At 40.3% G+C, this 116,796-nt stretch overlaps 2 protein-coding genes across 4 annotated transcripts; one reads left to right on the top strand and one right to left on the bottom strand.

Annotated features, from left to right (window-relative positions):
- The first annotated feature begins 10,434 nt into the window (after positions 1–10,434).
- Positions 10,435–14,583, top strand: TEX37 (testis expressed 37). The gene is made up of 4 exons (XM_037528874.2): positions 10,435–10,598; positions 11,522–11,558; positions 12,530–12,622; positions 13,964–14,583. Exons 2-4 carry the CDS (start codon positions 11,532–11,534, stop codon positions 14,381–14,383), a joined length of 540 nt encoding a protein of 179 aa, XP_037384771.1. The 5' UTR covers positions 10,435–10,598; positions 11,522–11,531; the 3' UTR covers positions 14,384–14,583.
- A 12,049-nt stretch (positions 14,584–26,632) lies between these two features.
- On the bottom strand, positions 26,633–90,392 carry EIF2AK3 (eukaryotic translation initiation factor 2 alpha kinase 3). Of its 3 annotated transcripts, none has more exons than XM_037527789.1 (17): positions 89,800–90,392; positions 78,293–78,422; positions 57,772–57,966; positions 55,894–56,024; positions 54,041–54,275; positions 52,734–52,896; positions 50,924–51,064; positions 50,198–50,320; positions 48,629–48,849; positions 48,179–48,291; positions 44,195–44,317; positions 41,436–41,585; positions 39,788–40,562; positions 36,142–36,309; positions 31,815–31,916; positions 29,103–29,165; positions 26,633–27,805 (listed from the first exon to the last, which is right to left on the bottom strand). In XM_037527789.1, exons 1-17 carry the CDS (start codon positions 90,090–90,092, stop codon positions 27,605–27,607), a joined length of 3,327 nt encoding a protein of 1,108 aa, XP_037383686.1. In that variant the 5' UTR covers positions 90,093–90,392; the 3' UTR covers positions 26,633–27,604. The 3 variants fall into 3 exon arrangements, with proteins under 3 accessions (XP_037383686.1, XP_037383687.1, XP_037383688.1); XM_037527790.2 differs by lacking the exon at positions 89,800–90,392 and adding an exon at positions 80,072–80,264; XM_037527791.1 differs by lacking the exon at positions 89,800–90,392 and adding an exon at positions 80,038–80,057.
- Positions 90,393–116,796: the final 26,404 nt, after the last annotated feature.

Below are 116,796 nucleotides of genomic sequence, written 5' to 3' on the forward strand. Positions count from 1 at the left end.
GGCCTGAGGGCTTCCCATGGCGCATTAGCTGTATTAGGAAGGAAATGGATTGTAATCCCTTTAATAGAAGCCTGGAGGAACTTGAGGGCTTCTGGTTTGGGAGAAGAATTTCCTCCCGTGATTTACAATATTAGCATGCTAAATTTGCATAGACAGAAATTTGGGGCTCAGTTTTTCCTCCCGGGAGACCCAAGCAAAGTCTCTTTCAGGTGGCCACAATAATTAAGCTCCTAGATGTACCAGAGTAGATGCCAAGTCATTTTGCATGTATTTCTCCTGCAGTTTTGCCATCCAACTCTGGGAATCTGTATTGGACCAACAATTTTATCAATAAGGAAATAATGATTGAGAGGTGACTGTCCTGGAGGAAGGATAGGAGGCTCTTGTTGAGAAATTTTGTTGAGCTCTGTGCTTTGGAAAACTGTCTGGTTTATTGCACTTTGCTTTATCATGCTTCACAGGGGTTGTGTTTTTTACAAACTGAAGGTTTGTGGCAAGTTACGAGTTGGAAGTCTGTATCTGCCATTTTCTTTCACAACAGTGTGAGCTTGCTCTGTGCCTCTGTCACATTTATTTATTTTTTTCTTTGTCACATTTAATGAAAGATGTATATTATCTTTTAGATACTTAGTACAGTATTGTATAAATATAATTTTTTATGCATTGGGAAACCAAAACGTCTTGTGACTCACTTTATCACGTTAATAAAGTGCTATCAGTTTTATTGTGGTGGCTGGCACTGAGCCTGCAATATTTCTGAGGGGTGGGTATGCAGTTGAATCCTGTCCACACGGTATCCTTTGTTTGTTTGCTTTTTAATAACCTTTACTTCCCTGCAATCATACTTTCTAGAAAGATGTTCATATTGGATTATATAGTACAAGGTTTATCTGAGCCTCACGATGTGCAACCCTTGTATGTGATTAAGGCTTAAAAAACAAAACCGAACACACCAGGGTTTGCTTTCTGCTTTACTTTTCATCCCTTACAAATATTGAAAAAAGTCCTTCCCCTCATATGCTGCTAAAGGAAGAAGCAAGAACCATGTTCTTACCTGTGTTGTATTCAGACACAACACGTATCACACTGTCAAAACCTTCAAAATTGATATGAAAACAAACCCTTGAAATCTGACTGCATATGGATGGATGTTCATGGGATAGAAGGCTGAATGGACATAAATAATTTTTTTTATAAACATGGAAAAAAAAAAAAGAGAAGAAATCTGACAGCAAAACTATGACAAAAGCCCATAACAACTATGTTGTCTTCTGGATGGAGAAGTCCAAGCACACCCAGCAGAATATCGTAATTCTCTGTGAAGAAACAGGTCGCTGTGATCACGAGTAGAATTTGCCCTTGCTGGGTAGGTGTGGGTGGCAGAACTGCACCCGTGGGGCTATGCTTTAGCATTGCTGCTTGGACTCTGAGATCCTGCTGAAACCCCAGTCAGTGAAGGTGACAAGCACAGGAGACATAAAGAGGTCTGTGTACATGGACCCCATGACCTTTTCACTCCCTTGACCTGATTTCCCCTTCCAGTGCCCTTGAACACTCTTTTAGGGAGAGACATGGGATGTTTCTTACTACAGCTTGTACTATGGGGTTGCGTGGGAGGCTACCCAAGTCCTCTGTTAGTTTCAAAAACCATCTAGGGCTTCCCCGCTGGCACAGCAGGTTGAGCACAGCACTGTGAAGCTGTCTGCAGTCTCTGCAGTGCACGTTGGATTCCCACTGGCCAGGGAGATACCCACATGGTATGGCAGACCTCTCCTGTCTTGCCTGCTGCTCCCCTCAGCATTGTTTTCAGTCTGTCTGCCTGTACTGCTCCCCGCTCTGTCTCTGGTGAATTCTCCTGCCCTCCCAGCGCCTCTGGCCTGTATCCCAGTTCTTGTATAAATAAATAAATCTAAAAAAAAAAACCATCTAAACTTTCTGACTGTGGACTTGGGCTAGTAAGCGCAGTAAAAGTCTCCCCTTCTTCTGCCATCATGTCTAAGATGTGTAAGCTCTTTATTGGAGGTTTAAGCTTTGAAATAAACAATGAGCACTTCCGGAACCATTCTGAGCAATGGGAAACACTCACAGACTGTGAGGGAATGAAAGAGCCAAATGCCAAGGGGTCCAAGGCTTTGGGTTCCTCACTTATGCCACTTGGAGGAGGTTAATGCTGCCATGAATGCAAGGTGGATGGAAGAGTTATGGGACTTTGTCAAGAGAAAAGATTTAGTCCTCACTTAATGCTGAAAAAGATTTTCATTGATGGCATTAAAGACATAGGGACCTAGGGCCTCCCTGGTGGCACAGGGGTTAAAACACAACCTATGAAACTATCCGAAGCCACTGCAGCACGAGTTTGAGCCCTGGCCAGGGAGATACCCACATGGCGCAGCAGACCTCTCCCAACTTGCCCGCTACTCCGCTCAGCAGTGTATTTCAGTCAATCTGACTGTTCTGTTCCCCGCTCTGGTGAATCCTCTCAACCCCCCCACTTCTAGCCTGTACCCCAGTTCTTGTATGCATAAATAAATAAATCTTTAAAAAAGAAAAAGACACAGGGGCCTCCCTGGTGGCCTAGGGGTTGTCTTAGCACTATCACCACTATGGCCTGAGTTCGATCCCGGGCCACGGAGGTGACCCACATGGTGCAGCAGAACTCTCCTGTCTTGCCTGTGCTCCCCTCAGGAGTGTTTTTCAGTCAGTTTACCTGTTCTTTTCCTCACTCTGTCTCTGGTGAAATCCTCTTACCTCCCTGCACCACTGGCCTACACCTTCAGTGCAAAAAAAAAATAATTAAAAAGAAAACACAGAAGAATATCACCTAAGAGATGACTTTGAGTAGTCTGGGAAATGATTGAAATCATGACTGATTGAGGCAAAAGGAGAGACTTTGCTTTTGTAAATTTTATTTTTATTGATTGATTAATTAAAGATTTATTTATTTATGCATACAAGAGCTGGAGTGCAGGCCAGAGGTGTGGGGGGTGAGAGGATTCACCAGAGACAGAATGGGGAGCAGAACAGGCAGATCTACTGAAATACACTGCTGAGGGGAGCAGCAGGCAAGACAGGAGAGGTCTGCTGCACTATGTGGGTCACTTCCCTGGCCCGCCAGGGATCGAAATCGTGCTGCAGTGGCTGTGGATAGCTTCAAGTGCTGTGTTGTAACCGCTTGCGCCACCAGGGAGGCCCCTGATTTTGTAACCTTTGATGACCATGGTTCTGCAGACAAGATTGTCATTCAGAAACACAGTACTATAAATAGCCACAATTGGGAAGTAAGGAAAGCCCTATCTAATTAGGCAAGAGATGACCAGTGCTTCCTCCAGCCAAAGAAGTTGAAGTGGTTCTGGAAACTTTGGTGCTGGTTATGGCAATGGTTTGGTGGGAATGACAACTCTGGTCATGAAGGAAACTTCAGTTATAGAGGTGGCTTTGGCGGCAGCCATGGTAATGGTGGATAAGGTGGCAGTGGGCATGACTGTAATGGATTTGGTAATGATGGAAGCAGTTTTGGAGGTGGTGGAAATTACAATAATTTTGGCAGTTACAACAATCTTCAAATTTTGGATCCATGAAAGGAGAAAACCTTGGAGGCAGAAGCTCTGGCCCCTGTGACGATGGAAGCCAATACTTTGCCAAACCACGAAACCAAGGTGGGTGTGGTGACTCAAGCAGCAGCAGCAGCTAAGGCAGTGGCAGAGGTTTTAATTAACTTTCAGGAAACAAAACTGAGCAGGAGAGGAGAGCCAGAGAGTAGACAGGGAAGCCACAGGTGACAACAGTGATTTGTGAACTCAGCGAAGCAGAGCGGTGGCAGGGCCTCGCTGCTACAGAGAAGACAGATTTCACACAATACTAATGTGGATGGGTGTAGTGGCAGGAAGGGCCACAGTGCAGGTTATCTATGATCTGGCAGACGGGTAAAGGAGTGTCTTGGAGCCCTCGGTGGCTTTCTCAGGCTTTTATGGATCTTTACATGCATTGCAGCAACCAGGCACACGGCATGCAGGGGTACCGGGGGCCAGGAGGCCAAGAGGCCTCCAGGCCCCAGGCAAGTATTCACTTTGGGCTTCTCCGGCTTCTTTCCTCCCCTTCTCTCTCCTGCTTCTCTCCTGCTTCTATCTCTCTTGGTAACTATCTCAATTCTCCTCCCATGACCCACAGAAGTAAACAAGACAACAATGTAACAACCGCAGGTGCCCCATCAGGCAGGGCAATCCTCATGGTGGGAGGGCAGAAAAGCCTGAAAAAACGTTTACCCTACAATGGGCAAAAATCTTGAGGACTGTATTTGTGACTAATTGTGTAATAAGTTTTTTAGTTTCTGTTCTGTGAAAAGTGTAAAGGATTCCAACAAAGTTTTTTTAATATATTTTTTGCTTAATGTAATAGTCTGATCATAAAACTGAGTAAAAATGTATCTTTAAAAATAAAAAAACAAAACTGGGGGCATCCCTGGTGGCGCAAGGGGTTAAGACACAGCCAATGAAGCTGTCCTGAGACACTGCAACACAAGTTCGATCCCCAGCCAGGGAGATACACACATGCCGCAGCAGACCTCTCCTGATTCACCCGCTGCTCCCCTCAGCAGTGTATTTCAGTCAGTCTGCCTGTTCTGTTCCCCACTCTGTCTCTGGTGGATCCTCTCATCCCCCACACCTCTGTCCTGTACCCCAGTTCTTATATGCATAAATAAATAAATCTTAAAAAAAAATAAATAAAACAAATCGCCTATATCACCAGCAATTCTGAGGGTGATATAAGGTGTCCATTCCTCCCTGAAACCTTTACCCAGTGTTCACTCAAGGATGCTGAGGAAGCTCAAGGACAAGTATGTGCAACTGCAACTTGAGAGCAGACTGCTCCGATGATCTTCCTGAACCCCAATTGGCACCCGCTTGCAGTATTTCCCATCAGCCCCCAATGACTCAGTCCCCAAATCTGGGAATCATCTTTGATACCTCATTCTGTCTTATCATTACTGCTTCCTAATAAAGATTAAGTCTTGTAGAGTCTACTTCCTAAAAGTCTCTTTAAAATATTTTTTATTTATCAATTTTTACTGAGGCAGCATTGGTTTACAGCATTTCTTAAATCCCAGGTATAGCAATCTAATTTGACATCTGTATATTCTACAGCATCATTTCCTATTTAAAACACCTCCTGAAACTGCTCTCTCTTCTCCAAATCCACCATCCTCTCCTCCAGTCTGTTCCAGCCACCACCATCAGCCACCTGAGAACACATCTTTTCATAGTCTATTATCTCCATCCCCTGGGCCAATGTCTGCCAGTGATCTTTTTGATAAGCACATTCCATCGCATCATGCTACCGCTTAAACTCCCCATTATTCTCAGGATGAAGTCAACCTACCCCCCTATCCCCCACTGGTTGAAGCTCCACCTATCTGGAGCTACCCTTGTCTCTCCTCACTCTGCTCTAGCACGGCAGCCTCTCTCTCCTACACAAGACCAGTCTCCCTTCAGCCCAAGGACAGTCATCCAGGCCTGAGAATGCCCCTTCCTCCTTAGGACAGACTTAAAAAGTCACTAGTTAAGGCAAGCCCTTTTGGACCTTCTACCAAGATGGGATCAGGTCCCCACACCCCATATTTCTCCTTCATGACACTTGTCACAATTAACTTAAAGGCCTACTGTATGATCCTTTGTACATTTGTTTACAATTTTACTGTAATTTCATAAAGACAGAGTCCTTTTCTACTTTATTTCACTACTATAATCATAGTTTCTTGCACAATGTTTGTTATAGAGCAGAAGCTCAGAAAAGGAGAAAAGGTGGGTGAATATTATTATGAAGAACATTAGGTACCTTCACAGACGTATTCATCTGACTTCCCACACTCACTCAGGTGATTATTACATCCTTGCTTATAAAGCAACAAACTGAATTCTATTGAGCTTACATGATTCATCGAAGGCATCAGGATATTAGGTATCAGGACTTGAAGTCAGGGCTCCAATATCTACATGATGGTATTTTCATGAAAAAAAAAAAAAAAAAAATCCTGGGACCCAAAAACTTCTGTTCACTTATATCTCTGCAGCCACTCTATTCTTTGCCCCGTTTGTCACCATTTCTTTAGTTTTATCAAATTCACAAGCACATAAATTCCTATCCTTAAGTTACTAAAAAATAAAAAAAATGAGGAAGCCTGTTTCTTCACTTCAAGGATCCCACAGTTTGTTAAAGAATAACTCTCCAACATTGAATTTGTTGGGGCTGCTCCAACTGTAAATTACAGAAACTCAGCTAAAATTGGTTTTTGCAAGAAAGGACATACATTGGCTAACATAATCCACACAGTTTATATGTAGTCAAGCTTCAGGCATGGATGTATCCAGGGGTCCAGTATTCTAATGTAAGAGAAAGAGTGAGGAACAACCTCTGAGCCAGGGGGTGATGCTCATAGTGAACTCAAGGTAGACTCTGTCCCCTGAGTGGGTGGGGAGGACTGTTGATGGGAAAAAGGCTTTTGGTAAAAGACAAGATTTCATCTTTTTTTTAAAAAATAAATGAGTAGTATTCCATTGTGTATGTATGTGTGTGTGTGTGTGTGTGTGTGTATGTATATATGTTTGTGCCTCACACATATAAACATATATCACATATGTCTTTTGTTTTAAAAGATTTACTTATTTATGCAAGCACTGAGGTACAGGCCAGAGGCGCGGGATGGTGAGAGAATTCACCAGAGACAGAACAGGGAGCAGAACAGGCAGAAGGACTGAAGTACACTGCTGAGGGGAGCAGCAGGTAGGACAGGAGAGGTCTGCCGTGCCATGTGGGTATCTCCCTGGCCAGCCGGGAATGGAACTGGCGCTGCAAAGGCTGCAGACAGCTTCACAGCACTGTGCTCAACCTGCTTTGCCACAGGGGAGGCCCTATATCATATCTTTTTTTTTTTATTAGATTTATTTATTTATTTATACAAGCACTGGGTACAGTCAGAAGCACAGGAGGGTGAGAGAATTCACCAGAACCAGAGCGGGGAGCAGAACAGGCAGAAGGACTGAAGTACACTGCTGAGGGGAGCAGTGGGCAGCAGGAGAGGTCTGCACGCCATGTGGGACCGTCCCCTGGAGGCTGGGGAGCAGCTGGGGATTGAACCGGCGCTGCAGAGGCTGCAAGCAGTTTTGCAACCCAGCGCTCAACCGCTGCGCGACCGGGGAGGCCCATATCATATCTTCTTAATCCATGTAGTAGCAAATGATGTGTGTGTGCCCACACATGTGTGTATTTCACATCTTCTTTATCCATTCATCCATAGATGGACACTTAAGTTGTTTCCACATCTTGCCTTTTATGAATAATGCTACAATGAACATAGGAGTGCAGATATCTTTTTGAATTAGTGTTTTCGTATTCTTCAGATAAATACCAAGAAGTGGAATCACTGGGTCATATGGTATTTCTAATCTTAATGTTTGAGCTAAATCTATGCTGTTTTCCCTAGTGGCTGTACCAGTAAACAGTACCACTAACTGTGCAAGGCTTCCCTTGTTTTCTACATTCTCACCAACACTTGCTGTTTCTTATCTATTTGATAATAGTCATTTTATTTACATTTTAACTGAAATTGTAAGCAGAACAGCAAGGAGCAACCTCTGAGCCCGCGTGCAGCGCTCATCCACTCATGGCCAACTCAATAATAAAAGGTGGAGCTTTTCACACTTCACCCAAGCAGATAGGAGGAGGGGTTGGCTGATGGAGAAAGGTGGTGGAGCTGAGACCTTCAGGCAATTAAATTGCTGGGGCTTTTGGACAATTAAGCTACTGGGGGTTGGCTGTCACTAGTGAGGAGAGGTGTCTGTGCAGAAGCTGGCAGTTTGCCACATACAGCTTCAGGTTGGACCTCCGTCTCTGCTCAGCAGATGCTATCTGGAGTAGCCCTCGCCTGTAAATTATCTCTCTCTCTCTCTCTCTCTCTCTCTCTCTCCCCCTTGTCTTATTCCCTGTGTATATAAAACTTGTAATTGTTTCTCACTGTGTGTCTGCTTTTGGGTCATGTACTGTGTTCTTAAGCATGGTGGTGAGACCCACCAACGGGGTCAGCCCAGTTCCCCTGTTTGCTCTGTTTCAATAAGAGGTAACATCTCATTAAGGCTTTGATTTGTATTACCTTAATGATGAGTGATAATGAACCTCTCACGAGTCTGTTGGCCATCTGAATATCTTCTTTGGTGAAACATCTATTTAGATACTTTTTCCATTTTTCAAATTGGTTGCTCATTTTTTGTTATCCCATTTTATCAGTTCTTTATATATTTTGGATATTAATCCCTTGTCAGATATATAATTTGAAAGTTGTTGATTTTATTCTTGACCAGTGGGAAACATGGTCTAAGGCTGCTCCAGGCTCACGGGGTTCTTAGTGCCTGCTATGTCAGAAAGAGGGAGCCTCTATCCTCAGAGCTGGTCATCAGTCCCGCTTGCATCAGGAGCCTCCCCCTGAATCAATCACTGTGGCCCAGAGGATGACGTATTCTGGGGACAACACATCCATTTAGTGTTCAACAGATTCATTTAGTGTACCACATCCATTTAGTGCACCACCAAGCTATATGAACCCTAAAGGAGAGAGAAGAGTTCTTGAAGAGAAATTGGCATGTCATTACAGAAAGCAGGGGAAAGTCTGAGATTCACAGTACACTCCCTCTTTTGGTTTCCTGCCCTCACCCACTCCTTTCCTTAGGCCTCCTTATTCCGGGTTGTTCCTGTCTTCCTGGCTTTGCACTTGCTGATCCTATGCTGGGAATCCCCTCCTCCAGATCTTCATGGACTGATTTTCTCACACTTCAGATCTGTTTTACCATCACCCTCTCAGGAGGACTTCTCAGTCCCCTCCTCACTTTTCTCTCAAACACCATCTTGTTTATTTGCTAGTCGAATGGTGTCTGAATTACTTATTACTTTGTTTACTCTGTGTTTTCTCTCATCAGAATGTGAACTCTCTCCAAACAGAGATTTCCAGCTATTTTTTTCATTGTTCAATCTGCAAGTTCAGAACACTGCCCAACACAAAACAAGATCTCTGCAAATATTGGTTGGATAAATGAAAGGCATCTATGGTGTATCTAATGAGAGACCATGGGGAGCTTTATAGAGATGTCCCTTAAAAAAAAACGGATTTTTTTTCTTGTAGTAAATATATATAAAATTCACCATTTTAACCATTTCTAAGTGTAAAATTAATGGCATTAAGTACATTTACTTTGTTTTACGATCATTGCCTCTCCTCTATCCATTTCTAGAACTTTTTCATCTTCCTAAACTTAAATTCTGTTCCCATTCAACACTAACTCCCTCCCCGTTCCTTCCAGCATTCTGGAGACCACCATTCTACTTTCTTGTCTGTATGAACGTGGTGACTCTAGGTACCTCACGCAAGTGAAATTGTACAATATTGATGTTTATGCTTATTTCTATAACATTTCCAAAGTTCATCCATGCTGTAGCATGTGTCAGAATTTCCTTCCAAGATTGAACAATATTCCATTGTATGTACATCGTATTACTTTATCCATTCATCTGCTGCTGGATACTGGGTTACTGCCATTGTTGGTGGTTGTGATTAGTGCTTCTGTGAGCACAGATGTGCAAGTATCTGCCTGCATCCCTGCTTTCAGTCCTTTTGGGTGTAGGCTCAGAAATGGAATTGCAGGATCATATGGTAAATCTAGGCTTAACTTTTTTAAAAAAAAGTTATTTATGTTTGCATACAAGAACTGGGGTACAGGCCAGAGATGTTGGGGGGGGCGGTTAGAGGATTCACCAGAGACAGAGTGGGGAGCAGAACAGGCAGATCGACTGAAATACACTGCTGAGGGGTGCAGCGGGCAAGACAGGAGAGGTCTGCTGCACCATGTGGGTCACCTCCCTGGCCAGGATCTAACTCATACTGAAAAGTGGCTGCGGATAGCATCATAGTGCTGCGATGTAACCTCTTGTGCCACCAGGGAGGCCCTATGTTTAACTTTTTGAGGAACCACCGAACTGTTTTTCACAGTGGCTATGCTATTTTATATCCCCACCAGCAATGCACGAGTGTTCCAATTTCCCCACTTCCTCGCCAACACTTATTTTTTTGGTTTTAGGCTACAACCATCCTAATGGGTGTAAAAGAATGTGAAATTTTGAGCAGTGGAGGAGGGACAAGCCAGCCTTTCAGGCAACAGAGGCCTGGAGAGGCTACTGTATGAGATGGATTTGGTCACACATAGAGTGATGTGACAATGAAAGTGGAGTTATGTTTACCTCCCTTTCCTGGAAATAAACAGATTCTGTAGAGTATTGGAGAGCCCTGTCTACCAGTACCTTTCAAGGCTGTCAGGGTTCTTATTGGCTCAGATGTGTTGGGACACTAGCGTTCATTGTGAGAGAGGGTGAGGCAGGGACAGGGCTTCAAATCACAATGACCCAATCACAGTGACTGTGACCAAGCCAGCCTCCATCATGTAGGTGAGGGTCCATCACAAAGTTGGGCGTGGCAGTGGCACATGAGACAGGACTCTGCATGCATCGGGGACCTGGAGTTGGAAGCATAGGAGCGTTATCGTCCCATGGTAGAAGGAAGGGTAAGTGCAATTTGCACTGAATCTGAAGCTGACCCCAGCCCCAGGAGAGCAGCTGTCTGCACAAAAAGGAATGGGCATCAGGGTCAGTTGAGGTGTGGCGACTACCCTGCTGGCCCATAGCCAGCTGAATGGGGTGGGTCTCTGGGCATGGTTCTCATGAAATGAAATGGAATCATTCAAGAACTTGGGGTCCATGTACACAGAATAGGATGAGCTCAGAGAACTGGCCAGTTCCACAGGCAGTAAGGTCTCTCTGCTAGGATTTAGAGCTGGAAGGCAAGGCGCAGGGTTGCACTGATGAACTGCTAGAGTTCCACTAGGAATGCAGAGCCTCACAGCTTTTTTCACTCTGGCTACCCCCAATTCTACTAGAAATCATGGTTGGTGCTTCTGGATCAGAGTGTCTGGACTCTGCTTCCTCTAGGCAGTTCAAAGCCCTGGTCAGAGGGTAAGTCAGCAGCTCTGGCTCTAGAGCCCACCTGAGCACATCTTCCTAACTTGGCATTGGTGACATTATGTTGACATTTTGAAAGAGGCCTTGCTGGGAACATTTATACTGCAGAGATTGGCAAATAAAATAGGCCTTATTTGCCCCCACAAGGAGATTGTTAAACATTTCTTAGCACAGCACTTACACTGTTATCAGACAGATAGCACCTCTACTACAGATTTACCACTGCTTGAGCCTTAAATCTGATGTTGTCAATAGCTCTAGCTCCTCCTAAACCCTGCTCCAACCCCTTTGTCCCAGGGCCCCCCGCCACCAGCCCATGTATCCCTGCTGCCACTGCCAACTTCTGGATGATGAATGTGAACTGAGGAAAGGGACTAGCCAATCATGCTTTGTTGGCACAAATTTGGGGACTGTGCCTGTTTACCCCACCTGTAGCAGAAGCAGGACTAACCCTCTTTTCTGTGTCCAGGTGTGTTGCCATGGCAGGTGTGGTGTACCCCAAACAGGTGAGTGTTGTGACTTTCTGTCTCCTGAAACTATCTCAGGGCTGGGCAGGTTTAACCACAGGTGAGAATCTGGCTCTTTGAAGCTTCCTCTGCTCATCATTCTGGAGTGATGGTTTTTTTGGAACCTGGCAGAGGAAAATTAGGGGTTTATAATTTTCTGGACATTCTTGACTTAATCATCATGCATTTGTTAGGCATCCTCAGTGTGCCAGGCACTGTGCTGGGCTTGGAAGCTACAGAGATACCTAAGATTAAGTTCTGAGCTAGGACTTCCTTAAGTCAATTACCACACACCATGATAAGTGCTCTAATGAGGGAGGTAGAATATTTTAGGCAAGCAAAGGAAAAGAGTTTCGTTTTGGGGAGGAGGAGAATGAAAGGGTGGGGGAGATATATTTGAGGAAATGACATTTGACCTGGGTTTTTAAAAATATTTATTTATTTATGCATAAATAACTGGGGTACAGGCCAGAAGTGTGGGGGGTGAGAGGATTCACCAGAGACAGAATGGGGAACAGAACAGGTAGATGTACTGAAATACACTGCTGAGGGGAGCAGTAGGTGAGATAGGAGAGGTCTGCTGTGCCATGTGGGTCACCTCCCTGGCTGGGGATCGAACTAGTGCTGCAGTGGCTGTGGACAGCTTCACAGTGCTGCATCTTAACCCCTTGCGCCACCAGGGAGGACCCTGATATGGGTTTTTGAAGGGTAAGAATTTGCTAGTTGGTGAGGAGTACAAGTCGCATTTCTAGGAGGAGATAAGAGCATGTGCCAGGCATGTGGGAAGTGAGGCCAGAGTACAGAGGGCATGGACCCAGGAAGCCAAGGGGGTAAGATGGTAAAGTCTAGTAAGTCATAAAGGGCTCTAACGCCTGGCCCAAAATTTGACCCTTGTCCCACAGGCAACGAGAAGCCATTGAATGTCTTTAAGTGATAGAACGTCTTGTTTTGTGTTCCTCTTTGTCCTCTAGTCCCCTGTGGATTTAGACATATACCAAAGCTCCTACATGGTTGACTATAAACCCTATGGGAAGCACAAATACTTGAGAATTACACCAGAAGAGGTAAGAGGCCACTCAGTCTTGTCTTCTGTCCAATTGCTTAGTGAAATCACCATTTTTTCATTTTTATTGTAAGGGTGGATATTTAGAAGAATATCCAGTGTCAGGCAATCTAAGATTATGATCTAAGATCTAAGATTTATGATCTAAGATTCATAAATGATCTATTTGGTTCCCTCTAAATAAATTGTTCTGGCTTGCCTTTTTCCAACTTTATTATATATTGGATTTTTGGTGATTTTCATTTTTTGTTGAGTATTACGGCATATTCTTTATCTTCTGCTGTTTAGTATTACATTGGATGACTATGCCATAATACATTTGTCTGTTCCGTCAGTGGACATTTGGGTCATTTACCATTTTTGTTTCTCCTCCTGCCTCTAAATGCTGCAATGAGATGGGGCACAGCTAACTGTGCCAGAGCTCGCCCCTCCCAGCAGTGGGTTTGCTCTTCATGGGTGACATCACTGTTTTGCAATGTAGACGCTTCCATTGATTTTCTTGGCAACACAGAGTTGCCCCCTGTAGGACTCCAGTCTGGCCATTAATTCACATTGTCAAATTTTGAAAAATTTTGCCAATTTTATGGATTTGAAATAACATATGCCTAAGGTCATGATTTTAATTTCACTGGATATCATGAGGTTGGATAAATTTTCACTTATTTATGGATATTTATTATTCTGTGAAATAACTGTTCATATCATTTGTCCATTTTTCTACTGGGTTGCTTGTCTTTTTCTTATTAAGTTATAGGAATTCTTTAAATATTCAGTTATGTACATGGCTCAATGCTTCTCCAGTTACTCTCTTTCAGTAAATAGAAATTCTTATTAAAATGCCTTTATCATGTGCTCTTTTGAAGTCTTGTTTAAGAAATCTTTTCCTTTCCTGAGATATCACCACTAAAAATAAGATGATCGCTACCAATCAAGATGGAACAATTCCTGGGATATGTTATTTAGTGGAAGCAAAGTGTGGAGTGGCTTTATAATACATATCACTTATGTACAAGCCAGGAGGGTGGAGATATACATTTATGTTTATATGTATATAAAGTATTTCTAGAAGGATACAAAAATCACTGATGACAGTGGTTGCCTCTGAAGATGGGGTCCAGGGAGGAGAACTGACTTTTCCTTAAAAACCCTTTTGAGCATTATTTTAGTATCTCCCTCTGCTGTAATGGAAATGGTAATAAATTGTCATTCCACAACTAATTTAAATTTTAAAAAAGGAAAGGGTTTTGGGTACTTTCGAGTTACTTCTGTCTTGAGCGCTTCTTGGAAAGCTGCATCTTCTACTTCCCTCAGTCCTCCATATCTATATGATTTGTCTCCACAGCAAGTAAAGGTGGACACCCAACTCCGGGCCAAAGAGTTCTATAGACCCATTCTCAGCCCCAACCCCAAGTTAGAGGATGGATTCTCCGCTTTCAAAAGACTCCACATGACTGCCAAAGACCTGGGACAGCCTGGCTTTTTCCCATCACAGGACCCTGTTACTGCAGCACAGAACTGCACATTCACCAGTGTCTGCCCCTCGGCATACCCAGCTTCCAGCTCTCTGTATCTGGCCCAGGGGGATCCAGTCTGGGTCCACCAGGTGGCTGACTTTCCTTCTCTGCTGGAGCCAGAGCGCCAACCTGCTCCAGAGGTTGGCAAAGGCTACTTCCTACTGCCCGGCTATCTCTGTCCTCATCGCCATACCATTAAGTTCCCCATTTTGAACAGATGGGGACCCCTGATGCCATTTTACCAGTAGGAAGGATGAAAACACCATCCAATGGCCCATGGAAATCCTTCCCTCTCACAAGGAAATCTCTGCTCCACCTTTGGAATACAGAAGGGAGAAATGAAAATAAAACTCTGGGAAGATGTTCTAGCAGTACTGGGACTGGATTTGCTCTACGGAACTCCCTAGTCTACCTTGAGACACAGCATCGCCACTACAGAGGAAGCAAGGGGTGGAGGAGAGGGAAAGAGAGATGAAGGAAGAGAGGGAGAGAGTGAGGGGCAGAGAGAGAGAGAGAGAGAGAGAAAAGGAGGGAGGGAGGGAGGGGGAGAAGGAAAATTGGTATGTAAGGGAGGCTGAAATGTGCGTTGTTTATTATTTTTTTTCTGAAGATTTATTTTATTTATTTATTTATTTATTTATTTATTTATTTATTTATTTATTTATTTATTTATTTATACAAGCACTGGGTACAGTCAGAAGCGCGGGAGGGTGAGAGAATTCACCAGAGCCAGAGCGGGGAGCAGAGCAGGCAGAAGGACCGAAGGACACTGCTGAGGGGAGCAGCGGGCGGCAGGAGAGGTCTGCGCGCCATGTGGGACCCTCCTCCAGTGGCCGGGGAGCAGCCAGGGATCGAACCAGCGCTGCAGAGGCTGTGGGCAGCTTCGCAACCCAGCGCTCAACTGCTGCGCCACCGGTGAGGCCCTTGTGTTGTTTATTATAATTAAGACTCCTACTCTAAAGATTCTTAGGTATTTATTTACAAAGTGTAAAGATCACCATTTCCCATAGTCATTTGGATGTTGATTGTGACTGTAAAACTTGATATGCTATTGGATAACTGTTCTACTTAATTCTCTTATTTTAGTTCATCACCCTCACCTTTGTAGCAACCAATAGTAACCATTTAAAGGGCATCATTTCTTCTTGCAACCTTTCTTCTAGCTCAATGGGGCTCTTTGTGAGCAAATCTGTTTAAGAGTTAGATAGGAAATAGCCTAAGCTGCTGTCACAAAGTGGACCAAGGTACAGTAATTTGATCAATGTACTAGTCTGTCTCTCTCCACACAGGAGGGAGGTAGACAGTCTGGGAGGGGAACACATCTTTGCTGTGGCCTTCATCTTTGGGTCCAAGAGGCAGCCGTGGTCTACACTGTATTCCTTCTGAATTTATGTTTTGAAGCCCTAAGTCCCAGTGTGGCTTTATTTGGAGACAGGACCTTTAGGAGGTAATTAAGTTTAAACGAGGTCATGAGTCTGGGTCCCTGATCCCATAGGATTGGTAGCCTTCTGAAAAGAGAAAGAGAAAGAAATCTCATTCTACGTATCTGTCTCTGCCTCTGTGTGTGTGTCTCTCTACATACACAGACACACCTGCACGCATGCAGGCACACACACAGTCTGAGGAAGGGTCCTGTGAGGACACGGACATGGTGAGATTGCAGCCATCTGCAAGCTGGGAAGAGATTCCTCATTGAAAAACAGACTCCCAGGGCCTCCCCTGGTGGCGCAGTGGTTGAGCCCTGGGTTGCAAAGCTGCCCGCAGCCTCTGCAGTATGGGTTCAATCCCCAGCCGAGAGTCCCACATGGTGCACAGACCTCTCCTGCTGCCTGCTGCTCCTCTTAGCAGTGTATTTCGTCTCAGCAGTGTATTTTGTCGGTCTGCCTGTTCTGCTCCCTGCTCTTGCTCTGGTGAATTCTCTCACCCTCCCGCGCTTCTGACTGTACCCAGTGCTTGTATAAATAAATAAATAAATCTTTAAAAAGAAAAGAAAAGAAAAACAGACTCCCAGACCTTGATCTTGGATTTCCAGCCTCCAGAACTGTGAGACAATAAATTTCTATTGTTTCAGCCCCCAGGCTGCAGTATTTTGTTATGATAGCCTGAGCTGACTAAGACAGTCACTGATTCAGTCATGGACAAGTCTGGGTAGTGGAAGCAAGAAACAAATACGAGTGTTTCCCTCTTCGGGACACAGTGCAGAAGTGATATTCCTCACTTTCAGTTATGTTCTCTTGGCCACAACTTAGTCCCACCAAACTGCAAGGAAGACTAGGAAAGTCATTTCAGCTCTTCTCCCAGTTTCTTCCTGGGGAAAAAAAGACTGGATGCCACAATCCTCCCATCTGTCTCCAGCCTCTTGTCCCCTGAGGTCCCTCAGGACTAGTGTGAGAACTGAGAATCTGGAGTGGGTGTGGGGCCGCTGAGATGTGGCAGCCCCCAAGTCAGGTCCCCCACAAACTCTGTCTCACTAAATGCCCTTGGTGACCAATGATTCAGTGCAGCAATCACCCCATTTTATAGGTAAAGAAACAGAGGAGTCAGGTGGTTTGGTCAAGTGACATAGGATTTGAAGCTTAACTTCTTTCTTTCATTAAATCTCACTTCCATGAAAACTTACAACTTTCTCATCTGTAAAATGCAGGTAATCCCACATATCACACAAAGTACACACACACACACACACACACACGCACGAATGTACTTGTGAGCTTTAAAAGATTTTTTTAAAGGTTAATCAACTGTTCCTTTTAATTGCTAATATAAAAGAGAAGGAACTGATACTAGATTTTCCACTGCCAGACTGAGCGCCCTCCCCCACCAAGAAGTCAGCCTGATGGGATGCTTTTGTCATTCCGCAGCCTAGGGAGGGGTCCTGATGGGGAGGCTGCAGAAACAGGACTGGGAGGCTGGAAGATAAAGGTAACAGCCCTTACATGTGTATATTTTCCCGAGTTTACAAAACACAACTGGAGATGCTATCTCCCTAACTGCCATTGCATCTCTGTGGCATAAGAGTTCTTGTTCCCATTTCACAGAGCAGATAAGTAACCCTAAGGCTGAGAGGGGATGCACACCCCAAATTTCAGGGTGCCCTCTGCTGAGCACCAGCTCTGAAAGTGCATCCCATCTGGGCACCCTGGGGAATGCTGATTCATCAACTCCACCCTGAGTGCAGGGAGAGTCACTAGGTCTCCAGAATGCCAAGAATCTGCAATTTTGTGTGGTGCACCTGGGTGTTGTGTTGCTGGTGTTCTGTGGACCACACTTTTAGATGCAGCGGAAGAGGATGCAGGCTTGCTGGAGATTCTTGGAGTTTCACGGTTGACATCTCTCCTGGAAATAAATGTATACCCCAGCCAAGTAGGGTGAAGCAGCGGGCGTGGGCTGGGGGTAGATCAGAGCATGCACCCATGGAGATAATTCAGGAATGTTTGGTTATGTGACCAGTCAGAATGTGTCCATTCATTTCCAAACATCAGTGTATTCCACTTATATAAAGCATATGATGTAGTCAAACCCACAGGTCTGGGAGGAGAGGAGAAATGGGGAGTTAGTGTTTAATTGGCAGAGTATCAGTTTGTGATGATGAGAAAGTTCTGGTGATGGATGGTGGTGAGGATTGTACCACTGAGGAATGTACTCATTGCTACTGAACTGTACATTTGAAAATGGTTGAAATGGGGCCTCCCTGGTGGCGCAAGGGGTTAAGCATCAGCACTATGAAGCTATCTTCAACCTCTGCATCGTGAGTTTGATCCCCGAATTCGATCCCCAGCCAGGGAGATGACCCACATGGCACAGCAGACCTCTCCTGTCTGGCTCATTGCACCCCTCAGCAGTGTATTTCAGTAGATCTGCATGTTCTGCTCCCCACTCTGTCTCAGGTGAATCCTCTCAACACCCCCACCCCGCCCCGTGCAGTTGGCCTGCACTCATCTCTTGTATGCATAAATAAATAAATCTTTTAAAAAATGGTTGAAATGATAAATTTTATGTTACATGTATTTTTTTCTCCACATATAGGAAAGGAAAACTAGATCAGATTTAAAACCAGAATTATGAATTTGAAAAATTACTACATTGCTCCAAATAAGCAAAATTTCTGAGTGGAAAAAAATACCATAAAAAATCAAAAGACAAAAAAAAGAAAAATCAAAAGACAAAAAATAAACTGGGAAAATATTTGCAACGCAAATGTCACACCAAGAATAAGACCAACATAGGGGAAGACTGATTTATTTTTAATTCAGTCATTTGTTCATTTAGCAAATGTGTATTGTTTATGTGCCAAGCACAATTCTAAGTGCTATGGGTATAGAAAAAATAAAAATATAAATGAAATAGAAACTAATAAAATAATAAGGAGAAGACCAGGAGATTCTATATCAGTTGGGAGAAAATGAAAATAAACTAGATAAGGAAACCAGGAAACCTGACCCCATTGACAAGATGGGGCCATGAGCAGAGCAATGTGTACATCTCCCCCAAGTCATGCCTGTCCCCTTCTTCACCCTGCAGCTTGGGCAAGTTGGACCTGGAGGGTGGAATGACAAGAGAGAAGGAGGCTGGATTCCTGAATAGTACACAGCAGTCACATCAGCTCTGGAATGTTCCCTAGGAGAAAAATTAACCACTAGTGTTTCTCAATTTTTACTATACATTAGCATCACTTGGGGAACTTTAAAAACTACACAGGGCTGTCCTCTCCTCCTTAATTTCAGACCTAATCAGTCCAAGGTGTAGCCTGAGCACTTGATCATTAAAGAGCTCCCCAGTCAAGATGGAGAACTGTGGGTTCATGGCACTGTTGATTGGGGTTCGTGTCACACATATCTAAACCTCACACATCCACACTGTAGGGTAAGTGAATTGGTCAGGCTTTTATACCATTGGCCTCTGTGGCTATCACCTGTGGCCTTGCTTGATCTTGTTTACGTAAAAGGCACGTAGGTGTGGGGCACACGTGCTTGACTATGGACACCTGAGCATGGGTGTGCGCGCATGTGCAAGTGTGCACACCTGGGCCTCGAGGTCAAAGATATAAGGGCAGCGTTACTCAGAGATGGTTGGGCTATGAGAGGATGAGCGGTGGCTACGAGAGGGAGACCATGAGAGAATGCCGGAGAAAGCCCAAAGAAGAGTGTATAGAGACTCGCAGGGGCCCGAATTGCTATCTCCCTGGTTTGTTTCCTCTGCTTACCATTATAGCCTGTGAAAATGATGCCACGAGCTCCAAAATTCTCCTTTAAACTGCTATAACTGATGGTGAAATTACCTGGCCTAGGATGGTTGCTAACACACAAGGTGGGTTTTGGTTCTAAAAGCCGTGCCCAGCACTCATACTGCTGTCACTGGACAGCTCTTCAAACCTGAAGCAGGTGACATGCCTCCTCCAGGTGACACCTCATTCAGCCCTTCAGTGGGGTCAGGAGAGATAGACTATAATGCTGAGACAACCTGGGAGGTCAAATTTCCAGGGAGTGGAAGTTGTGTGGATGAAGGTATAAAGAGGGGGTAGCAAAACTGGAAGAGGAGGAAACTGGCAGTGTGAGGAAAGGCCAGTGGTGCAGTTATTATTTCTGAACATGAGTGAGCACATGGCCACTACCCAGAGCTGAGGTTTAGCTGGGGCTGCTGGTGACAGGCCTTCTATGCTGAGCTCATGACTTTTAGCAGAGGATGATCAGGAGCTTACAGAGAATGCTAAGCAGGGAATAAATAGGAGGACCAGATTTGTGCTGTAAAATATTTTGGGTCATGTCAGCGTGGGTTAGTTCATGACTGGAGGTGGGAAGAGGGTTTTGAGGTTCAGTGAGAGGTGATGGAGTCCAATGAACACAGCCTATTTGAATCAGAATTCCGCTAATGCAGCACATTGTTGATTTACTTTAGCTTTCTACCAACCCAGAATTCTTACTATTTGTACTTAAACTGTTTCCAGGCCAGTTCTCCCTCAGTCTTCACTGGTCCAGATTTTGGGGATCTGGAGGGAGAGTCACAGTCCTTGTAGAATAGCCCCTTTACTGTAGGAGTTGCTCAGGAGATATTAGTAGAATTAGTGGTGCAGCTGCATTTTATTTTACTGGTGCCGGCCAACAGTTCCAGCCTGCTCTCTAAGCAGTCAGGGGGAGGTTGTAGCAGGAGGGTTGAAATAAATCTAAAATCTCACCCATACTGTATAACGTTAATGTGCATGTGAATCACTTGTAGCTCCTATTAAAATGTGGACTCTGATCTAGCAGTTCTGGGATGGAACCTGAGAATCTGCATTTCTCTTAATGCTCCTGGTTTAGCAGCAACACTTTGAGTGGCAGGCCGGTGATTCTCAGCCTTGAGTACATCTGGGATCACCGAGCTGGGGGTGGAGGCCTTTAAATTCATACTGAAGAAAATGTGATGTGATAATACTTAAGACAGTACATTTTTGTCACTCATAAATGTATACAACATATAGAAAAAAAATCCTCATGTCTGCGCCAAACATTCAGAGGTTGTAATTTATTGGGCTGCAGTGTGACTGGGGTGTGGCACCTTTTGAAGGGGCTAGTATTCTCACCTGCTATCAGTATTGAGGGGTGGTCTTTAGGTCACCCAGTGAGCTTTTAAAAATGTAGGTTCTGGGCCTCTCTGGTGGTGCAAGTGGTTAAGTCTCAGCATTATCAAGCTATCGGCAACCACTGCAGTAGTGTTCCATCCAGAGTACCCCAGGGAGCTAACCCACATGACGCAGCAGACCTCTCCTGTCTTGCCTGCTGCTTCCCTCAGCAGTGTATTTCAGTAGATTTGCCTGTTCAGCTCCCCACTCAGCCTCTGGTGAATCCTCTCACCCCCCACACCTCTGGCCTACACGCCAGCTCTTGTATGCATAAATAAATAAAAAATAAATCTTCTTTAAATCTTGAAATGCCCCCTAAAGAAATGTGCATTTTAGCAAGCAAGCCCAAAGTGAGTGATTTGGTGAAGATGCCTAAGGGCAGTGATTAGGAATCACTCAGTGGACCCCTAGGCTCATAGGGCAGAGAGCTAAGCAGGATTAATCACAATTAAAGAAAGAATCCCTTTATTTCCCTACCTCACTGAAGTTTATATACCTGTGTGATTCTTTCTGTAGAACAGATTCCAGAAGTGGAAATGCTGCTGTGTCAAAAGGAATTAGCTTTCAAAATTAGACTTATCAAGCAAAAATTCATTGAAACGCATCGCAATTTGTATTCCTAAACAGTGTGTAGAAGACAGTTCATTCACTTCTGTCCACAAAGGTAAGTCTTTTCAATGTTTGCTATCTAACAGTGGAAAATGGGGGTCCCATGGTGGTGGTCATTTGTATTTTCCTGATGAGTGACCAGGTTGAGTTCTTTTCATTCATTTAAAAAAATATTTACAAACCACCCGTGATTTACCTGCTTGTACCCATGTGTGTGTGTGTGTGTAAATCCTTAGATTTCAGTAAGCCTGTTTTCCTCCTTTATAAAACGGGGGCAATCAGATCTCCCGAGGTGGCAGTGAGGATTCCATGAGATTTTGTGAGTATGCAGTGGCCAGCACAGGACTTGCTAAGCAGCAGGCGTTCTGGAAATATTTGCCTTTGAAACCCATGAAGAAGCCCATCTTCCTGGAGCGCTTAGGCCTGCGCCCCGGGCAGATCCATTCAAGCCCAGGGCGGGTGATAGGGGGGTAATTAAGGACAGGGTGTGGCCGCTGCTCACACACACCTCTTCTCCCTACACCCCCTCCACCGCGCAGCACCGCTCCCACACCACACCTCCATCTCCAGCGGCACTCGGCCCCCAGGCTGTGATTCGGCATCTGGTCCACAAAGGGACCCGCACTGACTGGGCTGATGGGTGACGCTGTCTCCCCAAAACCCAAAGCCCTTGCACGAGAACCCTAGCACCGAGGCCCACAGTGCCTGGGGCTTTCTTCGGTATCTTGTCGCCCCCGCGTGGCCAGGCTGAGTTCTTCCACTTGGGCTTTGGTCTGCACAGAGAATTCCTGGCGCCGCTCCCGGCTGTGCAGGAGCCAGATTCCCGGCCCCAACCCAGAGAATCGATATCACATCCACATATCTTTGATCTCCAAACCCTCTGGCCACACGGCTCCCCGCTGAGTCGAAAGAGGAAAGACTCGCGGGCACCTAGTTGACCGGCAGCACAGGGTCAAAACGCTGCAAGAAAGGAATTCCCACTGGGCGCCCCTCCACTCAGCATGCCCACACCCCGCAGAATAACAAAGAACGTTTCTTGATTTTTTGATAATAACCTTTTTTCATATTTGCATAACACGTTATCCTCACATAATCAAATTCCAAGCTGTAGTTCTTGTCATATGCATATTCAATGTCTACATTTTTTTCCTCCAGAAACATTGTGTTTTACAGGCTACATTTAAAAAAAAAAAGATTTTATTTATGGGTAGAAGAACTGGGGTGTGAACTATGCAATTGTTTTTGTCTTTACTCCTCTCTCCTTCCTTTTCATTCCTTGAGGATCTAACAGTTTCAGCCAAAGGGTTCTTCCTATAACTTTCCACCAGGTTATACTACAATCGTAGATTTGCATCTCTGCACACATTTGTGTAACTCTTTAATCTATAGTTATGTCATTTAATCCTCACAATAACTTGACTAATTAGGGCCATTTCAGACCTGAGGAAACCGAGGTTGTGATTTCAATTTTAAGCCTGTTTGTTGAGTATCTATAGAGTCTATGCTGAACATTTTCTTGTCACTAATTTTTACAATGTGTTATTTGTCCTTGAGAAACCAGATTAGGAACTTTAAGGAAAATCATCAACAAGCAAATAGTAACACAGCAGAGTGTGATTACAAAGCCCAGTGCAGTCTAGTCACCTGTCACTCCTCTAAACTGCGCTGGTGTTGAAGTTGAAGGGAATTCTGAGAATTGAGAGTTGTTTTGCCAAGGGATGTGTGCATGTGTGGAGTAAGTGGATTATTACAAGCTTCCTATTATGTAACTAGTTCTTTTAATAACTGCCTTGTTTCCTCACATGTAAAACAATGAAAACACCTGCATTGCAGAGATCCTAGGTAGAAATAAAGAGCCCTTGTTTAATCCTCCTAAACTATAAGTTGGGATACAAAGAAGAGATCCATTGAAATATTGTAAATGCTATTTATTGGTTTCCTTTTCTTGTTTTATGAATTTACTATTTGTTAAACCAGAAAGTACTATACATTCTTTGGAAGAAGTCAAACAACACAGCAATGCAAAATGAAGTTAATCATCTCCCTCTTCCCTCTTCCCAGGGTAAACAGTGTGGTCTTGGGTGTGGATACGTTGAAAGGGTATGCTCATGAAAATAGTTCAGAGACGCTGTTTCACTTTGTTGCAATTGTACTAGTCATAATCCTCGCAGCTTGCTGATTTGTCACTTATTTAACAGACTAAATATTACTAAATATTACTAAATAGTAATTCCATTTATCTTGCTGTGTCATTTGTTTAATATCTGTAGTGCACTGGTTTCTTCATTTTTTAAAGGATTATCCAGAATATTTCTTCAATAGACCGCTTTTTTTTGAGAGAGAACACTCTTTTCCCTTCATTACTGTGTCAACCTTCTCATTGTCCCAGAAAGGTTTGTGACCTTTCTGGAAAGGTCTAGCTAGCTCCTGGAGGCATCTGATTTCTGTGCCAAAAAGCTGCATTGTCCCTCTTTGTTTCCTAACCACTGTTTCCTGCTAGCAAGACAGGAGCTTATTCCAGAGTTGCTGACATCATTACTGACAGTGTCCTCTGGGTGCTCTCTTCAAGCCCACTTTGTTTCAGAAATAGCAAATAAAAAAGCGCGTATTTCAGCAAACCCTAAAGAAACACTTCAAAACTCAGTACCAACGAGCAGACAGAGGGTCCTTGGTCTAGGGATATGTCCCTGGTCTAGGGATGTGTCCTTTGGCCCCACTGACCTGGTTCTTGCTAGATAAAGACCCCTGCCTGGCTCCCTGGTTCCAGCTCTTTCTCCCTCCAGTCAGCCCCCTTCCTCTCTTGCCACCATCACCTTGAAGTCTCATGATGGCCTTCCTCAGCTCAGAAACTTGAAATATCTCCCTATTTCTTCTGAAATGAAGTCCCAGCTTTTACCTGTGAGTCCTGGGAAACTCCTTTTCAAAAGGGAATATCTATCTCCAAAGCATGTTCTCCTGGATTCTACAGAAGCTCTTGCACGGAAGCCCAGGAGTAATACTGTCTTTTTTTCCTTCCTTTATCACCTATAATTCTTCACCTCTAACTGCCTTGTCTTTCTGCCTCAAGTTGATCTATTTCTTTCTGCTCCCACTGAGAGCTTTTTCCTGCCTTCCCTTCAAGCCTTGCATGGACTGTCCCTCTGTTGCCCCCAACCTTCTAAAATTGCCAGAGGAAGCTACTTTGAGGCTCCTGAAGGGGTTTCTGAGCAAGGCATTAGGGGTACCAGGAGTGTAGGGAGTAGCTGGGTACCTGGTCCCTAACATCTATTAAGTCATTGTCTACTTGAGTTTAAAAGCAGTTAGTTCATGACAAAAACATTATGAGACTCGGTGTGGCTGAACTTTTCCATATCTGGTATGTTTAGCTCAGTCCCATTTGTTGTATTGCTCTTGTGATGCATTTTATATATTTGGAGCAGGGGAATACCTTGACTGGTATCTTGGCCCTCAACTATGCCCTTCTTAGAGGACGAGGTATAAGTGCGCCATCTGGTGGCAGCCACGGTAGTTGCGGGGATAGAATCTGGAGGGAGCAAGTTCCCAGAGAGCCAGCCGTCTTCTCCAGCAGTGAGGTTAACTGACCCTATGGCAGGTGGTGGGATTGGAAGCTTGTTTTGTGTCTGCTTCCTTGCAGAAACAACTTTCTCTGCATTTACAACAAAAGCTATCAGTGAGAAACGATAAGGAAAAAGCAAACCACCCTAACATTAAATCCTTGTTTTTGCCTGCTACTAAGTGGTGGCAAATTTTCTGAATTTCTCAGCCATTCTGACTTCTGGACCTGCACTCATTCCTGAAAGGCAGAGCCTAGATGTGCCTGTGCTTTCTTCTGGAACTGTGTTGGGTCAGCCTAGAGCTCTCTCCAGAGTCCCTCCCAGGCAGGCCCAGCTGGAGGTGGGGAATGGAATGTGCTCCTGTGAAAGATGAGTTAGCTTGTTGGGGGTTGGGGGGGAGGAAAAGGGGGAGAACAGCACCAGGCACGGCACAGCCATGTATGTGCCAAGTACGTCAGCCCATTTCCCCCACTCATTTAAAGTATATGGTCCTTCCTCTTCCTTTAGAAAGCTTCCAGGAGTTGAAATTTTCATGCTGTTGCATCAGGATTGTTCAATCATTTCTTTTACATTTTCCAAATATTTGTTGCTCTGACTGGCACATCTTCTTCTTCATTTGGCTATTTCCTGAGAACTCCAGCCACATCTGGGTTACACACTGTGTCCTTCAAATTCAATTCCACAAAATAAGTAATCAAGCATCAGAATAAGCTCAATGCTCTTGGAATTACAAGAAGGTGCATCCCGTACTTCCTGGGACCTCAGCTATTACGGAGGTTGACTTGCATCAGAATCACTGGTTCAGCTGTGGTTGGACAGTGGTGTGTTTTAAGTTCAAAGGCCTGAAAAAGTAAAATGAAAGGCCTACTTGTATCATGCAAGAAATTTGGTACAAAGATACTTGGTACAAAGAAGGAGACAAAACTCTGGCCAGGAATTGGAATACCTACCTGGGTTTTCCCAGTTCTGCTCTTGCTGGCTTTGATTTTGGGTAAATCACAGCCCCGTTCTGTACTTGAGTCCACCATAAATAAAATGGCAATAACAATGCTTGGCCAGTTGTCAGACTGCCAAAGGATTGACAGCAGGAATGGAGTGGGGACCCCTGGCTGGGGGTGAAGAAGAAAGGAATGAGGGAGCAGCAATGGAAGCAGGCCAACTAAAAGATAAGAGGGAGACGGGCTAGCAGAAACTGGGAAGAGAAATAATATCCAAGCAGCACTTCAGAATGAGTCTAGATTGCATCATAAATAGCTGTGGTGTTTTTCCATCTCACAAACTGCTCATAATTTGGGGGAACAGGCATTATTTGTGAAATGAATATAATTACACCTCTTGACCCCTAACAGTTATGACTTGTGCCTGGTCAGCCCGGCAGGCCACACAGTTCCACATATCAGACACACCACACCACCACCACACCAGCATGGCCATAGCCCTTTTCCCTGTGACGTATCCTTTTAGGGCAGGGTCGTCTTCATATTCCCGGTCCCCGACAGAGCAGGCAACTGAGCAAATGTGTTTGATTCTGTGCTCAGTGAATTTTGAAAGGGATTTGGGCCCATCAAATCTCTGGAAAACAACAGAGAAGACACTGTTTGGGGTAGGGTAGGAATAGAATTTTTTGAGATAGGGTTATGACCGTTTCTGGACTTAGATCCTATTTTACAAATTTGAAAAACTACCAACTGGGGGTTAATGGCCCAAAATGAAAGTCAACCATAAAGAAATTTTTGAAGTTTTATTAAATCATTTAGACTTGAAAGAAGTCACAATAGTTAACACACTTAAGTGCGTTCTGTACACCACCAACCCAAATGGATTGAGTTCAGAATTTTTATAAATAAAAAATAAACATATTTACAGTGAAAAAAACATGTTAGCAAGTTAAATGATTAAACTGTTATCTATAATCAGTTTTGGGAAAATACCAAACTATAGGAGTACATATAAGACACTTAAGACTCTGCTAGATTTAAAAAAGTCCATAAATTGAAGAAGTTAGTTGTAATATATGATTCGTTTCTTACTACATCATTTTTCCTCCCCAAACCAGAACGTTTGACCAATGTACATAAAAAGCTTCATTTTTCCTGTATGGGAGGCAAAAGTACAAAAAGCTCTTAAACTCTCCCTAGAACCTAAGGAATAAAGCTATTTAATGCTATAAAAGTCACTATAAAACTAGCTATGGACATAAACCATTATGTAATTTGTGCTACTTGTCCTCCAAAATTGTGCAGATTCCTAATTTACCCACCAGGGACAAAAATGGAGTCAGCTTTTTTCGGAAATCAGTTTCAAAATCACACCGAATCTAGAAAGCATATTTCTAGAACAATATAATTATCACATGTAGGGACTTTCAGTCTTCGGTACTATAAAAATATTTCCATTTTAATCCTCTGCATAATTTTAGGGATTGCTTCTACCTTTCCAGGCAAAAGATGAGGGCTATCAAGGTTGGGCAGGTAGTTTCAAGAGACCAACAAAGAAGGACTACACACGATTTAGTGATAAGTCCTTTCCTTAACCATGGCAAAAATCCAGAGTTGGCTCAAATTAGGCTATGTCCAAAATCTCGTTTCAGTTTGACTTAGAAAAAGTAGTTCAAAATAAAATTGAGCCAATGACAAACTTTTCAAGTCTGCAGTTTTGGAAAGCCATGTTCCTCAGAGGTGGGCTGGAGATGCGAGCACAACTTAAGGCTAATTGCTTGGCAAAGGGATATGGGAGATGCTGGACTGTCTTGTATGTTTTGTTCCTGGTGAACTCAAGGAGCGAGATCTTTGTCTGAGCACTGTTTTTCCTGGAAACTCCAAGTCCTCAAATACAGCATTTTCAATGATGTCTGTAGCTTCAGGCCTTTCCGTGGGTGATGGAGAGAGCATTTCTTGAACCATCGTATACTGAAATATAATAATTGCTTTATGTTAGAAAGGCCAGACTCAGATCACTAAATCGGGAATAAGCAAAACTATTCTGTAAATATATTAAGTTTGTGAGCCAATTTCTGATGCAACTTCTGAGTAGAAAAGCAGCCGGATGATATATAAACAAATGGGCATGGCTTTCAATAAAACTACAAAAGTTTTATTGAAAAAAAATCCAGCAGCTGGCTGGATTTGGTCAGTGGGTAATAAATAGTTCGCCAATCCCTTCTCCAAAGAAACTCGGATTACTTTTGGAGGATTTGTTGTTTCCTAACATAAAGAGTTTTGAGTTACATCCTTGAAATACAGACATTATCTGACCTTAAAAATAAATTCATCTTATGACTGCATGAGAACCTACAATTATCTTAAAAAAATTTCAATTAAGTGAAACTATGGGGACTACACCTGAGGGGGTGGGAGGAAGCAAATATTGTTTAAAAATGAACAATGATGTAAAAAAAAATTAATATTAAAAAATAAATAAAAACAAAAAAATTCAATTAAGAAAATCATGCCAGAGATCAGTACCTACCACTTTTTCTTGACTTTTTTGAACCCTCTCAATGTAACATTTCCTTATGTACTAGTCTCTGGGAATTGATTCACCAACTTCACAAAATTGGTAATAAAATAATTTTTAGTAAAACATATCATTTTTTTAGGCTACCATATGTCAATATTAAAAATTCATGATTTATCAATGTATAAATTTTTAAATGATATATTTGTGGACCAAACATTTTGAAATAAAAATAAAAGCTGCAACAAAGGAACCTTAAAGTTTCATTATATATAATTTTCATAATCAAGATAAATAATTTTTCCTTCCCACTGTTTAAGCCATTTCCTGTGTCACTGAGTGTTGGTATTCAACACACGCAATCAGTTTGTGTTTTTTTTTTTTTTAAAGAAATGTCAGTTTTTAACATCTCTCCCAGTTCACTATGATAAATAAATTAATAACGTGATCATAACGGCAACCCTGTTGTTGTGAAAGCATGCTAGGGGTTCAGCCTTGTTACAGCAAAAGCTGTTACCATTCACACAGGCGGTCAGGAAGCATGGGCCACAGAAGTGGGCTGAGGAACCCGGGCCTGAGTGTCAGTCTTGGTTTTAGCAACTTCTATGCTTTTGGGATCAGGTCCCTTTCTTCTCTAGACCACTGGATTTTCCTTGTTGGTAAAATGGTGAAATTGATAAATTAACTGCTAAGAACCTTTACCTTTTACATGTAATTCTAAGGAAAATAAATAAGGAGAATTATACATACCTCACGAGGGTATTTCTGAGTAAACAGTGGTGGAAATTTTAGATTCCTTACATCAGATAAGATCTAGAAAGAAAGAAGTGTCATCTTTAAATTTATTTTGCTATATGAATCCATTTAAACAAATTTTTTTGGAAAGCTCATCAGTAGCTTTTCCTGACTTAATAATCTATATACAAATGCTTCTTTTTTTCCTCAAGATTTATTTATTTTTGCATACAAGAACTGGAGTGTAGGCCAGAGGTGCGGGGGTAAGAGGATTCACCAGAGACAGAGTGGGGAGCACAACAGGCAGATGCACTGAAATACACTGCTGAGAGGAGCCAGGCAGGAGAGGTCTGTTGCACCATGTGGGTTAGCTGGGGATTGAGGTTGGCTTGATAGCGCTGTGTCTTTAACCCCTGCACCACCAGGGAGGCCCTACAAATGCTTCTTGAGCATAGACACACACACCATCAAATCATCAAAATCTAGAAAATATTTCAAATATAATTATGCTTGAACTGTACACGACACCTGGATTTTAACTGAAAATGAATATGTATCAAAAATAATTCAACCATCCACAAATACACATTTGTGGCCATAGGCAGATAGTTTTATTAGTCTCTAATCTCTTTGATATGAAATAAAGCAAATAAGCAGCACCATAAGCTACAAGGCTCAAACATGCCCTCAAGGTTCTGCAGGAAATCATTTCTGATTTATAATTACACACTTGGCCAATCTATTGATTATTTGTTCTATTTCATTTCTCAAAACTGATTTTTGTCATCATTACAAAAAGAACTAGCAGACACTGGGCTAAATAGTTTGCCTGAATTACCTCATTTTAATTCTCAAAACAACCCTATAAAGTGGATGCTATAATCCCTGTTTCATAGATAAGGAAACTAGAACATAAACAGTAATAATGTGTAAAAATTTCCCAATGTACTTTCAGAATCTTAGTTTTATATTAGGTATTTAGCAAAACGGACTTGGTTTTCTTCACTCAAAAAAAAAGAGTATGCTCTTATCAAAGAGGTTGGAGACTAATACAGTCACCTGTTTCAGGTTACAAATATGTATTCATGAATGATTAAATTAGTTTGATGTGATAACTACATATTTCTTTTACTGAAATAAATTTCACCATTTTGAGGGCATAATTCAGAATTTTTTATTCACAAAGTTGTCAAATTTTCCATTGTGACTGCACAATTTTACATTCATACCAACAGTGTATAAAGTCTCCATTTACTCCATATCCTTGCCAACACCTGATATTTTCAGTTTTTGTTTATCGTTATTAGACAGCGTAAAGTGGTACTCACTGTGGTTTGATTTGCATTTCCCTAAAACATAGTATGCTGTGCTTACTGGCTACCGATATATCTTCTTAGGTGAAATGTCTAAGTCCTTTACCCAATTTTAAATCAGGTAGCCTTCTTATTGATGAACTGTGATGGTTCTTTATACATTTGGGATACTAGAACTTTTTCAGGTAATAACTTATAAATATTTTCTCCCATTCTATGGATTAGATTTTCACTTTCTTTTTTTTTTTTCAAACTTTATTTTTTTTAAGTTTTTATTTATTTATTCATTTATTTATTTATATAAGCACTGGGTACAGTAAGAAGCACAGGAGGGTGAGAGAATTCACCAGAGCCAGAGCGGGGAGCAGAGCAGGCAGAAGGACCGAAGTACACTGCTGAGGGGAGCAGCGGGCGGCAGGAGAGGTCTGTGCGCCATGTGGGACCCTCCTCCTGTGGCGGGGAGCATCTGGGGATCGAACCGGTGCTGCAGAGGCTGCGGGCAGCTTCGCAACCCAGAGCTCAACCGCTGCACCACCAGGGAGGCCCCTGGATTTTCACTTTCTTGATGGCATCCTTTGATGCACTTATAACTACAGAAATGCGGACAATTTGATTCTTAATCTTTTATATATTGGACACGTTTTATTTTCCTTTCTGGAAGATTTTAGAATCTTTATCTCTGGTACTGTGAAATTTAGTCCTTTTGGTTTTAAATCTCCTTGCCCCCCATTTTGTGTACAAAACATTTGGTAGGTCCTTTTAGTTAGAAGATCTGAGTGTTTTGGTTCTTTATGAGAACTACATCCTCATTTACCATGGCCAGGAGTCAACAGAAAAGGTCTAAAACTAATAAAGAAAAGGGCATGAACTTGGGAAATATGAAGGGAAGTACAGCTAGAAAAGCTGAGGGTGAAAGATGGGGAAGAACGTGACAGAGGACTAGTTTTCAAAGAATTTCAGTACTATCTTCTTCAAAAGCCATGATCACGGGTTATTTTAATAGGGAAAAAGCCATGCTTAGTTTCATATTTCAAATGTTTAAGTGTATAGTATGTGGCCACTTGCCATCTGGAAAATCCTCGGCCAACCAGTCTTCTCCACCATGCCCCCATTACCCTGTGGCTCTCTTAGCTTTGCACTTATTACAAATTTACAGACTGTGTAATATTGTTAAGTACAATGAATTTAAGCAACAATAAGGAACAACAATTCACTAAGCCAATTTCTAAAGACAGCTTTACAAGGAAACAGAATGAACAAATCCTTCCTGTATAGCTCACATGACCTCCTCCATTTCTTGTTGACTAGTCTTCTGGTGTTAAAAATAACTTATTCTTCTTTTAAAATGCTTTTGTAAATTTGAGTACTTTCTTTTTCCACCTTTTCTTTTTGGCGGGGGAGGGGGGGAACTTACCCTGATTCTCTCCATCTGAGTGCCAAATGGGTACAGCAATTCAAATAGAATGAGGCCTAAAGAAAAGATGTCCACTTTATGAGAGTAGTTGTTTCCATGAATCTGAAATCGACATAAAGAAATATTAGTAGAAAACTGACAGTGATAATGCAATTGATAATGTGGCATTAGAGAATCCCAATATTGACTTTGTCACTTCTTGGTTTAAATGTAATTTTATGTGTTAGAATGTTAACAAAGAGTTAATCTCTCAAGTCTCTTTTCTTCAACTCACTACAGCAAGAGTAATTAAACTATTCAGCATTACAGAAGGAAAGCCCAGGTATAGCTCTGAGATATGCATCAGTAAAATAAGCCAGGCAGAAACCTGGAGCCTTGCAATGCTAAAAAAGTTTGTGGGAGCCGGTAAAAGCTGCTCAACTACCCCTGAGGTGAAGTTTTTCAAAGCAAACACTATCTAAAGCAAATCTCTCATTTCTAATCATCTTAGTCCTCACCCATTTTTATGAGAAAATCTTCATTACTCCAAACCACTAATCAACTGTGGTTAGCCCTCATTACGGCACTTAATTATGGATTACTTGGCATTCTTAGTTGTATTTTTCATGTGTGTATTTCTTATTCTTCACAACTAGATTATAAAGTCCTTGAGGGAAGGAAACTGCTTCTTTTGTATTCCCACCTTCCAGCATTGGGCTAAATATAGAGAAGACCCTTCATAAATAGTTATTTGTTGAAATGAACAAATGAATTACAACCGAACTACTTGATTACAGGAAGCTTCATTCAAATTAAAAGTGACCTCCTGGGCCTCAGAAGAACCTGTTTTCTTTGTGAAAATTACTTTAGGCACGTAACTTAACATTTGGCTAAAAGACAAAGTAGTGCATCACTTAGGGAAAGCTCCACACAGGCATTTCTTTTTGAGGGGGAATCTCACAAAGTAGTGGCCAGAAATTAGCAGCCTTTCACAACCTCTTCTCTAAACTGCACTAGCTATCTGTCTACCTGGCTCCTTCAGAAAGCCAGCCTGCCAGCAAAGTTCCAGTAGTTGCATCACCTTCCTTTCTCCTGTCCCTGGACTTGGGAAGTATTCAAAGAAAATATGTTCAAAATCAGTTTCTGAGGTTACCATGAAAAGGACACCCTCAAACACTATTTGGAGAGTATCCTCAACAATACCAAACACTCATCAATCTCTTTCTCAGATGGCAACCCTGGCTACACATGCACACACGCATGTGTGTGCACACACATGCACACACCAGTCACAAGTCATACTACTATCAACATAGCAGTCTTTAGTGTGGTTCTCTTTTCACTGACATTCACGTTCATTCACTCACCAAACATTTATGAACACTTGTTGAATACTAGGCATTATTTTAGATGTTGGGGACGGAGTAAAAAACAAGGTTAGGTCCCTATTCTGATAGTTTATATTTTAAAGGGGCAAAAAAAAATTTCAGTTACAAATGCTATGAAAAAAAGAGAATAACGGCACAGACACTGAGGGTAGAGAGAAGGCCATCTCTTTCAAACACAGCTGGGATCTGGTGCGGAGCAGTGAGGATGGTTTCTTCAACTAGTGAGTCCTTAATCCACATGGAATTCATTTTATTTATTCATTCCTATTTTTATTTCCAATACTTAGTGTCAAGGTATATTTCCAGCCTCATGACTAATGATAAAATTTTTAATGCTATTAAAAGCTCTTATTAATTCTGATATATGCCTATGGAGAAAATTTGGAAAATTTCAAAGTCCAAAAGATTATTCAAAGTGCCTTATTCAAATAGCAGTGGCTGCTGAAATTTTGTGGCTTTTCCTTCCAGTCTTGTTTCCTATACATATACATATGTATTTATAGTATTTTGTTACTTCACAAAATTTTAGTTTCTCCTCTCCAGGTCCTGGCCACATCATTTGACCAGGATGATTAAATTACTCAGGCCAATGGATTTTTCTAAAGCCAGTTTGGATTCTTTTGGTTACAAGTGATGGGCTAAAAATAAAAGTTTCTATAAATTAAAATTTCTGCTATCTTTTGTAAATCCTAAACTTATTTATGGCTACTCTTCCAGGTAAATTTGCTCTTAGCGAGGACTGCCTTTTTTATTTAAAACTCTTAAAAATCTATCATAATGTTGTTTTACCAGTTTCAGAGTTTAAGTTGACTGGGCCTTCATTTCGTGGTAATTATAACCAGAGATTACAAACCCATTACTGTTCAGCATCCTGCTGTATCTCACTTTGCTACTGAGCAGAATGCTAGTCGCTTCTGCAGTAATGTACTTCTGTGCTGAAGGTCCTTCAAATAAATTTACCTCCAAATAGAACTTTGATTGCTTCCTATGAATGTCAGGATCTTTCATTTCTTTCTTTATTTTTATATTCTTACTTCATGATCCATCCAACAGATATTTAAATATTAAAAATAGGTGTTTTAAATTTCCAACTAGCCAAAATCAAAACGCTATACTCTTTTTTTGCATTGTGATCAGAGAGACATTTACAATTTCTATGCTTTCAAATACATTGTGGTCTAGAAGTTTGAAATGAAGATATACCTTAATTTATTCACCAATAAATATTCAAATCCCATATAAAAGGCCTAGTACATTTTTCAATCTAGTTTCTTTAACAAAAAAAAAATAACCCAATTTGAGGTTTTCCTTTCCATGGGGAAATTTAAACATATCCATTTATTTATTGTCATACATATTGGCTTTAGCATCATTAAATTTTGTTTTGTGTTTTATATTTCCATATCCTTTCCTTTTATTGTAGTTTGCTTTTTGTCTTCTGCATGATACAGATATTTGTAATTCTATTTGCTGAATTAAGGTTCACCAGTAGAAATCTTTTTTTTTTTTAATTTTTTTTTTTATTTAATAGAGGCATGTTTTATTTATTTATTTGTTTGTTTGTTTTTGTTTTTATACATGCACTAGGTACTCAGAAGCCCGGGAGGGTGAGAGAATTCACCAGAGCCAGAGCAGGGAGCAGAGCAGGCAGAAGGACCGAAGTACACTGCTGAGGGGAGCAGCGGCGGCAGGAGAGGTCTGCGCACCATGTGGGACCCTCCTCCAGTGGCCGGGGAGCAGCCAGGGATCGAACCGGCGCTGCAAAGGCTACGGGCAGCTTCGCAACCCAGCGCTCAGCCGCTGCGCCACCGGGGAGACCCCCACCAGTAGAAATCTTTACACCATCTTTACTTACTCTGTTCTTACCAACTTCCATTTCTTGATCTTTGTTAATTTAATGTGGAAGTTAGAGACCTAGCTTAATTTAAAATTATAAAGCCTTTTTGAGGAACACATTTTAGATTTAACATTAATTTTATATTTGGTTTCAATGACTGGCAGATACGTTTCCCTTCTTAAATTCACTTTCAAAGGTAACACATTCACATGACTCAAAAAGAAATATATAGAAATGTTTCCTTCTCACCTGTCCTTCATCTGCTGTTCTCAGCCTCTTCCCTGCCTACTGCCCCCATCACCATTGTTTGTGCACATCTTTCCAGTTTCTCTCAATAAACATAATAAACACACAGCTATCTTTCCATTCTTTACACAAAAAGCTGTACACAAAAATGCATGTATGCATTCATGTCTACACCTTGCTTTTTTTACTTATCTAAAATGCCTGATTTCTCTGTACCTGAATAACTTCACAACCAAGAACAAGATTCAGGGTCATAGCTGTTTTCTGTCACAATTATACATGCTCCTTAATTCTTCTGGGGGTGAGTGCTATGGAAGACAAAATCTTCAGCTGTAACCTGTTTCCTTGTTCTGAATACTTATACCATGTTTCCTTTATCTTTGAAATTCAAGACATCTAAGCATCCCACAGGGCAACATGTCTGAGTTTATCTACCTCTACTTCCTGCCATGGTAGGTATGTTCTGGAAGTTGCCTGTGCATTACTACAGAGGGCAGCTTAGTACAGTACCCCTGGCTCTTGCAGGCTCTGAAAACAGTTCCCACCTAGTTCACAAAAGGCAGACAGGAGTTAAGTTTGGGAAGGGAATCTTCTAAGTCTCTTTCTACATTTCTGGTTGCTCTGAAGTTCTGGTTCAGACGGCGAGCGTGAGAGTATTTTCGTATGGTGATTATCTGTCTCAATCCATCCTTAATACAGGTTATAGAAACTCGCCCAAGCTGGGTTGCCTGTGTACTACTACTACTACTACCAGTTTTTATAATTTTCAGATTTTATTTTATTGGGTATTTAAAGTAGAACATTGATGGAGGTTTCTGTCTAACTTTCCAACTAAAATTTTATTTTTAATTCAGAGGAAAACAAAAAAAACCCTCACCTGCTCTGGGCTCATATATAGTTTGGTCCCCACTTGGCCTGTGTGTCTGGCATATGCTGGCATTGGTGTCAGTACCAGCTGCTCTTCCTCATCCTGGTCCATTGCAGTCACTAATCCAAAGTCTCCAACCTTAACTACGTCGTCCATGGTAAAGAATATGTTGGATGGCTGGAAAAAATAAAACAGATAAAAGCATAGTAGGTGTGTATGGCAAAAGAGAAAAAGCGAAGAGAATTATTTACATGACCACAGGAAATAAATATAAGAAAGCTGATATTCTTAAGCATGTTTCGCTTTAAAATGGGCTAATATGAAAAATATAAACAATTGTTTAGTGCTAGACAGTATTGTGAGTACGGAAAAGGGAAGGCATAGCCAAGTGGGCTAGCATTTATTGAACATCAATTTAAAGCACTAATTAGAGATTCTCGTTCTCTTGGATCCTGTGTACTTAATCCTTAATCTTACTATATATACATGCGTGTATGTACACACATAAACACACGCATATATACAATCCCTTGGCAAGTTTTTAAATATTTAAGACTTCAGCCAGGATCATGATGATAATAGTAATAATAGCAAATACATATAAAACATTTGCAATGCTTCAGAAGCCATTTTGCTTACTACCATTAACTCATGTAACAGAACCTATTAATCCCTCATTTTACAGATTTGAAAACAGAGACCCAGTTGTTAAGCAAATTGCCCAAGGTCAGCCACTCAGTAACTGGTGGAGCAGAGATTCAAATCCAGGCAGTCTGGCTTCTTACCAACAGGACTTCTGTTTCATTGCCACAGGTCCAGAGTTTAGGACACTTCCTGCGCTGTGGGAGCTAATCACTAATATTTGATGAATGAATGAAACAGATTGATATTTGGGTTTGTATCAAGGAGAGTAAGAGCTTTAACTTACAAACTCATGTTACCTATTCTCATACCCAGATATTATCTGTCTCAAGTTCTAAACTCGCATATGCACTGTTTATAGGATATTTCTAAGCAAATTTCTCACGGGCTCCTCAAACTCATTTCCCTACATGAAACATACTGTCTGAGAACCTGCTAGCCTCTAACATGACCACCATTCATAACCCTTAAATAAAGAAAATGAAAGCCATTTAAGATATGACGTTGAATTTTATCAGGTTTCATATTATTGCCAAATAACATTTTATTCCCAAACTCCAAAATACCATTGTACAATATTGACTTCAAACAATGAAGTCAGTACATATAAGGAAAATCTATAGTAAAAGCCCCTGTTCTCCTACAAATAACCTCGTATTAGACAATAATAACCATGCTGCCTTAAATTTCATATTTCCTCCCCTCTCCCATCTTCTGGTGTCTGTTATTTACTGAGGACTGTAATAGACATCACCCCCTTTTTTTGTTTTGCTCTCCAGCATCTATCCCCTGTGCTTTTACTAGAAGTTTACTCATGACTGTGGGGGAAGTTCTTCCCAACTGTGCAGCAACCCACAATTGGTTCATGTGTAAGTTATCCAAATGTTGCATCCAGGGGTTAGATAAGCCATCAGCATTATCTCATGCTCTGGTGAGGAGACTGGCTGAGGGATGGGTATGTGTCCTTGGCTTATCAATTAGAAAGAAAGTGGGACTTCTGATCAATAATGGGGGAAATACTTTTCTCCCCACCCTCTACCCCAATACTTGCAAAAGACTTGAAACATGTAATGCCTTGAGAATCACTGGCAGCTAACCTGCATAGATGAAGGGGAACCAATGTGAAAATGGAAAACAGGAAATGGGAAGTGGGGGTAGGAAGAAAACAGGTTCAGGGCACATCACTTGATCCTAGATAAAGCTTTACCTGGACACGGTCGCTTCGGTTATAAGAACCACTCAATCTCCATGTCATTAATTTAGTATAAGCGCTTTAGGTTGCAAACAAAAGAATATTCAAAATGAAATGACATGAGTATAAAGAATGTGCTAAGGCTCTAACAGGTGAATATACAGTCAAGCTCCTGCCCCATGGAAACTAGAGGATAAATGGCTGGGGTGTGAGGAGAATCATGAAGGAGAAATACTAAGTTCTGCAAGGACACAACTGAAAATCTTTAAGAAACTGAGAAAAGCCCAGTATGGTTGGGGTTGTGAGAAGAAAAGACTAGAAGTAAGTTGGGAGAATCAGGAGCTGGAGAGCACTAATGACAAGAATTGACCAAAATTGTAAAGGGGGAAAGGGCTTAGGAGATGTAGCATTGCACTCTGAACTTAGTCCAGCATGTAACAGGATGCATAGATTTTAAACTGGGAATAAAAATCTTGGGGGTAATTTTCTGACACACTAGAAATCTTTACAAAGGAATCTTTGAAAGGATTCTGGGAAAAATACAGGGAAAATTCATTCTCTTCTTGAACTTCTTGAAATGTTTTTGGTACATGGATAAACACAGGGAAAATCTTTACACAACATTGAAACATTCAAATATTCACCAATAACTCACTATAAAACTGCAGAAGAATATCCATTCTTACAGAACATAATTACATTGCCTTTCCACTTGGCATTTTGAGTATACAGTGTTAAGTACATATCAGCTAACTGTTTTCCACCAATTGATAAACATTTGCCAACATTCAAATAACCAGCACTCACTTTTATTAGGGCTATCTGGCATCCTAGAATTTGTCTTCTCCCTTCTGACCAAAATAAATCATCTCTGAATTTTACAGAATAATTCCTAGAAATCAGTTTGGGTCAAATCACTGAAGCACGGTGAGTATATGTAGCTCTATAAAGTTACTTTGGGTAACAGAAATTATTTCTATTTCTTGTCCTTGTTATTCCAACTCTTAAAATACAATCAAGGATTTAAAAACTTCCTGTTGATTTAAGAAGAAAATAACTCCCCCAAATAGCTACTCTGATACCTGAAACAAAAGTCTGTGGTTACAGAAAACAAAACTGAAAATACTTAAAATTAGTGCATTCTCTCAAAGATTTGTTACTTCCATGAGAAAAATATTTATGTATTCATTACTGATGACTATTGTGAGCCCATGGAAGATGGCAGAAATTAAATAACTGCACGTCTTAATAAGAAGCTTATGCAATTTAGCACATATAGTTAAAATATTCAATACAGCTTATATTAAAAATAGAATCAAAGGTTTTAGAGCAGCAAACTAATCATTGACCATCTTTCTCCATTCAGTTTCTCGCCCCTTCCCCTAAAGTCTAAGCACCAGTTCAGGAATTTGGGACAAAAAGTGGAGATATGCCTCAAATTCAGAGCTGGCTAATGAGGAACACATCTCTCCCGTCACTCTGCTACTGTGGTGCCTTCAGAGAACTGTGTCAGGGTTACTCAAAGTCACAGAATAATAGGATATATCTGCTCGTGGCAGATTTTTTTTTTTTTTTTTCATTAGGATTGGGAATACTTTTTACTGTAAGACGAACATAAACACATTCTAGAGGAGAATGCATGATCTGCCTAAAGCTCTCAGAACATGAGACCTCTTATTTCTGTCATAACCCCCTCCAGGCTACCTTCCCAGACCCCTGCTCCTCCACTGGTAGGTACTTCAGTGAGAAACTGACAAGGACAAGCACCGCTCACAATCCCAGCTGCAGACTGAGACGTGGTGATAGGCCACAGGTACAGACCTTAAGGTCCCTGTGCATGAGCCCTTTGCTGTGCAGAAACTCCACCGCTTCGGCGATCTGCAGGAAAATGTGCAGACACACGCTTCTCTCTCGCTCCTCTATGGTGCAGCGGCTGTTCATCCAGTCTTTGAGGTTTTCCTTTCTGCACAGCTGCATCTGAATATAAAGATAGACCTTCGGTGAACTGGGCTGGAGTTTGTCTGCAGTGTTTTTAGTGAGATCTAAACTTAAAGTGGTTGGTCTTGGAGGAGAAATAGACAAAGTTGGTTCAGAAGAAGACTTGCTAGTGGAATGCTTGAGAGCAGTGAGTTTATTAGCATAATGGCTGCCAATACGCAGTCGGTTAGTTTTAAGTTCTTCTTTACTGGATGCATTATCACAGCCAGAATCTTCAAATACTATAGAAGATGAGGTTCTCTCCCTTACAAAAGGAGAGGCTTCAGAGGGACAAAGTTCAAAGGAGTGCCCCTCATCATTGCCATCCAGAGTCCCATCTTCCACATCACAGTCCGCGAGGCAGCTGTCGGGGAGGTTGCACACTCCACCCACTGACTCACTGACATCTCTGTGGTCTGTTTCTGAAAATTCCAGTGGAGAGAACTGGCTCTCGGATGAACTTGTCTGGCCACAGGAAATCCCTACTGAAAAAGACCTGCTTCTTCGTGGTGAAGGATCTATGATTTCAATATGTTCCTTTGTAGAGAAAGGATCCATTCTGCGTATTTTAACAGATGGTGCATCCATTGGGCTAGGAGAGCTGATGGGCCAGTCTGTGCTGCAAGTGGCAGAAATGCAAAGGGAAGAGGGTGACTATGTGCTAATGAAATGATGTACACAGAACTCTCTGGTTTAAAAGCTTCAACAATAAAGCCAGTTACCAAGTGACAACATACAGCCCAGATTGAAACATGCTATATGACACATAGAGCACCATCTTCCTTCAAAAACCTTAATCTGAAAGCTTAATTTTATACTTGAAATAAACACACCAGGGCAGCCAAGATCTTTATGCAAACAGCATACAGCTCATGGGGCCTTGAGACCAGTGGCCATTTCTCTGGGTCCTTCTTTGACTGTTTGGCTCGTGGCTGAGTCTATGAAAATGTCACAATATCAAGGACCCTTACATGGAGCCAGGCAATTTTAGGCAGTAAGTCTACACTCTTTGTCCTCTTTTAGAGCATTGAATATTTAACATGGGAATTGTCTTCAAGTTGCCTAGCTTTGTGTATTTTAAACTTGAAATAATTTAAAACTACTTTCAAAAGGAATTGTAAACTGTTAATGAAGAAACCAAGTAAAAAGTTAAAATGGAGACACAAAATATCTACTATTTTATCTAATTGAGAAAAGCCATTGTAAATTCCTTGGTGAACTGTAATTCATGGAGCCCTGTCCACTAATAAGTATAAAATTCATATTCGGGGGATAAAAGGAAAAAACTCATGTTGTAAAAACTAAATCAACTGTCACTTAACAAATGGCTAGAGAAGATTCCAAAACATGAAGACAGGGAAAAGAAATCTGCTATTTTTCTTTTTGAAACAAGCATCTCTAAATTTATAGAAATGATATTTTGTTTCAAGAAGCAAAAAAATGAGCCTGAAAGAAAATACTAGCTTTTAAATTCTATGTTTAACAATGTTACCTTTCATCTTTCAGCCAGATTTCATCCATTTTTTCTTGCCACTTTTCTGGTGGTGCTTCCAACCAAGCATTGAAATATCTAACTATTCCTGGGTGTTCAAGCTTGGCTAAGGCTTTAACTTCTCTCATTACCTTTTCCCGAGCCAACTCCCTGAAATAGAGTGAAAAAAGAAGACATTGAAGGTTGCTCAGACCTGAAGAATTAATCAGATCCAATAGCGAAAAATAATAAACTAAAATTCTTCTCTGAGCCTAAAATAGAGGAGTTAGCCTAGTGGCATAATTCTAAAATGACAGACAGTAACGCTCATATTTAAGAAACAAAACCATGTATTTCAGTACTTTTTATTCTTCTAGAATTAAGTGCTACAGACATATCTATCATTACCTTTGCCTCATCCAAAGGAAGATTTCTTGACTGACTAAAAACAAAAGGCCACACACCCTTAAAAAAAAGACTGTTTAATGTTTGCTTAGCCATAGGAAGTGGATGTGTTTAGAATAGAGAGCTCAGCATTGTAGCTGATGGGTGCTGAGCTGGAGGAGATGGACAGATGGAGAGCCACAAGCCCAACAGTGCACATATTACAATCCAAAAGCAGGCTTGGCTGCTTGCTTGTTTAAATGAAGCCTCACTTACAGAATATCACAGGCAAGGAAGTTAAAAGCATCTAGATTTGAACTTATGCTTTTACATCTTTCTGAAGGAGCTAATCTCCCATTTCTAGGAATCTCACCATCACCTGAAACAACATAATTTTAAGTTATATCCTCTTTCCTCCCCAGGAGATCAGTCACTCCCACTTTCCCCCTTTATACTCTCTGGGACTTCTGGTAACTTCTTAAAATTCTTCAACCTCTGGGACTCCACATTCTGTCACCAAATCCTATCAGTTCCCTCTTCTTGAATCCCTTGCATGCATTCCTTTCTCATCTGTCCTCACTACTGCTACACTGTGTCTTAGGACTGAACTTGTGCAAAAACAAAATCCAAAAATCTATTGAGGGCCTCCCCCGTGGCGCAGCGGGTTGAGCACCACACTGTGAAGCTGTCCGCAGCCTCAATTCCCAACTGGCCAGGAAGAGTCCCACATGGCGCGGCAGACCTTTCCTGTCTCGCCCGCTGCTCCCCTCAGAGTGTATGTATATCGGTCCATCTACCTGTTCTGTTCCCCGCTCTGTCTCTGCTAAATCCTCTCACCCTCCTGTGCCTCTGGCCTGTACCCCAGTTCTTGTATAAAAATAAATCTTTAAAAAATCAAAAACAAAACAAAACCCAAAAATCTATTGAACATTCTTCTCTCACCCTTTGTTCTCTGGAGGTGCATACTTTCTCCAGAGCCACCTCCACATTGATCAGGTCATTCTTGTGTTCAAAGACCCACCTGTCTAAGGAATAAAATCCAAATTCCTTTGCTTGGCATTTAAGGTGTTGCAACCCATCTTCCCCATCTTCTCTTCCATACTCTGCCATCTTAACTCTCTGCTGTATCCATGCCAGGACACTTGCCCTTGCACAGGCCATTGGTCATCCCTCCCCTCCACGTTTGTCTACTGAGGGACCGGCTGCTTTTGATCACCCAATGCAGGTACCACTGCCTCCACACACAGCTGGTTTTCATGAAATGCCTTTGGCTATGACTGCACTTTCTTCAAGAGAAGCTATTTATTAAGCTAAGCCACAAGTCGCAATTTTTCTTACATTATTATTTGAACACACACACACACAAACACAATTCTAAGCTCTTGAGAAGCCTTGTTAAATCTTATATCCTCTGTGATGCCCTGCACATGACTATTTAAAATCCTCAAAAATTATCTACCAAAAAAAAAAAGCATTAGTTCCACAGCCCTCAACCCACCCCACTCCTGTGTCCCTATCTGTTGGTCAGAACATTTAACTACCAATTAGATGGTAGCTCAGCAATTACTATACAGCTAATCAAGAATCTAAACAGACTTTCTACAATAAATGAAAAGGAAGATACTCTGAAAGCCCATCATCTTAATCATCACTCAATTCTAAGCTACAAATAGGAATCTATCCTGAGAAAACAAATGTGGTTAGCAAAAAAACTTATACAAAAGATAAACATTGCAAAGTTATTTTTGTACATGATCTTAAAGAAAAGGTTTGAGAGGTGATGCAAAGTTATTTTTAAATTGAACAAATTAAAATATTAAATGTTTAACAATAAGAAACAGTTAACAAAATATTGCATAAGTATAAACTATTATAAAATACTCAGTATTCAAAGTATTTTTAGCACTTTAATAAACTACTCTTAATGATATAAAGATTATATATGACAAAGTATACAATAAATAATATTGTATTTTATTGATAACTGACCTATCAATTAGGTAAATTTTTGACCAGAAAAAAAAAAAAAAATCCAAAGAAAGATACCCTAATGTGAGTAGGATAACTATTGGGTAGAGAACACAGAGATGGTTTTTGTTTTAATACTTTTCCTTATTTTTCACAATACATGCAAGTTATTTTAAATGACTGTATGTATTAAAGTTTAAAGTTGTTATAATTTGCTACAGGCAAGTCTGAACTGTTAGGAATCAAAAACAAGTACAGATTCTTAAAGTATATGTAAAGTAGCCAAAGTAGATGACACTTTTCAGAAAGCATGTTACTTAGAATGTTGTCTATCATCTCTATGGAGTAGATGATAAGAAGGACATGTTGCCTAAGAGATTAGATAAGGCAGAACTAATTCCAAGTTTGCTGCAAGTACCATCCATTACCTGTTGGGGAGACGGATTCTCTTGATAGCATAATTGCAATCATCTACTTTGTTTCTAGCTTCAAAGACGACTCCAAACCCACCACGACCCATGCACTGAACTGGTTCAAAATCTGTTAGATAGCTTAAAAAAAAAAAAAAAAGGTGATTTTTAAAGTCAAACATTTTGTAGTTAGATAATCATCATGTATTCTATAATGATAATCATCAGTTCTATTTCATATAAACTCAATACATCTCATAGAACTTAAAGAGTGTAGTTTGAATTCTAATAACATTCTTCTGTTTATATACATGTAGCAAGCATATTCTAATTTTTCCCCTAAAAAAGATTAAAAATCAACAAGTTCCTGCTTAACTGGGGAATCGTTTGTTCTTACAGCAACTGTACCACTAACCTGGCCTATCCAGCACTTTTCATCATCTACCAGAATATTCTATCCTCAATTCTCTAATCTTTTGTGCTTGTCCCGTGACTTTTTGTGCTCAATTAGATAATGTATTTTAATCTTCTGTCAATGCCTATAAAATTTTTTGAATATTTAATCAGTACTTTTTTTAGCCAGAACTCTTCCTAGAAACCAAAGTTGTCTGAAATTGGCTGTGATGCCTCATAAGTCAGCATGCTGATCATGGGAGGTATTCAGACTGAAGCTAACTCACCACCTGTCAAGTACAGCTGGATCTCCACACTATAGCCAGCCTCTTCCGACAGGCCTGTCCTCACTGCTCTGCCCTGTATATTCCAGTCAACTCGCACCAGGCTTTCTCACAACTTTAAGGACTTGATTTCTACTGCTTGCTCTACAGGATGACTATTTCTGTAACAGGGTGGTCCCCAGGAAAGGGGGAGGTTCCCTGCCCCACCCAAGGGAGGGTGGAGCTGAGCAGGAAGAGGAGAAGCAGAAGAAGAGACTGAGGAAGGAAGGAAGCAGGATGGAGCCAGGAGACCTGGAGGAGGCGCATGGAGCCTAGAGACACGTGAAGAAACTGCGCTTGTCTTTTGGTCGTGGACTGGGTGACACAGATGTGGGTGAGACCTGTGGGGAGGTGACCATGGCAGCTTTTATCTTGATGTTGATTTTGCTCTTTTCCTTCCGGGCTTGTCCGGTTGTTTGTGACCCTTTGCTGTGGGTCCCCACTGGAAGATGCTTTAGACTTGTGGCAGGCTTTGGGGCCTTGTTCTGGGCCGATCCCATATGGATGGACTTTTACCCACGAGGAGATGGGTAACTTTGGGTGCTTCATTTAGAAACTAGACTCTTTGCCTTACCTGTGTTGTTTCCTAGTTTTATTAAAGTTCCTTCCCATTAAAGTCTCCTATGTTTTGTGTTGATGCGGCGGATGGCAGAACCCATTTAGAATAGGCAGGTTTGCGGGGTTTGGGCTGACCCTCTCCCTGTCCTATAACATTTCTTTGTACTTAACAAAACTATTCTTCCTTCTGCTCTTCTTACCACCTCCATAAAGCTGTCTTAAACCCCTATCTTAATGTTCTCATAGCAATTTGCATGTAGTTACTGAACTATTTAAACAATCTCCATATTTTGCAGTTGTGTATATGCAGCTTACTCTTTCCCACTGCCACTGAACTATGGATGCCTTGAATGCAGAAAAGCATTCCTGTTTCTCTTTGCAGTTCCAGACCCTGAGCTTACCCAGCAAGCAAGAAGGCCTAACAGATATCTGTGGAACAATACAAGAATTAATAAATGAATAAATGCATACATGCCATATGGAAGTTATTCTTTCAGCCATATGGGGTAGATTTGAATTAGATTATTGTTGGTGCCCCTTATAAGGCTAAGTTTATTACTTTATGACTATAAATAAATACTAATTTATTAGTTGGCTCAGCTGGTTAGAGAGTGGAGTTAAGAAGGAGAAGCAACAGATCCAACTCTCCATGGGCCAATTACCTTCATAGAGAATGAAGAGTAATAATCTTTATCTCTAAAAATAGCTAGCCAAGGTACTTCAGTACAAATCTACCTCAACAGCAAAAACCCATGAAGTTCATGTCCTTCTTCTAAAGGGCCAACTGAATTATTTTCCTCTATTAAGGAAAACACCCATATGAAAATGAATGTATCCTCTGAAAGAGAAACATCTTACATATGATTATAGACCATACATGTAAGTATTATCTTGCTTAAGGGCCCAGCTGATAAATTACAAAGTTGGGACTTTGACTCAAGACTGAATCCAGAGCTCATCCTCTGGAACACTATGCTTAGAACATAAAGAGCACTTAATTAACATTAGGTATCATTACAGAGCTCCTATTTTTTTTTTTTAAGATTTATTTATACACACAAGAACTGGGGTACAGGCCAGAGGTGTGGGGTATGAGAAGATTCACCAGAGACAGAGTGGGGAACAGAACAGACAGATGTACCGAAATACACTGCTGAGGGGAGCAGCGGCTGAGTCAGGCGAGGTCTGCTGTGCCATGTGGGTAGCTCCCTGGCCGGGGATTGAACTTGTGCTGCAGTGGCTACAAATAGCTTCATAGGTTGCATCTTAACCCCTTGAGCCACAAGGGAGGCCCACAGAGCTCCTATTTTAAGAACTAGCTGTGCTCTTTATATTGAATAAAGTTAAAGAAAATTAAATTGAATTCTATTATACAGTACATACTCCAATTCTTTTCATAACAGCCTGAAAAATATATATTAATTACCACATGCTACTTCTATTCCCCGCCACCATACCTGTCTAAATCTTACTTATAACTTAAGGTTCAGTTAAAATGTGACCCCATTCATGACATCTTGAATCATCACAACAGTCACTTAATTCATGGTCTTTTTCTTGTATGTTTATGTTTAATTCAGGATTTACCTTTCTCCATAGATTTTTAACTCCAAAATAGGCTCAGTATTTTCATTTTTCCCCTCAAAATAAAAAATGTGTCCTGCACATAGTCATTCAGAGTAAAAGGTGAGTGAACAACCAACAGAGATCCTCAGGAGTGGGTGGCTATTGTTGGGTCCCTCTCTCGCCACCTGCTGACGTCACAACCACTGACCTATTAGTCAGCATCTCCATTAGCAATGGTATTAAAACTCTTCCCATTTGTTATCACCTAGTAAATTCTGTGTTGGGAAACTAATAGATAAAAGAAATTGACTACAACCAATTCTCAGTTTTTGATAATAGAGTAAGATAAACAGCAGTGATAAAAATTAACCATAAACAAAAGCTTGACTAAGTTAAATCCAACTTTGATCAATTAAGTCCACAGAAAACCAAACTATTATACAAACTACCACATATTTTAGCTGTTATTTTCAATCTTTCCTATCATAAAACCATTACCTTCCATATTGAGCAGTAATGTTCTTTATCTTTTCCTTGTACCAAGAAGATATCAAAACAAATGGGAAAAGGAGCAATAATCCATGTAATATGATAAATGAACCATAACACCCTTTCTTGTTCCATGAAGCATCAAAATCTGTACACTTGACAGACTACTAACTTTTATTTTACTTTCAAATTATCTGTATTGCCTAAGTTTTAGGTAATCCACCTTCCTCTTCTGATTTAAAAAATAATCTATTCTACTGGTATATTTCCCCCTAATTTTCTATTTCTTATTCTAGACAGAATAAAGAAGAAGTGAATAATTGAGGATTAAACTGCACCTGGAGATCCATATCACACTCTTCTGACACAATAATTATTAGTTAGTACCAATGCCAAGTTTAGTGCCTTGTAGACCCTCAGTAACTAAATTATCTGAATAAGAACTTAATTGGGAAGTTGAAATGCTTAAACTGCTGTAACAACCTACTTATATCCCCCTTAGGGTACGAATCACTTTGAAAAACCTTAAGTTACTTGAGGGCTAAGTCTATATTCTATTTACCTAGATATTCACACATTAAAAATAAAGAAAGAAACAAGATTTTAGTTTAGAGACCATTTCTTTTTTGATTCAAACAGTTGCTGCCAGAAACTATAACATAGTATGACTTACCGTGACACATATCCAGAATTTTTTATGTCACTGCTGGTACTGTCACTAGCTTCTCCATTTATAGAATCATATTTACTTTCAGTTTGACACTGAGTTTCAGATTCCTTCCTTTGCTGTTAATGTGGGGGGAAAAAATTACTAGCAGAACAATGTTGAATTGAAGTGAGCTAACAATTATAAGCAATAAAATAACATTGAAAAATAAATTTAAAACAGAGAAAAATATAAACATTAAAAGGACACATAATACACATAATAATTCCCTTGTCAAAGGAAAGTGGAATGGTCGGGTGCAGACCAGATTGCAGTGGGTTGAGGAGTGAATGGGAGGTAAGGAAGTGGAAAGGAGGGCATGGGCAGCAAAGATTTTTCTGCCACCCACCACATATACCCAATACATTTTCTATACACCCAACACTGAAATAAATTAGATTCTGAAAAACATCTTACTCTGTGAGGATGAGGATGGAAAAGTCTGCGCACAATAAAAGTTGTTGCTATAATACAAAAAAGAATAGTTCCAACTATTTCTTTCCACCAGTGTAAGAGGAGAACTGGATCCTTTTTGCGGATGTTCTTATTATAACTGGGGTTTTCGAGAAATCTGACAGTGATCTGGGTGCTCCGTTTGCTCCTTTCTCTCTTGTAGTATGGGAGATAGTAACCATTATCTTAAAAAAACAAACATTAAAAGTTTTTTTTTTAAAAGATCCACCATGTAGATCCACCTTTAACTGTTCAAAATTACCTATTTTCCTATGCCTATAACACTAATTTACTTTCTTAAAGTTTCATCTCCAACACATTTCTCATTTTCATTTATCTTTTTATTTGCTACACAAATATATTTTTCTATATTCCATTAAGCATCTTAAATTTTCTTTATATTGAATAATAAGACTAGAAAAACAGCTTCAGAGTGGCCCCATTTATTACATTAATAACGCAATACTTTAAATGCAAGAAAGAATTAGATAACACTAAAACTTCCTTCAAGGATTTTAAACTTCTCTTGCATTTAGCATCAACAGAATACCAATTTTACAATTAATCATTCTTCAAAAGGTGAAAGAAAAATATCTCCATCTTGTTCTTTGGTTCATTTCAGGCTGTCAAAATGAGTTTGTCTTTAAAAGCAGTCTTTCTTGGGCCTCCTTGGTGGCACAAGGGATTAAAACGCAAACTATGAAGCTATCCGCAGCCACACAGAATGAGTTTGATCCCTGGCCAGGGAGCTACTTACATGGCACAGTAGGCCTCTCCAGACTCACCCGCTGCTACCCTCAGCAGTGTACTTTGGTCAATCTGCCTGTTCTGTTCCCCACTCTGTCTCCTCTCACCCCCCACACCTCTGGCCTGTACCCCAGTTCTGTATGCATAAATAAATAAATCTTAAAAAAAAAAAGCAGCCTTTCTTGTCTTCTACATCTATGTCAAAGACTGCTATTTCTAGTTCAAAGTTGTGTGCTTTTTATCAATTTAAATTCTACAATAATTACTTTCCTACTAATTTTCCCTGATAGAGGACAAAATGAAAACAACCTCATTTTATAGCATTTTCATATAGCTTTATGAGAAAAATCTATTTTCTTCATTATACAGGCCAATATTATATCACATATGTGACAAATGAGAACTAATAACATGAATAATGCTTATTGAACACTTACTGTTTGCCAAGCAAGATGCTAATTAAGCTTATATGTGCATTATCCTATTTAGACCTCATAGATCTATCTCACAACAACCTGATAGATATTAGGTTTACAATCCTTGATTTATAAATAAAGGCACCGAAACACAGGGCAGTTAGGTATACCCAGCCTTGGATGTGGCAAAACTGGGATTTGAACTTTGGCAATTTGACCTTGGAGCTTGCACCCCTGGGCGACAATGCTGCCTTCCATATTTTATTTTCTACCATCCAACTGACTATCTTTCATTTGAATTCTATTAAGTTCAAATTAATAAATTAACAAATAAATCCCAGCATTTCAATCCAAGAGTGATCATACTTACCATATGGATACTGCAGGATTGAAAGTGCACCGTTACTGTACTCTTCATGAGAAAACTTATCATTACTAAGACATTTGTCAAATTCATCAGATCCGACTAAGACAGGAGTTCTGGAAGGCGAATCTAAAACAAAATAGTAAAAATTAACTGTGGTAACTTTAATGAAAATGCATGTACTTCATTCATTCAAACAACAGATATCCAAACACAGGTCAGTTCAAATACATAAGTCAAACAAATGGCTCAAGGCTCTCTCCCTTGAAAAGCACAGTCTTATACAGAAGGTGAGTCACTTAAATAAATTAAAGTACGATATGACGAGATAAAAAACATACACAAGATATAGAAAGACAACTAAAGAAATTTGTGGCTTAATTACTTAAATTCAAGTGTCTCAAAGAATAAGATGAGATAACCAGATTTTTCATAAATATTCTTCATATCAACACATTAAGTGACAGGCATGGTTGTGAAAGGGTAAGAGTTTGTCTAAGTTATGTGGAGAAACATTTTATTAATGTATTCAATAGAAGCAATTGCTCCTTCAATAAAATCATGTTCTAAATGATCATTAAAATTCATTAATATTTGAAATATATTCCAAGTTTATCAAAAAATAGAGTATATACTAGTTGTAGTCTCTGCAGTATTTAAAACTATGATAAAGACAGTCAGGATTAAGTTTATGAACACCTTAATCTTTACAAAAGTTTATAATTCACTTACGAATTAAGGGTTTCCATTTGATTGTTGGCAAAGGAATAATAGAATTTTCATTATTAACAGATTCTAAGGCCTTGGGATTTGTAGGAAACTTTTCTGAAATTCTGACCGATGATTGTAGATACAGCTGCCCTCTGTACATTCCTAAATCAACCAGAACATTGTTATTTAAGTTTAGAATCAAACACCTTGATTTCTTTTCAAAAAAGGTTTATTTTGATTTAATCAAAATAAATTTAATTCCAGTTATATTGCATCATAGCTCTTTTCAAAGAGTTCACACCTGAAGCAATCAAATTTGATAGAAGATTTTTTTTTTTTTTTTTTATTTTTTAATTTTTTTTTTTTATAGAGGCATGTTTATTTATTTATTTGTTTGCTTGTTTGTTTGTTTGTTTGTTTATACATGCATTGGGTACAGTCAGAAGCGCGGGAGGGTGAGAGAATTCACCAGAGCCAGAGTGGGGAGCAGAGCAGGCAGAAGGACCGAAGGACACTGCTGAGGGGAGCAGCGGGCGGCAGGAGAGGTCTGCGCGCCACGTGGGACCCTCCTCCGGTGGCCGGGGAGCAGCCGGGGATCGAACCAGCGCCACAGAGGCTGCGCGCAGCTTTGCAACCCAGCGTTCAACCACTGCGCCACCGGGGAGGCCCTGATAGAAGATTTTTTAACAAAAAAACAGGGGAAAAGTTAAACACAAGTTCACACTGTATTTCTCACCAAATAATAGCACATTTCTGAAATGACTGGCAAAATCTTCCAGTAGGAAAATTCCTAAATAAGTGACTGCACTCTAAAGAAACACAGTTTAGGCTAAATAACTTTCTCCATGAGGAAATGTAAACATCTATAATTTCAGAGATAATGCTAATTGTTAAATACCATCATTACACATATAAGGCATGTTATTCTTTTGAATTCTTAAATTTTACTTAACTTGAGGGGTGAGTAACACAGTGAAAGAACTTGGAGAAATTTGTAAGTATCTGACCACCAAAACTAGTTCAAATAATTAGATTAGAAGGCTTTCAAAATATATTATAGATCTTCAATTGCCCAGAAATGCAACAGAATTTTGCTTTTATTTTCTAAATAAGTTGTACAAATGCATAGGAGAAAAATAATTTCAAGGGGAGGGCAAACAGATATAGATGCAAAATTAAACATAGATAGATTTAGATTTTGAGGATATTTAAGTAATTTAAAATCATGTCCTATAAGGAGAACATTTCTAAGCCTCTCTAATATAGGTAGCAGAGCAAAAGAATATGCTGTAGTAATTTAAAGCTTCAGAATTGGAGAAACGGAAAATTAGTAGGAATGAAACACAAAGTATAAATCTTTAGTATAACCCAAGTCGAAGAATATATATATATATATATATATATATTTTTTTTTTATAGAGGCATGTTTTATTTTATTTTTATTTATTTGTTTGTTCATTTTGTTTATACATGCACTAGGTACAGTCAGAAGCGCGGGAGGGTGAGAGAATTCACCAGAGCCAGAGCGGGGAGCAGAGCAGGCAGAAGGACCGAAGTACACTGCTGAGGGGAGCAGCGGGTGGCAGGAGAGGTCTGCGCGCCATGTGGGACCCTCCTCCGGTGGCCGGGGAGCAGCCGGGGATCGAACCGGCGCCGCAGAGGCTGCGGGCAGCTTCGCAACCCAGCGCTCAACTGCTGCGCCACCGGGGAGGCCCACGAAGAATATATTTGTGAAATAACACCACTGTGGGCATGACTGAGTAGAAAGAACAATGTAGAAATATAATCTGGATGTCCATGTGTACTGTCATAGGTAGGAACATCTACCCACCCAAGTAAACGCTATTCTCTGTGGCTCCTCGGGCAGCTTCTACAATGTCTTCTTCATCTTCTAAAACTCCATCATTAGATGTATAACTGGTATCATCAAAAAGACTGATGGGAATGACTTTGCCATCCTTAACCAACCAGGCAGACGCAATTGGAGTACAAAACTAAACAAAAACAGAAGAGATTTTTAAATAATTTCAAGCAGTATTTATATAGCTTAAACTCCTAAAATACTACTTAAAATCACATATTTCTTTTTTAATTTTAATTTTCCAAGCATATTATATACAAATAAAATGTATGTATTAGCAGGGTACAATGTGATGTTAACAAATCCAAAGCTAGTTAACAAATCCATCATCTCACACTGTTTCTATGCGTGGTGAGAACATTTATGGTCTATTTTGCTCATTTCACCATGTGTAAGTAAATCAAATCACCACACTGGACACCTGAAATGTACAGTTTTTGCCAGTTATACCTCAATAAATCTACGGAAAAAAAGGTCTATTCTTTCAGCAAATTTCAAGTGTGTACTACAGTATTGTTAACCATAAGTCAACATTCTGTACCTTATATCTCTAGAACTTCTTCATCCTGCATAACTAAAACTTTGTACCCTCTGACAAACAATTCCTTACTTCTCCCACCCCCAGCCTCTGGTAACCATTATTCTACTCCCTATTTTTATGAGTTCAACTTTTTCACATTCCTCATGTAAAAAAGATGGTTCAAAGTTCATCTTTCTGGGCTTGGTTTATTTCATTTAGCATAATGTCCTCCAGGTTCCTATGTGTTTTGGTAAATGACAAGCTTTCCTTTTGAGAGGCTGAATAATACACACAGCATGTTTTAGTGAATAATACACACAGCATGTTTCCTGTAACCATTCACCCACTGGTGGACACTTATACTAATTTCTTATCTTAGCTATTGTGAATAATATTGCAATGAACAGAGAGGTACTGCTATCTCTTTGTTGATGGATTATTAGATCATACAGTGGTTTTATTTTTTTAATTTTAAAAAATCATGGAAAACAGCATTTTCCACAGTGGTTGTACCAATTCATGTTCTCAACAACAGGCACAGATATAATGTTTTACACTGTTCATTAACATTCTCACCAATGCTTACCTTCTTTTTTTTTTTTATGTAACAGCCATTCTAATAGGTATAAAACCACATTTTTTAAAGCACAGAAAGCAAGTTGAGAATTCAAAATGAGAGTCATTTCCCTCTACCCAATAATATCAATCCAACTGAGAAAAAAAGAAAACTATTTATAAATTTAGTGGTTAGAAGTACCTGGTATTCCCATTCTAGATGTCCTCCCTTCTTATTAAATGCCATAACTTTCCAATCAGCAACTGAGACCTTTATCACTGTATCCATCATGGCAGCTTCCTGTTCTTCCACATCTGAAATAATTTTGGACTCTTCTTTGTTCCCACTGGGTTTTAAGGTGCTTTCAATAAATCCGGCTCTAGTTTCCATGTCTGGAATATACCGAAGTTCAAAGTGGCCAACACTGAAATTCCACCTTAAATTTACAAAGGCGTGTTTTAGAATTTTACAATTTAAATAAAAGGACCAAATAATAAAGAACTCTTCTAGACTGAAGAAGCAAACACTAAAATTTTGTGACAAGAAAAAAAATAACTCAAAACAAACTTTTAGAAAGTACTCTGCAGATTTATGCCACAAGAGGGCAGACTTTTGTCCTGACCTTTTAGAAACAATTGTTCCCAGAGTTGTGAACTGACACAGCTAAGGGACAAATTCTAGAAAATTAACAAATGGTCACATTTCCAAATCAGAACAATTTATTTAAAGCACATTAACTTATCTTAAAGTGAGGTAGGATGCAGTCTGACTTACCTCCAAGTCTGGGTACATTTTATTCGAGTGCAGAAAAATGAATATATCACAATAAGACAATATAAAAGGCAAATCATGAATTTGAATGTATCAATTTATAATTTATATGTAAAACACGGCATGAACAGCAATATGGCCAAGGATACCAGACCTGAAGGTCCTACCACATCAGCTCCAATCTTGGATTTCTACTGCCTGAGATCTGCCAAGTCATTTAACCTTTTGAGTTTCAGTGTCCTTGTCCACAAAACATCAGCAATAATGTTTCCTCTGAATTAACATATAGAAAAAGCACTTAACTGTTGATATATAATGTTTTGTCACTTAGAAATAAAATGACCTAAAGAATTCTGTGTTAAAAATATGTGTTAAAAATATGTCAAGAACAAGGATCTGAGACCCAAGACTATTCCTAACTGAGCACACAGCTCAGTCAAATGCTTAAGGAAACAAACAAAATCCCACCAAGCTAAAGAAAGTCAGGTTGCCATTTGATGAAAAGCACCATGCACTGTTCAGAGAATGTAGAAAGAATACATTCTTAACTGAGTTTAAGAAAACAAGTTTCAGGAAACTGAATTACATTACATTATAAGTTTCAGGAAACTGAATTACATTACATCAGATTAGACAAAATCTGAAAGTCTGGTTCACTTTCAAAAGATAAGAGGTGGGATCTAAAATTATTTTTACTGCATACGCAAGTTTAAACTTAAATATTAGCATTAAAGAGTCAAATATGTGGTTTAGGAACATCATATCTAACTCACTCATCTTATTTTTTGTAATCACATATGTAAATTAAAAGTTTACATAAGTAATTCATTACTTTAAAAAGGAAGCAAAAAGTTATTTGGCCAGAAAAGTACTTTAATAGACTAAAATGTTTTTAAATTGGAGTAGTCAGACAAACTAAGAAACTATATAGTAGGGAGAACTGTAGGCCAAAGTTGAAATAAAAAGCACAGGAACTCTGCCTTGAGAGTTTTTTGCATTCCAAGAATTTTGACCAATGAGCCTGCTTTGAGAAATATCATTAACCTTGGACGAAACTAATAGTAGACAGTTTCTGGGATTCCTTCTGGTTACCATATCCTAAAGCAAATTTTGAAAGTTCAGTTCTGAATGTAAAGCCCTTTTAAACTTAGGGTCTAAATTTCTTCTAAGAGCAGTATGCTTTTAGGGCAATACATAGTTCAGAAATTTTTCATAAAGAAAAATCCAAAGAGTTATGGCTTTGTGCTTCTAAGTATCAACAGCAACATTATCTGAATACACACTTCTCATTGCCGCTACGAGGTCCGACAGCTCTGACAGTTTTCTGGGTGCGCTGCAGAAGCAGTGTGTCTTCCTGTTCCAGCTCATCATTATCCCACTGGCGGCAACCCAAAGCTGAGCAGATGTACCTCACCTGCAAACACAGATATAAAACTAGTAAGGGATATTAGTTACCGGAGATCAGAGACATTAAACAAATCTCTATCCATTATAAAAGGATGAGGAGAGGTGTAAAAAAGTGCCCCTAGTATTAAGATACATCAGCTAGGTCACCAACTCCTAAAATGAGCTATTAAGAATCATAACAGTGGGCCTCCCCGGTGGCGCAGCGGTTGAGTGCTGGGTTGCGAAGCGCCCGCAGCCTCTGCAGCACCGGTTCAATTCCTGGCTGCCTGGCAAGGGTCCCACATGGCGCGCAGACCTCTCCTGCCACCTGGTGCTCCCCTCAGCAGTGCATTTCGTCAGTCTGCCTGCTCTGCTCTCCGCTCTGTCTCTGGTGAATTCTCTCACCCTCCCGCGCTTCTGACTGTACCCAGTGCGCGTATAAATAAAAAAAATCTTAAAAAAAAAAAAATCCATTCTTTAAAAAAAAAAAAATAATAGTACCAGTGAATATTTGCTTCAGAGAATGATTTTAAGGATTTAGATCATTTTAGTCTGATTTTGAAGATTTCCAGGGGATATATAAGAAATGGAAACCCAGTTGAAATACCTTAGGAACAACAGCACTAGCACAATTCCAGATGAATTAAAAAAAAAAAAAATTCAACCTCAGAGTTTCCATATAAGTATTTGGTGTCTGAAAATCTGAACTTTTCTTTTAGCTGTAGTATTTAAAAGTACCTTCTTCAAATCTTCATTAAAATAGAAATACTCTCAGATGGATGATAATGAGTGCCTTGGTGGTAGGTGTGGTGTGGTAACGTAAATCTCAAGAGATGTGAACCTGTAACTCTGAATCATATATGGTGTTGTGCACCATTTACCTGAGCAAGAAGGTGCTGTGGGTCTAACTTAGATTAGGTATAATGAAAGTCTGAACTCAAGGGGTCAAAAGGCCATTTTCCTAGTCTTCCTTGTTTGGGTCTTTAGTCTGATATATACACATACGCATTAGATAGATAGATAGATAGATAGATAGATAGATAGATAGATAGATAGATAGATACACACACACATACATACACACACACACATATATACCACATCATCTATATTATAATCACATCAAGGCAGTAAGGCATTAAAGATTCTGTCCTTTCTAAAAAGAGATGTTTTATGTTAGTTATTCCTAATAATGGATTTATATTGTAAGACTGATTGTGAGAAGCAGACCCTGATTATATCCTACAAGCTACTAATAGAGAAAGCCAAGGTCACTAACAGTATGACTATCATAGGACAGATCCATGTGAAATCTGATTGGAAGTTTCTGAGTCTTTCAAAGTCTCGGTCTTCTCATTTGAAAAAATAAACACAAACTTTCTTCTTGGTTCTTATTAGATAAATAAATGTAGCAGTTATTTTTATCATTGGGATTACTATTAATCTTTGGAGGGCTCCTCATCTTAAAAATAAAAATATGTCCCTTAGGAATATTGCAAAGATTTCAAAATAATGTATAAAAACCACACACAAGCCATATTTATTCTTTCTCTTTCTCCAGCTGCTCCTTAGCTTTGCTGCTTATTCTACTATCTTTGACAAAGCTAGTTTTCTTAATTATATCGCCCTTTTCCTAGTTCATGCTTCTTTTATTAAAACAAATGATATTCCCAGGTGAAAATTATAAGAAAATTCACTAACAGTAGAGTATAAGAAACTATTTCTTCTAGCCCTACCTATCCTGATTTCTCCTTAAATTCAACATTTTCACTCACCTTTCCACTATAAGCACTGAGTCCATAGGTGGTGAGAGACTTTCCTCCAACCAAAACAACATCATCTCCAAATTTGTAAGAAGATTCAAGAAGTGATTCAACTGTAAATGGAACTGTTTCCATACTCTCACGGTCTCGGTCCCACTGGAAGAGGTCTCCATCCAGGGAAGGGATGATCATCTTATTCCCAAAGACCTAAAACAAAAACTAACTTTTAAATGGATCTGAACTTGGGGCCTCCCCGGTGGTGTAGCGGTTGAGTGCTGCGTTGCGAAGCTGCCCACAGCCTCTGCAGCGCCGGCCCGCTGCTCCCCTCAGCAGTGTATTTCGTCACTCTGCCTGTTCTGTTCCCCGCTCTGGCTCTGGTGAATCCTCTCACCCTCCCGCACTTCTGACTGTACCACCCAGCGCTTGTATAAATAAATAAATAAATAAATCTTTTAAAAAAATAAAATAAAATAAAAAATAAATGGATCTGAACTTTAAGAGAAGTATTCAGAATTGGAGTCTTAAGCCCAGGTATTCTGGCCTCCCTCTACAGGGTAGTTTATCAACCCAAATCAATTTAAAAGACTAGCCAATCTCTCTTGGGCTTACCAGTAATCCTCTGGTCTAGTTTTTCTAAGCTCTGCTTGTAGGGGCTAACATAATGATATTGAAAGCATTCTATAATCAAGTGATTTCAAGAAGAGTTACTAGGAGCCCTTGTGGTGATATACACGCTAATGAACAAAATGATTTTCCAGTAAAGGGAGAGTATATGCAGTATTTTGCAAGTCTACTTTATCCTGGTCAGTAACTGTCACAGGCTCAGATCCGTGGAACACAAGTTCAATTAAGCAGTATCCCATCATTTCTTTTATTTACTTCCTCAAATCTTCTGTAAGTAAAAAAATCCAGTAAAACACCCCCCCCCCCCCCGCAGCTTACTGATTCTATGCTCTTAGCTGCTCTGCCTTCTTTCAACTACGCTTATTGGGAGTCTTCTGTATGCCAGGTACTATTTTGTTGCTTAGGATAGACCAATGAGTAGAACAGAAAAGCTCTACTGCCTGTGTAGAGCTCAAACTCTGGTGTTGGAAGACAAACAATATGATGAATGATGATAGAGTATATTAGATGACAAAAAGCATAGGAAAAAAATAGAACAAGATAAAGAGGAACTTGAAAGTTCAGTGTGTGGAGGGAAGCGGGTGGCCTAAAAGGAACTCAGGGTAGGCCATGCTGAGAAAGTAAGACAGGGCAAAGCCAAAAGGTAAGACATCACCCCATGCTGATATCTGGAGAGCAGCTTCTGCAAAGACCTTACGGTGGATGTGTGCCATCATGTCTAAGATGCACAAGGAAAGCGAACAGGCTGCAGAGACCAGGGTGGAAGCAGGGAAAGCAAGCAGAATGTGCAGAGATAATGATGGTTACAATTAGGTAGATAGCAGTGGTCAGATTTGGGCAATAGTCGGAAGGAAAAACCAGGATTTCATGGTAGATCCTTGTATGGGATGAGAGAAAAGAGTTCAAGGTGGGCCTCCCCTGGTGGCGCAGGTGGTTGAGCACCGTGCTGTGAAGCTGTCCGCAGCCTCTGCAGTGCCGGTTCAATCCCGGCCGGCCGGTGAGGGTCCCACATGGTACGGTAGACCTCTCCTGCTGTGTCTGCTGCTCCCCTCAGCAGTGTATTTCGTCAGTCTGCCTGTTCTGCTCTCCGCTCTGTCTCTGGTGAATCCTCTCACCACCCCCCGCCCCGCGCATCTGGCCTGTACCCCGGTTCTTGTATAAAATAAATAAATCTTTAAAAAAAAAGAGTTTAAGGTGATTCTATAAAGTTTTTGGCCAAGTACATCTTGTGTCTTGAGAAAAAGTATCACCACATGACTTTGAGACATTGTCCTTGTGACATTTAAAAATAAATACAATTTGACTTACTTTATCTAATAACTATTTTCCTGACCATCTAGGCTCAAAAGCTTGGGAAAAGGGAATATAAAACAAGAATGAGTTTAACAAACAAAAACCAAAATCCAAACTGTCATAAGTTTGTTAAAAACAACTTTCTCTATGCACATCTTTGTTCCTTAAGCTGCCGAATCCTTTCTTTAAAGGAATGCTTACTTGAAAACTCTCCTCTAGTCACTGGGAGTTCTAAGTTGGTGCCCAGCTCATACTTTCCCCTCCTTTCCCAGCTCTGCCCCACATCCCTGGGTATCTGAAGGACAGGCTGAAACTACCTTTCTAATCTACTTATTTAATTTTCTAGTTCAAATCCTTCTATCTCCAGCATGAACTACTATAATAGCCTTTTTACATTTCTTAACTGGTAATTTCCTGAATTTAACCTGTACATATCTTCTAGACTAATCTGAGTCAGAGTTAAACTTGTTATGATACTATTCAACAGCTCTATATTGTCTTCTTAATAAAAACCTCAAATCTTAAAGCTGACATTCAATGTGCTCTACACATGACCTCAAATAACATTTTCCTCTGTGTCTTTCACTTTTCCCTAGTGTTTAATGTTACTTTTATTGGTCAGTTATATCATTGCCAATGTCATTTCTTCTCCCTGGAACAACCTGTTGTATCAACACTGCCGAGTGAAATCCTATCTGGCCTTCATGCTTACTGTTTGCTTTGAAATCCAAGAAAAATTTGGCAGGGTAAGTTTGCTGACAAAGATCTTCCCAATCCTCAATACCATTATTTTTGCTATAACCATAAACTAAGTCATCATCATAACCTCAAAAGTTGTTTACTGTACCTTTAAAAAATATTTATCAGGTATAAAAATAGGTGTTCATTCATGTTTAGACAATGTTTATACAGCAGCTGTAAAAGCAATGTACTCAAGGATATGATCAAAAAAGATGGGAGTGGGCCACCACTTAAATCTAGAGCAATTTAAGTACAAAATAATTAAGTACTAAATTATAAAGCACTGGGAAAAAAAAGGAATTCAAGAGACCATACTGATAACAAGTAGATAAAATACATGACAGGGGAGAAGGAATTTACTGCTATTAAATGCCAAATGTCTACTAGTAAATATGAAGGGAGGTGGGATAGGAATAAGCATTTTGTAACCATCATAATAAGGATTACATCAGGCAGAGATAAGCAATGGGGTTAAATTCAGGTAGAAATTTTTATGAGGAGGATAACTGCATGGCCTTAAAGTGTCTCCCCCTCCCCTCCCAAATGGTTTATTAGTTACAAGAAATTAGAAAAAAATTAATGGAGAATTAATATTCATTGCATTAACTAATATTATTATATAGAGAATTCGGACAACACCTTGACTGGATGATCAAAATTAGCATCACTGATGAGTGATGAATGAGATACCCTAAGAGAGAACACAACATCACCTATGTAGTATTCCAGCCAAGAATGCACAACCTGAATCTAATCAGAAGGAAGTATCAAACAGAAAATGAGGAAGTTTCAATTTTTATATAGAAGGGCAAAGAGAAGATATCAGAAGTTTTGAGAAATAAAAGTGGCATGGGGGTTTGGGAGAGAAAGGGAGAAAGACAGAGTGCTCAAATGATAACACAAACAAAGTCTGGGGTAGTAAATTTGTGTATAAAGAGGTTGGTGGTTTTTTTGGTATTATTTTTATTACTGTAAATTTTATAACTTAAAATTGCTTCCAAATAAAAGGTTAAAAGAGAAAAGAAAGGTATCCAAGAGACTTGCGGAAGCCGTGTCATTAAATTCAGAAGGCCAAACCATATAAATTATTTATATGATGTATTTAAAGATCTCCAATTATCACTCTTCATTGAAAAAACACTTGATTTTTAACAAACTCTTAGATGACATTGCCATGTATTGCGCCTCACATTATGAGAGGCTTTTAGCATTACTGTTTTATTCTTTGCTTTCTTATATATCTTAATAATACCAGAAAAATAATCTTAGTTTTAAGACAGTAGCATTTGACCATTTTGGGTTAAATATTAGTTAGAAAATCAAATATTTACTGTTCTCTATGTTAAATATTCTTTTTACTAGAGCAGTATATTCAAATTATAAAGTTAGAAACAGGTAGTACAGTTGTCTGGTCATATCAACAGCAGCACTAGTTAAGTAAGGAGAAGGACAATAGGCATGCATCACTAAAAGAGGAAAAGGGGTTAATGGATCTGTCAAAAAGATAACAGCTGTTTTAATTGTTCCCTCCTCCATTAAGCTTCTTTTGATATAAGGCAGCAAGGGGCACTAAAATTGGGGTTGCCCTGTAATTCTCCCCCAAGCAGTAGCAGACCCTTAGGGAACACAATGACTCCTAAATGCAAAGAAAACCAATGCAGTTCAACTAACATGGACTAAAATTCACCTTAGTTTTAAGGATGATCTACATGCCCACAAAAGTTAAAAAAAAAAAGAAAAGAAAAGAAAAAGCAAGTTATCTGCAATTAAAAAATATGGTTTAAATGACCAGGAAGATTTGATTTCACTGAACATATTGAGAAAAATTGCCTTATTTTAAAAGTTAAATCTTCAATAGCATTAACTCAATGAGAGAAGTGTAAACCCCAAAACAATAACAAAAAAGCATGATGATTCGATATTGAATCGTCATGTCATATTTCTGGATTATGATTTTAAAAGCTTACTTTCAAAGAGCTGCTCTTCCCTAATTGGCTGCCTATGAGTCATACATACGGCTGCTAACCTTTGCACCCCGCTCTGCAAAGTCTCTCAGGCTGCATATGTGGAAGCAGATGGTGCTTTTCCTGGAGAGCCACAAGAAGAGATCTATGCATGCAGTTCAGGTAGAGAGATGACATCATCCCTCACAAGAACATTACCTCACCCTCCCAGCATAGGAATGAGTCACCCAGATTGTTAGCTGCAAATCTCTTGGTACAGAAAAAATGTAGGTTATGGTGATGAATTTTCACATTCCACTGATTTGTCCCTGTAAGCAGCTATTTGTTCTGATTCGCTGCTCTCATCTCAAACTAATTATGTCTTGCTTCCCCCTTCAGTCATTTTTTTAAAAATGTAAATTCTTGTTATTTTGGGTCCCCCCCCCTTTATTTTCTCCTGTTCATAATTTTAAAATAAGAAGTTTGTTACCCTAACTGGCAGATTCAGTACCAAAGATCCAATCAAGGTCTTTATCCAGGCAGTCACAAAGCAGTTTAGTAAAGTAGTTCAATTTCTATTTCTGAACAAAGTGTAAATGGCATAATGAATACCAGTGGCACGAGTAACTAGGGACAGCTATTTGAAATTAGAATGTGAAAATAAGAACTTAATTTTCAAGGGGCAGAAGGGACATCAACTGAGAAAATAAGGGAAGTACTACTACTGAAATGAATAATCAGCAACAAAAAATTCTACTAACCATATGAAAAAATATTGTTTCATTTGACTTTTCCTTCTATTTCTATGCAACCATCAAGGGGTTATAGTCAACATTATTTTTACTTATAAAAATTTGAAAACAGGGCAACCCTGGTGGCTCAGGATTAAGTCTCAGTGCTATGACGCTATCACCAGCCACTGTGGCATGAGTTCTATCCCTGGCCAGAGAGCTAACCCACATGGCACAGCAGACATCTCCTAGCCCACAGCTCCCCTCAGCAGTGTATTTCAGTAGATCTGCCTGTTCTGTTCTCTATTCTTTCCATGGTGAATCCTCTCACTTCCCATACCTCTGGCCTACATCCCAGTTCTTGTATTTATAAATAAAAAATATAAATCTTAAAAAAAATGGAAAACATAAAATGTAGACTAATATAATAAAACCCCAAGTATCTATCACTCAGTTTCAACAATTATCAACATTTTGCAAATGGTTCTCCACTCCCTACTACATATACTTGTCTACTAGAATATTTTATTTTTGTTTTTCTATGTTCTTTATTTATTACAGCATTTTAAAGTAAATCCCAGGCATCATGTTATTTCACCTACATATAATCCAGCATTCGTATCTTAGAAACTATAGAACTAAGAGGAATTCCTTAAAATCACCTGACATTCAAAGTTCCCTGATAGAAATGCAAATCAAAACTACCATGAGATACCATCTTACACCAGTGAGAATGGCACATATTAAAAAAACTAGCAACAACAAATGTTGGTGAGGGTGTGGAGAAAAAGGAACTCTTCTGCACTGTTGGTGGGAGTGCAAACTGGTCCAACCACTATGGAGAGCTGTATGGAGATTTCTGGACCTACTAAACATAGAGCTTCCATATGATCCAGCAATTCCACTCCTAGGTATTTACCCAAAGGACACAGAAACATCCATTCCAAAGAACACCTGCACCCCTATGTTTATAGCAGCACTGTTTACAATAGCTAAGCTTTGGAAACAGCCCAAATGCCCAAAAATAGATGACTGGATCAAGAAGATGTGGTACATATACACCATGGAATATTACTCAGCATTCAAAAAAGATAAACACATGCAATTTGCAGCAACATGGATGGCGCTGGAAGGGATCATGCTCAGCGAAATAAGCCAGAAGATGGTTTCACTCATAGCAGGAATCTAGAAAACTTAAATAAGGGACCAGGAAAATGAGTAACTATAAGAAAGTGAAAATCAAAATCAACAAAAACCTATGAACCAGAGACATTTTTCGGGGGGTGGGTGGCAGGAGGGGAGGGATTGGGGTCAGAATGAGGGGGTTGCAATTGTATGGGGAATATAAAACTAAAATTTATTATTTAAAAAAAAATAAAAATAAAAACTGAATCCACACTCTCAATTAAAAACAAAAAACAAAAACAAAAAAAAGTTCCCTGATAGTCTCCAATGCATATACTATACTATATAGTATATACTATACTATACAACTACACAAACTCCTCCTATTACATATCATTCTTCCCTCTTCTCCTCCCAAGAACTTCTTCCACTCTTTTATATGCATTGATTTACTGAGAAACCAATCATTCATACTATCAAATGACCCACAGTCTAGATTTCTTATGTCATTTAACTTGCTCTTTCATCCCCCTGAATTTCCTGAAAAGTGTGACAGACCCAGAGCTTTGATCTAAGGTAGGTTTGACTTTATTGACAAGACTACAGCACAAAACAGGTTCCTGAATTATGTTGTTTTGCTCAACATTGCTTCATTATAACACTCATGAGGGAAAAAGATACCTGGCCACACAGAAAACAGTATTGTTACTTACTGGAGGACCTGGTTTTGTTACATGTGGTTTTGCTTAATGTGGAAATTTCAAGAACCTATTGCAAGTGTTAAGTGAGGACTTACTGCACTACATAGGTGGTATTATACACTTTCTGTTATATCAGAGGTAAACAAACAGTTCATGGATTAAATCTGGCCCACTGTCTGTTCTGTAAGTGAAGTTTTATTGGAACTTAGCTATGCTCATTCATGTATGTATGCTGTATTTCCCACTACAACAACAACAGAGACTGTAGGGTCCACAAAGCCCAAGATATTTACCATCTAGGTCTTTATAGAGGTTTATCAACCACTTTGTTATGTCATAATTGTTAACAAGCAGTGGATTAAGAGCAGTCAGCTTGATTCCTCTGTTTTAAAGTGTCCTGTCAATTTTTCACCATTTTAGCATCCACTGATGATCTCATTCTAAAAGAGAATAAAATTATGGCTTCCAATCTATCATTCATTCTGCATATACTAGCAGGAATTTTTCAATGATAACTTTTCCTTCCTCATTTTTGCTTTGGAAGTTAGATTTCCATGAATTAGCATTTTCTCAAGTAGTGACTCAGACATTACACACTTTCAAATCCAAAAAGTTTATCCAGTGTGTTTCCTGAACAAGAAAGAGGGAAAAGAAACACTAGGTCCTGATGGTTAAAAGCCAACTCCCACATATAACCAAAGAAGCAGTAAGAGCTAAAAGAAAGGAAAGCAGTGAAGAGAGTGGGGGAAGGGGAGAAAAAGCATGTGATGCAGGCTCACCCAGCACAGAGATAAGGAAGAATAAACATAAACTATAAAGGAAAAGATGGGGGAAAAATACCAACTATCTAGAATACTCACTAAAGGTGCACCTCTCTCACCTCAAGCATCTCTAGGATAGTAACTAATGCTTACAACTATCTCCCCAAGGAACTCTTAAAAAGATAAACTTCAGGGCCTACCCTGGTGGCGCAGCAGTTGAGCGCTGGGTTGTGAGGCTGCCTGCAGCCTCTGCAGCGCCAGTTCAATCCCCGGCCACAGGCAAGGGTCCCACAAAAAAAAAAAAAAGAAACTTCACCAACACTGGGTAGATATAAAATACATTAAAAAAAATTGAGTAGGGCCTCCCCGGTGGCGCAGCGGTTGAGCACTGGGTTGCGAAGCTGCCTGCAGCCTCTGCAGCTCCGGTTCGATCCCTGGCTGCTCCCCAGCCACCAGAGGAGGGTCCCGCATGGCGCGCAGACCTCTCCTGCCGCCTGCTGCTCCCCTCAGCAGTGTACTTCGGTCCTTCTGCCTGTTCTGCTCCCCACTCTGGCTCTGGTGAATTCTCTCACCCTTCCGCGCTTCTGACTGTACCCAGTGCTTGTATAAATAAATAAATCTTTAAAAAAAAATAAAGTTAGAACAACGAAAGTAAAAAAAAAAAATGAGTAGATATAAAATACATTAAAAATATTTCATGAAAAGTGCTAAATTGTTGACTTCTTTGTTATCTGGAAAGCCCCTTTGTCCGGAACAATTACCTCCCTCACCATGCTAGCTGTTTTGCAAACCAAGGAGGTGGGACAACAGCAGCATCCAACATATGACATGGAGCTGGGTCCGCAGGGGGATGACCGCACTGCATCCAACCCCAAGCCTGGGTGTGACTCCACCACTCACTGTGTGACCTTAGACAAAAACTAACGCAGTATCATTTTACAAAATTCCTCATGTAACTTACTGCACTTGATCCTCACAATCACTATCCATGGCTATATTAAGGTATGTCTTTTGTTTCCCAAATCTGTTTGTACAAACGACTTTGTACTACTCTGGAGATCCATGGGCCTCCTGCTTTTTCCCAAGTCATTCCCTGTTCCCCTAATTCCTCCAAAGACAATAAATGGAAAGGGTTCTTAAAGTTCTCTTTTGCTGTGAGACTTTCAAAGAGATCTGAATGAATCCAAAGAGTGTCTCAGTGAGCCACCTGCACTATAAGCCAGTTATAACTAACTGTGGAAGTATTCATACTTATAAATATTCATAAAGTATTCACACCAGCTAGCAGTTGGGGAAATCTGGAAGAAAGCAGGAAAAAAACATGTAAAATCCTACTAAAACCAATCAATCTTTGAAGGACTTTTTCTGTTTCCCTGACTCATCATCTCTACCTGAATTTTAAAACAGGGCTGGAGTCTGAAAGTTTGGTGGTAGGTCTTCTCACCCTATTATATTTTCAGGGTGATGTTTCCTTTCAGTTCCCACAATATTAACAACTCAAATTTTCCCTTCAGTCCAGACCTTACCTGTCTGAACTTACCATACGGAAACAAATTTATGTTCTTCCTCCCTATACCCATTCCTCATTTACCATAAATCCTCCTTTGGTCTTTTAATTCCATAAAGACTTACTTTCCTTCTTTAACTTCTCTTGAATCCATCACTTTATACTTTATTTCTTCCGTCGCCATCCCTGTCCAAACTGTCACCCTGAGTTGTACCATCTATGCAGTCTCGAGTCTCCTCACTTCTGCTCTCGCTCCCTCTTCCAGTCCATTCTGACTATCTATAGCCAGTATAGTCAATACAGTACAGGGGAGATTGGCTTTTTTTTTAAATAATAAATTTTATTTTTATATTCCCCATACAATTGCAACCTCCCCATTCTGACCCCAATCCCTCCCCTCCCGCCCCCCACCCCCCAAAAAGTGTCTCTGGTTCATAGTTTTTTGTTGATTTTGATTTTCACTTTCTTATAGTTATTCATTTTCCTGGTCCCTTACTTAAGTTTTCTAGATTCCTGCTATGAGTGAGACCATCCGGTATTTTTCTTTTTCTTTTTGGCTTATTTCACTGAGCATGATCCCTTCCAGTGCCATCCATGTTGCTGCAAATTGCATGTGTTTATCTTTTTTGAATGCTGAGTAATATTCCATGGTGTATATGTACCACATCTTCTTGATCCAGTCATCTATTTTTGGGCATTTGGGCTGTTTCCAAAGCTTAGCTATTGTAAACAGTGCTGCTATAAACATAGGGGTGCAGGTGTTCTTTGGAATGGATGTTTCTGTGTCCTTTGGGTAAATACCTAGGAGTGGAATTGCTGGATCATATGGAAGCTCTATGTTTAGTAGGTCCAGAAATAGGGGAGATTGGCTTTAGTAGGATTTTCTTCTAGATTTTCCTAACTGCTGGGTGGTGTGAATAATTTTAAAATATAAATACTTCTACAATTAATGATTACTGCTTATAATACAAATGCCTCACTGAGACAGCCCTTTGGAATATTAGAGTCTCACAGCAAAAGACAAAACCCTTTCTGCTAGTTGTGGAGGAATCTCTCCCATTTAAAAGTCATTTCATCATTTCCCAAGGCTTGGGATAAAATCCAAAATGCTTAACATATTTACTGGACATTCTATACCCTGGCCCTGGCCTCCCTCCATAAGCTCATCTCTACTACCCTCTCCCATCCTCAACCTTGTTGCCATCTTCAACTTTCAACTCCCATGTTAATTGCCATTATGGACTGACACCAACTATTTCCTCTCAAAGCATCCTTCCCTGTCTCTCCACCCACCCCTTCTCTAGGCAGCCCCTTCTCTTCCCACGATCTCAGCTGTAAATATTTTTGAAGAAGGCTTCTGTCCCAGTCAGGCAGGTCAGGACACCCTTACTAAGACTCTTAGTTCCCCCTTTGTTGTGGCAGTTACCACAACTCGGTTACCACAACTCAGTTACATTATCTAGACTTTAATTATTTCGTATCTGTCTCCACAGCTGGTTCCACATAGTGCCATGCCTCCATGAAGGCAAAGATCTCAGTCCTGGGCATTGCTATACCCCATTCCTACTCTCACAATGACCGGAGTTAAGTTGGGGTACCTTTGCCTCTCCCTCTGGGCTGATTTAAGAGGTAGTTAGCGGGCCTCCCCTGGTGGCGCAGCGGTTGAGCGCTGGGCTGCGAGGCTGCCAGCAGCCTCTGCAGCGCGAGTTTGCTCCCCGGCAGCCGGCGAGGGTCCCCCCTCCCAAAAAAAAGAGGTAGTTAGTGCTCACATTGTGCTCAGCAGCATGCTGTATACCCATGATGTCTCTGAGAATTTGTTTTTGATAGGGCCTCCCTGGTGGCACAGGCAGCTGAGCGCAGCGCTGTGAAGCTGTCCACAGCCTCTGCAGTGCTGGTTTGCTCCCCACCGGCCTTGGAGCAACCCAAGTGGCGAGCAGACCTCTCCTGACTCTCCCGCTGCTCCCCTCAGCAGTGTATTTAGTCAGTCTGCCTGTTCTGTTCCCCGCTCTGTCTCTGGTGAATCCTCTCACCCTCCTGCACATCTGGGTTGTGCCCCGGCTCTTGTATAAATAAAATTAAAAAAAAAAATAGAATTTGTTCTTGATAAAACACATGAAGACATAATTATTAGTATAAAAAGTGCAAATGTGCTGATATTTAGGAATTTCAAAAAGCATAGAATATGGGAAAGAGGACAAAGAAAGATCTGGATAGAGTCTCAGCTTTACTACATCAGGCTAAAATCTGAATCGTTTTGTGCCACAATTTTCTCATCTGAAAAATGGGGGTTAATAAGAGGATCTGTTTTATAAGGCTTAAGGATTAACTGAGCTTGATAACCCTTTGCAAACCATAAAGTGCTAATCAAACAATAGTTTTATGTAAATGTAACTCTACCATATACTTTCTTTTATTCTTTATAAGAACATTTCAGAAAATAACTATGGGTCATTAATACAACCAAATTTCAAAAAAGCCTTTAGAATTCAAATAGCAACTCCAAAAATAATTTCAAGGAGAGGGTAGCGAGCTTAATTATGTTAGAGGCAATTTTTCTTTTCCAATCTTGGATTCACAACACTCATTTATAAACAAAACCTCAAAACTAAATAAATATTAATTCAATGCAAGAATTAAATAAATCAAACAATTATCTGAAATGTCTATCAGCCCTAAAATTCTCTTGCTTATACCAATGAAATTCTGAAGATCTATAAAGTACTTATTGATCACAATAAGATAAACAATATTAAAGATACGTTAACAGACATCTTTTTCCATATTTTAATTCTTCAAAAAAATACACATGTATGGAACATAAAATGGCAATTCTTAAACCAAAATGAGCAGTTGACAAACTGTTAAGATGCAGGAATTGACTATTTGTGACCTTGAAAAAAAAATGTTCCAACCATATTGTGTTGAGGGAGTAATTTTTTATTTCTCTGAAAACATTGAACTAACCGTGGTGGGGAGAGTAGAGGAAGCTTATTTGCTAAGAGTAAAGTGTTCCTAGGAATTACATCTCAAAGACCAAGGACAGGGACATAGTGGTTAACAACTCAGTAGCTGATCTAACAGGAGGGATCGTGAGATCTTTCTAAATTTTAGATGTTTTTCATAATAGATCTGGATATTAGTAGAAGAAAGATAGCCCAAGTGACATGCTTAAAAGGAAATGCAGACTTGAAAAAAAAAAAACCAGCCATCCCCAAAGCGGTTCGGTATTTATTATCATCAAAAATTGTGAATTGCAAAAATGAAAAATGATGCAAGAATTATATAAAATAAATTTAAAAAAAAATTGTGAATTAATGTCCAAGAGCAGTGAGATCCCAAGAAGATAATAATCATTTCATTCCTTCTTTCCTTAACTTTTTAAGTATACTTTTCACATTTGTAATAAAAAAACATATTTTAGTAAGTATCTCTGCCTTAGATTAATAAATGCTCATGAAGCAGATAAGTAATGTACACATGTGCCTAAGAAATCTATTTCCTAAAAGGGTAAATCAATTTCACACTTGGCAACATGCATGCTGGAATAAATGAGCTTAGTACACAGCATTGCTTTCAGTCATGCTAAGGGACTAATAAAACAAAATTAAATCAAAGCACTATTTCATTTCTATAAAGAAAAGCAATTAACCTACACAAATATGTAAATACTAACTTGCTACATGATTGATGGCGACTTTTCAAAATCAACAGTCATCTTATATGACATAGTCAGGCCTGAAATGTGCTTGTTTATATACAAAGGAAAAATTGCAAAATGACCAGACAACTTTCAGTATAAGTGGGGTCTCTGAGTGTACAGATCCACTTTTAATAAAGCAATACTCATTGCTAATGGATTATCAAAAGCATGGATTTGTGAACAAAGCCAGTAGCCATTAAAAGTGTACTCATTCCAAAGGCTTTTTTGAAAGAAGGCCCCACCTTTGAAGGCCCCCCGATGAACTTAGTCTAACCGGGAGGCTCAAGAACTCCAGCATCATAGTTGTCTCTCTCTGCACCTGTCTGAAACAGAAAGCGTATCCCTTGGGGAGAAACATGCCTAAAATAAAACAAACCCCCAAACTCTAACAATAGACTTAGAATAGAGTTGTTTGTTCTTTTTAAAAGGGGGTGGGGAGAAAGCACATTTTAACAGAAAATGGAAACAAAAACAAATATGGTATCCTTAAATAAAAGGTATTCACTTAAAACCAAACTCACTATACATACAATATTACAATATGCATTCTAAATATAGATAAGGACAGTTTTTATGAATGTGTCCCCAACACATACAGAAACAGATAGTTCAAGAATATTCTATTTAGATTTAATAAAGAAATGCTGCCCACATACCCCAAAGAAAAACTATGCTAATAGGTTATAAAACAAAATTTTAAGACAACAATGAGGAACTTCAGTAAGATCTCTTTGGTGCTTTTTCAAGGTTAAATCTGCATCAACTGGAGGAAAGCAAATCAGATTTCACCTCAGATGGTCCTTCTGAAAACTAAAAAACAAAATTCTTAGCTACTATCAAAAGCATTAGGCTTAGAATCTAGGACACATCTGTTTCAACTAACAGTGAACTGAGGTTCATCATTTATTCTCTCTCTTTCTCTCTCTCTCTCTCTTAAACACACACACACACACACACACACACACACACACAGTCTTAGCTTAGTTTATATCAGTATTCTTTTGAGGAAGTTTGTAAATACCTAGTCAAGAGTGACAAATCAGATGTGTCCCAAGGCACCTCAACCTTCCTACAGCACAAATTAATTCTAAATATAATGTACAACACCTGTTTCTAATGGAACCGTCAATCTCTCTCATCCTCTGAGAATTTATTTTTTTACTGACATCTTCAAAATACCACTAAGGAAACATAATCCACTACTTTATATGCCTTTTGGATCAGAAAAGGTTAAGGAGCAAGCCAGGAGGTATGAGATATACATCTAGAGGTAATTTCGAATGAATTTATGTTTTATTAAGGTATCCTTAAATATAGTGAAAAGGGAAATTCAAAAATTCCTCCAGATATTTTGAGTTTTCATGTATTAGGTAGTACCTGATTCCTGACGTTAGAAAAAATCTTTAAATTTAGTCCAGACCCTTCACAGAGAAGCAAATTAAAGCTTTACTGGATTAAATAACTTAGCCAAGTTATACAGCAAGTTAATGGAAGAAGAATTACTAAACTAAAATTCCTGAATCTAAGTCCCTTCCCACCACAGTCTATTAAGTGCCTGTGCTGCTTTACTTTATTATTCCAGCAAAGTAAATATGATCTGCAATATAAAATTACACAGTCTATCAAATCTTTATCCTTCAGTTTCCATTGGATTAATAAGTAACTTTAATAATTGTTGCATAGAGAGTACAATCTCCAGCTTTCTGGGCTCAGTTTGCTTTATCTTATACCACTCTTATTGAAAGCTTGGAGAAACTGATGTTCTAATACGGGAGTCCCCAAACAAGAGCCATGGGTCAAAACTTACTGTCATCTGGGTGGTGCCAACTGGTATCTCCACGCCAGCTCTGTGTGCCTGCTGTAGCTAGCCCTCCTCCCCACATTATCCTGCCTACCAAATCCCCAGGCTTCAGAGAGAGAAAATGAACTATTTCTTATAAAAAGTTAGGGGCCTTCAAAAAAACACTGTATGCGATACATTTAGAACAGTATTACTCTATGCATCCTATTCAAAGCATTTCAAATAGCAGTTTTTGATCCTCTTTTTGTGATATTTTGTCAAACTTCTGAATGTAACTTCTAGACGTTGAGCAGCACATGTCTCACTGAGTAACAGATGACTCAAACACTCCATAGCGGCTCACTCCTTGTTAATGTGTTCATGATCTTACAACTATTTTTTCCCCATACATTTTACAATTTTATTAAAATATATTTGACATATAACATTGTGTAAATTTAAGATACACAGCATGGTGAGTAAACACATTTATATATTATAATAGGCTTGCCATTGTAGCAATAGTAGGCACTTCTAACATGTCACATAATTATAATTTTTTTTGTGGTGAGAATAATTAGGATCTAGTCTCTTAGTTTGATGGTTATTATACAATATTTTTGTTTATATTCATTAGGTTATGTTTAAGATTCATCAGATCTCTCAAACTTATTTATCTACTAGTGATCTTACAACTATTCTTACTATTCTTATAGTATTTCTATTACATAATAAATCAGCAATTTCCAAAGTGTGGTTCAATTTTTCAGAGGTGTAGAAGATCAAATCATTTTCATAGTAAGGTGTTTCTTTCCTTTTTACTGTCGTGAAAATTTGTTCTGATAGTGCAAAAGCAATGACTAAAACTACTGATGCCTCAGCATGAATTCAGTACCAAACTAGTAGTCATTGTATTCCTCACTGTCACATTCTCACAGCAAAAAATAGGAAAAGACAGTTTCACTCAACTATTCTGATGAAGCAATGAAAGTCCATTTCAATTTATAACCTGATTATATACCTCCTACTATACTGCAAGCCTAATTAGGAGCATACCCCTAGTACTTCTGCCACAGATTGAAGCAGGCCTGGAGGAAAAGTACATAGGCAATTGAGTTTTGAACTAAACAAGTGACATTTTTTTCATAGAACTTCACTTTTACTTGAAAAAATAAAAGAAAAACATGAGACCTGAGTATCTGGCAGATATTTTCTAAAAAACAAAGTAAACTTTGGACCTTCCTGGTGGCGCAAGGGGTTAAGTGTAAGCACTATGAAGCTATCCGCAGCCACTGCAGCACTGCAGATCTGAGTTCGATCCCCGGCCAGGGAGCTACCCACGTGATACAGCAGAGCTCTCCTGTTGAGCCTGCTGCTCCCCTCAGCAGTGTATTTCAGTCGATCTGCCTGTTCTGTTCCCCACTCTGTCTCTGATGAATCCTCTCACCTCCCCACACCTCTGGCCAGTACCCCTGCTCTTGTATGCATAATAAATAAATCTTAAAAAAAAAAGCAAAGTAAATCTCTCATTTCAAAAAATAATACTTCATTTGTGATAAAAATTTAAGCTTTCAAGTGAAAATCAAAAGTTTGGAAAACCAGTATATACCAGTTGAGCCTGACAGTGTCCCAGTGCTTCAAGGCTTTTCAAGGGTCAGTGGTGATAATAGCAAACTTGATTTTTTAAAATTTTATTTTCTAAGGCAATACATCAATATTTGGGAGATCTGCATAACTCAGTGCATCAATATTTTCCAAATGATGTTAAAAAATCATGCATAAGTAAAAGGTAAGACAGACAAACGGATATCAATGCAACAGAGTTCAAAATGTCCACCGATAAGGTTTCAGATTCCACAGTCCAACTTTAAGAAACATCTGTTGTTTTGGTGTAATATCAAAAGGAATGAACACAATCACCTGAAAAGGCTATAAAATACTCTTCCCTTTTCCAAATGTATGTGCTTTGATTTTCTTCTCCAGATGGTTCAAACAAAACAAGAATGTTAAACATACTGAATAGAGAAGCAATAAGAAAATCCAGTTGTCTTCTATTAAACCAGAAATTAAAGAGACTTGTAAAAGAGTAAAACAATGTCACTTTCCTCAGTAAATTTTTTGAACTGGAAAATCCAGTTATTCTTCATAAAAATGTTATTTATGCTATTGTACACTCTTATTTTTATTATGAGTTACAAAATAAGTCTTAAATTTTTGTTTTAATTTTTAATATGGTTTAAGTAAAGATAGATATCATTTAAGGGGGGAAAAGCTCTTTGGAGTCCTCTATTTTTTAAAGCAAAAATACTAAAAAACAACCCAAAATGTACATGTCCTGAAACTACCAAGTTGGAGACCTGCTGTATCAGACTTAGAGCCTGCATTTGTGAAGGGGTGGTCGGAAGAAGATGGGGAAAAGGCTTAGAGCAAGAGAATGGTATACAGCCCGGGGTTCAACTTTATCATCTTTTGGGCCTGCGACTTTAAGCAAGTTAACTTTCCTTTTGCATAAAAGAAGACATACATGTCAACCTAAGAAGGATAACTTTCCTTTTGCATAAAAGAAGACATACATATCAACCTAAGAAGAATAACTTTCCTTTTGCATAAAAGAAGACATACATATCAACCTACAAAGGATTACTATGAGGATTACACTGTATAAAGGACATCACATGTATATTCCAGCCCTGGGAACAGTGCTATAGTCACAATGAATTCATGAGTCAAAAGAAATGGGCCCAAGAACTTGGGACAGCAGTAAAATCTAGCAAACCTGACTTGTAATCACACATGACTCAATGTCTCTGGATTTTCTATTTCTTTCTATAATGTAGAGAATAAAATCTAGATATACAAAGAGGTCTCAGGCCTCTCATCCTGCATGGAAGATGGTCAGGGAGCTTTTTGTTTATTGTGTAAAGGCAACACTGTGAAGCATTTTAAATATGCTGTGAGTCAACATTTCAACGCATTCTAACCAAATCATCTAGGGTTTGGACTAGGTGGGAAGGGGGGCACCAAAAACAAGAAAGGGGGCCTCCCTGGTGGCGCAAGGGGTAAGACGCAACCTATGAAGCTACCCAAAGCCACTGCAGCGTGCGTTCGATTCCTGGCTAGGGAGCTACCCACAAGGAGCAGCAGACCTCTCCTGACTCGCCCACTGCTCCCCTCAGCAGTGCATTTCAGTCACTCTGCCTGTTCTGTTACCTGCTCTGTCTCTGGTGAATCCTCACCCCCCACACCTCTGGCCTATACCCTAGTTCTTGGATGCATAAATAAATATTTAAAAAATTAAAAATAAAAACAAGAAATCCCTGATAAATCACAGAAAATGGTCAGGACTTGGGCTGGTGAGAAAGTTGAACAACAGTTGAAAAAGCAGCTAATTATAATTGCTTTTTGATGACTAGTTGCTTGTAATTTAAACACACTTAGCTTCAGGTTATTACAAAAGTTTGCTTTCCAATTTGATATAACATGCAAGTTATCTTTTTAATGCACATGTATGTTTTAGTTTGCAAACACACACATGCTTTGCACCACTACAAAACAGTCATATTACCTCAGGTGTAAACAGCTTATAATCTTCTGATTTTGCTGATCATCTCTTATGTCTAGTTTAAAAATAAAGCAAAATGTGCATATCCAAGCATAATCCCATCAGAACAAAAATAAATGAATGCTCAGTTTGTCTAGTAACTTATCTGAATATTACAGAATCAAACTTTTTAACATAATTTACAATCAAATTGCCGTTTGTTACAATATGACAAAACTTCACTGTTCTCAACAATATTTTAGGACAGAAGTTCATGATTCTCAACAATATTTTCGGTATACTGTCTGATAAACAGCGGTGAGTGCAGGCCTCCCTGGTGGTGCAAGGAGTTATAACAGCACAGCACTGTGAAGCTGTCTGCAGCTTCTGCAGCATGAGTTTGATCCCCAGCCAGCCAGGGAGCTACCCACATGGTGCAGCAGACCTCTCCTGTCTTGCCTGCTGCTCCCCTCAGCAGTGTATTTTGGTCAATCTGCCTGTTCTGTTCCCCGCTCTGTCTCTGGTGAATCCTCTTACTCCCGGCACCTCTGGCCTGTACCCCAGCTCTTGTATGAATAAATAAATCTTAAAAAAAAAAAAAAAAACCCAGCAGCAAGGGAATGTGGAGGTTGGGCAGTGTCATTTCCCTAATATCTGTCTGGGTGTTGCAGGAAAGAATCCAGTCTGAGTTTACTGGAAAGCAGATGGGTCACTGGTAGTAGTTACCCATCAAAAAACTCCATCACTGCTTCAGGTCATTCTCAAGCCCCTTATGTTAAATTTTGATTTTTCCTAACTTTTTTTTTCAGCTGGGAAACTTCTGAAAGGATAATGATGATGATGAAAGGAAAAAGGAGTTCTTTAGGGAGTGTCCTATGAAGAGTGTCCTTACCCCTGACAAGGTAGAGGCTGAGGGTAATCTGGGAAATGGAGGTGACTACTTCCCTGCTAGTAGTCACAATTCAAAAGAGGAACTTGTTTTAAAAGACTTAAGGCCAAAGAATACAGCTCCAAAAAGGAGACTTAATCAACCACAGTCAAGACTATAGGTTAGGAAAACAAACTTCCCTCACTTTAAGTCTCCAACCTCATCAAGGTAGGGAGTGTCCCCACTTTCCTGACGAGGATACTAATGTTTTGAGGACTAAGCTGCCTGCTCAAGTCTTGGAGTAGGTACCACAGAAGGTTTGGAAGTAAGGAGCAAGGTCTCTCTTTCTCTCTCTTTTTTAAAACAAATAATCTAATTTATATAAAATTAAATTCAAAGAAAATTTCAGATGAGTTACATCATACAATCCAATGCACAATTAGGATGTACACAATTGGGGAAGATGTAGGGAATAACTTACAGGATTTTGCAGCATGTATTTCTAACTATTAAAATGCTGTTATAGGGCCTCCCCGGTGGCGCAGCGGTTGAGCGCTGGGTTGCGAAGCTGCCCGCAGCCTCTGCAGTGCCCGTTCAATCCCCGGCTGCTCCCCGGCCACCGGAGGAGGGTCCCGCATGGCGCGCAGACCTCTCCTGCTGCCGCCCGCTGCTCCCCTCAGCAGTGTACTTCGGTCCTTCTGCCTGCTCTGCTCCCCGCTCTGGCTCTGGTGAATTCTCTCACCCTCCTGCGCTTCTGACTGTACCCAGTGCTTGTATAAATAAATAAATAAATAAATCTTAAAAAAAATAAAATAAATAAAATAAAGTAGATACACTAAAAAAAATAAAATAAAATAAAATGCTGTTATATTTGCTGTATTATTCCTAGGGGCCTTGTGATAACATGAATAAGAAACAATGATCCTTTTATCGCTCAGATAATAATTTGTATTAATTTACAGTAAATAGTATCTTCAGTTACTCATTTATATTGCTAACTCATTTAATGCCCAAGACAATCCTAAGAAGTAGGTGACATGACATTACCCACCTCATTTTACAGGAGGGGTATGAGAAACATAAAGTAATTGCCCCAAAGCTTCACACCTAGGCAACTGGGCTCTCTGCCCCAGTTCTACAGGCAAATGCACACTACTAATGGCAGCAACTGCTGCCACTATAACTAAGCTGTCCAGTTACTCAGTAGAAAATTCTTACCTCTGGTTTGCTAAGGCTGGATGAAACCAAGGACCCGGATCCAACATCCAAATCCCATTGTTTTTTACCATGGTTTTCAGGATCCAAGGCTGCAATTCGCCCATCTAAAGTGCTGATAATCACTAATGATCTGTGAATTTAAAAATAAGACAAAATTTAAAAGATATTTAAGATATTGATATTTATTTATACTCAAAAGAAACCAGTCCCTCCCCAGCTCTCTATTTGTAGGAGATAAAGGGATCCCATCTCCTCATAAAGCTTATCTGTTGGGCCGCCACTATCTGCAGACCTCCAGAACCATGGCACTATGCCTTTTCTCTGTTTATGTCACCTACAAAAAGCCCCAGACTCCTAAGTCACCCCCGCCCCATTCACACCCTAGAATCCCCATCTGGAGCTCAATGTTTCTCTTCTTCTACATTTCCCCAACTCCTGAGGCATACCCTCATTCTGCCCTGAATGTTCACTTATCTTTTTACTCTTAGTGACACAGACTCTCCCCAGGACAGTGACTCAGAAACAATGAGAATGTTTCTCTCTATAACCCTTAACCACAAGGCTCCACGATGGGGCCGGTGTACACCTTGCACCATGGTATTTCCAGAAAATTGCTTTTTCTTCTTTCTGAGAATCCTCAGCATCAGACTGTTTCATTCACTGTCCCTGCCTTTCCCCCCCACCCCTGCATGGCCCCTAGTTATTGTCTACTATCCATTGGGTCACTAAGCCCATACTGTGATGATTTCAGCTCCTGATGTACTCTCACTATTAACATATTCTCTGGGTTTTCACTATCTGGCTCCTTTACCTTAGCCAGTCCAGAGGTCAGCCCTCAGCCCTCGTCCACTACCCATCACAACTTCCCTGCCCCACTGAAATGTCCAGCACACAACCCCCAGTCAACCCCTCTGTCCAGTAAATTACACTCTACTTTCTTGACTCCAACAAACCTCCAACCCCACCAAAGCCTCTAAGGCATTGTTAACTCATTTTCCCCTCACTTTTTACACTGACCTTCACTAACACTATCCATCATCTCTTTCTTATTTAAATTCCATAGTCCTTCATTTTATACACTTCCTTTCTTACACCCTCAATCCACTCTCTCCTTCCTCACATCACTGGGGTAGAACTCCAACCTGTTAAACCCAACTTTCTGCCTTTTCTCATTTTTGCATCCGTGCTCTTGAAGGTGACTGGAGAAAAAAGATAACCACACTGAGTGGTCTCACTTCAATCATGCACACAAATTTCTATAGGGCTATAATGCTCAGTAATGATATCACATGTTCCTAATCTATCCACTCCCTCCACCGCCATTATAGGTTAACTATTTCATTTTTGTCCTCAAACTTCTAGCACTGGCTCTTGTGTCCCAACTGTGCTACCTATTTCACTGAGGAAACAGATAATCAAAACAGATGCCACTATCATATCTATTCATTGACCAGCAGGTGGGCCCAGGAACTCTCCCTTCCCCGGCTGTGACTGCAGATGAGCTGTCCATACCCCCACTCCCTGCCAGCACTTCTGCCTAGGCAACAGGTCTCTCCCTCATGTATCTCCCACTTGCTCTTGCATCCAGTGCTCCCTCTCTACCAGAGCATTCCCCTCAGTACTCAAACCTGTCATTATTTTCCCAGATTTAAACAGTACACCAGATTAAACAAAATGCACCACTCTCCCCCTTCTAGCTTCTTGCCCCACTTTGGAACAAATCCCTTAAAAGAATTGCAACATACTCTATGTCTCCCAATTTCCTTCTCCCCATTCTACCTTGAACTGTTTCTAATCAAGCTCTTGCCATTAATACTCCACTGAAAAGGTTCTTGCTCGAGCCACCAATGACCTTCACAATGAAAAGCTTGTGGGCAGGTCTTGGTTCATGTGACCATCTGGCAGCACCCGATGAGCTGCTTCTCTGGCCTCCAAGAAACACACTCTTCACACAGCTGCCAGGATATTGTGCTTTCCTGGTGTTTGGATTTCTTATTTTGGTGCTATTCTTTCTTGGCTTCATTTACTGGCTCCTTCTTATCTCTTAAAATTTTCTCTATCTACATGTATTTTTTTTTTTATGGTCTCTTCCAGAGTCATAGCTTAAAATAACATAGATATACTGACAACTCCCAAATTTATATCTCTGGTCCCAGACTTCTCCCCTGAACTCTGGACCTACACATCTAATCTGCCCGTCACATTTAGATTGTTTAATGGACTTCTCTAAGTTCACATATCCAAAATCAATACCCCCAGGCTGACTACCCCAATTTCTCAAACCATGCATGAATTTTCTTTTAGGGTCTATAGCCTGCAACATACACCCCTAAACATATAACAGGCTCTCAATAGGATTATGTTGAATGTAACATATAGTGATTCTAGTAATGTGTAATGCAAATTTTCAAGCACATGACAGTTATGTTCCTGGCTAGGAATACAAAATACAACTTTTATCTTTTCCATTTTACTTAGTGTACAATGTATACAAATTCAAAGTAAAACTACAAGCTGACCAAGACAAAACAGTTCATGTAAACTCATTTGAAACCTTTCTCAGAGAACCTGTTCATCAAATGAATACATTTATTAAGTGAATAAATAAAATTGTGAATTTAGTTGCCAATTTTGAACTTCTTAAAATACTAACTCAGAGTGTAATTTGTTAAATAAAAAATGTCACCACCCTACAAACTTGTAATTTTAGATAACATACCACAAAAAAAAGTGAACTATCTCCTGTCCATACATTATCTTGCTTTTTAAAGAGAACTATCAAAAGTTGGGGGAAGAGAAGGATATTACCAATAAGAAAATTATTTTATAATGAAATAATGAAATGCATAAAAATTCATACCTTAGGTGTGCAATTTTCAAGTAAAAGCAACAAAAAAACTAAGTTGGAGATCAAGGATTCAAGTTAGGTTTACTCTTTCCTAGTGCCATTATAGAAATGTCTAATTTTTGTGTTCAATAATCATTAATTACAAATAATGGTTGAATGAAAATCATTCTAATTGAAACAAAACCTAGCATAAACAAAGTGTTAAGCAGTGAAAGATTAAGGAGATCAGCAGTATACTTCAGATACTTTTTCTTTTCTAATTCATAACCAACATTGCTCATTTATCAACCTCAGCATTCTACTTATACAACAAAAAAACTACAATTTTTCTGAATATGTAGTTATTTGTACTCTGCACACACACACACACACATACACGAGAATAATGGCAAAAGTCTAGCTATCATCTTCAAAATAAAGAAAAATCCAACAATAAAATATATGTATATAAATATACATATATGTAAATAAAATATATGTATCTTATATGTATATAAGAACATTCTAATAAGTCATTTGGAATTTAACAGCTAATTTTTTTTACTGAAAACTTATATGGGGAATATTCACAAATTAAAAATTCTGCCTTTTTGATAAACAAGATACTGTTTATCAAATGAAAAGAAATACAAATATATAGGCAGGAACAATGAACATCGCTCAATTGCTTCTGATATTAATGTAACCTGTTTCTTTGATTTGAATGGGCCACCTTTAAATATTTTAAATCCCCTTATTGGGAATATCAGTAAATCCCCTAACCAATTCTGTCTGGTGTCAAATAAACATCCTTCATTCTCTTATCTGCTACAAACTAGCTATAATATTCACCAGGCTCCTTCCCCAGCATGCTGTGGGAAGGAGGTACCCCTTCTGCTGTGGGTGGAATTGAGCAGCTACCCTGTCTGTAACCGAGAGCTTCCAAACCTGTAACAGCTGTCTCTCCTGACCCCAGTTTTACATGTTCAGCAGGGCAGGTTTGTCATGGCTGCAATGCATTCAGAAAACTTCTCTCCCACATCTTTCTCCAGCCACCCTGCCACTTTAATCAGCTCTCAACTCTACCTTCCTTGTCACACTTTACATTTAGATAATTGTCTTGTGCTCATGATTCTCTTTCTGAAGCTTCTTTTAAATCTCTTCTTCATTACCATTGCTCTTATCCTAGAACAGACCCTCATTTCTCATCAGAACATTTCCAAAAGCCTTTTTGGCATTCTTTCTTGCCTTGGGTCTCTTTCCTCTAAGCTCTTTCAACAATTTTGTTTTTATAACAGAGTGTTGATAAACTTCTGAAGTTCCCTATGAGTAAGGCAACTGCGGTTAGTTTGACACATAAAACCTTTCACAAGCTGACACAAGCCACATCCCGCCTCTCACCCTATAAGCACATTTCTAACTTTTTAAAAAGTCTTCTTGTGAATTTATTTTTTGCCTTATATCTTAAATGATTTAATTTGACTAATAAACAATACTTCTAATGAATCCCCAAATCTTCAGAGGAAATAGTTATAAAGCAATCAAGATATGCACTATTTCCAGAAAGAAATAGCTAAAAATGACTATATTAAGTGATATAACTTAGTTCAAAGCCAAGACACTTGACTTTTTAGTCTTCTCACTGAATGTCCAACTTCCACTAGATTATTTTAAAATATGGACAATCTTATGGATCCCCACCAAATATCAAACTTGATACTAAAGGATAAGTCCAGAGATCCAGGTATCTACTCTCAATACCCAATAGTGTATAAGCCCTAAAAAAAAGATACAAATGCTTTTTGAATGAGTAACTCCTGTTAGTGCAGGCACTATTATTCACATAAGACAAAAACAAAAAAGAGGCTGAGAAAGTATGCAACGATGTTATTTGCCTAAGATCATGCACCAAATCAAAGGTTTTAGGCAGAATTCTGTAGTGTGAATTAAGGTTTTCTAATGTCATTCTGTTAACTGTAAGTTTGTATAAGTGGTAACTATTATAAGGCTATGATGTGAGGCTTTCATTTCTCCCACAAAGCTCATCATGATGTCATTTTATCCTGTTACTGCTGATTGTGTTCTCAACTGAGCAAAAGGGACCGCAAACCACTGTTAACTAATTTTTTTTTTTAAAGGTATGTTCTAACTTAAGAAACCCAGACTACTTATTTACAATTAAGATAATCACTCTAATAAGTATATGCTGGCTTCCTTTACATAGTACTTTTAAAGGAGACTTAGTGCCTATGTAAATTTCCCTTGTGAGAAAAAGGACATGACAGACCATTATATCAACTGAATAGTGTCTACATTAACAACTAGTTATTTGTAAATTTTGTGTCAAAAAAAAAAAAACAACTCCACACATTTCAAAATGTGGTTTGGTTAAATCTGTGTTTATGCTATAGTCAAAAAGCCTTTAGGAGATAAAGGACCTATACAAAGAAAACTATAAAACACTGTTAAAAGAAATAGAAGAAGACACAAAGAAATGGAGAGACATCCCCTGCTCGTGGATTGGAAGAATAAACATTATTAAAATGGCCATCCTTCCAAAAGCAATATACAGATTCAATGCTATTCCAATCAAAATTTCAATGTCATTCTTCAAAGAAATAGAACAATTATTGATGAAATTCATATGGAATCACAAAAAACCCCGAATAGCCAAAGCTCTCCTGAAAAAAAAAGAAGGGAATGGAGGCATTACACTCCCAGACTTCAAACTATACTACAAAGCCATAATCATCAAAACTGCATGGTATTGGAACAAGAACAGACATACAGACCAATGGAATCGAATAGAAAATCCAGAAATAAATCCACAGATTTATGGTCAACTAATCTTTGACAAAGGAGCAAAGACTATGCATTGGAGCAAAGAAAGTTTGTTCAATAAATGGTGCTGGGAAAACTGGGTCGCTACATGCAAAAGAATGAAGCTTGACCACTACCTCACACCATACACAAAAATCAACTCAAAATGGATTAAAGAACTAGACATAAGACCTGAAACCATAAAATATATAGAAGGAAATATAGGCGAAACACTACGTGATCTGCACATCAAAGACATCTTTACAGACACATCACCCAAAGCAGTGATAGTGAAGGCAAAGATAAACAGCTGGGACTACATCAAATTAAAGAGCTTCTGCACAGCAAAAGAGACAATAACAAAAACAAAGAGAAACCCCACCAACTGGGAGAACATTTTTGCACCCAACACTAATGATAAAGGACTGATCACAAAAATCTGCAAAGAGCTGATGAGACTCAGCAACAACAAAGAAAATAATCCAGTCAAAAAATGGGCAGAAGAGCTAAAAAGAAACTTCTCTGAAGAGGAAATGCAAATGGCCAACAGGCATATGAAAAAATGTTCAACATCACTTGCCATCAGGGAAATGCAAATCAAAACTACCATGAGATACCATCTTACACCAGTGAGAATGGCACATATTAAAAAAACTAGCAACAACAAATGCTGGCGAGGGTGTGGAGAAAAAGGAACTCTTCTGCACTGTTGGTGGGAGTGCAAACTGGTCCAACCACTGTGGAGAGCTGTGTGGAGATTTTTGGACCTACTAAACATAGAGCTTCCATATGATCCAGCAATTCCACTCCTAGGTATTTACCCAAAGGACACAGAAACATCAATTCCAAAGAACACCTGCACCCCTATGTTTATAGCAGCACTGTTTACAATAGCTAAGCTTTGGAAACAACCCAAATGCCCAAAAATAGATGACTGGATCAAGAAGATGTGGTACATATATACCATGGAATATTACTCAGCATTCAAAAAAGATAAACACATGCAATTTGCAGCAACATGGATGGCGCTGGAAGGGATCATGCTCAGCGAAATAAGCCAAAAAGAAAAAGAAAAATACCGGATGGTCTCACTCATAGCAGGAATCTAGAAAACTTAAATAAGGGACCAGGAAAATGAATAACTATAAGAAAGTGAAAATCAAAATCAACAAAAAACTATGAACCAGAGACACTTTTAGGGGGCGGGGGCGGGAGGGGAGGGATTGGGGTCAGAATGGGGGGGCTGCAATTGTATGGGGAATATAACAATAAAATTTATAAAAAAAAAAAAAAAAAGCCTTTAGCTAAACATATACTCTCATTCAAGAAAGTCAATATTCTCATTTAAAAACAAACTAGGACTAATTGGAATTTACTTTTTAGTTCTCACCTACTAAGTAAATCTTCAAATAAAGCCACCTTTATTTAAACATATGACAAGACTAGCCATGCCCCACATCAAAATAAATATGTCTATAGTAAGTATACTTTATAACTTTTCTATCTGAGCTAAGCCTTAAAGAAATAAAATCTAAGTGTTTAATGTTATAGACAAGATGAAAATCACAGACATCCTCTTTCCAATAGATTAAAACATTATTCGAAATACTTATCCTACTTTACTCTAGGAAATATTTTTAATGAAAACAGTTATTTACAAATAGAACCAGGTGAAAAAATTATTTCAATCCCCCTTCTCACATTTAGTTCTGAGACTTAGAATTTCTCCTCTTTGTATTTTAAAACATGTTTAATAAAAAAATGTTCAGGTAGCTCCTCTCTTACAAAAAAAGGAAAAATGCAGAAGGAATTCTCAGGGAGTCTTTAGAGAATGAAGAACCATGCAGAAGCTAGAGCTCACAGCAAGTGACGAGGACAGGTCTCTTCTGCAAAATGCTAGGGCTGGAAAGTGCCAGTTCAAATCAAGAACACAGTCCCCTCAATCCTATCACAATATCACATTTAGAGTCCAGGTGTCGATTAAGGTAAAACACCACCGTAGATAGGAAGGATAGCCCATTTCTCGCCCAATGTATGTTTATGGCTTATAATTTGCCTTGAAATTTATTCATAAGTTCTTTAAATCTGACTTTTGGTTAACTTTAAAAGTCTCAGATGAGAAAGTCAGCAATGTTGGAACCAGATGACCAAGTTCCTTTCAACAATGTATTCAGAGATTCTATAATTCAATGATTGTAATAGTGTTTTTTCGTTTTTAAAAGCATGATTATGAATCTGAAAACTGAAGGGAACAGGATTTCTATACCACTGATTCACAGATGAGTTTGAGAGAGGAGAGAGAGGGGAAATGCAACAATAAAATCAGACATTTGCAAAGTATTTTCATACTATCGCACTAAATCAAAAAATTCAGCCTGTAAATATACAAACAAAAGCACCACCACTGATTAATGTCATATTTAGTAATACTTTTGTGCAAAGGAAAAGGGAAGAAATACTTTACATGTTAGTGTGATCTTTAAAATAAAACTATTCTTTACAACTTATGAGGTTGTCAGATGTTCTCAATATGAAGATGTCCATCCCATCCCAAGAACGCCAAGTAAAACTACAATTTGCTATTTGTGTAAGAGTCAGAAAACTGGTAATTCAGAAATTATGCCAACATGCATGAAATTTAAGTGAGATTGCATATTTCTTGCAGCTTTCTGCAGTAACCATTCCATTTAAATTTCAACTAAATGTAATGTTTAACAAAAGAACCACTGACAACAAGACTGCTACCAGAAAAACAAGTTTATTTTAGCTACTTTTTAAAGAAAATCGTTTGTTCATTCACTCATTCACATGCTTGAAATGCAGAATAAGCATTTAGAATGAAACCAATGAAAATTCCATCAAGAGGGAAAAAAACTAAGTGAACCCATGAAAGTCACATTGCTTCTTAAGCATCAAAAGATATGCAAAAACAGACCTTAATTTCCCACCTCCCTCTTTTTAAGTTTTGCAAGTACCAAGTTCTTCACAGCTGTTTGTAATAAACGCTTGGTTAATTCAAATCTGGTCCCCTAATTCTCCTCCTTGAAACAAACAGGATATTAGCCTGTTATTATGGAACTAATATTTTGTGTTTTTTTTTAACCTTTTTTAAGAGCACTTTGAAAAAACTTTTATAAACTTTGCATACACATACACACCTTGCTGTCTCTATCAATTTACTTATTCAAAGTTTCACAAACTTTCATACTATCTTAAGAGAGCAGGTAAAATTTCTCTATTTTTACTTGTCTTGTTTCTGCTTGCCAGGTAGAACCTGTCCAACTACCCTTACCTCCACCTCTACTCCTTTCCTTTTCAACCTATCTCAATTAAGGCCCCCTCAACTAAGTATATAAGTCCTGGGTCCTAACATTTGCCTCCATCAGGTTTAGCAGTGAGGAAGACAAGAGAAGAGCTGAAAAGGATGAATCCTTAACCTCTTGTCATCTGACTACTCATGAGCGCTTTACTTGAATCTTTTGTGTGCTCATCACCAAATCCCTCATTCTTCCCTACATCTCCAAGCTAGTCAGCTATGTTTCTGTCTCTTCTGCTGGTTCATCTTCTTCTCTAAAATATAAGGCATTTCCTAAGGTTTTATCATGAGCATCCTCTTGCTTACAGCTTCAGCTATTTATCCTGACTTCTGAATCGTCATTTCTACCTACCTACCAAAAGTCTCCCTCTACACGCCCTATACACTTCCAAGTCATCATATCTAACCCCAAGTCCTCTACCTTTCCTTCCCTGCTCCCCTACACTTCCCAATTTTCTCATGTGTGTGACCTCACCTTCTAGCCACCCAGTCTCAGTCTTTGGGGGAGTGCTGAGGAAGAGTCAATTTACTTTCCAGGGACCAAGAGTCTGCCTCAAAACTCTCCCTTTTGGTCTATATTCACCTCTTATTTGCACTGTAACACTTCCCTTTGGTAGTTTTACCTTGAGTTTTTAGTATACAGTCCTGAAAAAGAAGTATTCCTTAAGCACAATCTTTAATCAGACCTGGCACACAAGACTCTAACCTAATGGCTCTCAAAAAGTAATACAGAAGGGTATCACATGGTGATCATGCTAAAACGTAGATCTTCATTCAGTGGGTCTGCAGTGCTGCCTGACTCTGGATTTCTAACATGTTCCAGATGGTGGCAATCCTACAGAATGTAAGGAATATGTATATAACATGGCAAACCTATTCTTCTAGCCCCATCTTCTACTCCTCCCCGCTCAGCACACACATATATGTCTACATCTCATACACACAGGACATGTGTGCACACATGCATGTGTGCATGCATAGATGTATGAAGTAAAACATTTCCTAAATATCATTTACAGCTTCTGTACCTTTTCCTGTCTCCTAAAGTTCAGTGTCTGCCCATCACAATGCTACTCACTTCTTGGGAACCAACTAATTCTGCCACAGTCTCTCATCTTTTTGTCTACCTACCCCCATTACCCCCTCCCTCACTGAATACTACAAAAACTTTGGGACACCAGTGACATTTAATTTGCACCACTTTGGCTCTGTAATGTCATTATGGGTTTCCTCATTTAATCCTCACTGCTAGACTATCTGCTACTCCTGAAGGACAGGGTCTGTATGTAACCTGTAACCACAGGGCTTCCTGGACAGGTGTAAGTGCTATTAAGTACCTGCTGCAGGTGGATTTGTATTCTCAGAAAAACGAAACATCTTACTCAGAGTAGATGCTTCCAGAGAAAAAAAGCTAAACAAAAACACTCTTCCAGAAATATTAGTTCATTAGCAAAACCAATGAAAATGGGATCAAATATTTGCTACTGAGGGAAAAAAAACTACATATAAACATTCATTCAAATGGTGCCTAGAGGGTTTTAGTACTTAATCCTACTTATAATAGCTCCAGGTATTGAGATCAAAGTCCTGATATTTAATTGAAAATTAAATCAAATCTGTTAAGCTCCAGTAATTAACTACATTATAACTTTACAATGCTTTCTGATCCAGATTCCCGTCCTCCTGGTTTAATTTGCTTAATGATCCTTATCACTCCATTTGTTAATGGGACGTCACCACTTTCTACCCGGGTGCACTAACATTAACCACCTGTAAAATACTCAACGTTAAAATGCCTCAATTTGCGTCCAGACTTTGAAAAACATTAAAAACACATCTCTTTAAATGATATTTTTAAGGAGGTTAAACAACCAAGACAAACCTATATTAAAAGTTCTTACAATAAACCTTCTATAGATCAAACAGCTGTCATTATTCAAGAACTTATTCACGTTTCTTAAACTCCAGTGTGCTCGAGAACTGTCTGGCGTGCGTGTTAAAACTGCAGATTTCAGCTTCTTACCAAAGGTCTGATTCAGTACAACCCGAGCGGGACCTAGAAACTGGACAGTTAACACGCATCCCCACGTGATTCTGATGCTGGGATCCCGCAGATCTCAATTTGAGAACTACTGATCTCCACCCGGTCTGCGACACGACAGGGCTGTGCGTAAGGGAAATGCAGAAATCTTTGCAAAGTCATTTCCCCAAACAGCTGTCACAACAGTCCAGGCACAGGGTGACTCACGAGAGAAAAAAGACGGGGCTCGGAAAGTTCCTCGGGGCACGAAGAAAGCCGAAAGAAAGAAGAGGGAGAGGGATGCTCCCCTCGCATCCCCACACACCTTGCAGGATGCTCCCCGCGCCCGGAGCCCACACCTGGCGCCCGGGAGCGCCCCGAAGGTGGCCCGCGCGCGCCCCACCAGCTGCCCGCCAGCGAGAGGCCGCAGCCGGGAAGGACTCGGGCCCGGGCCCCGCGGCTCGCGGGCGGACACAAGCCGCCCCCCAGGCTCCGCGTCCCCGCGACCAGCCCGCGCCCCTCACCTGCCGCGTGGCCGCAGCTCGGCCTCGTCGTCGGGTTCCGGCTCCCGCGGCTCCGGCTCGCCCGCGGCGGCCGGCAGCGCCTCGGCGTCCTCCACCGTCACCTCGGCGGCGGTCACGACCCCGGCCGCCGGCACCCGCGCGGCCGAGGTGGGGGCGGCCGCAGCCCCCAGGCCGAACGCCGCCGCGGGGAGCTCCGAGGGGCGCCTCGCGGCCGCGGTCCCCGCCGCGAGCCCCAGCAGCAGCTGCAGCAGCAGCGCCCGCGCGAGCGACCCCGGGCGGGTGGCGCGCTCCATCAGCGGCCCGCCCGGCGCGCCGGCATGAGGTGCAGCGGCCCGCGCCCGCCTCTCCCACTGCCCCGAGCCCCGCACTGGTCCAGAAGGCGCTACGGACCCCGCCGCCGCCCAGACGGCCCGGACAGCCAGCCGCGGTTCCCCGGCCACGTCTCAGCCCGGCCTCCGCAGCCGCCACCTGAGTGACAGGCTCGCTCGGACATCGCCCATTGAGCAAACTTTCCGTGCGCTTACTCCCGGATTGGCTGCCGCCCCCGCCACTCCCCGGGCCTGCCTCGTCCCGTTGGAGGAGGCGGGCTTTCCCCGGTTGTCAACATCAGGTCTGCCAATCAAATCGTAGTGTCGCCTCCCGAGGCCCGGCCCTCTTCCGGACGCGATCACCAATGGGAAATCGTCCTCCCTTCAGCGTTCTTCGCTGATTGGTGAGCTCCGTCGTTCCGGGAATACCTTTGCTCGAAGATGATTGGCCATAGTGGTGGTTGGCCCCGCCTCTCAGAGCGAGGCGCTAGCGAAAACTTGAAGAGCATTGGTGAAGGCGGATGCCTCTCAAAGATCGGCGAGGACTTTTTCTTGATTGGTTGGAAGCGGCACTTAATACGTGGCCGATTCTGACTGTAGAGAGGACAGTCCCTAGTGGAAGCGGGAGTGGGAGGTGAGTCCCTGGTGGCGGGGAGGCGACCGGCTTAAAGGAGCTGGGGAAGTTTGAGAGGCCAGAAGGGAAGCGGGAGACATGTGGCCGCGCAAGATGTGGGACTCTGGAAGGGGAAGGGGGAAGGCGGGCTCCAGAGAGCCGGCAGGGCGCGTGGCTGCGCGGAGCCCAGACTGGCTTGTTACAGCGCCCGGCACCTGCAGAGAATCCCCGTGCCCGACACGCCCCCCTCCTGGTGAGGATGGGAGGGAACCCACACCCCCTGCACTTACGTCATTCCTCTAAGGTCACAGAGCTGTTTACAGCACCGTGCCTTTAATCCAAGCCCCCTGCCCATGGTCTACTCCACTACGGGGCGTTCCCATAAAAGGTTAACATTGTTTGGTTCCCCTATATTCCTGCTGTAAATGAAACCATCCGATATTTTTCTTTTTCCTTCTGGCTTATTTCACTGAGCATAATTCCTTCTAGTCTCATCCATGTTGCTGCAAATGGCATGAGTTTATCTTTTTTGATTGCTGAGTAATATTCCACTGTGTATATATAACACATCTTCTTGATCCAGTCATCTATTTTTGGGCATTTGGGTTGTTTCCAGATTTTACCTATTGTAAATAGTGCTGCAGTAAACATAGGGGTAAGTACAGATGCTCTTTTGAATCACTGTTTTTGTGTCCTTTGGGTAAGATCCCTAGGAGTGGAATTGCGGAGTCTGTATGGTAGCTCCATTTGTAGTAGACTGAGGAACCGCCAGACATCAGTGTAAGAATATAATAACAGTACAAAACACAACAAGGCAAAAACGGACAATTATAAATTATAATAACAATTATATAATTATAAATCGAAGACATACTGCAAGGGAGGAGGAGGGAGAGGGATCAGGGGGAGGGAGGGAGGAGCCAGGGGACTGAGGTGATAGTGCACAGGTGCATTGGTGAGGGAAGCTCTGTGGGGACTGTATCTGAGGGGGTGGGGGAGGGAAGCAAATATTGTTTAAAAATGAACAATGATGAAAAAAATTAATAAAAAATAATTAAAAAAAATAAAAGGTTAAAACTGCAAAATACCAAACTGGAAAAGATTCAAACGTTTCTCTAAGGCATTGGAACTTTTCACACAGGAGTTAAGCACACTCTGAAGATTTTTGAGCAGAAGAGTGAGCTGATAAAAGAGTTGTGGTTTGGAAAGATGTATCTGTTGGAAGTGTATTCATCAAAGATGAGAGGGCTAAATGCCCCAACAACAAGCATAACAAACACCCATTTCTCCCTCCTCTGCCACGATATTTCTTTGCTCCTCAGCACAGCAAAACTCTGCAGTGTTCTGAGCAACTTATCTAATTCCTCTTCTTAAACACACTACAGTCAGGCTTTCATGCCCAAAACTGCTATGGCTGGAGCAGCAGATACAGTCTACACTTTATCAGCTGTATTTAATTCAGTAACACAGTCTATCCTGTATAAAACATTATTCACTGGTTTCCCTGCTTCCCAATATGCCATAACGCTTATGAGGGCCTCATTTGATTGCACTTGCCTCTTTAAAGGCTCTATTTCCAAATGCAATTACATTCTGAGGTGCAAAGAAATGTATAGACTTTACCATATGGATTTGACCAATAAGTCAGTCTATTCCAAAGAGGTTCCACTTTACAACCCACCAGTTGCATAGGAGAATTAGTTGTCCCCTATCCTCACCAACATTTGATATTGTCAGTCATACCCTGGTGGGTATGCAGTGGTACTAAGTTGTGGTTTTGGTTTGCATTTCCCTGAGGAGTAACGATCTTGAGCATCTTTTAATGTGCTATGGAATGTGCTATGGATTATTTATATATCTTTATTGTTAACTCTCTGTCAAAGCATTTATAAAGGGAAAATTATGTCAGTACTCACCCAGCAGAGTTTGCCATATAGTGAAATATATAGTGAGTATATTGCATATTGGCTATTGCCATAATAATGCTGTGTAAGAAATCATCCTGAAATGCAATGAAAAGCAGCAAACATTTATATTCTTACACCCTTCACCTGGGGATTGACTTATTTATCCAGAGCACAATTTTCTTACTGGCAGTGGCAGAACCGCAAGAAAGATGAGTGGAAACCTACTTGGCTTCTTAAGCCTGTGGTGGAAACTGGGGTGCTGTTACTCCCACCCACATTCCATTAGCTAAGGAAAGGCAAATGTCCAGCCCCAACATCAGTGAGGCAGAAAGATATGCTCTGCCTCTAGTGAGAGAAACTATAAAATCACTTCACAAAGGACATAAATATAAGATTTTAGAGAACACAAATATAATAAACCACAGATATTGTGAGAGTAATCAATTATGTCTGCCCTGAATCTGACATGAACAATTGCTTCAAAGTAACAAGATACTGTTCCATACAGGTTAGCACAGCTAAGTAGTTGTTGGTAAGGAGGAAAGAGCAGTGGGAGCTCATACATTGCTGATCTACATGCAAATTGGTAAAACTACTTTGAAGAGAGCTTGGCATTTTAACATACTGTTAGACATACACTTATGATATGAGCTAACAATTCCATTCCTAGGTTTTTACCCAAGAGACCTATATGTGAATGTTTATAGCAGCTTTATTCATGATTGCTAAAACTGGAAACACTGAAAGTGCCTATCCACTAGTGAATGGATAATTAAATTGTGGTACATCTGGATGATGTACCATATGACTCAGCAATAAAAAGAAACAAGCTACTGATTCATGAATAACTTGGATGCATTTTTAAAACATTGTGCTAACTGGAAGAGTCTAGATACAAAAAGCTATGCTGTTTGTTGCGACAGGAACTTTGTTGCCGCTTTGCTTCAGGATCAAGATGAGGGATGAGGACAGAGCAGTCCTGGAGGAGGTTTGCAAGGCAAGACTCTGCTACTTGAGCAGAAGTTCTTGTACCATTTATTGAAAACAGTCAGGCTAGTAAATGCTGATCATGCAACAATGGTATGAGGAATAAAATCTGGAGGGTGGGATAGGAATGGGGGACAAAGTTTTATGAGGGACAGCGAAGGGGACATGGTGACCATATGTCAAGAGCCATTTGTGTCAGCAAAGCATTTGATATTATCACAGGCAGAGTTATCCCGACGCCACCATGGAGATAGTCACTTAATCAGGTCAACAGTGGCATAGACATTCCTGGGCCTGCCTTGCAATACAAGCTATACTCTGTAGGTAGTCAAGGAATTCTCTGCTGTGATTTGTAGATAGCAACTCATAGGTCACAGTTGCCCATGAGTGGCCAGCCAGCTCATAGGAGCCCACATTTGTTTATATCTAACATATAGCGTTTATATATGTATATAATATACCTGTCATATATGTGACAGAGACAAAGACATTGACTGCAGAACACGGGAACCTTTAAAAGATGATAGAAATCTTTTTTTCTGGTGGAGTTATTCAAATTTGTCAAATATCAAAGAACTACATACTTTTGGAGTGATTTTTACTATATATAAATCATACCTCAGTAAACCTGATCTTAAAGGAATCAAACAAACAAAAGCAATATAGACCTTCTCTCTACCTCAACATGAGAACTGCAAGAGAATATAAATACTGAGATTTTATTTGTTTTAAAATGGAAATATCAATTATTCTTACCCACCCCCACTTTTCCCAGTCAGGCATTTGCTGATTCCTAAAAAGGAAATAAAAGTCAAACATTCCTTACTGAAAACCTAAATATTTTATTTTACTCATGTGATTTTATTGAGCAGCCAGGGCTAAGAATCTCTGCAATTAGTCTTGATTCCTAATCACTGTTCTTCGTGTGACTTCATACTGTGCTGAGTGTGATTCTAGTGTTCAAAGATAGGTATTTGCCATTCAAAATGACTTCCAAACTCAAACCTATAATTTTATCTGGTGGTCATCAGAGGAAAAATAATCTTTTCCAAAGTTGACTATGTTTAACCTACTAAGAATTTATATATCAGTATATCTTTTTCTATGGTACTTAAAAGGTTCCAAGGGTAATTTTAGAAATCTACCCCCAAATAGATACCAGTTTTATTATCTTCTTGTGGACACATCTTGGGTGTTTTTATGTAAATTCCAATAATGCAAATATTTATCCATTTACGTCTTTTTAAACATGCTTTATTTTGCATTTTTCTTTTCTTAAATTTAAGAATACTTTGGCATTCTAATTTTCACTTATAGGAACCAGGAATTCTTTCTTTTTTAATAAATAATTTTTTTTCTTATATCGCTGTAGTCCCCATAGTTCTCCCACCACCCTATCACCCATGAGCCATCACCATATTCCCTTGTGTTCATCCCTGCCCTGTTTTGTCCTCTCCCGCCCCCTTCTTTGCTGTATGCCTCAGTTCTATGGTCAGCTTGCTCGTTTTGACATCTCTTGACCTATTGTTTGGATTCTCTATATTTCACATGTAAGCGAGACCATCCAATATTTGTCTTTTTCCTTCTGACTGATTTTGGCGAGCATAATCCCTTCCAGTTCCATCCACATTGCTGCAAATGGCATGAGTTTGTGTTTCTTGATTGCTGAGTAATATTCCATTGTATAAAATAGACCACAGTGTTTTGATCCATTCATCTATTTGGGGCATTTGATTGTTTCCATATCTTGGCTATTGTAAATAGTGCTGCAGTAAACACGGGAGTTCAAGTTTCCTTTTGAATTAGTGTTTTTGTGTCCTTTGGGTAGAGTCCTAGGAGTGGAATTGCTGGATCATATGGTAGATCCATTGCAGTATTCTGAGGAACCGCCACACAGCTTTCCATAGTGGCTGAAACCAGGAATTCTTAGCAAAACAACTCATTTTAGATTTAGGCAAGAAATGCAGAAGATGATCCTATACTAACATGTCTTAAAAGAAAATCAGAAAGCTCTCAATAACCAGTAGAGCTCGCAGAAGCTCCCTTTGGGGGAAGATGGGACAACACGAGTATTGAAATTATCAAATATGTTTAAATCCACAATTTCAAAAGATACTCCAAAAAATCTTTGGAGGATTTTAGAGTTCATTAGTTTAAAACTAAAATGGTAGGTTTGTGAATCAAGCTTTTCTGTACAGACTATACCACTGAGCAATCAAGTATGGTGAAGGAGGCTTCTCTTTATAGACTTTTTCTAGCTAAAGAAGAAGGAATGATAGAATTAGATTCTGCATCTCTCATGAATTAATGGATATAGAAACTAAAGTCAAGACAGTGGCATCACAACAGAAGGCCAGATGTAACATGCACCTGCTAGAATACAGTACCACTTAGGAAGTCATCTTGCTACCAAAGTAAATTAAAAAATCAAACTTAGGGCCTCCCTGGTGGCGCAGAGGGTTGAGCGCAGCCCTGTGAAGCTGTCCACAGCCTCTGAAGTGCGGGTTCAATCCCCGGCCTGCCAGGGAGAGTCCCACATGGCCCTGCAGACCTCTCCTGTCTCCCCTGCAGCTCCCCTCAGTAGTGTTTTCAGTCTGCCTGCCTATTCTGCTCCCCACTCCATCTCTGGTGAATCCTCTCGCCCTCCTGCACCTCTAGCCTGTACCTCTGTTCTTGTATGCATAAATAAACAAATGTTTAAAAAAATCAAATCTAAGTCATATCAAACCTATAAATATATCTGTTGGTTCATGGGAAAGACAATGGGGCAGAGGAATATTTCCAGTAACTCCACAGGGATGCAATAAGCAAAATCCAGACTATGGAAAACAGCAGATAAATTACAAGGGCGAAGAAGAAATGGAGGGGAGGCTGTGGATTAAAAGATATTTAAGGGATATCTACCAGTTGCAGTATATGCACCTGTGGAATAAAGAACACAGCAGACACCTCCTGGGGACCCTAGACAGTGCCTTATTTGGATCTTGAACAAACAAACAAGAAAAAAAATGAGAAAAAATGAGATTGCTATCCTTTAAAAGGCTTGTGTGCAAGATTGGCCCTCTGCTGGCATTAGGAAATTTGGACTGGGGATGGTTCTCACCATTCCTTAATTGATAAGAATGAGAGTCAAAAACTATAAAAATGCCATGGTTTATGCTGAATACCTGCTTTCCTCCTGGGAGTCTGGAATATCGGTATGTGCGAGGCAATGGGTACCTGCCAATATGCCTTGCACCCGGGAAAAACTTTGGGCACGTGCTCTCTATTGAATTATTCTGGTAGAAAACATTACATATGTGTTGTCACAATTCCATGCTGGAGGAATTAAGTGCAGCCTTTGTGGCTGTGTTAAGAAAGGACTTTGGAAGTTTGTTCCGGTTTCCCCTAGTCTTTTTTCCATGTGCTTCTTCCCTTTGTTGATTTTGCCTTGTATCTTTTATTTGCAACAAATCATTGTCATTTGTTTTGATAAAGTCATGGTGCTATGGTTACAGAAAAATTCCCATTAATTTTCATAAAAATGAATGCAGTTGGTCATAGAGAAGGTTAGTGAAAAGTTTGATTCAAAAAGAGTCATGAACAAACATAATTCAAAGTGTTCATGTTATTGACTATGAGTCAGTGTCATTTTCCTGGGAGGAACAGAAATAACACTGGACTAGTGGTCAGAAAATGAAGTTTAAAATTAGTTTTGAGATGATCTTGATAGTCCTTTTCTTTTTTTTTTTTTTTTTTTTTTTAAGGAGAAATTTTTTTTTTTTTTAAAGATTTATTTATTTATTTATACAATCACTGGGTACAGTCAGAAGCGTGGGAGGGTGAGAGAATTCACCAGAGCCAGAGCGGGGAGCAGAGCAGGCAGAAGGACCAAAGTACACTGCTGAGGGGAGCAGCAGGCGGGCGGCAGGAGAGGTCTGTGAGCCATGTGGGATCCTCCTCCGGTGGCCGGGGAGCAGCCGGGGATCGAACCGGCACTGCAGAGGCTGCGGGCAACTTCGCAACCCAGCGCTCAACCGCTGTGCCACCGGGGAGGCCCTTGATAGTCCTTTTCAACTAAATGTCTCTTGGATGTGCATTTTCATCTATTTGGTTTTTAATCCTTGCACACTGATTCTTCTTTGGCAGCAGGGTAATAACCTCTATTCTCCTGAATTGCAGTGAGTTAGGGCTGTCCCCTGTCAGGATGTAGCCCCTCTGATGAACTGTTGCCTCATTAGCATCTGTCCACCACCAGATGCATGGTAGACTCTCAATAAATATTGGTTAAATAACATTTGGGTAATTGAATAACTTGATCCAACAGTGTTTGCCTGGACTTGTTCTGGAATTGAGACTGTGGGAGCCTCCACCCTTCTCTGAGTAATGAGGTCAGAGAACCTCCAGGAAAAGCAGTACAGTTAAGGCCAGTACTGTCTCCTGCCTTCATGCCTTATTTAAACAACCACAATCTGAGTGCAGTGTTCAACCAAGGGTAAGGTGATGTGGATGGCTGTCAGCCTGCTAAGTTGGTAGCTCTGCTCTGTCTTTAGGAAAACAGACTTTGTCTCTTGCAACTATATTTTGAGGCAAGATGTTTCTGTATTCTTCTTTTCCCAGAAAACTTCAGTTTCCTGAAATCCTTAAGTTTGAGAGACTTTCTTGCTGCTCCTGAATTCCAGAAGCAGGAAATGTAATGCTGGTAACAAATTCTTCCTGTTGGCCTCATAATTGTGTTGTCAATAGGGAGACAATCACCTGACCCTGGAGTTGAATTCTAGTTTCACTAGGAGAGGCCAATAGTGACTGTGACATACATGTACATGTTTTATTGAAACCCAGAGAGCAAATGTGGCTCTGGCCTGGCTGCTGGTGAGCAAGGCTGGATGTTGGTGCCTTTATTTACCAGTTTGTTCTGAGAGAACTGTCAGAAGCTAAAAAAATTGAGATTAGAAAGAGACTGTTAGTTGGAGGAGTATCTTCTCTGTCATTTCTGCCTGGGCCATTTCCCCATGACCAACTCCCTCTTTGCTAAATGGGTGGGTGAGGAGGGCGTGGAGGCAGGGAGAAAACTTGATGTTGGTTCTGAAAAGAAGATAGAAAGAAGGGCAGTTTCTATGCACAGCTTTGGCCTCCCACATTACTCAGAATTGTTTCCTTAAGTGAAAAGGTCAAGCGCATCATGAGCTTGAATGTGCACCAGGCAGGGAGGAGCAGAGATAAACCCTAACTCAGGGATATTGAAGATAGGGGAGAATCTCCTCTGAAAGGAACCTTTTGAAGTGAAACTACCTAACAGGTCACTAATGGAAGAACATCTGGTAGTACAAGCACCTGCATTAATCCAACTTAGTCCTGACCACATCATAAGAACTCCTCTGTGCAGGCATTTGGGTGTATTTCAGCTCATGGAGATACACAAAACTTTTTTCCCCTTTTTTATGAGTGCTAAAGGATGAAACTATAATTGCTCCATTGCTTAACCAAAGCTTTTAAAAAACCAAAACCAGAAGAAGGAAGCTTCCAGAAAAACCATTTGGTTATAAACCCCAACTCTCACCACTGGTTTTTAGTTCATATTCAGTTTTCTCATAACTATAAGGCATCACAGAACCTAGTAGCTAAATTTATTTCTTATTTAAATTCAGAAGGCCCTTTTTGTACACACACTAGGACAGGAACTTTGGACATAGGCTTTCATTGTCATAGCAGAGGCAATAAAACCTTCTTTAGTGAACGAAAGATGGGCATGGACTTAAGGGGTTCCAGGGATAGTGAACTTGGCTGTAGAACACATCACTGAATAGCAGTTGGGGGAGATATAGCAGCAGAGGAAGGGGATGGATCACTAAGGGCCTCTCATCAGACCAAGGAATTTATTCTTCAAGCAAAAAAGAACAGAAAGCTGGGGGATTAGGAAAACCATTTTTTAAAGATGATTTGACATTTATTTCATGTGTTCCATGAAACACTAATCCCAGCAAATGCTTCTTGAAAAAAGTGACAACTAAATTTAGGAAACCCATCTATTTTAGTCCTGGAATCTCCTGGAGACTCCCAAGCACATTTATAAAAGTCCTTGAGAGAAACTCCACCTATGTGGGAGAATAGGGAGGTTTGGGTAACCCCATCCCTTAACCAGAAAGAAGTAAATATTTCTTACAGGAAAATTTATCACTTTATTGCTGGCAATGGGGACTGACCCCCGTGACCTATGGATAGTTTAACTCTAAGTTGGCAGCTAGCAGTAGTGCTGGAACAGAGAGAAGAGGGGACTTCTGTCCAGGGTGGCAGCCAAAGAAACCAGAAAACTTGCACAGACTCTGTGGTGAATAGATTATGTACAGGGAATCTTTTCAGTGAGGGTGGAGTGCAGTCAGGCAGTGGGACTTTTGGTTCCACCATGGAGAATTGCTGCTGGCAGCACAAGTGGCAGTATTTCTACCCTTTCTTTCTCCCCATGTGCTGAGAGAGCAGAAAGAGAGACCCATTGCACACTGCAGAGAGGAGAAGGAAGGAAGCAGGGCCCTAGAACTGGGGCTTCTGCAGCAGTGCTCAGTGCTTACTGCTCACAGGATGGAAGAAGCACTGTAAGACTCTGCCTGACGGGCCTCCCTGGGGGGCGCAAGGGGTTAAGACGCAACCTATGAAGCTATCTGCAGCCACTGAAGCATGAGTTCGATCCCCTGCCAGGGAGCAACCCACATGGTGCAGCAGACCTCTCCTGGCTTGCCTGCTGCTCCCCTCAGCAGTGTATTTTGGTCAGTCTGGCTGTTCCGTTCCCCACTCTGTCTCTGGTGAGTCCTCTTACCACCTATACCTCTGACCTGTACTCCCGTTCTTGTATGCATTAATAAATAAATCTTAAAAAAAAAAAAAAAAGATTCTGCCTGAAATACCACCCCCTCCTCCAAGACAGCAGCCAGGTCTTGAACTCCAGCTTTCCTTCCTTCCTTCACCTGCTACCAACTTAAACAAAGATAAACTAAAGGCACAGAGCCCCAACTGGAAAAAGCAAATAAGATAATGCAAATTCTTTGGAAACAGGGAACATAGGGACACAAGATGGAAAAGCTGAAAGAGAAGACTAAGTATCCAGAGACTTTATATACAGTAGACAGAATTTGAAGACTACACAAAGATTTTAGAATAGCAGTCATAAAGAAACTCAGTAGATTCCTAGAAGTTCCAACAAATGCAGAAGTGCAAATTCAGGCCCTTAGAAAAGAGATCCAGGAGTAAAAGAAATTCTTTACTGAAGAGTTTGAAGTTGTTTTAAAAGCACAAAATAAGACAATGAGTGAATTGAGGCTAAACATGCAAAGCATACTAAATAGACTTAAGTTAGAATGACTCAAGTGGAAGATGAAAGAGAAGTAGGATTTCGGAAAAATGAAAATACCCTACAAACAATATCAGACTCCATTAGAAGAAGAAACTTGAGGATAATAGTTATTCTAGAAGGTGAAGAGGGAGAGAAGGGAGCAGAGAACCTAATCAAAAGAACAATAGCTGAAAGCTTCTAAACCTGAGGAAGGAAAGAAACATGGATGTCCAGGAAGCTGAAAGAGAACATCCAAATCCCTAAATGCAAAATGACCTGCATCAATTCAACATTGTTAAATTATCAAAAGTCAGTGACAAAGAAAATACATTAATGGCTGCTAGAGAAAAACATAATATATGAAGGAACCTCAGTCAAACTTTAATCAACTTTCAGCAGAACCTAGAAGAGAGTGAAATGACATGTTTGCAGTTCTAAAAGATGAAAACCACCAGCCCAAATTTCTCTATCCTGCAACATTATCCTTTAAATATGGAGAAGTGAAGACTTTCCCAAACAAAATTAATATAGACTGTAGCACCACTAGAGTTGCCCAGCAAGTAATTTTGAGAAGAGTTCTACAACAAAAGATAAAAGAAGACAAAACTTTGAGCGAGGTGATAAATAGTAATATTTTGATAGAATCAGAAGTATGAATAAGAATATTATGAGACAAGCCTCCCTGGTGGTGCAAGGGGTTAAGATGCAGCACTATGAAGCTAACTGCAGCGTGAGTTCGATCCGATCCCCGGCCACGGAGTTGACCCAAATGGTGCAGCAGACCTCTCCTGACTTGCCTGCTGCTCCCCTCAGCAGTGAGTATATTTCAATCAGTCTGCCTGTTCTGTTGTCCGCTCTGTCTCTGGTGAATCCTTTCACTCCCCACACCTTTGACTTATACCCAGTTCTTCTATGCATAAATAAATAACTCTTTGAAAGGAAAAAAAAAAAAAGAATAGTATGAGACAACAACAAAACATTAAAGGGGAGGAAGTAAGGGACTATATCTGTATAATCAAATGACAGTAGGTCCTAGTGCAAAAATAACTATCTTTGATACAAAACTCTTGGTGACCTCAAAACAAAAATCTTGAATAGAGACACTAAGAAGAAGAAATGAGGAAACAGAGAAAACTACTAGGAAAAAATCATCCAAATGAAAATGCATATAGAAGCACATGAAAAAAGAAACAACAGAAAGATAAAACAACCAAAAAAAAAAAAAAAAACCCAAAAGATGGAATGGCAGTAAATAAGCCTCATCTATCCATAACTACCCTACATGTGAATCATTTGAACTCACCAGTCAAAAGACACAGATCTTCAAAGGAAACAAGGATAGCCACATACCAAACAATATAAAAAAATAAATAAATAACCTGTCATTTAAATCCATACACAAAGTAATTGAATATGGATCAAAGACTTGGATATAGGGCCTCCCCCGGTGGCGCAGCGTGGTGGGTTGAGCGCAGCGCTGTGAAGCTGTCTGCAGCCTCTGCAGTGCAGGTTTGATTCCCGGCCAGCCAGGGAGAAACCCACATGGCGCAGCAAACCTCTCCTGCCTCGCCTGCTGCTCCCCTCAGCAGTGTCTTTGGTCAGTCTGCCTATTCTGCTCCCTGCTCTGTCTCTGTAAAATTCTCTCACTCTCTGCACCTTTGACCTGTACCCCAGTTCTTGTACAAATAAATAAAATCTTTAACAAAGAAGCTAAAACAAAATAAAAATGTATATTGCCAAGATATTTTCAAAAGTAAGAACTGTTCACAGTTTAAAAGAAAAAAAGACTTGGATATAAGGTTTGAAATCATAAAATACATCAAAGAAAACAGGTGATAATACTCCCTGGCATCAACTTCAGAGATGTATTCAGGGACTCAACTCCAACAGTAAGGGAAACAAAAGCAAAAATAAACAAATAGAACTACATCAAACCAAATGTGTTTCTACATGAAAGAAATCAGCAAACCAAAAAAAGGCAACTTATGGGCTGAGAGAAGATATTTGCACATCACACATCTGACAAGTGGTTAATTTCCGAAATGTATAGATAACTTATACAACTCAAGAACGGAAAAAAAAAAAAAAATGAGAAAATGGGCAAATAGATTATTCTCCAAAGAAGACATACAGATGACCTATAGGCACATGAAAAATTGTTCGTCACTTATAAGGGAAATACATATCAAAACCACAATGAGATACCATCTTACTCCTGTGAGAATGGCTTATATCAAAAAGCCTAAAACAACAAATGGTGGCAAAGATGTGGAGAAAAGAAAACATTCATCCTCTCTCTTTTTTTTTAAAGTTTTGGGTTTTTTTTTTTTAAAGATTTATTTATTTATACAAGAACTGGGGCCAGTCAGAGGCGCGGGAGGGTAAGAGAATTCACCAGAGACAGAGCGGGGAGCAGAACAGGCAGATTGACCAAAGACACTGCTGAGGGGAGCAATGGGCGAGGCAGGAGAGGTCTGCCAAGCCATGTGGGTTTCTCCCTGGCCGGCTGGGAATCGAACCCACACTGCAGAGACTGCAGACAGCTTCACAGTGCAGCACTCAACCCACTGTGCCACCGGGGAGGCCCCTATTCATCCTCTCTTGATGGGAATGTGAATTGGTGCTGCCTCTATGAAAAATGGTATGAAGATTCCTAAAAGAACTAAAATTGGAAATACCTTAGGAACCAACAATACCACTGCTAGGTACTTACCCAGAGCATATGAAAACACTAATACAAAAAGATTTATACATTCCTGTGTTCATAGCGGCATTACTCACAATAACCAAGTGATAGAACCAACTGAAATATCTGACAGATGACCACATAAAGATTTGTTGTATGTCAACTCAATGGAATACTACTCAGCTATCAAAAAAGATAATATAGTGCTTTGAGGGGGCAAAGTAAATGGATCTTGAGATGATTACACATTCTGTTTCACTTATGTGTGGAATATAAATAACCAAAGGTAATAAACTGGCAAAATACAACAGAACTCTGAAACTTTATTAAAACTGCAGTGGTTACCAGAGGATGTGTCGGGGAAGGGAAAGAGGAGATGTTAGGGCTTTGGTCTGGAGCTTCGATAGAGGGTGAGTGAAGCATGTGAACATATGTGAAACTGTACTCCCCAAATTATGTAATTATGTAAATGATTGCCAGATCAATAAAATCTGAGATGAAAAGGAAAACATGGCAACATGCCAATATTTGTTAATATCTGATTGATGAGTACATAGAATCACATATTTGATTTACTTCTTTATTTTTGAAATACTACATAAGATGTTGCTCCAAAGACACTTGTAAAAAAGTAAATTAAATTCCCTTAGTCAAAAAGCAGTAGGTATTTCATTTAGATTCTAATTTTCTTGTCACTGGATATTTTAATTAAATGTCTAATAAACAATATTTGTAAAAAAAAAAAAATAAGTCTTGGAGAAGTCCCAAGAAACTGACTTTAACTCTGCGTATGATGATGGGTGGGTGGATGGATGGATGGATGGATGGATGGATAGATAGATATTAAAACAGAAACAGTCAGAGAAGGAGAAACACAATTTAAGGAATTAGCTCATGTAATTGTGGGGTACTTGTAGCCTTAGTAGGCTAAGAGAGAATGTACCAGCATCTGATCTCAAGGAAACCAGTGTGAATGATTAGTGCTGGGGTCCAAGCACAAAGTTTCTTTTTTCCCAAGTTAGTTTTCTCTAATTTTACTGCATATTAGATTTTTAAAATCCTGATGCTTAGACTGTACCCCAGACCAACAAAATCAGAAACTCTGGAGGTGGGAAACAGATATCAGTACTTTTTAAATCTCTCCCAGTGATTCCAGTGGGAGCTAAGTTAATACTAGTGTCCTCTCAAGCTTTTCTATTCATACAAATCACTTGGAAATCTTATTAAAATACAGATTCTAAATTAAGTAGGGTTGATGCCTGATATTCTGCATTTCTAAAAGTTTGGACAGTTCTGATACTATTGGTCCACAGCTCACACTGGATTTACAATTCCCAGAGAATCTAGGTAGAACACTGGCACTTCCAGTGGGGGTCAAATCAAGTTGAAGTGTGGCCACATTCAGTGGATGCTGTGAGTTGTGTGTCTCCATATCTGCTCTTTTGTTAGAGAAGCAAGAAACCTAAAAACTACATTTTCCATCGCCTCTAGGGCTCTGAACCTGATTCCTTTTGCCAGTAGACACTTAGGTGGCATTTGAATTCAGATCTGAGTTAAATGGAAAAGGAGGCACCTCTCTTCCTCCGCAGATTGTAGCAGAAGTTCCAGAGTGGGCTGGGAGGCAGCCAGCCTCCCTCTACAGCAAAGCCCCTGGAAGCCTGTCTCTCTGTATGGACTTGGGAGTTGTTCCTGAATGTCAAATCTTCTATACTTATGCATGTTTTTTTTTATGTACAAGTGAAATAAAACCCCTCATACTCAAAGTATGAGGTGTCATTTCCCAGTCCTTGAAATATGGATTGTATATTCTGTTTCAGCTGTGATACAAGGAATGATAGGAAAAATTTTCACACTGCTAGACAATCGGAACAGAAAGACCAAATAGTCAAACAAAGGTCCAATCTCATGTTCCAGCAGCCCATATCTGGAGATTCTTGGTTTTGTATCCAGATTGAAAGTTCTAGGTTTGTTTTTGTTAAGGAATTGGTGAATTGGGTGAAATTAAGTGAACAGTCCCATTTGGAGGTGGTTTGTGGTAACAGCTTAAAGGTGAAAAAAAAAAAAAAAAAAAAAAAAATTCCAGAAATTTCTAGACCAGAATACAATCATTCAACAAACAACCTTAAATATCAGTCACATGTCAAGTAGAGTGCTAGACTCTGGAGATTTTTGATATCATCCCTGCCCTCAGGAAGCTCACAGGTCCTTGAGGAAGGTGTACAAATATATTGGCAACCAAAATTAAAAAAAAAAAAAAAAAAGGAAATATATTGGCAACCAAATACAATGGTAAAATCATTAGGTGGGATGTTTTCCATTAGGAGTGTGTTGAAAGTGGCAGTGGCCTATGATTAAAGAGCAAGATTCAGTCTTAATCCTTAATTTCTTATACAAATGTCACCTCAGACTGACCAAAGGGAAGGCTTATCTTTATAGATAGCTTGTGTGTTGGGGAACATGTGAATGACTAGCCCGAGGCTGGAGGAGAGAACAGCAGTGGTGGAAAGTGCCTTGAATCAGCCCAGACTAGATTTAGGTTCTCCCGAGGGCAGGCTTACCCTCTTCCCAGGCTGCTGTGTTCTCAGGTGTCCCCATTCTCAGGCGCTGCTGATAGCACAACTATGAGTCACCATCACGGGATACCTGTCTCTGCTCCGGCCCTGGTTCTGCCAGATCAAACATACTGACCACAGAGGCAATTTGTTTACCTTGATAACGTGGCACAGTCACGGCAGCATATCCATTATTAATTTATAGGCTGTGTGTGATGCGACTCACTGGGCTGCCAGCTGGAGCCCAGGGCCTTACATGTCTGGCCCGCAGTCCCTCCTTATTTCCAGAATTGCTTATTCAGGAGACAAAGTTCTTGGCCAAGGTGATTCACATTGTGCAATCCTCCTACTTATTTTAAATGTTCATTTGGTGGCTGCTCTTAACCGTGGTTAACCAAATGTCCTTCAGAGCCGAGTGCAGAGCTGAGCAATTCACACACTCCTGGCCTTAGAGGGGGCAGGAGTGGAGGTGTCGATGAAAATGTATAGTGTGTGGGTGTTTTCATTAGCACCAGCTGACCAATTCATCTTCTCTGTTTCTAGAAATTTCACTTCTGAATCAGCCCAAGGGTAGAATGGGGTTCCCAGAAGAACAGGCAACATGATCACTGGGGGGCTCGCAAAAGGTCTCCCTTTCAGAGCTCTTGCCTTTGCCACCAATACCCTGCCGCTGGCATCACACTACTGCTTCCACACGTGTCGAGGACCTGCCCAAACAACGGCCACCCTGTCGGAGGTGCACGCTGGGCTGAAGGAGGCTGTATGCCTCACGTTCACACTCCTATTTATTTCAAGGATGGTAGCAGTTGCATCCTGAGATTCTGCAAGAACATTCCAATCGTTTTCTGCTCAGCTTCAGCATCAGAGTGGACAGAAAAGGAAAAGCTAGTGGGATTGAGCTGTGAGGGAGTGTGTCAGGATTAAGAGTACTGCAAGTGTTCACTGTTTTCCTGTTTCTCTCATTTTTCGACCACATCTCTTCATCTCTCACCTCTCTTTATTCTGCCTGCTTTCCAAGTGAAAAACTATGCACAATAGTGTTGTAAGTGCGGGGTATCTGTCTTTGAGGGGAGTCATCCTGGGTCTCCGCAGTTTCCTTGTGAAGTCTCAAGTGACCGAGCTGCTTTTAGCAACTAAGTGGGGTGAAGATCTGGTTGAGAAGCTGTTCTAGGTGCTGGCCCTCTTTCCTGTATCATGCCCTGAAACCTCAGAGGGTAGCCTGGGGCTGCTTACCAGTCTGACACTTACTTGAGTCTGATCAAACAGTGGGTGCCACCAGTGTGGTGTTTTCACTTGCATTCTAGCTACATCGCAGTCCATTCTCCCCACAGCCACCAGGGGGACCCCTTACAATCCAAACTGGATCATGTCCTTCCCCTTCTTAAGATTCTCCAATGATTTCTCTGAATTAAGAACCAAATCCAAGCCCTTTACGAAGCCCATAAAACCAGACCTGGTCTGGCTCACCTCCTGTCCTTCTTACCCATTTCACTCCACTCCAGCCACTATGTGTGTGTTTTCGTTTCACCAACACTTTAAATTACTCCCTATTTTAGGGCCTCGGCACTTACTAGTCCTCTACCTATAATACTTTCTCCCAAAACTTTGGATAGTTGCTTCTTCGTGTTCATTTAGGGCTCAGCTCAAATGCCACTTCCTAAGAGTGACCTTCCTCTGACCTTACTACATTTCCCAAAGCTTTGTTGTCTCAGAATTGCTTGTGAACACTGCCCTAAGATTTCAAGGTAGCTTTAGGCCTATCTGACCACTTCATGTGGTGTCCTGGTTTGCAGGACCCATGACAAGACAGAGTAAGTGACAATCCAGGAGGTGATTCTGAAATCTACTCCCATTTCCCAGGTTGAAATCCCCTCAGACTGGGAGGAAGAAAAAGGCTATCCCTAGGTAGGGGAGCCAACCTTTCCAATTTGACTGGGGCTGGGAGTTTCCTAGTATGTGGAGTTTTCAGATCTAAATTGGCAAAGTCCCAGAAAAACTGGGACAAGTTGGCTACTCTATGACTCTGAATGTCTCCAGAAGGTGCAACAGTTGGTTTGAAATCTGATGGAATCATTTTTGTCTATTTGGACTTACTCTTTTTAGCTTTGCCCAGATTACGTACCAAAGAATGAATACATTTTTCAGTACTTTGTATAGCTGTATTTAGGAGGATTTAATAAGAAAACATTTTGCAGTAAACATACACACAGTCTAAGAGCAAATTGCCTACAGCCTGAATATTTAACATGAATACGGTCCTCCCCTTCTCACAGTATCTGCCATGTGAGCTTGATAAATTATTTGATAAGCTGTTGAACCAAGTTTAACTGAGGACATTATTGGATCACATCCAAAAACTCAGGGTCAGAAAATCTGGAGAAACTGGGCTGTTCCAAAAATTCTTCACAGGAGGAAACAGAGGAAGACTTCATAATCTAAATATAGCTGGTTACCTACCATTACCTCTGGTGACCAACTGAGCCTTCAATTAGAGGAGATGGTATGCCACCTGGTGGTAGCTTTTAGCATTGCTCCCTGGTAAACCACAATTTATTCCATTGTTGGGTGACTTCATTGGGCATAGAACCATAAATATGACTAAATAATTTTCAATGTTCTGTAAATATTTTTTTTTAATTTTTTTTTATAGAGGCATGTTTTATTTATTTATTTTATTTGTTTGTTTTGTTTTTACATGCACTGGGTAGAGTCAGAAGCGCGGGAGGGTGAGAGAATTCACCAGAGCCAGAGCGGGGAGCAGAGCAGGCAGAAGGACCGAAGTACACTGCTGAGGGGAGCAGCGGGCGGCAGGAGAGGTCTGCGCGCCATGTGGGACCCTCCTCCGGTGGCCGGGGAGCAGCCGGGGATCAAACCGGCGCCGCAGAGGCCGCGGGCAGCTTCGCAACCCAGCGCTCAACCGCTGCGCCACCGGGGAGGCCCTCTGTAAATATTTTTTAAATATTTATTTATTTATTTATACAAACACTGGGTGCAGTCAGAAGTGCGGGATGGTGAGAGAATTCACCAGAGCCAGAGCAGGGAGTAGAACAGGCAGAAGGACCGAAGTACACTGCTGAGGGGAGCAGCGGCAGCAGGAGAGGTCTGCGCCCCATGTGGGACCCTCGCCGGCGGCCGGGGATCGAACCAGCGCTGCAGAGGCTGCGGGCAACTTCACAACCCAGCGCTCAACCGCTGCGCCACTGGGGAGGCCCCCTGTAAATATTTTATGTGCGAAATCTCATGATAGGTTAAGGCAAAAGAAAAAAAACTAAAATCTGTAAAATAATTATGTGAACTAGACATTCTATACCGATTATTTCTCTTCACAACAACCTTAGAATAATGATAGTGTTTAATTTACAAATAATAAAATGCATACTCGGATTAAGAAATTTCTCTGAGATGAAATAAGAAAGTCAAAATCACGGTGTAATTCTTTCTGGCTCCAAAGCATGGACTCAGCCTGTTGTTACACTGCTTTTTTTTTTTTTAATTTAAGTTTTATTTTTATATTCCCCATACAATTACAACCCTCTTATTTTGACCCCAAGCCCTCCTTTTCCCACCCCCCACCCCCCATAGAGTGTCTCTGGTTCATAGTTGTTTGTTGATTTTGATTTTTTCTTTCTTATAGTTATTCCTTTTCCTTGTCCCTTATTTAGGTTTTCTAGATTCCTGCTATGAGTGAGACCATCCGGTATTTTTCTTTTTCTTTCTGGCTTATTTCACTGAGCATGATCCCTTCCAGCACCATCCATGTTGCTGCAAATTGCATGTGTTTATCTTTTTTGAATGCTGAGTAATATTCCATGGTGTATATGTACCACATCTTCTTGATCCAGTGATCTATTTTTGGGCATTTGGGTTGTTTCCAAAGATTAGTTATTGTAAATAGTGCTGCTGTAAACATAGGGGTGCAGGTGCTCTTTGGAATTAATGTTTCTGTGAAATTTTTTTTTAAAGATTTATTTATTTATTTATACAAGAACCAGGGTATGGGCCAGATGCACAGGAGGGTGTGAGGATTCACCAGAGGCAGAGAGCGGAACAGAACAGGCAGACTGATGAAATACACTGCTGAGGGGAGCAGCGGGCGAGACAAGAGAGGTCTGCTTTGCCATGTGGGGTTCTCGCCGGCCGGCCGGGATCGAACCTGTGCTGCAGAGGCTGTGGACAGCTTCACAGTGCGGTGCTCAACCGCCTGGGCCACCAGGGGAGTCCCCTGTGCTGAAATTTTAACATGCTGATTTTGTTCATTCATCACCCATCCATTTACCCATCCATCTAATAACCATGTATTAAGTCCTTACCATGATACAGACTCTAGGTTCTGAAGGTAAGGAGTTTGCCCTCTAGTGGAAAAAAATGGTTGTAAGTATGTATATATAATCAGTGTGAAAAGCAGGTCTGGGATAAGTTTATTGAGTGAGGCCTAACCTCAGGTTTAGAGGATGAGAGGGAGTGAACCAGAGGAAGATTAAGGCTGGGGCCTTAATGGAGGGGTTGTGGAGAGGACATTCTAGACTGAGGCACCAGTTCTTGCAAAGGCATGAAGACATGACAGCACTTGGTGTGTTAGGAAGACTTTGTTGCTGACAATGTTTGGTGATTAGATGGTGAGGATGCTACTGAGAAAAGATGCTGCAGAAGAGGGCAAAGGTCAGTTCATGAAAACCCCTGCATGCCTTAAGAAATTTGGGACTTACCCTGAAAACCATGGGGGAACATTTGTAACATTTAGACAAGAATAACATGATCTGATCTGTTTTGTTGTTGTTGTTTTTAATGCTCTAATGGCTGTGCTTCCCTGAGCTTCAGTTATGAAGCTGTTGCAGTGATATAGTATTGGTAAATGCCTGAACTGAGGAAGTATCACTGGACATAAAGAAAAGCGCAGAATCGAAGGGATATAAAGGGGGTAGAATGTAAGGGTAGAGAGTTTGAAAGAGGGCTGTTCCTAAAACTCTGGCTTGGAATTTGCTCATTCATTCATTGCAAATGGTTCCTGCTTATTGGTTGTTTAAATCTATCCTCTGCCCCTGCAGAGAACATTTTCAATGATCTGGTGTTGCTTACATTATTTAACTAGAATAGTATTGTAAATCAGCCTTCCTTTGTTTTGTATAAAATATCCAGAGTGAAAATTGCTTACAAAATCTTTTTAATTCCAATTTTAAATTTTTTCCCAACTGCTCACCAGTCAATTCCTTTGTGACTGGAGCCAGTTTGAGCTGTTTTTTCTGACACTCAGAAGTGAAATATTTCCTAATTTGAAGACCTCCCTAGGAGAAGCTTCCTGCCCTTCGAAAAATCAAGGCCAGTAAGAATCAATGTGGAGTCTAGGCAAATAAAGGTTTGAGTGGGCCACTTAAATCTACTTGTTTTGGGCAGATGATATTTATTATATTCAGATTCACCAGATACTCCATTAGGCTGGGGATAAATGTGAGGCCAGGTCCCTGTGGGTAATAAGGCATGTTTGCCTTGGAGAGGGAAAGACTTTTCTTAAAGCAATTCTTCAACAAAAAGATGTGGCAAGCCCTCTGCCATAAACACAATTCAGTTCCAGCACCAGTCTTGGAGAGATACTGGGTGTTGGAAATTACCAGAGTGGGGCAACCTTTTGAGGAAAGCTGGGCCTGACTTTCTTCCAATCAAATCCGCAAACCTTTACTTCTCCCAGCTCTACTGTCTGTGCTTTCATATAATGAGTTTCACTAAAAGCCTTCCTCTGGGATCTCTGTTCTTCTCTGATCCTGAATTGCAGGCCTTAAAGTTGTGTAAACTGTTGGTCTCCACCCAGTAGGAGTTTGAAATTGTTATATTCAGTGTGTAGAGTTCTTGGGTTCTTCTGAGAATGATTTTGGCAGCGTTCCCATTTGGTGGCACACAGCAATCTTATTAAGGAAAAAGATGAAAAAAGGCATTTGCATTGACACAAAGAGGCAAAGGCTGCATTTTAAATGGGCAGGTTTATTAGGAAAAAGAGATGTACACATAGACACTTAAGGTATTCTTAGGGCAAGATCTGCATTTTGCCAGAGCAGGGCATTCTTTATGTAGTGCTCTTTGGCAGAATTATTTTGTGGAATTTATCACTTTGGGGTCCAGTTTTGTTGGTCATGTATAGTGAGAGATAATCCTTTCTGACCCCATCTCTGGTTTTTGACTTGTGAAAACTTCCATCCTAAATTTTCTATTCTTAGGCAACCATCAAAATCAATTTGGTAGGTCTCAACTAATATTTAAGTAGAAAATACCAGTACATTACACATAATAAGCACTGTTTTGTGAATATTTTTTCAGAGTTGCTATGCAGAATGTGGTCCATGTTGTAGGATTTGGGTAAAAGTTTCAATGGATTTGGCTGAGACTGTTATCAGAGGACTTGGAGTGGGAGACCAGAATTTAGAGGAAGGTAGAGAGAATGAGGGAGGGAAAAGAGATTGGAGAAAATTGAACAGCTTTTAATTACAGCATTTGTATTTGTTTTTATGGCCTTGGGGGAGAGAGCCAGTCTGGCTACTCCCATGCTCTTAAAATTCCTCAGACAAATGCTAGATACTAGGACTAGACAGGTCCAACTATGTAAGTGAATTCCTTATTAGATGAGAAAGAACAGAAAGAATTGTTCTTGTATTATTTGTATTTTCTACCCATTGTGAGGTGGAGGTTGGTGCTGTAGTGTTCATGTGCACCTGTACTGCTAGCTTACTGATTCTCAGTCTGGGCTGGTTTTGCCTCATAGGGGGCATTTGGCAATGTCTGGAGATACCATGGGGCCATCCCAACTGCAGAATGTGGGGGGCTTCTGGCATCTAGTGAATGAAGGCCAGAGATGCTGCTGTCCCATACAATAAATAGTTGTTTGGATCAAAATGTCCCTGATGCTGAATCTGAGAAGCTCTGTGCCAGTTCCCCCCAGCTGTAGAGATAAGGTATATAGGAGCTTTGATCTTCACCTTGTAGGGGAAATTTTGTGCTTCAGTGGAAAACTAGATTGTCTAAATTGAATAGGACACCTCTCCAGGTTATCTTATTCTATGAAAGTTGTTTTACAAATGTATGAATTATAATCAACAGCAATACAAAATAATCCTGTCTATTGACAAATCTGCTCTAGCAGAGGTTGACTTCCCTATCCCACTGCCAAACAAATTCTGTCTTACCTTTATAAGCACCTTCATTTTATACTCCACACAAATGTGTTTTATATCTCCTTCAAACTGGTTGCACCATCTCACCAGTTTCTCTATTAATGAATTAAATGAATCACAAACATGTTCATTTTAATCTGTGAGAGGGCCTCCCTGGTGGCGCAGGTGGTCAAGCGCCGCACTGTGAAGCTGTCTGCAGCTTCTCCAGTGCAGGTTTGATCCCGGCCGGCCGGCAAGATTCCCACATGGCACGGCAGACCTCTCCTGTCTCACCCACTACTCCCCTCAGCAGTGTATTTCGTCAGTCTGCCTGTTCTGTTCCCCGCTCTGTCTCTGGTGAATCCTCTCACCTTCCTGCACATCTAGCCTATACCCGGTTCTTGCATAAAAATAAATAAATCTTTAATCTGTGAGAGTCGTATTCCCACCCCCCCCCCTTTTTTTTTTTGAGAATTCTTTAGTAGCAGCATCATCTACTTTGGAGGTATTGAGGAAATGGAATCATTTCTATTGGAAGATGCCCTAGACTATGAAGGCAAGAATATGCGGTTTGCATGAATGTCAAATGACAGCCGTTTATCTCGATGGCTCATTGCTGTATTCCTCATGCCTGGAGCAGCACCTAGAAGTAGTAAGTGCCCCGCAAGTGTTGAATGAATAAATGAAGCAAGTGGGTGGAAATCTTTAGCTTAGGCTAAATAGATTGAGAAGAAAAAAGGAGACAGAAGACATGTGTTCTCTATAGGAGTGAAGAAAGGAATATTTTAGGAGAGGAAAACATTTGTCACTGGAATAGGGAACAGGCCCAAAGCCCCCCATTCCAATCTCAGCTTCCTCCACAATAAAGGCAGATTAGCAAGGAGCTCACAAGCTGCTGTCCACTGCTCCAGCTGCTGGGAGTGTGAGGGATGGACTGTGAGGGGTTCTGGTTCCCAAGCTGGGAAAGGGTTTTTGAGATGCTTGGGTCAGGATTGAAGAGGACTTCATAGACAATGTTGAGGGCAGGCAAGAAGTCAGCATCTTAGCACAAGAACAAGATAGACAGCTCCAGGGAGACTTCTCTAGGCATGACTCCCCAAGGTGCTAGGTTAGGAGTCTATAGAGGTTTTAAGAATGGGGTTTGAGAACAAAGGATTAAACTTTATTAGCTGTGAAAGCAAGGAGAGAGGCTAAAATCCATTTATTGTTGCTAATTGTGGGCACCAATCAGCTGCAGCTTGGTGGTCAAGCAGGGCTTGTGACCATCTCCAAGATGAACAACTCATAGAGACTGGGTGCCCAAAGCTCCAATTTGAACAGGTCTGGTGTCAAGGTCTGATTTCTCTGGGTCTGTAACTCCCATGTTTTCCATACCAGCCAGCTTAATAATCAGTGAAAAGATAGCTCAGGAATAGAAAAAATTAAGAAAAAAATGGTCTAAGGAAATTTATGGCAGTAGGTGTCTGGACTTAATCATCTAGATTTTTTAACTTCTTGCTTACCAACCTGTAGGAACAGCAAAATTTCTGTCCTTGAGTCTTGTCCTTTCCTTCTCCTAGGACACTTCCTGTCTCATACTTACTTGATAGGAAGAAATTTGTATTAAATTCTGTAGGGTGCTAGCAAATTTGGAGCCCCTTAACATTGTGGCTGTATTATCTGATACATATTGCATGAGTCAATCTGGGTAGTTGAGTATCATTTGAAGGAATAATTGGTAATGTCTCTTGTTAATGAACAGTGTAATTTGGAGATAAATTTAGTTATTTCAAAGACTTCTGGGTTGAAAATTAAAGACATTCATAAAATATGTAAGGTATAGCACTACCTATCTTTTTGGTCCTAGGTAAAATATATAGGGGGTGATACAAGGTAACCTTACATATTGGGATAATAGGAAATATGTAAAAAGTAGAAACTTAAGAAACCCACCACCTATATTCCAGCCCTGAAAAGTGGGAGCTTTGAGTTTCTGAAAAACCTGTCTCATTTTACACAATTCCCAAGTATACAGTTTGTAATTTTTTTTTTAGTTAGGATATCCAGTGTTGATTTTTCTTTCTTAGTGAAAACCTGGAGATATGACTAGTGTCTTCTCACTTCCCAAAGTTCCTTCTTTTGTTCCAAAAGGTCTTGCTCGATATTGTGACATCCCATGAGGCCTAGTTTCCCTAATTCTCAACCCTGTACTAGCCCCCAGGCATTCCCACTCTTCCTGAAGAGAATTCCATGGTCACATTCTGGAATGTCAAGAGTCCCACAGTGGCCAGCTTGGTGGTGAGCTGAGCTCTGCTGCAGGATCAGTGGCATGACCTCTTCAGAGCTCCTTTGCCAACTGCTGCTGTTCAGTTGCTCCAAGCCTGATGCATGGGTGGCTGGCCATGCTGATAGGAAGTATCAAAGCTTGGACTTGACTTTTTAGATGCAATACCAAAGGCATGTGTAATCCATGAAAGAAATAATCAATAAGCTGGATCTCATTAAAATTAAATTTTCCTGTGCTGTTAAAGAGAATCAGAAGACAAGCCACAGACTAGGAAAACATATTATCAAAGAGAGCGGATGTGGAGTTGAGGCATGAAATCTGTTACCTAATCTATTTTAGGTATTAGTTGTGTACCAAAAGTCCCTCCTCTCCAAAACATTACTTTCTAGAGAGGGGAAATGATCAAAGAAAGATCGAACAATGGGTAGAGAGGATGGTTGGAGGGCCAATTTAGAGGAGTTGAAAGACCATTCAGTCAGCTAAGTGGATAAGATAGCAGGGTGGGGGAGTGGAGGGGAGGGCTGAGCTTGCAGAAATGTACAGATGGAACAGCCGAACATTGAAGGGGTTGGGAAGTCCCAGCGTAGTTGTCGAGGCTGGAGACAATTAGCTACTTTTACTCCACTGACCTTTGAGTAGTTAGTGCTGAGGAAAGAATGGGGGAAAGATTGCCCCAAGAAAATGCACACAAGGTCACATATTTGCCCCCAGGCAGTCACAGCAATGGTCTGGTCCTAGACATTTTGTCCTGCATCTTAGCCAGAATTTTGTGATTTCCAAATTCTGCATAAAACCTAGGACTCAAAAGTCATCTCAAATGACTTTTCCTCCTGCAGATTAAGATGGGTATCAAAGGCCTGATAGTTTTAGGGGTCACAGCAAAGAGAATGCAGGCGAGACCCATACCAGTCTCTCGCAGAGAGTAGGGAGGCATGGAGTTGGAGATGAGTTCATGGGCAGACATGAGAGATTCCACAAACAAGGGCGATAAGCACAAAGATCACATGCTTTTTAAGGACCTTCAAACAGTTGATATAGCTGTGGTCGGCATTAGTTTCCTAGGCCGATAAACGGGGCCAATTAGAATCTTCCGCTCCGTACTGTTCTCTATATATCATGATACCTTATGGTTAGAGGGGGAAAAAAATAGAAAGTTAAGCTCAACAAAAAGTCCTTGTTAGCCAACGACGACTGCGGTATCTTCCGGTCACAACTGGGGGCCAGGATCGATCCGGACGA

This window comes from Talpa occidentalis, unplaced genomic scaffold, assembly GCF_014898055.3.
Source record: "Talpa occidentalis isolate TD23 unplaced genomic scaffold, MPIMG_talOcc4v2.1 talOcc4.5, whole genome shotgun sequence".
In the NCBI taxonomy this organism is placed as follows: domain Eukaryota; kingdom Metazoa; phylum Chordata; class Mammalia; order Eulipotyphla; family Talpidae; genus Talpa; species Talpa occidentalis.

Coding starts and splice junctions, on each gene's coding strand:
- TEX37 (XM_037528874.2), top strand. CDS start 11,532: ATGGCAGGTGTGGTGTACCCCAAACAG. Junction 11,559..12,529: donor GTGTGGTGTACCCCAAACAG/GTGAGTGTTGTG, acceptor TTTGTCCTCTAG/TCCCCTGTGGATTTAGACAT. Junction 12,623..13,963: donor TGAGAATTACACCAGAAGAG/GTAAGAGGCCAC, acceptor TTGTCTCCACAG/CAAGTAAAGGTGGACACCCA.
- EIF2AK3 (XM_037527789.1), bottom strand. CDS start 90,092: ATGGAGCGCGCCACCCGCCCGGGGTCGCTCGCGCGGGCGCTGCTGCTG. Junction 54,276..55,893: donor CCTCGTAGCGGCAATGAGAA/GTGTGTATTCAG, acceptor TGTAAATTTAAG/GTGGAATTTCAGTGTTGGCC. Junction 51,065..52,733: donor AGAGAATAGCGTTTACTTGG/GTGGGTAGATGT, acceptor TGGTTGATTTAG/GAATGTACAGAGGGCAGCTG.